We start from the raw sequence: 137930 nt of genomic DNA, 5'->3' as shown, positions 1-137930 counted from the left end.
TGGGTGAGGGGATGGGTGAAATAGGTAATGGGAATTAAAGAATATACTTATAATGATAAAAAAATTAAATTAGAAAACGCACATTCGTTGTGTTGTCTCACTTTGAGTCTCACAATCTGTGGGGGTACTTATCGATAGGTGAGCTGCTATCTCGTTTTACACATGCTGTAACCATGTGCAATGCCTGACTAGCAAGATTGTGAGTAGCTTCATAACAGATATGAAACAGCCAGTATTTCCTAGAATTAGCCCAAAGGGCACTACATTGACACAGTATCACCTTGTGTAGAATTCTTATGTGGAAGACATATGAATTATGTGAAGACAAAATATGTAGTCACTTAACAAATGTGTTAGGAGGGTATGGTAGATGCCTCCATGAAGGGTACACTGACTTTTCCCCTTAATCGGGAGTTATTCTAAAAGAGTGAACTCTGCACAACTTCACTGAAAATAAGACACAAAATTTCTGCTTGACTCATTAGGATGAAACCCTGAAATATGGGGCCTTTCCTCTCCTAAAACTTAGTCACGATGCTAACAAGTCATAATTTCCCTTGGCATGCTGACGTAGGAGGAGGTTGAGTAAATGTGTAATCACTGGAGCTAAGTTATGGTTACATACACACAAAAGTCTCGCTTTGACATCTTTCCTTAAGAGCAGTTTCCTCTCTCAATGTCAGAAAGTGTTTGGCAAACTAAGGAAAGCCCTCGCCACAGCAATGTACCTATTCCTGCCTTACTTTTGGTCATACACATATTTCTTTTTTATTTCTTAAATGTTTATTTATTTTGAGAGAGAGAGTATGTGTGTGAGTTGGAGGAGGGGCAGAGAGAGAGAGAGAGAGAGAGAAAGAGGTGAGAGAGAGAATTCCAAGCAGGCTCCATGCTGTCAGCATGGAACCCCATATGGGGCTCTATCTCACAAACTGTGAGAACATGACCTGAGCTGAAATCAAGAGTTGGACACTTAACCAACTAAGCCACATAGGCACCCTTTGGTCATACAGGTATTTCAACAACACCAAAAAGTTAAGAATTGTTTAGCTATGTTAATGTATAAATACCTTCTGCTTTATAGTCCCAGGGGCTTCTAAGCTATATTATATCAAAACCTAAACCCCTCTTGATTGCTACTGAATCTGCCTCTTTTCCATGTCTTTTTATTTGATTAGCAGTACCTTTATAGATGAGTGTTCATCTCATACTTATATTTGTTTTATACCTCTACACTAGCTAGTCACTAAGATGGCATATTCTTCCTTAGTAATCATCTCTAAGAAAGGAGGAATCATAAATCATGAAGTTTGCAAAGGTCTGATTTCAAAGATATTTTTTAATTTTTAATTTTTTCAAAGATCTGATAGTAATCATATAGATGTTGAATAGGTCACACAATGCAGAACATTTTTGAATATGTAAGTATTCCATAACTTTTAAATCAATTCCAAATACTTAATTGCGGGGCACCTGGGTGGCACAGTCGGTTAAGCGTCCGACTTCAGCTCAGGTCACGATCTCACGGTCCGTGAGTTCGAGCCCCGCGTCAGGCTCTGGGCTGATGGCTCGGAGCCTGGAGCCTGTTTCCGATTCTGTGTCTCCCTCTCTCTCTGCCCCTCCCCTGTTCATGCTCTGTCTCTCTCTGTCCCAAAAATAAATAAACGTTGAAAAAAAAAATTAAAAAAAAAACAACCAAATACTTAATTGCTTTCTTAATTTTATAATCATTCCTCGATAATTATTTCTACTTCTATCATTTTCTGAATCCTGCCAGTAAGGGCCCGATCTACTTACAAGCAAGTTTTAGGAAAGTTGAAACCTTCAAAATATAAAGTAGAAGTTCTCCATCTACCAAAAGAGCAGATAATCTGAGGAAGTTCCTCCTTCCTACTCCTATTGTTAGGCAACTGCCATCATAACAAGGTGAGATGAAGCACAGAGGCAATCTGAGAAGATTTTGCCATGTCTTAGTTTAAAACATACTATGAAAATGTTTTAGAGCCAGACGTCATATTGTTAGTTATGGCTTCACTGGGGTGATAGATCTCAGGTGGTTAAGTCCTTTTCATTTATTTCTTCATTCGTTTGTTGAATAAACACCTACATTAGGCCAGGCATTAGAGTAGGTATAGGGAATGTTACAATAAACAGTGATATAAAATGTCCCTGCTCTCCTGAAGCTCATGGTCTAGTTATGGGAAAAGAGGTTAGTAAAAATTATCCTTGTGATATGATAGGTACAATAAACAGGTTAGACAACAGAAACATCCATGAAGAAAAGGAAGCCTGAGGAAAGCTTCTTATCTCCTTTTCTTCCCCATAGCTACAAGCAAAAATATTATAACCTGCTATTTTATTTCCCAGATTTAGCTTCCATCCTATACTTTTTTCTTCTGGGAACCAGACTGTGATTCACAGGTTTCTGCTTCCCTTGAATACTACCCAAGGTATGACATCAACCCTACCTTAACAGCAGGCACAAGGAGATTGTTCTCCCACCCAGCTTCTCATGAGAGCCTGCCTCTGGGGAGCTAGTTTGTGACAGGAAGAATTGGATAGCAACAGAATCTGTCCTCCTCAGGTCACTGATCAAACTCTGTTCTGTACTCAGTTGTCCTAAGTTTTGTCTCATGTGGTGCAGTTGCATGCATAGAGAAGATAAACATAATTTCTAACGGCTGAGAAACATTTTAGATATACAAAGCTTGCACCTGGCTGCAATCTTCCCACAGCCTCTGTAAGAGCAGTCATTAAACCTTTACTTGACTATTAAGACGGGGACTTTACTCCTTTGCAGCGAAGCCCATTCCTTTGTTACATTACACAGTTAGACAAAGCCTCCCTAATTTTAATTGAGACCTATCTTTCTGATGATTCAATTACCCTAATTTTCTACCTTGAAGCCACACAGATCACAGTGTATCTCTCTGTCCCTTGACAGAATCTCTCCCTCTTTTCCTCTCTCCCATATCCTTTCTTTATTTCTTTCCTTCCTAAACATATCTCATGCTCTCTATCAATATTCTCTTCCATGAGCTAAATGTTTGCAGTTTTGCCTTTTATTTTTAAAATTATTTTATTTTTAAGATTTTATTTTTTTAAAGTAATCTCTACATCCAGCACAGGGCTCAAACTTACAACCCCGAGGTCAGGAGTCACATGCTCTACCTACTGAGCCAGCCAGGCATCCGTGCAGTTTTGCCTTTTAAAAATGGAATAATTTTTAGCACTTTCATTATTTCGATCAAATTTTTCTATACAACTTCCAATGTCCCATATTTTTCATTAAGTTTTCTACCTATACAGGTGCACACACACATACATAATATTCCTGTATATATAATCCTATATCTATTATGAAATATATGATATTCCAGAAGCCACTTCATCAAAATAGAATTTAGCAGGGGTAACTTCTGGCCACGCCAGCACTCCAGCTGACCCCACGGGAAGCAGATGAATGAAATGGCTAACTCCCCAAATTGTGAAAATAGCAAATTGTTATTGCTTTAAAATGCTCAGTTTTGGAATATTTGCCATTCAGCAGTAGATAAACAAAGCAGGGTGGCACAGCAAAACCAGACCACAGAATTGCCTTCTTCTGAATTTTAACAAATGAACCGTAAAAACAAGAAGTGTGTCAAAATTTCATGTCAGCATGTTAAAAAAAAGAATGCTTGGGGACCAGATCTTGAAGTACATTGCAAAACTTGAAAAGAAGAAAAGAAGAACAACCTGAGATGTCAAAGCTTAAGTCTTAAGTTGAAACTTACCCTCAGAAGCAGAAATTATAAGATTACAAATTTCTCCACAATTTCTATTGAAAAGACTATTTGAAGAGTAGGAAGAGGGTTTTTTTAAAAACTGTTTTCCTCTTTTGATAGATTGGATAGGTGAGGAAAAAATGAAAAAAGATGCTATGAGATGAAGGATGAAAAAAGCCAATTTTAAAAAGTAGATTCACTCATCTCTGATGGAAACGTACACTCCAAATTCCCACATCCAAAAGGGGAAATAAATGAATCAATACAAAGCTATTCTTTCCATGTATATAAGATAAACTGCCACTCATGTCAACTGAAAAAGAGAAGAGACAGCAGAGAGGGCCTAATTCTTCCAGCAAAGGCCCTATTCTTTCCAGCTGAGCTCTCCCTATTTAATCACAAACTTCTCACCACAAGAAAAAAGGAGAGAGAAATAAAATAAGCCCTTATTTGATAGATCAAATGGCAAGGCAATAAAGCTGCATTTAGTAGTATACAGATGATTAAGGAAAATTAATTCACTCTATGTCAAAGAGAAGTATGGCTAGAGCTGTACATTTTGAGGTTGAAATTAAAATGGGAAAGCTGAAAGGTATGCCACTCCCTGATCATAATATAGCCAAAGAAAAATTAAGGAGAGCTGTGTTATATGAAAGAAACATGATGATGACTGTCTGAAAATAAATATAATCCAAGGAAACAAATTACGTTTGTCTTCAGAACTTCACCTTAGTAAAAGAACAAGACTTATAACGTAAGATCAAAAGCTAGATAAGGAAAATACAACTGAAATGTAAAGAAAAATGGAGGTAATGCATAATTTATTAGCTTTTTGATAACTTCTTCCTTTATTTTGCACATTTTTCTATTGGGCTGTTGTGTTTTTCTTATCATCTATAGGAGTTCTTCATGTATTTCTAAGAGCCTCTTGTTGGATACATGTATTGGAAACATTTTCTCCTATTAGGTGGTTTACCTTTTACTTTACTAATCTTACTAATTTAATTTACTAATTTGCTAAAATTTTGATGAATTTTAATTTTAATATTTTAATATTGCACAGTTTACCATATTTTTATTTACACTTCATGCCTTTTTTTGCTAGTTTAAGCAATATCTGTATTCTCTAAATTCATGAAAGTCTATTTCCTTCTAAAAGATTTTCTGAATTGTTTTTTTTGAATATCAATTCAAACTGACATTGTTGAGTCAAGATTCACTTTCTCCCATGTGCATATCCAGTTGACTCAGTATAATTTAATAAAGAGAACATGCTTTCAAAATTCTACTACTACTAGGATCTTTTTGTCATAAATCTAATGACCATACATGTGTGTGTCTGCTTCTGGACTCTCAATTCCATTCCACTGGTCTATTTGTCTATCTTTGCAGCAGTATATTTTCTTTATTATTATTGGCTGAGAATAAATCTTATTACCTGGTCATGTGAATCCTCCACCTTTGTTCTTCCTCAAGATTATTTTCTTTATTCCTATTACATTTTCATACAAATTTGAAAATAAAATTGTTTTTCTCTCAAAAAACAAAAAGCAAACACTCCAGCTACCAAAACAAAAACAAAAACAAAAAAAATAATTCCTGCCACATTTCTGAGTCAGATTATACTGAATCTATAAAACAATTTAGAGTGAATGTATTTCTTTATAATATTGAATTTTTAAATTGATGAATGGGTATGTACTTCCATTTCTTTGGGATTTCTTTACAACCTTTGATTAATATTTTATAATACTCAAGGTATAGATTATACATACCTTTTGTTAGAGTTTTTTTCCTTATACATTTGTTATTCTGATATTCTTGGAAGTATCTTTAAATAAGTTTCACTTTAGGGGCGCCTGGGTGGCTCAGTCGGTTGGGCTGCGAACTTCGGCTCAGGTCACGATCTCGCGGTCCGTGAGTTCCAGCCCCGCGTCGGGCTCTGGGCTGATGGCTCAGAGCCTGGAGCCTGCTTCCAATTCTGTGTCTCCCTCTCTCTCTGCCCCTCCCCCGTTCATGCTGTCTCTCTCTGTCTCAAAAATAAATTAAAAAAATGTAAAAAAAAAAAATTAAAAAAAATAAGTTTCACTTTAATGTGTTTATTGCACCCATTTAGATATAATTTCTTCTTCTTCAATGGCATATTGACCTACTATTCAGTACATTCTCACTTCAAAAGTAGCATGTGTAGTGTGATCCTATTTTTATTTCTATCACAGTCATTAAGAGAGAAAGAGGAGGAGTTCAGAAAAGATTTTAATCTAAAATCAGTGACAGTAAGTCTCGATTGTAATGTTTTGCTTGCTTTTACTTTTTTAAATTAAAATGTATTTTTCTGTATTTCTGAATTCTTCCTGAAGAGTACATATTACTATCACAAAGCAAAATAATTTTAAATTACAAATTAAAAATTTCAATTAAAGAAAATGAACCAGGGTGTAGATTGGTCTTGTAGTTTGCATGGTATTTCAATGAACCTCTTTGGCTGCCTACACATACCCATACTCCAAGAAATTCCTAATTTTTGTTTGGAAAATATATGATAAACAATTTACTCAAGTTTGTACCTTTGAGTTGATTAACTTTCTTTGGATAAAAAAAAATCTAATCAGAAGAACAAAAGAACTCCACAGAATTCTAACAGTAATATTTAGTCCATTAGATAGAACACTTCCCAACTCTCTCATCCATAGAGAGAGCTCTTCATGCACTATGATAGGAGATTTCACCTTCCTGGGGGAAAAATAGGACAGTAATATCAGAAATTGCTGAAATCCCTTTTCATCTCAAGTTCTTCCCCTTCATTAGGTTCATAAACAGGGATTCACATGCAGGCAGTGAAGGAGATCTCTCTTGCTTCTACCCGAGGTCTTGCCCCCATTTGTTACTCACCTGGTCATCCCTATTTAAACATTTTGGAGCTTCACTTCTCAAAATCAGGTGTGTGCTGTTAATATGATCATTTTAAATGATGATAAATCTGTAGCTCATAGAGCATTAGAACTTGTCCCAAATCACATGGTTGGTATGCAAGGAGTCCGCTGTAGGGCTGGTCAGTTATTAGTCTAAATGGCAGTGCTTTACTGCCACCTTCTGGGTAAATAGGGTTTATTGCAAGTCCTAAGTGTTCATCATGGCTAAAGTTAGGTTTTAGGCAGTGCCTGTAGCAGATGAAACAAATATCTTACAAGTCATACTAAGATGTTTTTTTCTATTATAACTCACAGGAGAGAATTGTTTTTAACAGGTCAGGTTTAAATGATTATAGAATGGAGGCAGGATTATAGTTGAGACAAGAGAATGGAGGTAATTCCAGGAGCCAGTGAAATTAAGGTGTCTAATATCTGATACTAAGTATATGGGTACAGTCTTATCATGTGAATATGCAAGTTATGAGTGTATAGACAGTAGAATAATTGCAGATGTGAGTGGGATCATCAAGCAGAGCAAAATGGGGAAAGGGAAGATAGCAATGACAAAAACCTGGGACTGATAAATAATTAGAAAATGCAAAGTAAAGGGAATGTGACCGCGGGAGTTCAAAATTCAAAACAGGTGCGGGAGCTAGGAATACTACCGGGGAGCTCCCTTAATGTTGGCAATGAGAGCATGTGTACGACAACGACTAGGTTTTAGAGACAGCACTGAAAAGAGGGGAGTCCTGAATTTGGATAAATATGCTGCCCTCCTTTCTTTCTTTGGAGATGTCTACTGTCAAGTAACAGAAAAAATATCAAGTAACAGAAAAAATATACACAGTACTGCTGTGTTTTGAACATTGAAGTAAATATTTTATTATCCACTGAAAAAATTTGTATTATTACAGAAAACGAGTCTAATCCTTTGGAATTCTTAGAAAAAGGAGAATAATGACAACTAAGTACATTGACTAAGCTACTCTAGACTTCAGAAGGTGTCAGAGGAAAACCTAAGTCTCATGACATGATAAAGATGAAGCTGATTTCTACCTTCAGATAATATGTAGTAAGAGAAACCAGATATATCTACTTCTTGGAAAGACAACAAAAAATCAGACAAAATATATGAAACAATGACACTAGACATCAGGCACTGAAGGATGCCAAATCCTGAGAGATGGGAAATGAACATGGTGAGCTCTATGATTGGCCTTGATTTCAGCATTGTGGGAGATTCCCAGGAAAGGAAAGAGGATCGCAGATGGAGCAAGTAGATTCCCTGAATTGAGGAGACAGAGCTGAGAGGAGAGAGACCAATGTGGCCATAGTTTGCAGGACGACAGCATGAAAGAGCTGGACAGAAATCTCAGCATATCACTGATAGATGCCTGTGCGTGAGGAAAATACATAAAGCCAGGAAAGAACCGCTAGAGAGGATTAGAGGTAACAAAGCCCAGATCTCATATAGGGTAATAGTGGCTGTTCCTGTTAGCCATACTAGAAAACTTATAATTCAGGGAACATTGATTAGAGTACCCAACAGGAGCTTGCTTCAGTAATGACCAATAATTAGCCACTTAGTGAATACTGTACTGGTCCCACCTAACAACTCTTAAAAATAATATTCCAGGGGAGCAGACTGTTTCCAAGTAATTGATCTGTGTCTCAGAACAAAACTCAAGATTATTTCTAGAAATATCAAAATATTTGGAGTCAAACAAGATAAAATTCATAAAATTATGCATTCATAAATTCATTCATAAAAATGCATATCCTAAGATATCATCCATAATGAAAAGAAAATCAACCATCCCAGAATTGACACAGATATTAGAATTAGCAGTCATAAAAATAGTTATTATAATTATATTCCAGATGTCAAAATGTTAGAAACATGAAAGGTAAATCAAACTTGTAGAGATGAAAATTAAAATGTTTGAGATGAAAAATCTACTGCATGGTGCTCATGGCCAATCATTACAGAAGAAAAGATTTGTGAACATGAAGTCAAGGCAATAGCATTAGAATACGATCCTCCTCAGAGTTCTCAGTGCTCCTGCATGACCTAGGACTTAGAGCGGTGGAAATGGACATACATAAAGATAGAGTCTATTTCATTTCCCCCAGAGCAATTTGCTTTTCATATTCTAGACCAAAGGTGATTTTTTCCTTTTTTCCTGGAGCCCTGTGTCTACCTTGTAATTAGCATAGTAGTTAAGGTCAAAGAGCTAACAGAACAGATAAACACTGACCACAGTCTTACAAGGATATTCAGAGGCAGAAGAGATGCTCTTCCCAAGTCAGCAGGGAGCAAGCTGGCTGAGGGGAAGAGAGCATATTAGCGTATGTTAATCTTCTCTCCATATTAGGAATGAATATATACACAGAAGAAATATAGCCCAGAGAAGAACATGTCCCAATAGGTTTCAGAGGTTAAAATGTGTCAAGAGAATTTTAAAAAAACCACTGGAACATTCATGGATGCCACTGATGTAGGCCTCCTTCTATGGAGAAAAGTGGGGCCAGTGGAAATGTTGGGTCTTGCAGAGTCAAGCCAGATGTGTGTAAATGTCTCTGTTTCAAAACTGAGTCTAAAAGTGAAATTGTTTAACAAGGAGTTTGCAGCAAGTGGGCAAGAGGAATGGCCAGGAAGAGCACGATGCTCCATAGTTCCTAGTAGTTGTTTTTTTAAGAAATGCTATAGGAATATGGAAGAAATTTCTGTTGTGTTCCTTGGAAGACAACTTGGAGCCTTCATATAGATTCCTTCGCCGTTCACAGTATCAAGAAGCTGATGAATCCCACTGTTTGGTTTTGACCTTTGGCTCAAATGTTCATTTTGTTCTATTTCTGAGAATTGAGACACAGATCTGAGGACCAAGTTAAATCAGACTTCCAGAAAAGTTTATTTATTAGAATATGGAAGGCAGTGCATCAATGAGGAAAGAAGTCTAAGGAAGGAACCTTTAGTTATCTGATACAAGCACAGCAGGGGCAGGTCTCTGTCACTATCAAATGCAAGGAAGGGTTGTCATGATACAGAAAAAAAGATATCTTCTTTGACATCCAAGTTCACTCAGCTAGCATTTTCCATCATTTTGAAACCTAATCTTCCCATGAGATTTCCTAAAGGCAAGAATCAGAATCAACATTGCATTAATAAAATGTCAGACCTACAAAAACTTTTAAAAATTATTTTATCTACCATCCTTATTTTATATTTAAGGAAACTAAGAGCCAGAGCATAAAGGGAATTGACTACATACAAAAACTAGGTTATTGGATTTTCCTATCCAGTTATCCTTCCGTGATTCTAAGATGCCATGGAAGATGTTATGGGCTATGCTGCAAACTCTTTGAAAATAAGTTATTTGGGGCTCCTGGGAGGCTCAGTTGGTTGAGAATCCAACTACTGATTTTTGTTCAGGTCATGATCCCAGGATTGTGGGATCAAGTCCTGCTTCGGGCTCTGTGCTGAGCATGAAGCCTACTTAATATTCTCTCTCTCTCTCTCTCTCTCTCTCTCTCTTTCTCTCTCTTTCTGTCTCTCTCTCTCTCTCTGTCTCTCTCTCCCTCTGCCCCTCTCCCCTGCTTGCTCTCTCTCGAAAGAAAGAAAGAAAGAAAGAAAGAAAGAAAGAAAGAAAATAAGTTAGTCAGGCCTGAGCTTGTGATCTATAAGGCGTATCAGTCCTCATCTTTTTCTGTTAACACCCTCACACTTTGGCCCAATTCCTCATTAGTCAGGATGATGTGGAATTTACACATTCCTGACACTGATCCTTGTATAAAATTACAAAATGATTGTTGGCATTGTGATGCCATGAGGAGCATTTTAGTCCCTGTGAACTGCACTGGCTTAAACAGAGGTCAAACCTGAAGGTGTGGTTTTGTGAGATCTCAGTGTCTAATCACTAATAATCATGTCCCAAAAATCCAAAAACCTAAACAGGGGCTCTTAGCAAAAGGACCCAAACCTTGCAGTCACCTCATCATAGCTCAGAGTTTCAGACACATAAAAGATTGAAGGTATCTTAGAGAAGGCAAACCACAATTTCAAACCAAAGAATTTCAGGACTCAAAGGAATAACCAAAGCTTCATGTAGCATAGGGGATTTGATCCATCACTTGGCATATGGGAATGTGAGGGCTCAGACAGAAGGCCCTGAAACACCACAGAGTACACTGAGTCTGCTTTCTACCCCAGTGGGCTTTATATTACCACATGCTCTTATGACTGGGGACTGATTATTATCTCTGCAAACTGGAGCAAATTCCTGGCTTCAAGGCTGATACACTTGGCAGAAGAGGTACATGGTAACTGTGGTGGACTAAGTTTGTCTTCCTTCTCTTCTTTCCCCCCAAATAGTACTCACATGCTCTCGACACACAAGATGCAGGGGTTTTCATAGGTTACAAAATTAGTGCCACAGATGGGTTGATATAAACCAGGGCAGGGGTTCACTCTTCCAGTGAACCAACTCAAGTTTACTTTCTTATATGGACATTTCACCTGAAATTGATTTGAAAAGAATGACATTAGAATCACATAAACAGGTAGGTCACATCTGGACTTGATTAGGAAAATCTAAACATAGTTAGCATCCTATCACAGTCACACAAAGCTCTTACAGCTGTCCCTTCACAAAGCAGTGGAGGCCAAATCTAAATTTATCCTGTCTGACAACCACAACACCTTCATTGTGAGGACCTCCTGATGGTAACGGGGTACAGAGGCCTGCTACACTATGGTGGGAAAAAGAAGAGTGGATGTATTTGTGAAATTTAGCTTCTCTCTCAATCTCCTTCATTCCCAGAGTATTAGACATGGGAAAAGTCTTAGAGATTTCTGGGCCAAGTGGGCAAAAAACCCGGAAAGCTCATAATTGGAAAGAAATGCTTCACTGGCATTCATAGGCTTCAATTTAAAATATTTATCATATTTCATCTAGTCTCAAAATCCCCAAGTCAACTCTCTTCTTGAAGTTGTGAAATGTGAAAGCATTTAGCATAATGCCCTGATTTTTTAGGGAAAACTAAAAACAAAAGAAGGGACATGTCTCATCAGGGATGAAAACCCACATCCAGTCACAATGCTGGTGTCAGTGGCAGCTTGAAGATGTGACTCTGTTTGCTGGAACTTGAGGAGATGGTCTCAGGGGCTCTATGAGTTTCATAGAAAGATTGGTAATGTGCCTCTGATACAAGGTGGGAGAGAGTTTCGGCTGAGTAGAGAAAGAGGGATCATATTTGAGCTTAGAAACTCTTTTCCATCTTCCTTATCCAACACCACCACCATGGCCAGGCCACCATCATCTGCCTCCTGTATGTCTGTCACCCAACTAATCCCTCCACTTCCTCTATCCCCTGGCAATTGTTGGTACTCATTTTCTAGGCACTATGGAGGGCTATCTGGTGTCCAAATGACCAAATCTCATCTTGGTTCCCAGTTTGGATCACTCTACTTGGGGCTCATGTATCTACAGAGTACCTGCCATGTTCATGTGAGTGGACTTTGGAGAACATCACAGATGACCTTCCTGAAGTAAGATTCTAAAACAGCAAACCCAAAGAAAACTCAAATTAGAATCTCAATCCTGAGAAATATAGTGAAAGATTACCTTAACAGCTCCATGTGGTGGCCACCAGTGTCGAGGTTCTAAAACCAAGACATAAATGAAAATAGTTGCAGAGTGTAATACCTGGTAAACCATAGCTTAATCTGTTGGCAGAATTAAAGAATTCTAATTTATTACCAAGAAAGCTTGCAATAACAGAAAAGCTTTTTTAAAATTTTATTTTATTTATTTATTTATAATTTTTTTAGATTTATTTATTTTGAGAGAGAGAGAGAGAGAGAGAGAGAGAGAATCCCAAGCAGGTTCCACACTGTCAGCACAGAGCCTGACACAGCTCTTGAACTTACAGACTCTGAGATCATGAGCCAAAATCAAGGGTGGGATACTCAACTGACTGAGCCACCCAGGCACCCCAAAACTGTTTTATTTACACATGCATTCATTTTTTTCCCTCAAAAAATGTGGAAGAACTCTTCTACTCCTGATGGATAAGTAGCAAGCAATCACTGGTCTCATATATGTTGCCAGTCTAGTATAACAAGTAAATTTTTGATTAACCTGTAGTTAGCCTGGGCTTGAGAGGATTCAGAACAGGCAGCCAAAAAGAAAAGACATTAAGAAATGTTAGAACTTTAAAGAGGCCTTTAGTTTAATCCCCGTATTTACAGAGAGAGGAAAGACAATTGCTACTGCCCAGGATTTCATGGTAGATGGGTAAAAAATCAAGTTCTTCAGTCCTTAAGGCTAGGTCTCTTTAAAACTCCCCACAGGACTCTTTTATAAAGGAGGACAAAAAAGGTAATGACCTACTGAAATTCATGGCAAAGCATTTTCAAAAGTTTTGCATTTTTGAGATGTGTTGAGATGTGGGCATATTGCCAATCACTTTCACATTCTACCTTGAATTGCCCAAGCCCCCTGGTCCCCATAAATTAGGTTTCATAATCTGCACTAATAGATGGGGAAACAAAGGCCCTTGCACATTGGCTCGGAGTCTTTTATTTGTGGACCAACTGCATAGTCTCTCTCTATAGATACAGATATACAGATATAGTAAAATGATACTCTTATACAAATAAACACAAAATAATTCTAAAGCATTCTTTCAGATTACAGTATCAAAGCTCACAAATCAACTTTACATAAATGCCAGAACCAGCCAAATTACTCACCAGAAGGTAATGCCCCATGTATCAGGATGAAGAACAAAAGCGAGCAGAATACTGGATGACATTTGGTCATTTTTCCTCCTGGTGCGTATGTCCTTAGAGTGATGCTCTGAGATATTGCCTTGGGATGTTCCCCTCTAGTACAATCACTAAAGCAGAGGTATTCAAGATATTAAGACCATCTTTAGGGTGAATATCCATCTCCAGCCTGCCCACTGTAACCTCTGTATACCACACTTGGAAAGCCTATTATTTCACTCTTCCCCAAGAACAAATGCTCAGGAAAATGCTAAAATTGGCTGGTCATAAATAAAAGTCTAGAACTCAGTGACAGACCTGTGACTACTTAGAAGACAGAAGTCAATCAGAGGTTACTCTTTGGGCATAATTATATTATTTTAGTATGGAGGTATTTTAAGTGTCTTTAAAAGGCAACCCCTTACCTGAAGATTAACCCAAATTTGTTCTTTGAGTGGATACAAAGAAAATGAGGCCACTAGAAGCTTCCAGAAAATAAGAGCTTCTCAACAGAGGAAGCAGGTCCGTACTTGCTCATGAAGCTGAGACTGTCTCTTTGGAGTAAGGCAAAGATTGTAATATTCCAGACTTACTTGGCTGTGCTAGAATCTTCTGGTGTGGAATGCTCAGCTCTCCTGGAGCACTCTGAGAGAGTGCACAGGGAGAAATACCATTCCACACTATCTCATGGGGGCCCCAAAGTTATTTTCATTTAGACATCCAGAAAGGGAGAAATCCGTGAGCAAATCCTCCTGTGGGAGGATCCCCTTCTGATGCTAGAGAATGGTATGCAGTTTCCAGGCCTGCTCAAGGACCACATTGAACTCCCCTATCTTCCTAATCCTACGGAGGTGATCTGATCCTCCCTATGCCGTCAGGCCTTTTTCTCTGCTTTGTAGCATATGTGAATAGGCAACTGACATAAACCATTTGCGATATGCTGTGGTGTGATAGGTGTTATGTGAGACATGGTAATGTCCCTAGGGTACTCTACTTCCCAAGATGGTTGGAGGTGCTTGGCACAATGTCTGGGGCTTCCTACCCTGACTGCTCCTGAGACAATCGGAGCTCCTGCGCTTTTTGCTAAGCACACCCCATCTCTTCCTGACATCTTCCCTGGATTCCTTTGGGAATGGAGCTGCAACAATGGAAGATCCAGCTGCAGTAAAGCAGGATGCCAGATGCCCACTCCCCCTACCACACACGTCCCCTTCTTCGACCCACCTTGGAAAGAAGAGAAAGGAAGAGAGACGTGGCATGTTCTCTGTGGTTCTTGCCTCTTTTAAGAAGCAGGTATCAGGGCCTCAGGAGGGGGTGGAATAGCTATGTAAGAGAGAGAGGTCACTGAGGCATTGTGTGCTGGGAGGAGCAGCCCCTGGAGGCCCAATATTCAGGGTAAATCAAAGTCAAACCTCAGCAGGAGGCATTGGGTAAGGAAGCACCGAGCTGCCTAGAGGACTTGGGGGTGGGAACAGATCACTGGACAGGGAAGCCTGTGGCAGGCAATCTAAAGGGGCAATGGCATGAAGAAACACATCACGGTAGGGGAGAGCGCAGCAGAAAAAGCAGAGTATGTTCCACAAGAATTAGTACCTTTGGCCAGCATGCAAAACATGGAAAGAGCTGAGTAAGGAAGGACGTTGGTGATGAATGAGGTCTCTAGACACCATTTGCAGTGAGTCCTGCCTGGTTCTTAAAGTAATCCACAGCCTTTGCAGCTTTGTAACATGGAAGATATGTTGTCATAACTGAGTTTCCTCCTGTTGTCTGAATGCCCTGTGTTCATCTTCCTTTCTGTAAAGAACAATTGTTCTTTTTCTTTTAAAAAATTTTTTAATGTTTTATTATTTATTTTTGAGAGAGAGAGGGACACAGAGCACAAGCGAGGGAGGGGCAGAGAGAGAGGGACACAGAATCTGAAGCAGGCTCCAGGCTCTGAGCTGTCAGCACAGAGCCTGAAGAGGGGCTTGAACCCACGGACTGTGATCTCATAACCTGAACTGAAGTCGGAAACTTAACCGACTGAGACACCCAGGCGCTTGAAGAACAATTGTTCTTATAACAAGGAAAGATATGTCAACTTTAGAAAATTGGAAAAATAGAAATTTAAAAAAAGAAATAAGACATGAAATTTCAAAACCCAGACATAACTGTTAAACATATATTGAATTATATTGTTCCAGTTGTTAAAAATCAAATTTTTGTAGAACTGTATATTGTTTTCTGTCTTTTTCACTTAGAAATGTACTGTGACATTTTCTTGATCTTCAAATATAATCATATAGAATATGAATTTAGAGGCCTGGTGCCATATTTTGTCACATATTTGGATTTTTATTATATTAATATTTTTCTGGGCACCTGGGTGGCTTAGTTGGCTAAGCATCTGAGTTTGGCTCAGGACATGATCTCACAGTTATTGAGTTTGAGCCCCACAAAATCGGGTGAGCTTGAGCGCTACTTCGAGTGAGCCCTGTTTCTCTCTCTCTCTCTTTCTCCCTCTCTCTCTGCCCCTCATGGGACTCTCTTTCTTTCTCCCCCTCTCTCTCTGCCCCTCGCTCACTTGCTCCCTCCCTCTCTCTCAAAAAGAAATTCTTCCCTTGTTGCTCAGTTAGGTTGATTCCAATTTTCAATATTATTACAATGCTCGAAAGAACAAATTTTTATTTACCTCACTTAATGTACTTTTTATTAAATAATTTTAATAAGTGCCAAAAACAAACCTACTGGAAACTTCCAGAAGGACCTGAGTCACCTAGAATATGAAAGCGGTGGTTTTCACCCAATTAGTGGGCTCCATGCTTGTAATCTAACATGGAGCATTTTGAAAATACAAGGCCACCTTACTAAGTGAATTGTTTGTCCCCCAGTTCAGAGAGGTAGAGGGACTCCATTGCATAGAAAGGATTGCAGAGGAAATAAAACATCATAGAAAAGAAATAAGCCTAAAAGAGCTTTAGCTTTTCCAAACTCCCCCAAATTCCAGTTGAACTAATAGTATTGGGTGAGGAGAATAAATAAGATTAAGGGATCACATCCCCGTCAGAAAATCCTTAGTCTATGACTTCCTCATCATCTATCATATCCCTGGCTTAATTCTAAATTATTTTTTAATGTTTTTATTTTATTTTTGAGAAAGAAAAAGAGAGAGAGACAGAGCACAAGCAGGGGAGGGGCAGACACGGAATCCAAAACAGGCTCCAGGGTCTGAGTCTTCAGCACAGAGCCTGAGGAGGAAATTGGATGCTTAACGGCTAAGCCATCCAGGCGCCTCACCCCCTGGCTTAATTCTAAAAGCTATAGCTTGGGGCTTTTCCTCTGGATGTCAGGCTTCTGTTCCTACTTTTGTTTCAAGTTACTTCAAAACAACATTTTCAAAAACCAGCTCCTTGCAATGTAGTCCAAAGCAGATGGTTATCACCTTTCAGGGACACCAAAATCCTCTACAGGATTTCACCTACAGTTCTACTGTTCTCCCACAGAAAGGAAACTTATCTCCACAGCCCATTAATTACAGAACTTTCATAGTCTAGCCCATTCTGTTAACCAGTCACAATCCCACCAGAGCATGGAGCTGCCTGTCTTTAGACCTTGACATTTGTGTCCTCCCCCCTCCCCCCCCCCCCCCCCCCCATAGAACAGCCACCACACAAATGTCAGTCCAATCCTGGGCTAGAGGACAAAGTCTTTCCCTTCTCAAGGATTTCATGGAAGCCATAGGACAGCATTACCATTTTTCCCCCTGCTGCAACGTGTTTATTATGTGCCAAAAAAACGACACCACGGCTAATTGCACATGAACTAGAAACAGAAGAGCAAAGACACCCCAAACCCAGCAGAAGAAGAGACATAATGAAGATCAGAGCAGAAATGTCTGTAGGAGAGTGCAGTCTTGCCTGCATAGGCTACAATGACTAACAATGTCAGCTCAGCAGGAAGAGGGGGGTGTATGTGACCCTGGTTCTCTGACACACAGCCTCCCAAAGAGGGGCAAGTAGGTTTTATTCGTGTTTTTTTTTTTTAAAGAAGAAAGAAAAAGTCAAGTTTTCAACTTCAGTAGTATTTCAGTGACTGCAACTGTTTCTTCATACATTTTTCAACTGAAAGAAATAAGGAAAGGGTATTTATTCCCTCTGAGAGAAAGGGCTCCTGGGAGCCTTCATCTGCCCCCACCAAAAAGGAGTCCTTTTTTAGCTCAGTTACCAAAAAAAAAAAAAAAAAGTCCTGTGACTTTGGAATTAAAAACTTCTATCAACCCCACCCCCCCGCCATAAGTACAACTCAAGAAGGTGGATAAACCATTTAAAACTATATACAGCAGCCATCAAATACTGTTTATCCAGACCAGTTTCAAATACAAAACACATTTTTTTGTTCTTGTTTGCAAATGTCTTGATCTGCCACTGTGAGAGACAGTGACCTGCAGTTGCTCAGACACAGGTTTGCTATAATGTTAAAAGCTGCCAGGAAAGGGGAAAAAAAAAATCTCTTGTTCCAAACGACTTAAAAAACTGTTTGAAGGAGTGTAAAAAGGAACCGGTAAAAACCCTGGAGCGTAAAATAAGAAATATGATTTTGGTTTAAATGAAGACCGAAGGCTCCTTGTTGTTTACAGTAAAAGACACCAGGGGCTCCTGGGTGGCTCACTTGGTTGAGAGTCCAACTTCGGCTCAGGGCATGATCTCGCAGTCTGTGAGTTCGAGCCCCGAGTCAGGATCTCTGCTGACAGCTCAGAGCCTGGAGCCTGCTTCAGATTCTATGTCTCTTTCACTCTCTGCCCCTGCCCCACTCATGCTTGCTCTCTCTCTCTCTCTCTCTCTGTCAAAAATAAATAAACTTAAAAAAAAAAACAGACACCAGCGGAATACTCAGTTTATGCTGATCAGGTGGGGGTTAAATAAATGGAAAGGTGCTGTATGGCAACTCCAAGAACAAACCCATGTTCTGGTCTGAACACTGATCTGGGTAACAGAATTCCTCATCTGTTCTTTGGACTAAGATGACCTTAATGGCCTTCAAGTTCCGCTCAGCTTGACTAAAATTTAGATAAACTTCTACCTGACTCTGAGCTCCTGACCTCCCTTATCTTAGAGCATTTACTTTAGAAATCTTATAATCATAAGTTCTTTCTCTGTTGCCTTGAGATATAATTCTTTTTAGAAACCCCTTGCCAGTTTTACAACCCAGAACCCAGGAGGGGTTCTGGAGGACCCAGGAGCCATCCCTTTGAAATGCAGCCATCAGGAAACACCAGGCAGGCTATCTCCTAATCTCTGTGGAAGGGCAGGAGCCTAACTTTTTGTGAGCACTTTGCTCCAAGTTGCAAAACTACCTCCTGTCATAAAGATATGGGTTTATTTTTCCCTTAGATAAAGCCAATGAGCTAACACAGAGGGCCTGTAATTTCCCCCTACCCTCCTCTAGTACTTTTTCACTAGCTCACCCAGACCTTAAAAATCCTCCTTCTTGTATTTCAACCCCGCTGAGTTCATTCTGAGCTCTGGCCTCTCTTACCTATTGCAACTGCATTGAATAAAGCCTTCCTTGCCTATTTAACTTTGTCTGATGTAGTTTTCGTTTTGACAGGACCATCCCACATGCCCAGTAAGATGAGTTTTCTTGTTTCTTTCATTTGGGCACAATTACTGTTTTGTGGCTATTTCCTATTAAGACCAATCCTCGACCTTGTGTAGTTCAAGTGTCAATCTCCCTACCTTGAAGATATGCAAATACTCTAGTGTAAAATGGAAGCACTCACTTCTTGTTAACTTTACTTCTTTCCTTAATTGCCCATTTATTTACTCTTCTCTGGCATTCAGAAGTCTGCCCGGAGCTACCCACTCAGGGGCCTGCTGGTCTCTGTTGGCAGCTTCTAGCAGCTACTGCCTGTCCTCTAGGACTAACCAACAGGTGGAATTGAGTCAGGCCACACTTCCCTTTTATTTGCCCTAATCCTTTGTTGTCCCTAAAATCCCTCCCCTGGCTGTACAGATGTACGTGAATTTCTTTACTAACAGGTTGGAGAAAGGAAAATCTTTAAAGGGAATTACTGAGAAGGGGGAAAGCTAAAATGCTAGAACATAGAGATGAGATTCCTCAGAGACAAGAATGAAAATAACTAAGAAGTCCTGAAGGCAAGGCCCTGATGGTGAGCTCCCCCAGTGTCTCATCTGATTCCTCTTCCCTCAAGCTTTTCAAAGACTGATTTGCTTTTCTCCATTTCTCTTTGAGGCAGCAAATCCTGCCCACAGTATCTTATGGAATATTTGGAAGAGAGGCTCTGACAATTGAAATTGTGAAGGCCCAGGTTAAGCATGGGCCCTTAGGGTCAACTCCTTTGCAATGTTCTGATCAGTGTGAGTTGAAGATATCCCTCTTCCTTTTCAGTGTTGCACCTAACACATACACAGACACACATACACAGACGCAGATTTATGTTTGACAAAATTAAGTGTTAATTCTCAGATGGTACAGTACAGTAGAAGTTTTCAAGTAACGTATTGTGACCCTTTAGTGGGCTGTGAAACTTATTTTGTTACCATTACTATTTTTTAAATAAAATATAGTAAAACAGAGTAAATAGAATAGAATAAAATAAAAATGACAATGCAACTTAAATAGTGTGTGTGTGTGTTTCTAGGTGGTGAGATAACATATTTTGTTCACTGTGGGTCACATTCAATAAAGTTTCAAAGCCTCTACAATACACCTACAAGTAAGGAAACAAAAATTTGCTATTTGCAAGCTGTGTACCTCTTGCAAGGAGAAAACAAGTTTTTTGGGGTTTTTTTTTTTCATGTTTTCTGCCAAAAGCCTAATATAATGCTTTGTTCTTATTGGAATAGTAATTCAACAAGCATTTCTTATCTCCCTACTTTGAACCCTTCTCTCTTCCTCTTCATAGTTAACTGGAAAATCAGAGGCACCTAAGCTTATGTTTATTGAAGAACTGAATGAAAACTTGGGCTAGTTGCAACATACCGTACTACCCCCAAGAATCAATCTAACTTATACCAACATTTGAAAAAAGCAAAGTGTTGTGGTGAGTGTTTCAAATGACACACTGATGTTATGAAAAGTCTAAGTGTAAAATCTAACGTGGTTGGCATAAGAGGAAAACAGCAGATGGGCAATCGTAATTCAAAATGTGTCATGAAAATAGGTTTTCAAATCAAGTGTTACTAGCGCTAGTAATGCTAGATAAATATACTTGTTTTAAGGCACAGGATATGTTCCATCTTGGTAATTTTTTCCTTAATATACATATTTAGTAATATAAATTTTACCCTAACTACTGCCTTAGGGAGAATTTCACAAATAATATTATTCTCTTTTCATTTACTTCAAAATACTTTTAGTTTCTCATTTGATTTCTTCTTTGACTCAGGGTTTATTTATTGGTGTGATGTTTATTTTCCAAATATTCGGGATTTTCCAGAGACTTTTTTTGTTTATTTTTTTGTTTTCTTATTCAATTCAGATGTGGTCAGAGGACAAATGCCACTGTGACTTGAATCCTTTTAAATATATTGAAATTTGTTTTACAGACAAGAAAGTGGTCTTTCTTGGTATTTCTTGTTTACTTGAGAAGGTTTACACTGCTCTTGTTGGGGGCAGTGTTCTCGGGTCACATGGTTGTCAATCAGGCCACATGGTTGATTGTATTACTCAATTCTGCTGCACAATTGTTGATATTCTACTTACTTGTTTTATTAATTTTTGAGAGATGGATATTGAAATCTCTGATCATAATCATGGATTTGTTTATTTTTCCATGCACTTATATTCATTTTTGATTTGTAAATTTTGAGTTTCATAAACATGTAAGATTTTGTATCTTCTTAATTAATTGAGAATTTTATCATTATAAAAGGTAACTCTCATCCTTTGAATAAGTCTTTCCTCTAAAATCTATTTTGTTTATATCAATAATGCTACTCCAGCTTTTTTTTGACTAATGTTAACATGGTAATCCTTTTATTTTTCTCGTATTTGTGCTTTTATTTTTAAAGTGTGTTTCTTATAAACACGCTCACTTTTTAAAAAATCCAGTCTGCAATCTCTTCCTTTAATTAGTGTTTAGACCATTCATATTTAATATGATAACTGATATACTTACTGTAACAGTTAATTTTATATGTCAACTTGGCTAGGCCACAGTGCCCAGATATTTGGTCAGACACCAGTTGAGATATCACTGTGAATGTATTTTTTCTGATATGATCAATATTTAAATCAGTAGATCTCATTGTTATTATTGTTGTCTGTAGTTAAATTATTTATTATTATAAGGTCAACATCTATGTACCCACCATCCTAGTGACAAGCTAGAATGGCCATCATCCTAAAAGCCTCTCACATGTTATTGCCAGCTATACACCGAATATTTGTGTCCCCCTTAAATTTATATGTTGAAGCCTAATCCCCAATGTGATGGTATTAAGAAGTAGGACTTTTAGGAGGTGATTAGGTCATGAAGGCAGAGCCCAGAGAGCTCCCTTGCACCTTGATCTTAGACTTGCCAGACTCCAGAACTGTGAGAAATAAATATTTGCTGTTTAAGCCTCCCAGTTTATGGTATTTTTGCTATAGGAGCCCAAACACACTAAGGCACTGCCTAACTACAGCCCCCTCTCACAGACTCTATCCTGACTTCTGTGTTAATCACTCACTTGCATTTTTAATAGTTTTACTACCTATATATGCCTCCCCAAAGAGAGATATTTTAACCTTTGGGATTTCCTCTTTGGTGAGGTGTCTAAACCTGTAGACTCTGAGTGAAGCATATTATTTTCTGTAATGTGGGTCGGCCTCCTGTGATCACTTGAAGGCCTTAAGAGAAAAACCCTGAGATCTCTTAGGGAAGGAGAAATCTGCCTCTCAACTTCCTTTAGAATTGAGCTGCAACATCAATACTTCCCCTGGGTCACCAGTCTGCTGACCTACTCTGCAAATTTCACACTTTCTATAATCACATGGACCAATTACTTAAAATAAATCTTTTTCTTTCTCTCTTGTCTCTGTCTCTTTCTCTGTCTCTGTCTCCCTGTCTGTCTCTCTCTCTCTCTTCACACACACACACACACACACACACACACACAGAGTTGGTTTTGTTTTTCTGAAGAATCCCTAACTAACACAATTACCTTGAGTCTGCCATCCTGCTACTTGCTTTCTATTAGTCCAATCTGTTTTTCCTCTTTACCTCTTTTCTTTGTCTCTCTTGCACAAATATAGTATTTTTTTTTCATTATTCCATTTTATCTTCATTGTTGGCATATTTAGTGTTGCTTTAGGATTTATAATATACATTCTTAACTTTGCACAGTGTACCTTTAAGTGGTATTATATCATTTAACTTAACACAGAATCTTATAATAGAATACTTTCATTTCTTCTCTCTGTGTTTATGCTGTCATGCATTTTATTTTCACACACGAAAAATGAAAATAAAGTTCTGGCAACCTAGCTGCTATGGATGAAATTGTGTCCCCTCCAAATTCAAATGTGAAAACATTAACCATCAGTGTGACTGTATTTGGAGATAGGGTTTTAGGAGGTAATTAATGTTAAATGAGGTCATAAGGGTCAGGTCTTCCTTTCAGTTTTTACTGAACCTTTAATGATTCTTGATTATAGTCTTTTTTCATTGCATAGTAATCAACTCTTCAAAAGATTGTCTCTGACTAGTCTACAAACTCCTTACTGACATGAAATCTTTGCCCATTTGTATTGCCTCTCCCTACACAACACACTGCTTGACCCGTGGTGATCTTTCTATATGTATTGTTAAAACACACACACAAATCTCCACAAAATAGCTGGCAAGCATTTAACCAGCCTTTACTACAAAAGCAAATTGTATTGGACTGATAAACTTATAGGTCATAACTTTGTTCCTATTTGCAGATGTACTGTTAGAAAATTCTTCTCTTTATGTAAGCAAAATATCTATCTTTGCATGTTACGTTAATGACATGACTCCTTTCTATGGAGCCCCAGAAATGAGAATGTTCTGATCTCTCTTGTGATAGTCCTGCATATGTCCTCATCTTTCCTAGCTACCTTGAACTTTCCTTGGGCCTTTTAAAGACTTCAACAACAGTTTAATCAAATTCTATTGTTTTTAGTCTCTTCCCAACATGACCAACAAAATGTCTTCCTTTGTGGATTCCCACTTGTGACTGAGTCCTCTTTAAATAATGATATCTAACATCTAATGTTATTCCTGGTCTGATTAGTTGACAGTATTATGGATTCTTACTCTATCTTCCTCCAAAGCTGAACTTTCCGCTTTTCATTAGTGTTGCTAAAGGTACTAGTGTTAAAGACTAATGGTCAGATCTGCCCCTTGACGCATGTTTACTTAAATATTGTGAGTTTTTGTAAAATGGGATGCTATGAACAGATTCCTCTCCCATTAGTGTGTATATAATCTCTCCAGCTCCCAACCTGAGTAGAAATAGAAGAAATCTTTCCTTGTCATTTATTGAGAGAAATGACCACAGACATTTTCCTTAAGAGATGACAGTCGCATCCAAAGACATGCCTGAAAGCTTTCTGCTAAGAATCTTTTATTGAAGAATCAAATCCATATATTTGCCCCACAGCCATCTGAGAGGGATTGGTTCTCTCCGTGGAATCTGCCAAAGGGAACTTGGTGCCCTTGAGCATCAGGGAGACTCGCACTGTCCATACTTTGCCAAAAAAAGTGTACCACGTCTCTTCCTACAAGAGAAATTATTTTTTTAAAGGGAAGGCTTTGGAGATCTTAAATTGAAACTTTTATATTCTAAAATCAAGCCAGCCAAATGAGCACAGAGCACGAAAGGTGAGCAATTAGTAACTGAGCTCCAGCAAGGTGGAAAAAGGAATTCAGTGTGCTAGTGAAAGCCAGTGTTAGGAGCCAAAAAAGTCTTTAAATATCCCTTGTTATTTGCCATTCAGTAATACTATGATGTTGATAAAGTCTCCTTTTCGAGCTTCATTTTCTTCCTACTATCCACTATCGTTCTTTCTCTTGCCTCTTTCTCTTTATTTTTGCTTCTTTTTGTAAAATATTATAATTATCAGCAAGCTATACTGATGCACTTCATAGCAGTGTATACACTCATACACTTCATAGGAGCAGCAAGCTTATCAGGTAGCTAAGATGGTTTCAAGCTCTGCAGGAGAGGCCATTACTGCAAATAATATGTTAAATTCAGCACTTACACAACTTCATTGCAAAATAAGCATTTGTTAGAATATACTTGTCCATCAGATCCGCAGAGAGGGAAATATTCCATAGTACAGATGGCAGAATAATTGGTGCACTCAATTTGCTCCAGTCCAAAAAAAAGAAAAAAAAAAAAAAGAAAGAACAATTTCGAATTGTTAAATCACAGAAAATGAGCTTTTTAAAGGTCTTGAGAGGTCATTTAGTTCCAAATCTCACTCATAAAAAGACAAACCCTCTTCAGTTTACAAAATCTGACCCAAAATGGTGGCACTCTCATCACAGAAAGAGATGGCTTAGCCTGAGATTACGGCTTCCCTCTCCCTCATTCTCCTCAGGGAACTGATGAATAGAATACATCTTCTATCTTGTACTTAGTTTTTGAACCAGTCTTCTCCTTACCATGCTGTCATCCATTTTATCCAGGTCCTCATGGTCTTGCCTGCATAGTCACAGTTGCCTGCCAGTTTGTTGCCCTAAACCTACCTTCATCTGAGATTTCAATCACCCTCCACACTGACGCCAGAGTGATCTTTCAAAAAACAAAATCAGTTTTTGTTTTTTGATTACTTAACTGATTCCCCGTCAACAGAAAGTCCCTTCATGAGCCTGGCTTATCTCTCTTATCCTCTGCCTCTTACTCTAGCTTAACTTAACAACTGAATTCCCAGAGTGTTTCCTGCTCCTATACATCCCTGTGCCCTTGCTTATGGTGTTTTTCCTATCTTGCATCACCTTACCCCCTTTCTCCATCAGACTGACTCCTAAGACTCTTAGTCCTCCTTAAAAGTCAGTTTAACTACTTTTGTAACAGTTTCATGATATTTCTCTCCCTCACCCATCAAATTGGCGTAGATGCCTCTCCTTAAAATCTTTACTACCACAATCCCATGTGTATAATTCTCTTGTCACGTTTCAAACTCTATTAAAATTATTTTAATATTTTAACCCACTCACATAGCTCTTTACCCCTGAATTGTCTTTACATGTGTTCTTGATTTTTTTTGTCTATACATAGTCATAGACAGTTTTTAGAATACCTATTTTAAAACTTTCATAAAGTGAGAATTATTATAACATTTTATATTGAGCATAAATGAAATTTGTGTGTATACTTACACATTTATCATCATAAAGTTTTCTGAGTTGAAATTGTTTATTTCTGAAAGAAAAGATTTTATTGAATGGGTAATGCATTACTTGACATTTCACAATCTATAGAGTAAAATACAGTCATATGTTATTCTATGTTGTCTAACCTGTACTGAGAATGAGGAGTTCTGGTTAAATTCTACTCTAGTCAGCTAATACTGACCATTAACATCTTTTATGGGTGATCGTTTTGTAAACAAATAAAAGTATGAGAAAATACAATCAGCACTAAGAGGAGACTGGGCATTTAAAAAATAGTCCATGAATATTCACATGAAAATCAAAGGTGTAATATAGTGTGAAAACATTTTTTTGCAGTTAAGAAAAAGAAAATATGTTCAAATCCATCTCTGGCACTCACAGTCTGTGTAATTTTGTTATAGTTACTTCCTTTTTGTATTAGATTCCTGTTTCCTAAAAGGAGGCTAGGTGATGCTATAATCAATAAGATCTCATCAGTCTTTAATCTCTTGTGTTGTTTTTTTTTTTCAGCACATGAGTTTGCATATCCTGAGAGACTTTATTCTGAATAACACTTGTTATTATACTTGACTATAAATTTTAAGAAGGGTTAGAAAAGAAGGGGAAGATGATAAGAAGGAAGAAGAGCTCATTTCTGTATTAGCTGCAGAGCTAAGGTTTGATACGTTTTATCACAGTGAACCCTAAACACCATTATAATTTCTATCTTACAGGGACTCTTGGGTGGCTCAGTTGGTTAAGTGTCTGACTCTTGATTTTGGCTCAGGTCATGAACTCATGGTTTGTGGGATGGAGCCCTGGATTGGGCTCTGCTCTGACAGGGCAAAGCCTTCTTGGGATTCTCTCTCTCCCTCTCCCAATGCCCCTCCCCCACTGATGCTTTAAATAAATAAATAAAGAAAGAAATAGCTTTAAAAAATAATTTATATCTTACAAATGAGGATAGTGAAGTATGTAGTGGGTTGGGTATTTGTCTGATGTCACATATTTACTAAGTGCAATCTGGATTCTAATCCAGATGTGTGACACCAAAGCCCATGATTTAACCAGTAGTCATAAAGTGGTGAATTCAAATTCATGGAATGGCTAGTAATAATGTTTCTTTCATTTGCCTAGAGGCTGAGATGTTTTTTATAGTGAGGACTTCTTGTGTAATTTGTGGGTCTGCTGGTGGGGATTCCAACTATCCATTTGTATTTTTAATCTCTTCCTTAGACTTTTCCAGATAATTCTAAGAAGGAACATGGATTTTCTCTGGGTTATAAAAGATAGATCAAATTCTTAATAATAGTACCCATGGCAAACAGCCTAAATAGAGAGAGTTGTCTTCTGAGCTCTCATTATACAATAAGAAAGATATAAACAGAAGATTATGGAACTTCAACCAAGATACATTTTCTGCCTGAGACTCAGTTTCCTCAAATGTAATGTGAAAATAAAAATGTCTCTATGTAACAGCTAATGCCTGAAGGATAGTGTATAATGTGAATGAGAATTTGGCTGGATAGCAAAGAAATATATATATCCTTAGAGATATTTATTTATTTATTTACTTATTTATTTTTATTTTAACAAAGCAATGACCAAAGGGTATTGGAGGAGTGTGACAAAAGGTAGGATTTATTAAACCATGTTGTTAGAAACCAAGCAGATTTTAGCCAATGTGGACTTTGTAATCTTTAAAAAAAGAGGGGCTCCAAACTGGGTATTATACTTACTGGTTCAGTTGGCAAAACATGCATTCATTACTGTAAGTTTTATGATCTATGCCACATATTGGTTTCCACTCCTTTGAGCATGCAATCCCAGAGCCTTTTCTGTTGTATTGTGAGCAGTTCACCTATAATTAGAATAAAAAATAATGGCCTACGTTGTTTTCCTTCAATTCTATAACCATTCTTCTATCAAGCTGGGAAGAAAGAGAAGAGAGTGAAAAGAGTACCATAGCCTGTTCAACTTTTTAGCAAATATGTCTAGAAGACCTTGTATGGTCCAGGCGCTGTGCTACACAACTAGGCCAGACCTGAAATAATCTGTAAATAAAATGATAATTAACAGGTTAAGAAGGAAATGTTAATCTCTCCTTTTAGAGAGAGACAGCTCTGCTGACAGCTCAGAGCCTGAAGCCTCCTTCAGGTTCTGTGTCTCCCTCTCTCTGCCCCTCCCTCACTCATGCTGTCTCTCTCTCAAAAAAATAAATAAATATTAAAAAAAATTTTTTTAAAGCTACCTAAGGTAAAAGTTTCCTTAATCTGCTGTTCCCCATTTGCACAGAGATTCCTTTTGCAGCCTTTAAAGAAAAAAACACCACCAGAAGAAGTGGAGTTAGGACTGGTTTTACCTCCCTAGGAATTAGTTCCATCCACAGTGATCCAGGTTAGCTACTTTCACAGCTCCATTTACGAATTAGCTCTGATTTTATTTTTACAAAGACCCCACAGAAAGGGGCTATACTCACCTCTATGATCCCCAGAAGAGTGTGGCATGGGACACATTTGAACAGAAGGAAGTGGAGAAAGAGCAAATTCCATAGTTAGAAATGCAAGGTTGAATTCACTGTCTACAGTAACTAAAACTCATTTCTAACATCCCTTGCCCCCATCAGACCTAAGAGGTCACTTCTTTACTTATGGCCAGTTCAGGATGAAGCCAGAAATGTATGCAATTCTGACTTAAAAAATAAATAAATAAACATGGGGGAAATTTCTGGTCATTGGAGAAAAGGCTGTCATAGGTATCTAGGAATTCCTGTGAGCATGTCAAGGGTAGGGGTTGGTTACCATCTCAAAGTTGCGTAAATTGTTTCTGAAAGGGCAATTCAGAAGCCTGACATCTTGATCAGCAACTGAGCAGGCTGCCCATAGTCCTTTTATTCTTTTTTTTTTTTTTAAGTCAAGTATGATTGACACACAATGTTACATTAATTCCAGGTGTACAACACAGTGATTTGACAAGTCTATACACTATGCTGGGCTCACCACAAATGTAGCTACCATCTGTCACCTTACAACCCTATTAGAGTGCCATTGCCTGTATTCCCTATGCTGTACCTTTTATTCCCATGGCAATCTTTTTATTCTTCTTCTCAGTCTCTCTTCCTCTTCTGGAAGGTCTGACCCCCACCCCTCTGTGTTAATCAGAACAATCCAGATAGTTAATTTCTAAATTTTCCTCTGACTTTAACATCCTATAATTACTGGAGGTTGAACAAATTGCAGCTAACACATGGGTATGGATGCTAAAAGGAGTCCCAACTCACCAGGAGGAGAGGCAGCCCATGTGGTGGCTGCCAGAGTGATGATGGCAAAAGCGGTGATGCTCTTCATCATGATGATGAGTGAGGGTGGCAGAGATATGCTGCTCTGAGACAGGAAGTCCAGAGAAAGAGAGAGAAAGCAGTCTGCCAAATACATACGTACACGTATATATAGACACACATGCATAAGGTAGGGTCCCACCTTCGTTAAAAATCGACCTTTTCAGTGGTGATTGGTTGCTAACCCAAGCTAGGGTATTAACTTCACAAACTTCCTTATTATCTTGAATTGTAGCCAGTGGAAATAGTTATACCCTGAAACTCACCTACCAGAAGCTCTCTTGCATGATAATCCTCTGGTCTCTTAGCAAATACAACAGCATGGCTATATTTAAGAACAAATAAAAATCACAGGTGTAGTAAAGAGAAAAAAACATTAAGATGGTATGCGTAAAGGGTTTTAAGGTGATATCAAATGTAGGAAAGTTGAAACAGAAAACAGAAACAATGAGGACATTTCTTGTTGTACAGTGGTACATGAATACTTAACGCTGTAATACCTTGCTTTTCTAGAGTAGGAAGACAATTTCAATATTCTATGAAGGCTTGTTAAGTGATTATAACAAACTTGTGAAATATGCAGTATTATTGCTACTTAGCAGATGCGACAACAAATACAGAAAGATTAAGTGCTTTCTATTTAGTCATAGAGTTAATAGTTGTAAGAGCCAGTCCTCCAGAATCCTAGACTTATGCTTCTATTCTGTACTTTTTTATTCATATATGCTATGTCAATAGCAACAATGATTGTTTATAATGAAAATCCAGATTTTAGCATAGAGTGTCATGCTTCTTAAGATTACAAATACGATATTCTGCTTAACACATTCTCTGGTGCCCCTATCTATATATGTCTGATAACAAACCTTTTTTTTTTCCCAATAATATAGGCCTAATGATTTCCAAGTACTTAGATGTGATCATCAACATCAGCTGTCCAGAAGATAAATTTACTGTGGAGTTAAGACAGAGATAATTCCGAAAGGGCAAACTCAAAGATTGGAGGAATTAAGAAAATTGCCCAAAGTAGACAGCTAATGAGTAATAGAATCTTGATCCAAAACTAGTTCTTCCAATTTCAGAACTTACGATCTCCCACTTTTCATCTCCAATATCACTTCTTTTTCTCAGAAATAATTCTATAATTTTGGTTTCTCCTATTGTGAAATTTGAGTACTTACACCTCACCCATATTTCAATGCTTCTTCACCATTTGAAATATGTATACTATAATGAAATGTGCTCCAGAAACTCTTCTTAATGGGGTAAATGATCTTCTTCCCAAGTTATAGTGGAACATCTGATTAGAGTCACAAGTTCTAAGTAGATAACAGAAATGAGAACCATGGCTCAGTGATGCTGGATCTGGCAAGGCCAAGGGCAAGCATTTAGGCCTGTGACTTTCAAACTCTTCATTACTGTTATTCAATTAAGAAATGGAACTTTACATTTCTTTCTAAATGTAATTTTATGAGGTAAGCAACAAATGAAACAATTTTAAAAAGGCAGTCACTTAAATAGAAGCAAGACAGGATTCAAGAGCCCCTGCTTTTCCACCACATACTATAAGGCTCCATGCAAATCCATTTGAAAACTGACCTAGAAAACACACACAAAAGGAAGTGAGGCCCTGGGAGGGAGAATATCTTGTCCAAGACCATGCAGTGAAATAGATCCCTAGATTCTAGCACAGGATTTATTCTGCTAATGCCGTAACTTCTCAAACCATCACACAGCCCTGGGTCAGCATGGGATTCTGTCCCAACTTGGTATCCCAGAGAAGGTGAGGAAGTATTTGCTGCCTGGGTCCTGCACTCAATTCTCTACTGCTATCTGGACATCACCATCCTGGCATCCCATAGGATCTTCTAGTTCAATATGTTCCTAGAAAACTTTGTTGCTAAATCTCATTTTTAGTGGCTTCTCTCCAGTTTCACTCTGCTAATATCTGCCAGTAGCAACCCAATCCAGGAAAACTTAGAGGAGTCTTCATTTCTTCTGATTTTCATACTCACAGCCAATCTCTCACCAGCTAGGCTTTAATTTGTGTGTGTGTGTTTCTCTCCAGAAAGAATATAAGGGTTTTTGTTTGTTTGATGTTTTTTTTTTTTTTTAAATTCAGAGTTCAAGAATAATACCTCCTAAATCTACTTCCCATATTCCTTCCTTTCTGGAAATTCCCACAGGAATGACAGAGAAATTAACCCTGTCAACAAATTCTACCAACACTACATTTTTCTACCTTTTGCCATCTACTCAGTAACTATCTAAAGATTTAAAATGAGTGTGTAGGATTGTGTAAAATTCAGCATCATCACAATACATTGCCCAAATCAAAAGTTGTCTCAAAGTGACTTCAAATCCATACCAACTTCTGTTACCAGTTCCTTTACAGGTTCAAGATCTTGTTTCAAAAATAATTGATTGGCTGTGATTCAAGGGAAGCAAGCCCTTGATGTGAATATGAATCCCACATGAATTCCTGGCAACCCTCAATAAGATCCCACACATAGTAGGTGTGAGCTTTGATCAATAATGTAGATGTACAAAATTATCTATTCCTTCTTTTTCTCTAAATAAAATTATAAAATTTCTCTAAATAAACTGATTCCAAGTCCTCTGTTCTGCTGGGTTTTGGGGACATTTGGTCTCATTCATTATTGGGGTTTATGAGGATCTGAGCTGTTTAAGCAGGTGCCCAGAAAATCAGAAGAGGCCCTCTGATCTCTAGACAGTCATGGCGGCTGCCTGCATCTTGATGGTCCAATCCAGACATAAATGGTTCCCTTCCCTGAGGTTGTTCCCTGATTCTGTGCCACTCATGGGAAAGAGTGATTTTTGATTGAGATTGAGAACTGTTGACTCCAGGGTTCAGCAGACACCTTTTACAGTCAAGCATCAGCAGTCTTTTGCTGTTTAAGGATGCTGCCAGGCAGCAGTGTTAGGCAGTGTCAGAACTTGGTCGTTTTCATTTCTCTTGAAAATTTTACTATTTGGGTTACTTCCCAAAGCACTCAAGCCATGAAGGATAATTTCTTGCCTATTATTTATGCCTTTGTCCAGTGTAGCTGAAATAAACTACACACTGTTTTCTTAGAGCTTTGTGATAGAGGGGAAGGAAAGATACAAAAAAAAAAAACCAAAAAACAAAAAACTAGTTAACAGCTTTTGACTATTGCTCTTATTGCAGATGTTGTGTTATTATTTCTTCTTTGACTTGACATACTGACATTAAAATGACTATCAATGTTTGTTTTCTCTGGAATATCTTGTGCTTCTGGGTAAGTGCTAATTGGGCTATATAGCTCCACCAGCAAATCTTCAGTGGGCGCTTATAACTGGAAATCACTCAGCTGTCTACTCCTCTTTTGAATGCATAGGAACAACTTCTGGGTGGAGAAGGATGTGGCATTTCCTGCTTGATTTATTAATGTCTGTCCTGTGATCAAAGGCTGTGACTTACGCAAATATCCCCTGTGAACACACCTTGTCCATAACTCACTTGTAGAGACCGTGGCAAGTTCTGTTCTCAGAACAGAAGTTCTGGCAACTTTCACACTTAAAATTCCAGGCACAAAATTGATCCAGAGGTGAGAATATAATAGTTGAAAACTTCTTACTTTATTACTGCTTCCAAGACTTCCTTCATGTAAGTCAAGCCACTGGAATTCACTTTTCATCACTAATCCCATTACTATGTGCTAAAAAATCAGCACATGTACTCTCTGTCCTGCCACACACTCCCTAGATTTGGAATTGAATTATTCCACACATAAACAGAGGTGACCATTTCTGTAGGACATGAGCAATATTCTGGATCACTAGATCCAGATCCTTTTTATCTGAAAACATAATCAGATAATGTTATTTGTATGAAGAGCATGGAACTAGGGTTCATGAAGCCAGAGGGAATGGTATAAGGAACATGAGATTAAAAACCACTTAGCTGAATTTGTATTTCTGATTTTGGGTAAGCTCAGAAAATCACTTCCCCCCCTCTGGGCTTCAGGATTCCCATATCTGAAACATGTTGGATAAGTCATCTCTAATTTTTCTCTAACTCTGTCAATCTGAGATTTTATCAACCTTAAATACAATAATCTTTTGATGATTGAGACCTTATCAGTACATATTACATATTTAGCTGATAACAAAATTAGTTGGTTGAAAGTACAATGTCAATTACAACAGTACACTTCACAACATATTTTCTGGGCTCATGCTACTCTTTGCATTCCTCTTCAGCTGCAGCTTTTGCTAATATTTCTGAGAAATGCCTCATGAATCTATCTAGCCTACAGTGGAGTGGGGAGGGAGATACATCTTATAAGTTCATATTTTCAAGTAACTAGTTTGTTTTCAGCTATTAGTGTCAGCAATTTTTTATTTGTACCAGGAAGAGTTTCGAGTTAATCTTGGGGGCTAGAGAAGCCACTTACAGGTTTTAAGAATAATACCGTCAGATTTGGATTTCAGAGCATTACCCTGCCTACAGTAAAGAATTCGATGGAAGGGAGAAGGCTGTAGAGGGAGATCATTTATAAGTATGATATGGCCAGTCATGAAGGGATTGACTAGGGCTTGAACTGGAGTTTATCGGATGCAGTGATTGACTCTATGGAGGATGAAAAGGAGAGGAGAAGATAGAAGACAATGTCTAGAGTTCAGGTTTGTCTCGTTTTGCTTTGTTCTGGTACAGTGTGGCTGCTTCATAGGAGTCTTCAAAAATGTAAACTGGGGAATTAAACAGATCTGTGTTTGGAAGAGGTCATTTGGAGTTTTTCATTTTTTTTTTTTTAAGTTTATTTATTTATTTATTTTGAGTGAGAAAGAGTTCACACACAAGCCGGGAGGGGCAGAAAGAGAAGAGAGAGAGAGAATCCCAAGCAGTCTCTGTGCTAACAGTGATCCCATGGGGCTCCATCCCATGAACCATGAGATCATGACCTGAGCGGAAACCAAGGGTTGGATGCTTAACAGACTGAGCCACCCAGGTGCCCTTGGAGTTTTTTCTTTCTTTCTTTCTTTCTTTCTTTCTTTCTTTCTTTCTTTCTTTCTTTCTTTTAAGAGAGAGCTGTAAAGGAGGGAAACAAACAAGTCTGTTGAAAGGCCATTGGAAAATTCTGTTGGAGAGAAAAAGAGGGTCTAAAATTCATTAAAAAATATTACAAGTACTGTAACAGATTAGAATGGCAAAAGTACATTGTTTTCTGATAGCTTCGTGATACAGGAGAAGCAAAGATATAATGAAAAGTAGTTAATAGCATAGAATGACTTGGAGGAAGACAGTACATTATCCCTCAAAATAATCTGGAAGGAGCTCTATGGTCACATGAAATTTCCATTAAGGATGACAAATATTTTGTTTGATTTCTTTCCTGGGACTAATCCTCATATGACAAAGTCCTTGCCTCTGTTCTCTCCTCATGCTCAAAGAATGACTTATAGTCACATGTTATTTAGATAGAACTTTCATTTCAATACTGGAAAGAAAAAGGGACTTATGTGCCACAATGGCATAAAAGAAAGAACAGGAATTTCTTGCTATGTTTTTTTTTTCCAGGAAGAAAACAGATACCCTCATCATTATAAAGACCACAGGACATATTGACTTCATTTACCGTTATCTCTGTGTAAAATATGATGTTGTCTTTGGTCAAAGTCAACCAAGAAGGCCACAAAGAATATTGGATTGGGGTACAAATGTGAGTCTTGCCATGTGCTTTTTTCAGTTACAAGCACATATTAAATGTTTAGAAATGTCAACATTTATTATTTCTCTTATTTTATTCTATTATTATATTTCTATTTTATTTTCTATTTTCATGGAGTGAGAAGTGTGGTTGGTGTTTAAAAGTACAGAAGGGGCAAAGAGAAGACAAACATGTTACAAAGAAGAGGGACAACTGACAGATTCCTACCCATTAGTGAGTTCCAGCCCACGGGTCAAACCTGGTTCACCACCTATTTTTATAAATATACATGGAACACAGCCACGTATATTTATTTACATAATGTAAATTCATTTATTCACACAACAACAGCATAGAGTGGTTGTGACAGAAACTATCCCACAAAGCCTAAAATATTTACTATCTGGCTGTTTACAGAAAAATTTTCCCTACCCATAGTGTAGGTAAGTATTCTCCTTGGGTGTTTGTGTAGCCTTGAGAGAAAGAGGAAGATCTCAGGTGAGTCCCTTACATGAGAAAATAAAGGAGTTGACAGTGGTAGATCTATGAAAACCCATATTCTGAAAATGGAATCTGAAAGAGCATCAGTTATAGAGAAATGCATAAGTCTGTGAGAGTGACCAAGAAGAGGTGATATAAATAGTTTTGGTTTATTTTAGTTCCAACACAGGATCATTTGTCACGTCCTGGTCTACAGTTTTAGAGCTGGTTTGTGTAACCTCAGTGAGATGGGTCCAGTTTTCATCTGCCTACCATCCATCAAGACATAACTCAAGAGGCAACTCAAAAATTAGTTTACTTGATTATTAATGCAGCTATTTTGTTGTGACCGTTGTGACACAGATGACATTTTATATTCACCTCTAGTTTGTGTCCCCCCAACCAAAAAAATCAACTTTCAGCTTTGTTTTAAATTCCAAGTAACATGTTCAACACATTCACACTCAACCCCAATCCCTGCATCTCAGTCCACTCTCTATTTTTCTTGGTACCCATCCCATTCCTGACATCTGCACCCCTCACTTTACTCTTGACCTTCCCTGGGTCCCTGAGCCTTTTTCCATCTCCCTGTTTAATCCCACTCCAGACCATCTTATCCTCCACTCCATCCTATTCCTAAGCCACATTTGCCCTGGTGCTCAGAATGATTATCAAGGATTGGTTAAGTCTTAAACATGGGTAACAAAGTTTTTGTGCATATTAGCTAATAATGGTAATCATAATAGAAAAAATAATGAAAGTTGAATATTTGTAAATGGTTTATTGTTTATATTTCAAATGTTCAAAGTGACATAAAAAAGCAACTACTTCTCAAAAAACAATATGTCTTGGCCATGAAAATAGAGTTTCTGGATTTCCGAGAACTACCCACTTAGGTGATACAATCTCATGTTAAAGAATCTCTAACCCATCCCTTATATCCTGGAATTGCCAAAGAAAATAGCAACACTGTTTTCTCACTTATTTTTCTTTCCAGAAATGACAGTATTTTCATGCCTGAAAAAAAAAAAAGGATTTATAACCTTCTTTTTTTTTTTTTCTGTTACCTTAATGATAACATAAGGGGAAAAACAGCATAGAATTGATTTTTCATGCAGTTACAAAGGACAATGATTACAAAATCCTAACTGTAATTGCCCTAGCAACAACTTATCTAAGAGAAAAGGGCAGAGGAAAAAAAACAAAGTTAACTCCCCAAATCCAAGTAGACCTACCATTCTGGGTACAGTTCTTCAGCTGAGAAACAACTTCAACCATGATGGATTCTCCATAGCTTTTTCCCTCTAGGATGTGTTTATCCCATCTAGGTGCTGTCACAGGACGTCAGTATCAAGATGCTGAACGTGACAGAGTTTCAGCGCTGAGGCAGGAGCTTACAAGCTGTTCCATCCCACCCCTACCTCGCACTTGTATTCCCTGGTTAATTTCTCAAGTGCATTAGCTCACTGTCTCATTTCGTGGCCTCTAGCTACATGTAGCACTTGAAATGTGGTTGGTCCAAACAGGTATGCTGTGAATATAAAATATCAATGACCTGCTAAAATGAAAGTGTACATTGACTATATTTTGAAATGATAAGAGTTTTGACATACTGGGTTCTAAATAAAATACATTATTAAAGTTGATTTTACCCATTTCTTTACCTACTAGAAAATTTGAGATTACATGTGACTTGAATTCTTTTTCTATTGGATTGTGCTGCTCTAGAGACTTGCAACACACTGGTAATTCTCATCTGCTTAGTCTTCTCCCAGATTGTGATATAGGAAATGGTCAATAGGCAACACGACCGAATATGAGAAACTACTGGTTTGTGTCTTTGGATGGTATCTGTGTCACAGAGGTAGTTACGCTCTGCATGGAAATACGGAAGTTACATAGGAGAGCTGGTAAAGTGACAGATACGGAAGGTGATTCATAACTGGTTTGGCTTTATACAGCTCTTGAATGCCTGGATCCCATACCTCCCTACCTCTCTTCTAGACATTTCTTCTAACTAGGACAGCAACTTGAAACTGAAAAAAAAGTGAGCATTTTGTGTCCACCAATAGCTTAGCAAGACAAAAGGGTAGTTTTCAGCTTCTGTAAAGCCTGTAAATCCAGGCAGTGATGAAGAAATCCCAGAAATAGTGTTCTGCTGGGTTTACTTTTATTGAACAAGTAGTTGAACAGACAGCATTGTGATCAGGAGATTTTCAAGCACAGACAGATGGAGATATCTCTGTGCCCTTGGATCACAGATTCTAGGAGGAAAGAGATGGGAAAGACTGAAAGTCAGTGAGTCCATTCCCCCAACAGCACTGTATCATTTTCTATAGTAAATAATAAGCTCTGAAGAATTCTTTGTATATACAGATGGAGAGAGGCGATTCAGAATTAGGGCATATATTTTCCCTCATGGCTTTCACCAATTCTTCCATCATTTGTCCTGGAAGAGAAGATGGATAGTTTAGGTGCTAGAAACTCAGAGATATAATAGAGATGTGGGCTATACATTTATAGTTATGTTGTAGTTAGAGAAATCCACAGATCACTGCATTCTGCCAAGAACTCACCATTTAAAATCACTTCCACATTTATTCAATTGATTCAATGAGTACTGAACACCTAGTACATACTACCTGTTGAGACAGATACAAATACGAACTCTGTGCTTGATTACTTGTGGTCCTCATGGTAATGAAAAGAGGTAGGTGTCATTAACATCATTTCACAGAGCAGGGAACTGAGCTCCAGAGAAGGCTAGTGACTTGCCAAGGTCTCACATTTGGTCAGACCTTAAATCCAATTCCTCCAACACTAATGCTTTACTATTATAGCTTCTTTGGGTTGTAAGAATTTAATCATCTCTCTGATTTTTAGAAGAAGGCAAGGGCCTCAGGAAGTTTTCTTCCATATTCCTATGCGTTATCAGCTCGTACCACCTGGAGCACCAGCAGCACTGTTGTTCCAAACCTAAACCTCCAGTTTAGTCCTCACATCCACCCCAGGAGATTTACTTTGGTTTGAAAGTGGAAATCTATGGTCTCGTTACATCTTTGAAAATCTTTGTCAGGAAATTTCCTTTCAAGGTAGCTAATTTTTATTTAATTGAGATATGTAATCCCTTTTCTAGAGCTCCTGGTTTTCAGAATCTCCTGATAACCAAGGGATAGGAGCAGAGCATAAGCTCTGAAGTCAGAAGACCTATACCGGACCCAAATTGTAATAATGAATAATTCTGGTAATTGCAGGATCTTCCCTGGGCTGATTTTCTATAAAATCAGAAAGATAATAATCCCTGTCCTAATCACAGGCCTACTGTGAAGATGCGCACAAGGAAAGAGCACATAAAATTCTTAGTTATATAAATCATAGTAGTTATCGTACAATAGAAAATACTTCTTAGATATTAAATGTAAGTATGTGTTCTAGGATCCTCAGTCTGTTATTCCAGGAAAGTTGTGATCTGGCGTTTAATTCATTCTTCAGACTCCAGACTGTCTTATAGAATCTTTCTATACAGGAACAAAGTTCAGGCAATAGGTTTCGACCTCCAGGACACGCATCATCATAGTCATCAGAGCAATGCTGGGCCATCACCCACCTGTACCACCTTGGTGTATCCAAGATCACACCACGAATCCTACAGAGGGAACTGAACCCATGTTCGGGACATCTTTTGTTCTAATGATTTATTCCATCATCTAACACCATAAATAAGTCCTGTTGTTAATAATGTCTGTTACATAATTCTAGTGGAAAGAACACACCCAAAAATGAAAGGAAGGCACTCTCTTACAAAACCTTTTATAATGCTTAGCCCTGGCAAGATTCTTCCTTATTTGAATAAATACATCTTATCAGTATTTCCTATGGCAAATTCCTCATAAAGTACTTTTTGTCAACTTGTTTACATGAGATAACAGCATGATATGGTCGGAGGTGTGGTCTTTAGGATTCACATAAAGAGTATTTTTACGTCCCTGCCCTGAGTTATATGTAACAGGGTATGTTTGTGAGATGGGAGGGATAGTATATTCTGTCAATAAGGAACAAACCACTAAGAATTTAAATGTAATAGTTAAAAAAGAATTTATATGTAATAAGACAGCAAGCACAATAATAGGAGTAGAGCAAAAGTTTATACATTTTCTTTATGGATGTGTAGAATCCAGAGAAAAGAGATGACTGTCAAGCACACACGAGGAAAAAGGAAGGTCTCCTGATTTCACCCCTATACTCTGCCTACTCTACCTGGCCTTCTAGCCGCTAACGTAAAACCCAAAACACCTAGCTTACGTCTCTTATTTTTCCAGTTTGCCACGTCAAGGCTCACTGAGTAGTTCTTTTGAACATGGTCTCATCTAGTGTTGCTTCAGAGCCCCAAATCTGGCAGAGAGGTTTCCAATTCCATTATTGCCAAAGCTTTTTACGGCAGTGGAGTGGCATGAAACCAGTTGTGAATAATAAGAAATATTTTTTTAGTAAATGTAATTGATTAAAATATTTTGTTTTATTGAATACAAATATATATTTTAACATCAAATGTAAATTTATTAAGCTATAATTCGTTAATATTATTAAAAATACATAAGCACTCTACTGTTACTCTAAATTTATACTATGGACTCTTTGTCTAAGTTCATACTTAGACAAATGTCCCCTGACGGGACATTGCTTATAAACAATCTCTTAATGATCCCAGTAAACAGTAAATATTTTAAAATACTATTATATTATTATCCCTGCATATTTCAGTAATTACTTAATTATCTTCACAAGGAAGATGTGACCAGTTCTGGGGTCACGTGACCCAGTGTCACTTCCCTAGCCGAGAAACGTCCATCAGCCAGTGGAAGACACAGAAGCAGAACCAAATGGCTCTGACACTGTAATCACGAATGTGGTGTACTTACAGATGCTGGCACATCGAGAGGTGTTGTTCCTGGGGTGCTGTTCTCTTCACACTTCCCTTCACTGCGTATGTGTGTGTTAGTCTGGCGTATTCTAAAACAGAACAGAGGAAATTTAAAGGCTGGAAAAACTCACAGTTATAATGAGAAAACAACAACAAGGATCAATGTGGGTGACATCTGGGCATCACACCAGAACTGAAATTGAGGGTAGGACCTGGGATCTGAATTCAACTATTTTCCAGTAGGGATCACCCAGGTTCAGTCCTCTCTTCAGATTCAGCTCCAAATTCATTCTCCAGTCCTAGATCCATTCCATCGCATTTCAATCCACCTATCTACTTATGAAATTGTTCAATGTTGGAAATAAACCTGGAAACTATCTAGTCCAAAGCCATTATTTTACAGATGGGAAAACTAGATAATGTGGGATTACAAAATATAATACATATATATAATAAAATATGTAAAATATACTAAATATAGAATATAGATTTTATAAAATATAATAATACATAATCAGTTTGAATTTTATTGCTGGAAAAAATCTTAAAAGGTATGAAATTTTAATGCCTCTCTTAAGAAATATCATATATTAAACATCTACTCTTTTGCCTCTGTGATGAGAAACTCACTATCTATCAAGATAATTTGCCTTGTCTTTGGACATTGCTCAAGTCGAAATGGCTTCCCTCTAACTTCCTCTGAGAACACAGAAACCAGTACTATTCTCTCTTGCTTGGATAGCCTGGATCTTCTCTCCGTAATATATATTTCCAGTTCCTTTAGGTAAAAAATCCATCCTGAGGCATGCTGTATTAATATTTTTACCATTGAAGTGTGTGACTCAATGTTCCCTTGACTAGAGTATCACTTGTTATGGGTTTATACAGTTAATGGAATGACTAAAGAACACTGGGTGGATAATTTAGGCTCTGACCTTTACAGTAATGGGAAGTTGAAAATTTTCTGGGCTGAAGAGAAGGCATATATAAAACAAATTCCTGAATGGTTGCATTCATTTCTTGAATGGAGATTTCTTAATTCTTAAAACTCTGTAAGATCCATGGATGGATTTCAAGAGATTTATGTGCCCATAGATAATAAACATACAAATTATTAATGTTGCTTCATTTTTTTTCTTTGATGGAAAGAGGTAACTTTCTCCATATCGACAAAGAAATTTTTGATCCCCAAATGTTTAAAGAACTACCACCTTGGATACAACAGTAGTGTAGTGGAAAGAAAAGAAAACTGTATTTAGATCTAAACCAACAAGGTTAAAATCCTGTTTGATCTACTTCCTAGCTTTGTGACTTTAAACAAATTACCTAGACTTTCTGAGCCTCAGAGTCATCCTCTGTACAATATAGTGAGGATTCAGTGAGAGGATTAAAGTGCAAGTGCTTTACCTACAGATGTGAGAACACATAAAACAGTCTTCAGATGTTATTCTAAGTATATGAACTGCAGAGTGTACCATCCTCACATTCTGACCTTTGCTTATAGTGTCCTCAGAAGACTAGAACATACATGGACTACAGTGTAAATCTAGGTGGGGTGAGGCAGGATGGAAAAGTCAAGATTTGTCACCATGCTTTCACTTCGAGCTGGCCCAATGGAGGCTGGGAACGGAGGGGAGGGTAAGATAGTATTTGAGCAGAAAACCAACAGAGCTAAAACCAATGATGACAGTATCAAAACAAATCCCTTATATTTAATTTCAAATAAAAATGGCAATTCTTCTTAACAACCTAGTGAAGTCAGCTGGCTCAGAGAACAGTGTGCACTTCTCCAGTGGAAAAACTGAATCTCAGAATGAAAATATGCCCAAGATGCACAAATCTGAGAGCCCACAGCAAGTCTGCCATTTGTTCCCAGTTGCTTTCTCTTGCATGACACCACTTCTTCACCAAGAAGACCTGGAGAGGATCTGAAATACCTGGCTATCAGGTAGTCAATAGGCCCAGTAGAGATTATAGGCTGGGCTGACACAACATAGCAATAATTCTCAACTTTTTCCTTTTTATATAGTGGGTGGACGATGTTCACATTCTCCTGAGTATACATGGGCTAATAGAGACTTTCTCTAATTGTTATAACCCCACCACTTTTCCTTTCTCTTCTACTAAGTAAAATATGTAAGCAATTTAGCCAAAAGGATAATCTTCAGTCTTCTCTATTTTATATATGAGTAAGATCATCCACAAATTTTGAATTTTTAACTGTTATGGTTAGTAAATTGGTACAACACACCTCAAATTGCTATCAGTGCAGTACTGTGGGTCAACACCACAGTCAAGAACCTCTACCCTTGAAGATATAGTAGTGCAACTTGTAGACTTACAGGTTTTCATGACAGAGCATGCAGGGATTGTTGTATGTCTGGCCATCATCACCACAGACAGGATGTAAATTCTTTGGGCAAAGGTAACCCATCTTGGGTAATACTCGGTAGTGTTTGCACATCTCAGAATCCTGAGCAAGCAAAACATAAATCAGATTTTGTCAATGGCACTCAAGAGGGATGGGCTTGGAAAAACCTTTTGATTTCCTCAGTCACATCTGAATAAAAGATTAGTAAAGGAACTGTAACATAGGTCATAGACACTCACTATTTAAAAATCAACCAACCCACTTCTAAATAACTCATGATTCAAAGTAATGTAGAAGTGTTTTGAACTGAATGATGACAAAACTACCAGATGTCAAATCACAGCAGCTAAAGCAGTGATATGGGGACAGTTGTAACAATTTTATAATTGGCAAAGAAGAAAGTTTTAAGATCAGTGACCCAAACTTCCATGTTGAGAAGCTAGCAAATAATAAACAAACTAAACTCAAAGAAAATAGAAGAAAACAATAATACAGAAGAGAAATTAATGAAATAGAAAACAGAACAAAGCCAACCACTGGTTGTTTAAAAAGATTAATAAATTGATAAACCATTTGCAAAACTGATAAAAAGTCAAGAAATATACATTAGCAATATTAAAAATAAAAAGGGGGTTTCACTAGATATAGATATTAAAGCATGATGTGGATATGTTATAGCTATATGCCAATAAACATGACAACTGAGATGAAACTAATAAATTCCTTGAAAACCACTCTTTGAAACAGACTGAAAACATAAAATTTAATAGTATCATATCTGTAGCCACTCATACAGAAATACTTGTTTGCTAGTATAGTTGTTTAGACAAATAATTAAAACATCCAAATGGACTGCTTTAGATTATGATGAGTTCCATATTAATAGATAATCAGGGAGAATTTAGACAAGCACCGTCTATGAATCACTGACAAAGGCAGGACTGAACCACATATATCCTTAGTATTTTTTCATGTATCTGCTGCTACAAGGTTCAAAACTACTAGGATAAAGCATTATACGGAAACAACAAAGACAGGCTGCTTCTCTTTTTTCTTCTTTTTTATACATTAAAAAAAATTTTTTTTGATGTTCATTTATTTTTGAGAGAGAGAGACAGAATGCAAGCAGGCGAGGGGCAGAGAGAGAGGGAGACACAGAATCTGAAGGAGGCTCCAAGCTCTGAGCTGTCAGCACAGAGCCCGACATGGGGCTTGAACTCACAAACCACGAGATCGTGACCTGAGCCAAAGTCAGATGCTTAACTGACTGAGCAACCCAGGCATCCCTGCTTATTTTTTTTCTTATGTACTACAACAACTCTGAACCAAGTATGGTTGATTCTACCTTCAGAGCAGACCCAGGATCCAACCACCTCTCATGACTTCTACCGCCACTGCTGTGGTATAAATTACCATCATCTCTTCCATTGATGACTGCTATGACTAACCAGCTGTCCAGATTTTGCTCTTGCCTCCCTGTAGTTTATTTTCAATATATTATGCAAAGTTATTCTTTTAAAAAATAAATCAGATCACATCACTTCTCTTTATAAAAGCTTGGTTCAGAATGATAGTCAGTGTCTTTATTTTTTAAATATTTTTTAATGTTTTATTTATTTTTGAGACACAGACAGAGCATGAGTGGGAAGGGGCAGAGAGAGAGGGAGACACAGAATTTGAAGCAGGCTTTAGGCTCCAAGCTGTCAGCACAGAGCCAGACATGGGGCTCGAACTCATGGACCATGAGATCATGACCTGAGCCCAAGTCTGAGGCCCAACCAACTGAGCTACCCAGTATCTTTACTGAGGGGCCCCTCAGTATCTTTAGTCTGGTCTACAAAATTCTATATAATATGGCCTTCTGTTACTTTAATGACCTCCTCTTCTATGGCTCTCTTTGAGGTTACTCTATTTCAGCTACACTGGATTCTTTGCTGTCTTTAACCCCTTCCTTGGAGCTTTGCTATTCTTTTCTTGGAATGCTGTCTTCTCACTTACATGTATGGAATCAATCCCATTAGGCGTTGGTGTAAATGTCACCTCAGAGTGCTTTCCTGTACAGGCTACTTAAAATTGTATCCCCCCCTTACTCCGATCCCAGTATTTGCTACATCGTTATTTTATTTAATACCCCCTTGGATTTACACTTTATTAATTCATGTTATCGATTACCTATGTTCTTCAAATATAAACTCCATGAGTGTAGACAGTTTTGTCTGCTGTGTTTATGGCTATCATTCTCATACACATAAATAATGCTTGGAAAATGTGGGTGTTCAATAAACATTTGTCAAATGAATGGATGGATGATGAAATGAATAATGGATATGGTTCTCATCTCCAAGGAAAAGCTCAGCTCAAAATGACATTGTACATTAGGAAGAACCTTGATGAGGCTTCTGGTCTGCTGGCAATATCTCATTTCTTGACCTAGGTGCTATTATCACAGGTGTGGTCCCTTTGTGATATTTCATGTAGCTGTACACTCATGAAAAGCATACTTCTTCTATATGACTATTATACTTCAGTAAAATGTTTTTTTAAAAAAAAGAACAGATTTTATTATTCCCAGTAGCCAAGATACAGAAACAACCTAAATGCCCATCAGTGGATGAGTGGATAAAGAATATGTGTTATAGGAATGCCTGGGTGGTTCAGTGGTTAAGCGTCCGACTTCAGCTCATGTCATGATCTTTCAGTTTGTGAGTTTGAGCCCTGCATTGGGCTCTGTGCTGACAGTGCAGAGCCTGGAGCACGCTTTAGATTCTGTGTGTGTGTTTCTCTCTGCTCTTCCCTCCCTCATTCTCGGTCTCTTTCAAGAATAAACATTAAAAAAAATTAAAAAAAAAAGAATATGTGTTATATACACACCCATACACATCCACACACACCCACGCCACTGGAAAGAAGGAATTCCTACCATTAGAAAGAAGGAAATCCCATCATTTATGACAACTTAGATGAATCTTTAACGCATAATGCTAGAGTCAGACAGAGAAAGACAAATACTCTATGATATCACTTATATGTGGAAACCAAAAATTCAAAGTCAGAAACAGAGTATAGAATGATGGTTACCAGGGAAATAGGATTGGGGGAAATGGGAGATACTGGCCAAAGGGTACAAATATTCAGCTATAAGATAAATAAATTCTGGGGGTGTAATATACAGCATGGTGATTATAGCTAATAATGCTGTATTATATACTTGAAAGTTGGTAAGTGAAAAATCTTAAATGTTCTCAACACACACAAAAATGGTAATTATGTGAGATGATGGCAATGTTTGCTAACACTACGGTGGTATCATTTTGCAACAAAGAAGTGTACTAAATCAACACACTGTACATCTTAAATTCACACAATGTTATATGTCAATTATATCTCAATAAAGCTGGGGAAAAAAGAACAGATTTGTGAATAGTTTATCTTCATGCTTACGGGATTCCTAGCGAAGTGTCTAATTTACTAGAAATATGTCACTACTATGTATTTCACTAGTACAACTCATCTATTATCCTACTTAAATTGGGAAAATAATAAGATAAAATTCATGTTTGATACTTTTCTTTCTTTTTTTCTTGGTCATCGGACTAGGTGCTAAAGTCTCACTTTTAGGGGCCAATTTGATATTCTACTTCATGAGTATACTTCATGTTCTCTTACCCCCCTTTCCTCCTTTCTAGTCCCCACCTTGGCAAAGCTCTAAAAAAGCAAACAGTGGAGCGCTTGGTTGGCTCAGTTCATTAAGCGTCCAGCTTCGACTCAGGTCATGATCACATGGTTCATGAATTTGAGCTTGACATTGGGCTCTCTGCTGCCAGAGCAGAGCCCACTTCAGATCCTCTGTCTCCCTCTCTCTCAGCCCCTCTCCCACTCGCACTCTCTCTCTCAGGCTAATTTACACTAAGGTATACATTACTGATGGCCTTCAACTTGTATTTTGAAGAAGCAAGTTTTAACCACTGTGAATTGCTGATTGGTGGAATTTCACAAGTTTGAACATGCTCAGCACACCTCTCTGGGCTATTGGGAGGAGGGCTGGTTTGGGGATGGGGAGCAAAAGGAAGCTGGATGAGGAGTCTTTCTGGTCTGCTAAAATTATTTATTGGACCACATGAGCAATAAGTCACATTCATGTTTTAAAATGTTGAAAACGTACTAAATTGGCTTGGAGCAGGACTAATAATCTAAAAGAGCACAGAATAATATGCCCAGTCATCCCAGAACTCTCACTGAGCATGAAGTACAGACAAAGGATTTGGAGTTACACTGGATTAGCCTTTCCAAGGCCTTTCCATAGAAATGAAGTTCATGGAGAGCGAGTGGCAACACGCCTCAAGCATAGGTGCTTTAAGTTAATGAGTAGCTTTTCTGAAGCAGCCATTCTTACCAGAGAAGAACTGGAGGAAGCTGGGCTGTTTTTCTCTGCAGAAGATCTAATGTGGGATGACTTTTCTCGAATTCTTGCCCTTTCCAAAGCTTCTTTTTGACTATAGAAGAAGACAGAAAGTAGTTTAAAGGTATAGCCACAAAGACTACCTCCTATAACTTCCAGGGGGATGTTAAGTAACCCTGAATAAAATGTGATATAGAACATTCAACCAGAGGATGATGTAAAGAAAGGTACACAAAGGCGAACTGGTTTAGAGTGCTCATCACTTAATCGACATATAACCTTGGACAAGTTGCTTCAATTCCTTGAGATTAGCTTTCCTAGAACATAAAAAGAGGGTAGTATTGATGATTCTTATCTCCAGGAACATACTATAAAGAGCTAAAAAAAATACTGATTATTATTATCATGTTCACACAGTGTTTTTCATAGTCATGCTCATTAATCTCTACCATGTCCATTGTCTCCAAATATGGTTGTTTGTCAAAATAACCTAGAAACCCTTTCTAAAAAACAAGTTCCTTAGCTCTGAATTTTCTGACAATATATTTTGGGGTGTAAAAATCTATATTTCTTAAAAAGAAAGACTTCTCTGATGAGTCTGATCTAGTCACAGAACAAAGATTTGGAACAATTTCTTGTAGCTATGATCCTGAGAGTTGAAAAAAATTTTTCTTTTGAGTGACACAGTTAGTAAATATCATAGTTAGAATTTACACCTGGATTTCCTGTCTCCCAAGTCCAAGTGTTCTTTCTCCTATACCAGGTGTTCTCAACTTTTAAGGGCCTTGAATCTAAAGATTATTTTAAGGATTCCATTGATTTGTGTGCACACATTTATTTAACCAGTAGCTCCTAAAAATGCAATTTCCACATATCCTATCTCCATGCTTTAATAAAAACTCCTTTTTGCATTGAAAAATATAAAAATAAAAATAAAAATGCAATTGCCCCACTGAAGAGGGTAACAGGATCCTCTTACTCACATGATAGTTCTGCACATGTAGCACTTGTTTTTGTATAACTTTCCATCAGCACCTCGCACGGGGTCATTCTCTCGCGTGCACATGAGCTCATCATTCCTCACGTACTCCCGAAAGTTACTGCACTCATCCTAGAAAATGAGAAAGGTCAAGTGAACAGGATTTTCCCCCTTCTTGGCTTGGTGGCGTTCTCAAACTTGATTTCAGAAAGTCTTTTCTTAGCTCTGAGTTCAGACTCAGTGCACTTCCCCTGACAATGTAGGCCAAGGAGCACACAGACTTTAAACTTTCCACCCCCCACTTCATTCTGAATCTCTCTGCACTGGTCCCAAAAATGCAGGGGGGTAATTCTTGACAGATCTCCTTGTCTCCCATACCCTTTCCTTCCTTGCTTCCTTTCTTCCTTTCTCTCATTTTCCACATGAGGTGTACTCTTGACCCAAGGACAATATCACAGGAATCTAATGCTACAAATGTGATTATTATTGCAAATGACTGAACATGTCTTTGCATTGAAAAGTAAATAGAAAAGGCAGCATACACATACACACTATTGAGTCATTGATGCTCAGAAAGCCATCTGGAGGAAACAGAAAAAAGACATCAAGGAGAGAAGCTGAAGAGGAAGCTTTGAAATTAGTTTATATTACCTGAACTGTAAAAATCAATGTCAACAAACTACCTGAAACCTCATTTCACATTTAGCGTCAGAGATAAGCATGCAGTTGAGGTTGTAAAGATTTTTACACTCTATTTTTCAATCCCTATTTCTCCCAAAGAGGAGAGAATAAAGCAATAGTGGACACATACTACAGGAGAATTCTCTACAAAATTGAGAAAAATGTTAAACCTTAAGGACAGAAAAAAATGTTGTTATAACCAAAATGCAAATATTAGCAGTCTCTTTTCCTTGAAGCAGAACATTAGCATTTTTATTATCCAAAAACTGGAGAATGTAAGATGCTGAGGATAGATGGCAAAATAGTCATCTTCATATCTTTTAAGAAATAATCTTTGTGGGGTGCCTACGTGGCTCCGTGGGTTGAGTGTCCAATGTGGGCTCACGGTTTGTGAGTTCCCAGCCCAGCATCGGGCTCTCTGCTGTCAGTGTGGAGCCTGCTTTGGATCCTCTGTCCTCCTCTCTCTGTTCTGTCCCTCCCCTGCTCGTTCTCTATCTTTCAGAAATAAATAAACATTAAGAAAAAATAACCTTTGCGTCATTTGAGGGCTTGGTGTTTGATTTTTCTTCATCGTTCTTTTTTCTTTCATTAGCTTCTCGCTCACTGCAGAATAAAAAAGCCTAGATCATTTTTTTTATAGGGTTATTAGTGAGTTTTTTAAACTAAGTATTTCTCTAATTCCAAACCTTAGCAAATCTAACACCATTTTCTCGTATCTAAAAATATCTAATATCTATCTATATATATATTTACTAATGAGTCCTAATTGTTGGAATTGTCATAATTCATTTGTGGCAATGTTATCAACTTTCATAAATTCAGCTACTATGCTGTCACCCGAATGATATATGCTCCTAGAAGGCCATTGCATGTTTTCCTTAGTAAAATATTTGTATGGCCCTCATGTGGTGTGATGTTTCATTTCTCTTTTTTCTTTTTCATATTAAATTAGAACTGAACTCTCCAATATTCATTTTCATTATATAGTTATATTGCTTTAAAGTTTATAAATGTTTAAAAAATATTATCTCCTTGAGTCCCCACAGAAAGTCTGTTATGTAGTAATTTCTTCCTTTATATATAAGAGGAAGTGAAACACTGCAGAGTGAACTGGCATGTCCCGTGTTCCTCAGCTCCTGAAAGTCCGTGATTTTGGCACACTTTACAACAGCTGTCTCCCTGTCCCAGATGCTCCAGGTACAATGATGCTTCTCATTATCAAAATGAAAATTTCTTATGAGAGTGTTCTAGAAGCTTACTATCCTCTTCTAAAGTGAAGGCCTACTATATTTTTAATGCGTGATGCTCAGGGTCTTAACTTTTAAATTAAAAAGAATTATCTCTAGGGCACCTGGGTGGCTCAGTCACTGGTTGAGTGTTGGAGTTAGGGTCAGGTCATGACCTCATGATTTGTGGGTTCGAGCCCCACATTGGGCTCTCCAGTGTCAGAGCAGAGCCCGCTTCAGATCTTCTGGCCCCCTCTCTTTCTGCACTTCCCTGACTCACTCTCTCTCTCTCAAAAATAAATATTAAAAAAGAGACAAAAAAAACATTACAAAAAAATAACTATCTCCTCCCAAATGAGCACAACGTGCCAAAGTGATTGATAAACCTCTTCACGTACAAGATGCTCTGACACATAGCACACTTGTTGACGTGCATCTTGCCATCGGGGCCTCGAACAGGGTTATTTTCTCTTGTGCAGATAAGCTTTCCCTCTCTCACCATGTTCCGGAATTCATGGCATCGATCCTGAGGAAAAAAGAGATGTTACCATGATAGTCTGATCTCTAAAACTTAAAAAAAATTTTTTTCTAATGTTTATTCATTTTTGAGAGATGGAGAGAGACAGAGCACAATCAGGGTAGGGGCAGAGAGAGAGGGAGACACAGAATCCGAAGCAGGTTCCAGGCTCTGAGCTGTCAGCACAGAGCCAGATGCAGGGCTCGAACTCACAAACCGTGAAATCATGACCTGAGCCAAAGTCAAGACGCTCAACCAACTAAGCCACCCAGGCGCCCCTGATCTCTAAAACTTTAAGTGTAACTTGCGAGATATAAACTTATAATACTTAAGGGGGGAAATAAAAATCTAGAGACAACAAAATGTTGGAAATGGAATGTGTTTCAAAGGAACTTTATTCAATATCTGCTTATGAAGTTAGAATCCTCTCCATAGCATCCCAGTGGAATTTTACTACTGTGTCAGGCAGCCTGTAGTGTGTTAACACAATTTGCAGCAGGCTGAGTGCTACACCTGTCTCCCTGCAACTCTACGTAATACTCCACACATACAAAAGCCCTGGAAAGAACTGAAAGATGCTCTCTTGGCAAAAATCAAGTCTGTATTATATCATATGCCAGGCATTTTGTTGTGTGCTCTAGTGGATTTCCTTTGGTTGTCATAAAAAAACCTAGAAGATAAACATTCATTATCCTCATTTTACAGATGAGAAAATAAGGCTCAAAGTGATGAAGTAATTAAAGTCAACATTGGAATCGTGTTCAGGAATCTGTTAACAAGTTTTCCCGTCTTCTGGGCTTTCACCTGGCAGAGAATAAAACTCCTAAGCACTTGTAAGAAGGTAATGTGGCTTTGTACATTCATTGAAAAATAAAAAACCTTAAAAAAAAGGCAATGGAACGGAGTCCACAGGATCTGGAAATTTTTGGACATCTACAGAAATTTGTAAGTTCAAAGAGCCAAATTAGAGATATGGGAAGATGCCCTTGAAAGACACCGCTAGTAACCTAGATGACAGTTAACCTTCTTTCTTTAAAGTGTGATACCCATGAACAACTCCAGAACTACTTTTATTTATTTATTTTTTTTTATTTATTTATTTTTTCAATGTTTATTTATTTTTGGGACAGAGAGAGACAGAGCATGAACGGGGGAGGGGCAGAGAGAGAGGGAGACACAGAATCGGAAACAGGCTCCAGGCTCTGAGCCATCAGCCCAGAGCCTGACGCGGGGCTCGAACTCACGGACCGCGAGATCGTGACCTGGCTGAAGTCGGACGCTTAACCGACTGCGCCACCCAGGCACCCCCAGAACTACTTTTAACTGCAGCAGTAAAAAAGTCCTCTGGAATTGAATACTTGATCCAAATACTAAATATCTCACAGCCATCATTTTTGGGAGTTGCTGGAATTATTTCCTTTTCCATACACTCCAAATGCCACACACTTATATGTTTATGATAGTACCATATTGCAATCTTTGCTTTGTGGGTGCAATCTCCGGCTTTTCTATTTATTACCTGTGTGTAGTTAACTTCCCTTGAGTTTTTCTCAACTGAAAAATTGCAACAGTACCGCCTACTGCATTGATTTTGGGAAGGCCTGTTTATTAGTTTTTTTAAGGAGGTATAACTGACGTACAATATTATACTAGTTTCAGGTATACAACATAGTGATTTGGCACTTGCATACTTTGCAAAATGGTCATCACAATAAATCTAGTTACCATCTGTTACCATATAAAGTTAATACATTGTTACTGACTATACTCCCCATGTGTACTTTATATCCCCGTGACATTTATTCTAGAACCAAAAGTTTCTACTGGGCTGGTTTATATGATGATGCATGTGTTCTGTGAAAAATTTTACTTTGCATTTGTAGGTAAGACCATAGTTCTCTTTTTGCCACAAAACACACACAGACAATGTCTGGATATTTTTCATATATGAATGTAGAGAGTATTTTTTGTTTGAAAATTCTAAAATAGATAATTAAAAAAAGAAAAACATTGACCAGGATTACAAATAGAATAGATGGCCCAAAGAGATCATTTAGAGTTGGATAACAAAATCTTTTCTCAAGCGCATTCATTTACCAAAATGCATATGCTCAACATATTTTTAAAAAATGAAAATTACTATTCATGGTTCATTTTGTAAGTCAGTATAGATCTAATGAAAAGTTCCCTCATTAATGGGAAAACTTCCCTGGGGAAACTTCACAATTTCTCTTTTCTAATTGGAGTCCATAGATGGATTGGAGGAGATTGTGCTGTGTCACAGTCTATGTGTTAGTATTATAAAGCACTGAACATTGTTTTTTCTATTACTTTTTTAATATTTATTTTTGAGAGAGAGAGAGAGAGACAGAGACAGAGACAGAGACATGGGGCTCAAACTCACAAAACAGGAGATCATGACCTGAGTTAAAATAAAGAGTCTGATGCTTAACTGACTGAGACACCCCATTGCTCCTTGAGCATTATTTTTAAAGCCCAAATTGGGGGCCCATGTGTGGCTCAGTTGGTTAAGGATCTGACTTGGGCTCAGGTCATGATCTCACGGTTTGTGGGTTTGAGCCCTGCAGTGGGCTCTGTGCTGACAGCTCAGAGCCTGGAGTCTGCTTCAGACTTCAGTGAGCCTGGGTCTCCCTCTTTCTCTGCCCCTCCCCCACTAGCACTCTGTCTCTCTCTCTCTCTCTCTCTCTCAAAAATGAGTAAACATTAAAAAAATTAAAAAAAAATTTAAAGCCCAAATTGAATACAAGATGACATTGGACCACCAAGTCAAGAATTTATCATCAGAGCTCCAAGTTTTTGATATTTGCTTTCTTGTTTGTAATTTTGGTGTCTGTTTGCTTAATTGTTTATTTGTTTGTTTTAAAACCTCAGAGAAGAAATCTCCTTGATAACAACCAAAACTTTACACTTGTCACTGGTCCTGCAAACAGGTGGTTAAGTGCATCAGAGTTGCTTTTAGGGCACTGGTCCACATGCTATTTCTTTGCCACATCTGGCCATGGTTTCCTGTTTTATCATTATGCCCACAATGAGTGGGTTCAGTTGGCATTCTATCAATATTTGTTGAAAGAATTAACCTTACAATCAAGCATCCAGCTTTAAGTGTTGGTATGTCTAACACGCACTACCTGGTTTTCATTGCTCTTTTCCCCTGTGTTTCTCATGTTGTTCTCCTCTTTCTTTTTTTTTTCAGCTGCTTCCCTTTCCCTTGAAGAAAAAAAATGGGGGAAAAAAACAAAACAAAACATTTCAGCCAGAGTGAACAAACACCTCATTATTAGATCTGTTTTATTTTTTTCATTAAAAAACATTTTTTTAATGTTTATTTATTTTTGAGAGAGAGAGATAAACAGAGCATGAGTGGAGAAGGAGCAGAAAGAGAGAGTCATGGAACCCGAAGCAGGCTTCAGGTCCTGAGCTGTTAGCACAGAGCCTGATGCAGGCCTCGAACTTATGAACCACAAAATCATTACTTGAGTCAAAGTCAGATGCTTAACTGACTAAGCCACCCAGGCGCCCTGATCTGTTTTAAAAAAAAAGTCATTTTCTCAAACTGATGAGAAAAGAGAAATGGTTATTATACTGTAATATTTACAATTAAAGCCCCATTTTTGAAAAATACTCACAGTTTGTCCTTACACATGGCACATTTATTGCCGTGTGTTTTGCCATCTGGACCCCGAACAGGGTCACTTTCTCGGGTGCAGATAAGTTGTCCATTTTTCATTTGGCTTCTAAACTCATCACACGTATCCTAAAAATAAGGAAAGATGATATTGGAAATGACTATTTTCACATAGTATTTGATTGGGCTTGAAAGTCTGAAGATTTTGACTCAAGAGTCAGGAAGCCATTTAACCTTGCTGGGAGGCAATATAAATGACCTACAAACATGACCAGATTCTAATTCCTGGAACCTATAAATATACTACCTTACATGGCAAGGAAAAATTAAGGTGGAAGATAGAATTAAGATTGCTAATCAGCAGACTTTAAAATGGTGACAGATTATCCTAAATTATCTGTGTGGCTCAGAGTGATCACAAAGGTTCTCAGGAGTGAAAGAGGGAGGCAGGGAAGTCAGTATCAGAGTGATGCCGCATGAAAATGATTCAAGTGGACACCGCTCAGTTTAAAGGCGGCCATGAGCCAATGCAGGAAGCCTCCAGAAGTTAGAAAAGGCAACGAAACAGATCTTCTCTCCAGCCTCCACAAAGAAACACAGCCCTACTGACACCTTAGTTTTAACACAGTGTGAGATCCAGTTAGGACTTCTGAACTCCAGAAATATAAGATAATGCATCTGTGCTGTTTCAAGCCACTGTCGATAGCAATTTGTTACAGCAGCTGAGCCTCATTCTCTCCATCTATAAAATAAGGTTAAAAAAATGTATTTGATCAGGTTGTTGAGAGAATTAAATAAACTACGATTTATAAAAGTGCTTTGTAATCTGTTCGACTGAAAGATTTCCGTTTGGCATGAAATTTCCACACTGAACAAGTTATCAGCAATATTGACGTTTATGATGGCTTCTGACCTTCTTAGGGCAAAGATCTTAGTTGGCAACATTGACATTCTCTTTCTGTATTTTTGATAGCCAAGTGTTGACTTACAGAAAGACCATTTTTATCAAAATCTAGTTAGTGACTCACCTTTTCTGATGCTGATTGAGTCTCATTTGATCTATAGTCAGAGTGCTTATTTTCCTCTGCTTCTCTTTCTCTGAAAGAGACAAGAGTCAATAGTTATCCTGTTAGTAGAAACTCAGGTTTGGAAGGAGCCTTAGAGTTCATATCCTACATTTCCTTCACATAGAATCTCTGTGCATCCTCAAAGCTGAGAGTCAGCTTGGTTATCAAGAAGCTTCCTCATCACAGGGTCTATAGGGTAGGTAGGTATTCTAGGTAGACAAACTCAAGTAATTTCAAAGTCTCCTTTATTTGTGTCCAAATTTACCTTTAACTTTCATCCTTTGGTCTTCACAATCCCAGGACAACACAGAACAAGTTTGCTGAACCCATTAGCTCTTCTCGATATTAACTCATCAGATAGTTAGAGGCAAGTTTCAAGTCTCAGGCCCAGTGTCCTCATCTTTTCATGCTACGTCGTGGTTTTTAATACCTCACCAATTCACCAGTCTAGTGCCTTGACTTGTAGATCAACCCATTAGGGTATTAGTTTTTAAAGTATGGAACCCAAGATAGAAAGAAGATAAGTAATCTAGAAAATACCTTAGGATCATGTTTTTTTTTTTTTTAAACTCTTTTCTGATAAAATATTTATGCCAGTGCTCTCTAAGTTTTCATGCACATTAAGAAACACCTGTGAAACTTTAAAAAATTCAGATCCACTGACTATCCCAACAGGTTTACTGACAAGATCTAGACTGGGACTCTGTAGCCTGATTTTCAACAAGCCAGGTCATTCTGATGCAGTTGGCTCAAGATCTAGTACATTTACTTTTCTTTCCAAGTTTCATTTGGTGTTGTACACAAAACAACATGTGTATGTATGTATATAACATATATACATGTATATATTCTTTTTAGGGAGTTCCCTTTGCATGTATAAGAAATAGGGAAGTGGCAGTAAAATAGATCCTGAAGATTCAAACAAATATAAAGTCATGAAATTTTAATCAAGTACTATTGGATGAAGAGGGTACTGTAATGATTCAATTTAATGCCACTCGAGGGATAATCATGGCTCTGATCAAAAGCCTCCAGTGACCTCTGTTCACACATGGAATAAAATCCAATATCCTTCTCTTGGCCTAAAAAAGCCTTACTTAATGTCCCCATACTCGTTTTCTGCAATCTTCTATGCAATAATTTTGAGACATGATGACCTCCTTTCTGTTTTTCAGCTTGGTAATTTTACATCTTCAAAAGTTTTCACTGGTTCCTGCTCTGCCTGAAACTTTCTTCCTCTAGATGTCCACATGGTTCACTTCACTTACTCTTTATGGGTGTCCCTCACACGTCAGGCTTTCCCTGAACACCATAAATAAAGCAGCAACTGCAATCCCCTTATGTTGCCTTACTCTGCTTTATTTTCCATATTACCATCTAGCCCTGTGCTATGTAGTTATTTGTTTATTTATTTATAACTTGTCTATTCTATATTACATTATAATTACATGGCAGGAACTTTGTCTTGTTCACATGAAGAATGCTTGTCCATGACCAGTGCCTGTTACAATGCAGACAGTCAAAAACCATTCATTGTCAGATGAGTGATTTCTAAAGATTGTAAAAAATATTCCATCTATGTTGTGTTTTGTTAAATACTCCAGATGAGTATCTTATAATATAGATGACAATGATTACATTGGCAAAATTTTATCTTATACATTTTTTTGCATTGGAGAATCGTCATTTGTTCCTTAATAAAATTATCTATTAATATATGTGGCAAAAAGAAGCAAAGTCCTAAGTGAAATGCTCTCTCAGTTATGTTAGTCATATCTGCAAAGTAGAAGTTGTGCAAAAGGACAACACAGTGTAGTGCAGGAAATCGTAACATTAGTTATTATTTATTACTATTCATGCTGATGCATATTATTTACTGGACACTACTGTTGGCATTAATAGTGACAATTCACATTTATTGAATGCCTTCTTTGTGCAAGGCACTGTGTAGAGAGTTTTACCTGGTTCTTTTCATTTACCTTTCAAAACAAACACTAGTGGCTATGATGATTATTGTTGCCTCTACCACCATTATAAATATGAGCAGATGGAAGCCTAGGAAAGTGGAATAACCTGTCCAGAACATGAAGCTGAAATTATCTGATGCTAAAACCCTAGCACTGCTCTACTCTACTGCCCTGCTTCTACTGACAAATTTTCATAATGTGAATAAATATTAGGCTAGTATTCAGAGGAACTGGATTCTGATTTCGGCTTTGAAGTTCACTTCCCCATGAGACCCTGAAGTTAAAAAAATTTCAGGGGCGCCTGGGTGGCTCAGTCGGTTAAGCGTCTGACTCTCGGTTTCGGCTCAGGTGATGATCTCACGGTTTCGTGAGTTCAAGCCCCGCATTAGGCTCTGTGCTGATGGTGCAGAGCCTGCTTGGGAGTCTCTCTCTCTCTCTCTCTCTTCTCTCCCTCTTTCTCTCCCAGCCCCGCTCTGTCTGTCCCCTACTCACACTGTCTTTGTCTCTCTCAAAATAAAAAAGTTAAAAAAAGAAAAATTTCAGTTTTTCTCATCTATATAATGCAACATTTGAACTAATCAGATTTTCTCACATGGTCTACACTATCACAAGACAGTAATTTCTTTTCAAGGAGAAAGGTGAAAAAGATGTATGTGTGGAGAAGCATTAAATACTTATTAAATTCATATCAATTAAGTGTCATAATTAATATCATTATAATATATGCATCAAATTTTAAAACTATGAGTATGTATCAAGGTCACCCAGAAAACTATCTCCGTGTACAAGGGTGGTTATGCTCCTTGACCCAGTAACACAAATCAAGAGTGGCTGAGTTGGATCAGAAAGCACTCCAATTCAGTACACTCACCATGGGAAAACACACAGAAGAAACATTCTGGATTATGCAATAAATGTGTTCCACACACACGGCAAGAAACAACCCTCTTAAACTATGCTGGTCAACTATTCCAAATGACCTTCGTGAACTCTCCACAGGACTTAGGCATTATATGTTCTAAAGAGAAATGCTCTATCATGATGGCAATTGCAGGTCACAGAATTATGACAGAAAACAGACTGGGAATCAGACAATGATTAGCTGCCATTGCTAATGCTCATTGTTTCTCATGGGATATAAGGGAAAGAGATAATACTTGGGAATTAACAAAAATAATTTTTCAGGAGGGAGCTATAAGTAAATGAGAAATAGCTAGTCATTCAGGAGGGACTGGGGACTATCTTTGAGACTGCCAGCTGAAAGAAGTACTTACAGTATCTCCTTGCACATGGTACATTTATTGTTGTATGCCTTGCCATCAGCGTCACGTACAGGATCACGCTCCCGAGTACAGGTGAGTTTTCCGTTTTGCATCTTTCCCCGAAACTCTGCACATTGGTCCTGAAAAAGGAGAGGAGAGTAGGTCTCTTGGATTACTTGGTTTGTTGCATTGTTAAGTTCATTAAACGATTTGAGTTTCTGTTATTATAATGTCCAGCACTGCTATCTACAGAGAAAGAGGGACTGGAATCACCCATATTCTCAGAGGTCAGTTGTCATAGTTAATGATGTTGCTTCTAAGGTTCTACACAAGGAAATTATAAAGCTGGCTGGGATTTAATAGCACAGATGAAGGGTCGGCAAACTACAGCCTATAAGACTAATCTATCCAGCTGTTCTTATATATGGGGGTTTTACAAATCAAAACTTGAAACACACTTCAACTCATTCATTTAGATATATTTATGGCTGCTTTCCCACAATAATGTCAGAATGGAATAGGAGAAACAGAGTCCATATGACTCACAATGCCTAAAATATTTGCTATCTGGCCTTTTACAGGAGAAAAAAAAAAAGCTGACCTCTGGTGTAGACAGAAGGGAGAAAGAATTGCTGGAAGAAAGTACAAAGTTATACAAAATGCTAAGGAAGACAGGCTCAAGACAACTGTGGAGAAGACAAACAGGGGACTTTTGAGTGCTGATTCTTGAGAGTGAGGATGTAGCCTCTCCTTAGGGAGAAAAGATAGAAAAACAGAATAGCCAGAATTTATCAAAGACATATGTCAGGCCTGTGTCAGATCTGGAAGCAAAGAGAGGATCTTGATATCCTAAGGTCGTAAGAAGTAAAATCAAGCAGCTGTAATCTTATGCAGTAGTGTTCACAGGCCCAAGGACTGGGTTTATAGGCAACACTGTCATTCTGACTCTTAAAAATGTCTCAGAAAATGTGCTAAAAACTTGCCTAAATTATTTTATTTTGTCCCTGTAAGAGTACTGCTAGATAAGGGAAGCTAGAGTTCAGCGACATGAAGTAATTTATTCAATGCTGCATAATGGGTTGCAGGGTCTACCCCAAACTATGTGGTTCTGAAAACCATGCTCTTTCACCATATTATGCTGCCTTGGTTCAACAGAAAAAATGCCCTGAAAAAGTGACCCTATCGAAGGAAAGAGAATAATAGAAGAAAATAAAGAGCATGTGATGCTGCTGAGGAATATCTCCATGTTTATACCACCTAACACTCTTACGATCAATTGATGGCCTGAGAGCTACACTATATAAAAAGGGGTCAGGAGATTGGGATGAGGTCATCATGTTAATTATTTCCAGGGTTAAAGAAATCAAAACGAGCCATAGAGAGATTAAAATTTGCTGAGATATTACCCTGCAGTTTCAAGGGGAAACTCCCCTGTCCTTCAGAGAATGTTTTCAAACTCAGCCTGACATTCATTCCCCTTTATGCCAGGCTCTGCCATGGTGCTCTTGTCAGATACTTGCGTCCACCCTGGTCGTGGAAATTAGAGGTCCTCTCACCTGCGCTTTCCCTCCTCCGCCACCACCACCATGGGAACTATGCCCCGCAGCGTTCCTCTGATCTTCCTCTTCTTTTCTCTTTCTTTCTTCATCTTCTTTCTGGCTGGAAATTAGAAAGGGGGAAGTACGGAATAACAGATTACAGAGAGCGGAGCCCATTTCTGTGAGTTGCTCATCGTGTGACCCAAATAGATTTGTACAGAATCCACCAGCATTTACTGAACATCCACTATGTTGCAGGCCCTCCTTTGAAAATAGAAAGACGAATTACATGGAGTCCTTCTGCCTAGAAGAGCTCTCACTACTGTAGAGGAAAACCAACATGTACACAAACACAAGCAAGGCCACGTGAGCGGTTTACTACCACTTCCTAAATGCTCACTGTGACTCTCCAGCTGGATTCTTCTCAAACACCTCATATTCAAGAGATCCAACAAGAACTACCTCCTCCACCAAATGTGTCCTTGCTCCTGTATTCTCTACTTTTCATGAAGAAGAAAGCACTAGAGCCATCTCTGTCCCCTTCCCCGCAGCCCCCATGGCTGTTGACACTGTGACACTGTTTTCACATCTCCCATGTTGATCCATTCACCTTCCCTCTTATTCCTCTGGCTCTGATGAGATCTAGTGGGTCCTGGATTCCTGCAAACCCCTACCATCACCAGTAGCATTCTGATTCTTAGTCTTTTCCTTCTCTTTCCCCCCACTTTTTATTGTTGATGTATGAATCTTCCCAAAGGAACCATATTTATGCCACTTACTCTCTTACCCGAAAAATGTTAGCAGCTTCCCACTATGTATAGCATTGACTTCAAAATCCTTGATCTGGCATTCAAAGCCAGCAAAGTGGCTAAGTTCTAACTAAACTACATGACTTGCTCTTTGTTGTTCAGATTACTGTTTTCTTAATTTCAGAGCTTTACCCATGCTATTGCCCTCTGCCCCTCTCATTCCTTCCTGTACAGTTCATATCTTATCCAAATTATAAAGACCAGTTCTAGTCCCCCTATAAAACTTCCGATTAACTCTCTCTTCCCTGAAGTACCAGAATACACTGTACACATCATTTTTCATTTAGCAGTTCCTCCCTCATATTTTATTAACTTATACCCATGTCTAATCTTTAGTCAACTATATGATTTCTGAGAAGATTATTTAATCCATCTATGAACAATCATTATTCACATTGTACATTGTAGATACTCAGTAAATGGCTATTATTTTTTTTTTTAATTTTTTTTTTTCAACGTTTATTTATTTTTGGGACAGAGAGAGACAGAGCATGAACGGGAGAGGGGCAGAGAGAGAGGGAGACACAGAATCGGAAACTGGCTCCAGGCTCTGAGCCATCAGCCCAGAGCCTGACGCGGGGCTCGAACTCACGGACCGCGAGATCGTGACCTGGCTGAAGTCGGACGCTTAACCGACTGCGCCACCCAGGCGCCCCAGTAAATGGCTATTAAATGAGTTAAATATTTTATGTGTACTTCTGAGCTTTGTATAAAGAATTAATTTTCATTCTGTGAAAAATGTGATATTTAAAAAAATGTAGGTAGAAGAGTTAGACTGATAGCAAAATATGTGTATTATATTCCCAGTGGTAATTATAATCTAGAGAAGGGATCCATTTGACAGCAAAGGACCTAAAATTTTACCAAGAAAGATGTTGTGATCTATTAATAGGTAGGCTCTACCCCAGAACTAAGAGAGAATGTAACAACCTAGATATATTGTCTATTTCTAGAATTGTAAATCTTGGCCTTTATAGAGGAAGATTTGCCTAAAAATGCTCTACAGATAATAATTTGCTCCTTTTATATGTAAAGAAAGGACAAACAAAATGTATATTATCATCCTGGCTCTTTGCCTTCCACCATATCTGCCAGCTCACAGCAGGGGCTTCATTTGTGTACTCACAAGACAGCTTTACACATGGCACACTTGTTGCCGTGGGTCTTGCCATCTGGGCCACGCACGGGATCGTTTTCTCGTGTGCAGAAAAGATTTCCATTTTGCAAAAGGCTCCGAAATTCACTGCATGTATCCTAAAGGAGGAGAAAGGGCAAGAGTAGGGGTATTTTCTTATAAATTACTTTGTTGGGTTCCTACTAAGTGCTTCCTAGAAACAACAAAAAATGACCTATAGATATATTTTTTCCTGGCGATTGAATTTTTCAATCAATTCCTACTAAACACACATGATTTATTTATTTATTTATTTTTTCTTTCCTTTTTTTTTCAATATATGAAGTTTATTGTCAAATTGGTTTCCATATAACACCCAGTGCTCATCCCAAAAGGTGCCCTCCTCAATACCCATCACCCACCCTCCCCTAAACACACACGATTTAAAAAGAGGTTTCTCTTCCTTTTTCCTTGAGGTGTAACCCCCAAATCCAGACTGAATCTGCAATCACACATAAGACTTGTTTTTGATGGGGGCAAGGAAATGACCACAAATTTGAAAAAATATACTTGGAATCAGTCTTTTTGAAGCCAAGAAAATATTATCCTAGATTATCCTAGTGTACCCAATGTATTATTTTTATTTTCCCCCAAATGCTGTCACCAGAAATAAAGGTAAAGCAAGGAAAACAACTGATTTCACCAAATGTGGTCATCAAAAACTACATGGTGGGTTAGGAGTAATGCTAGATTTGGTGTCCAGAGGTCTAGGTTTCAATTCTTTTGTTTACATTTTTTAACTGTGAGTACTTTGAAATATGAAGATGTGGCTTCAGATACCAATAGTCCCACTGCCTTTGTAAGCAAGTTCTTCCTTCTCTCTGGATTTTAAACCTTCATTTAAAACTCGGGAATGAAGTAAATCATATGTTTGCCAACTATGGCCTGTAAGCAAAATCTGGCCCACCACCTCCTTAAATAAATAAAGTTTTATTGGAACATAGCCATGCCCATTTGTCTGCATATCATCTACGGCTGCTTTACAGCTACAACAGCAGAGTTGTGACAGAGATTGGATGGCCACAACCTAAAGTATTTGATCCTTTAAGAAAATTGTATCAATTCCTAGACTCGATGAACCTTGAGTTCTCGGACACAGGCTTTCAGTAATTGCATGTTATTTTTACAGAGAAACTGCAAAACCTCATCTTTTAGTGTGGTATTAAACTTCCAGGACAACTACCTTTTCAGCTTCTCTCTTAGCTTTTGCTTTGGATTCAGCTTCTTCTTTTTCTTTTGCTTCTTGCTGGCTGCAGGAGGGGGAGGGAGAAGAATCATTCCTAGTACCCAGTACATGTTATCCTAAATGGGAACTCTCTCTAGATAGAAATATCCCGTTACCTCCATACCTCTACCAACTCAGCTTGGGAGTAGGAGAGTAAACGCACACCTGTCGATATTGTTTTCTGTGTTTAATGTTGCTTAAAGAATAAGACACACATGTCATAGCAAACCAGTAAGCAAATTTACCACTACATTTTTCTGGAAAATAGAGATATGGTTTTTCTCCCCAGAAAGCAATGAGGATGCTTGAGAATATTTACTAGATGTTAGCAAATGTTCCATTTGTTAGCACCTAACGATCACATCTTTGGATTATTCATGGTAGTATGTAAGCAGAGAACAGATTTCTCAGTCCTTGTATGCCATTAACTCTGGGGGACTTTGCCCTTAGCACATAGTACTCCCTGGAACAATTCAAGTACAGTTTAGAACACTGAGAACACCTCAAAGAAATGTGCTAAGGATATGGCTTTTTAATTGTAAATCCTTGAAAATAATGCAAATATAGCTTCCATATCTACCTCCTAGAGAAAACCTTCAAAATCACCTCCCTTGCCTGTCCCAGGTCTATCTTCTCTCACACTCAGCAGCAGTGGCTGTGGTTCTACTCACAAAAAGGCCTCACACATGGAGCATGTATTGCCATGCATTTTTCCATCTGGGCCCTCGATGGGGTCGTTCTCTCTGGTGCAGGGAAGTCGTCCATTTCTCACATAGTTACGGTATTCACTGCACAGCTCCTGCCAAATGAGGGTGGATTTAAGAATCAGGTGACTAAATACTGGAAAACTTCCTCTACATTACCCCCTATAAAACCTATGATACAACGCCCCCAAACATAGCAGATACATCAAAACGGTGATATAGAAGGTCAACATTAGCCAAGATGCTTTTTAGGGACTTTTTAAGGTCACGCATTATCTGGAGTAGAAGATTACAATTACTTAGTTCATTAGAAAACCTTCAATTCAACTCAAATATTATTCTGGGCTAGATACTGTGAGATACATAAAGAAGAATTGAGCAGGGGTGCCTCAGTGGCTCAGTCAGTTGAGACTCTTGATTTCTGCTCAGGTCATGATCCCATGGTCATGGGATCAAGCCCCACATCATGCTCCATGTTGAGCATGGAACTCGCTTAAGATTCTCTTTCTCTCTCTCTCTGCCCCTCTTCTCCACTTGCACTCTCTCTAAAAAAATACAAATAAGACAGAAAGAAAGAAAGAAAGAAAGAAAGAAAGAAAGAAAGAGAAGTAAAGAAAGAAAGAATTATCTATTGTTCTTTTGGTAAAAAATTTGTGGTTGGCAGAACAACAGCTCCCATCCCTCCTATTTGTCCAAGTCCTAACACCCAGAGCCTATGATCATATTACCTTACAGGGCAAAAGGAACTTTGCAGGTGTAATTAAGTTAAGAACCTTGAGATGGGGAGATTCTCCTGGATTATCCTGGTATGTCCAATGTAACTGTAAGGGTCAGTCCTTAACAATAGGAAGAGTGAGACAGAAGAGATGGAGAGGGAAATACAACTGTAGAACAACAGTCAGAGATGTGATGTTGTTGGCTTTGAAGATAATGGAAGGGACATGGACTGCTTCTAGAAGTAAGAAAAGGCAAAGAGACAAATTCTCCCCTAGAGATTCCAGAAAGGAACAGAGCCCTACCAGCCCTTTGATTTAGTTCACTGAGACCCAGGTCAGACTTCTAATGTGAAGAACCAAAGACAGTAAGTTTGTTTTGCTTTAGGCCACCAGGTTTGTGATAATCTGTTAGAGCAATCATAAAAAGCAAATACAGAGTGTTTAGAGTCTTTGAAGAAAATGCATAGAACCATCTATAACTTGAAATAAAAAGAATGAGATAATTGAGAAATAAAGGAAAATTTCTGGCATAATAGATGATAGAGCTATTAAGTATATTGTATAAATGGGGAAAATCTTTGGAGAGCAGCTAATACTTATTCCGAGCCATGGAAAGTGGCCAGAATTTTGACAAATAGAAGACAAGGACAATCATGTCTGAGTATGAGGAAAACCATATAGAAAGTAAAGTTCATTGTGTGTATAATATTGAAGACTTAAGACATGTGCTGTTATATATGGGTAAGTTCCTTGGGACTTCATAAAAATAATATACATAAAGATAGTTTAGTTATTATTTTATAAGTGAAGAAACTAAGATGCAAAAATGTTAACTGTCTGCCTTATTGGTAGGGAGACAGAGCCAGTATTTGAGTCCTGACAGTCTCAGCCCAGGTCTTTAACCACAATGTGACTGAGTCCATGAGACGGGATACCTTGAATTAATGCTTGGGATGTCCAAGAAACAACAAGGTGACCAGTAGGGCTGGCACAAGGGCAGCAATGGGTAGAAAATAGGAAATGAGGCCTGAGAGGTGGTGGAGGTCAGATCATGGGTGGGATTATAAGCCACTAAAAGGGCCTTGGTTCTTACTCTGAGTAAGTTAGAAGCCATGGGTGGCACAGATTGCCTTATGTTTTGCAAAACTGCTTTGGTTTTGGAGTTAAGGGTAGATTGTAGGAAATAAAGATGAGAGCAGACAGAACACTAAGGAGTGAGGTCTTCCAAATTAGAAAAGGACACAGGAGAGGAACAGTGAAGATCTGAGACACATCCTGTAAAAATGATACAAATGGTGATAAGGTGCAAAATCTAAGGTGCATCATGGGCATTCAAGCCAGAACGTGTGGTCCAATTGCTAGCTCTCAAATTTTTAACTATATATATTTCCTAACTTCTTATCTGAGCCCCTGAGTCCTCTTCTATAAAATACAGATAACAATCACATACTTTGAATGGTTACTACAAAGATCAGACATAAAACTGTTATATCACATGACATATGCCAGCAACTAAATAATTAATAGTCATCACCATCATCATCATCATTACGTGAGGATGTAAACCCAAGGCTCAAAAATGCTGTTAAGTAATTTTCCCAAAATGTCACAGATAATTAATTGGGATTAAAATTTAGGTTTTATTTGTTTTGTTTTGTTTTTTGTTTTATTTGTTTTGAACTAAACATGCTTATATAAAAAGATATGGAGGAAACTTTGAAATCTGCCTCTATTGATTTGCATTCATACAAGATAGCAATCTGTATATGCTTCTTTTTTGGGATACTACAATTCACATGGTAAGTGGAGAAAATGGTGATCGACTTCTTCTCAAATGCACAAGCAACTAAATCGTACTTGGAGTGAATAAACTGAATAGGAAGAAGGGATCTCCTTATACATGAGAATCCAATACATGTCCTCAGTCCGAGAAGTTACTAAGGACATGGGATAAGGAGGTGGGAGCAGGAGGCTTGCCTGGAGAGAATGGAACAGTTATGTGGCTCTGATGGCCTGAAACAACTACCTGGACTGCTTCTCTCTTCACTTTCTCAGCTCCTACTTTCTCCTTTCCTTCCTTGCTATTATTTTTCTTCTCTTCTTCTTCAAGTTTGCTGCAATCAAAAATAAAGAAGATACAAGCTAAGTACAGTTTTCGATTCTCTTTGGTAATGTATTTTAAAAAGGAATGAGGGGGGCGCCTGGGTGGCGCAGTCGGTTAGGCGTCCGACTTCAGCCAGGTCACGATCTCGCGGTCTGTGAGTTCGAGCCCCGCGTCGGGCTCTGGGCTGATGGCTCAGAGCCTGGAGCCTGTTTCCGATGCTGTGTCTCCCTCTCTCTCTGCCCCTCCCCCGTTCATGCTCTGTCTCTCTCTGTCCCAAAAATAAATAAACATTGAAAAAAAAAATTAAAAAAAAAAAAAAAAAAAAAAAAAAAAAAAAAAGGAATGAGGATCTTCGAGACAAGGTCAGATTCACTCTTCGGTACAAATTTATCCAGTCTAAGAGGTGCTATTACTTTGCAGACAATAATAATAAAAAATAAATAATTCAGTAGTTTACAATTCTCCTTAAAAAAATAAAACTAGCATTTTTTTTTTTTATCAGTATGTGACCCTCATGTAGTCTTTTTCTATCAGTCAGTGACTTTAGTGATCTGACTTTAGGCAAGCCACATTGCCTTGATTTTTCTAAACTGTGCAACTTTTCCCGTGTAAATAACAACCATATCAATGATCAAAGCAGAGGTGATACCAAGTCAGATGATGGGCCCTAGTCAAAATAAACCACGTTTCATTATAAAATTAAAACTTTAGATATTATTTTAAGGGCATTAATATTCAAGTTGAATTCACGTTTTAAAGTATAATAATTATCCAAGCCCAAGAAAATTCAACAACTAACATTTTGAGGTTGATCAAGAGCCTAAGCTTCTGGCATTCTTGCCATGTTCTACTGATACACAGCTTATCAAAGCTTGAAAATCTATAGCATGGATCACATTATATCTGGTCATCTCCACAGAATGAACAAATAGAGCAAGTAAGAGAAGACCCTTCATTTCCTGAATCTGAGCCCATCGCCTTCCCTACTGGCCTAGTGTGTCAACCTTTCCTTTAAGGAGCTATGTGCATATACCTGAGATTGGGCGAGGACATGCAAAAAGTTACAAGACAGAAATCAACTTTGCACCTCTTTCAACAGATACTATTTAAACATTTTCCTCAGGGGTCCTGGGTGGCTCAGTCGGTTGAGCTTCCGACTTTGGCTCAGGTCATGATCTCACGGTCTGTGAGTTGGAGCCCCGCGTCGGGCTCTGTGCTGACAGCTCCGAGCCTGGAGCCTGATTCGGATTCTGTGTCTCCCTCTCTCTCTGACTCTCCCCCGTTCATGCTCTGTCTCTCTCTGTCTCAAAAATAAATAAACATTAAAAAAAATAATAAAAAAAATTTAAACATTTTCCTCAACATTTACTTTAGCGTGAGACTCTGTAGAGGACTAAGATAAGGAGGAGGAGAACCAGAGGAGGTAATAATCAATTTCTCCTATACTGTTCCACACAATGGAGCTCAGGTCGGACTCACCAAAACAGCAGCAAAAAAAGTCCCTGGACCTGGCTTCACAAGAAGACATTTCAATAAACACCTATTACATGGCCCTGCCTATTAGGGGTTTTACTCTCTACACTAAACCACTTATCAAAGTATTTATCTCACCTGGGCATGGTAATGTTCCTAAAAGGATAAATGTAATTCTCTCTATTCCATTTCTCATTCAGGTTATTCTAACAGTTCTTGCACACCGGCCTCATAGATCTCTGTTCAACTGGTTCTTCCTTAGCCAATATTTGAATATATTCACAGAATCATAAAATGTCAGAGGTGGGAGAGAGACCAATGATATCACTGCATCCAGATCATCAAACTTCTGCTCCCTCTTTGTTATGAATGATGATTATCAAGTGTTACAAACATACCAGCACTAAATTAAAACTTTCCCATGACTTACCTAGAGGATAGAAAGAGAACTGAATAGAGAATCACATTGTCACTGTGTGATTCAATATTACTTCCTGCCTTGTCCATGTGCTTTTCAGCTTACCTAGCATACAACCCATGGCATATATTCTACACATTTCTTTTTTTTTTTTTTTAATTTTTTTCAACGTTTATTTATTTTGGGGACAGAGAGAGACAGAGCATGAACGGGGGAGAGGCAGAGAGAGAGGGAGACACAGAATCAGAAACAGGCTCCAGGCTCTGAGCCATCAGCCCAGAGCCTGACGCGGGCTCGAACTCACGGACCGCGAGATCATGACCTGGCTGAAGTCGGACGCTTAACCGACTGGGCCACCCAGGCGCCCCATATATTCTACACATTTCTAAAGAAACTGAGACTCAGACGTGATGGATAATAAAGAGATGCAGTAGAACGGATGAGCGCAGGTACTCACAATAGACTTGCACACATGGAGCACTTGTTTCCATGCATTTTGCCATCTGGGCCACGGACAGGGTCATTCTCCTTGGTGCATATAAGCGTCCCATTCCTCACCTGGTTCTGAAATTCACTGCAGAGCTCCTGGAAAATATTTTCTCAGAATGATTTCTTACCCTGACTATTCCTTTGCCTATTCTGAGGAATAAGTGATGCAGAGTAAGAAGAAAAAGGAAAAGTGATTACGTGTAGCAGTAAATCAGTAAGTATTTACAAAACTTCCATCACAGACTCAGCATTGTCCTGGCACCAGAGCAGGTCTGGAAATATTTAACATCATCATTCCCTTGAGACTGCTTACAATCTAGGTGCAGAAGAAGGCTGACAAAATTGGTAGAGAACAATATAAAATGTATGTTTGTGTTGTATTACATATCAAAGTCTATTAACTGAATGATCAAAGGTGAGGGGGGTTCAATGGACCTAGAAGAAGAGGCTTCTTGGAGGAACTGAGAATACTGGTCAGCCTTCACAAAAAAGAAGGAAATCCTGCCATTTACAACTACTTGGATGAAACTAGAGGGAACTCTGCTAAGTGAAATAAGTGAAGTAGATAAAAAATACTGTATGATCTCACTCATATGTGTAATCTAAAAAAGCTGAACTCATAGAAACAGAAAGTAGAACAGTACTTTCCGGGGACTGGGTGGGGTGGGGGAAATAGGGAGATGTTGGTTAAAAGTTATAAACTTCCATTTAAAGATGAATTAAGTTCTGGAGATCTAATGTAGAGTGTGGTAATTACAGTTAACGATACAATAGTATGCAATACAGTATACTTGAAAGTTGCTAAGAGACTAGATACTAAATGTTCTCACCATAAAAAAAGAAATGTATTTGTGTAATTTTGTGATGTGATGGAAGTGTTAGGTAATGCTATGGGAGTATTATTTTATAATATATAAGCGTGCCAAATCAACACAATAGACACCTTAAACTTATACAACGTGATATGTCAATTAAATCTTAATAAAGCTGTTAAAAATTAAAATAAGAATATAGTCTCCAAAAATTATTGGTAAACCTCAATTTGTCTTTAGAAGGCCGAGAAAGAAAAGAAAATGATGCCCAAACTAAGAAATAAAGACATATTTCAAAAAAAGATATGGAGGAGAGAACAAGTATGATCCCTTGGAGAAACTGACACCTTTCTGGGAGTCACTTGATAAAGCAGAGGGATGCAGATTTCATACAGGAGAGGTACAAGAGAAGCAGAGAGAAGGAAAAATGGTTTAGGACTATTTGGAAGATCTAAGATGGCTTAGCAGCTGATCAGATATTATGGATAAAACAAGTGTTCAGTTTAAAATAAAAAGATGGCTCCAACTAACAGAAAGAAAGTTAATGAGCAAGTGAGTCAGTTTAAAGGTCAACTTTTAAACTGTGTCAACTTTCCCCAAATAAATAGTAGGTTTACACCTTGCAGCTGTTAGGAAATAAAACACATAAAGGTAAATCCTTTTTATGGCCATTATATGAGAGTATTTCAATATCATATATGGACAGATTTTATTGTGTTGCTTATAAAATTATAAAATTAATCATGTACAGTAGATTAAGAATAATTAGAAAGTCAAAGGATTTAATAATTATTAACTAGGATGAGAATATTAGTACTTTCTCCATGTTTAGAGGATGAGAAAGATAAAATATGATAATATATGTGTACTTTGTTTTATAAATTGGACTAATGAAAGCAATAGGGACATTGTACTGTATATTTGAAATAATAGAGGTTGGAATGATGTAAACTGAAATTAGTAAATTGTAAAAATTGATATTAATAATCTGTGCCTGACAACAGAAATCTAAGAAAAGCCAAATATGGAGAATATACCTTACCAAGTAAGTTAACCCTCCACTTTTTATAAAACGAAACTCAAAATTTGAATTATGCAATATAATTGATACTCTGGAAACTTCTAATCAAGACCTTTTTTTTCAGGGTTTTTGTTGTTGTTCATTTCAGGCATGACAATTGAAAAGGAAAACATTTCTGCTAATGAGATATCTAGAATGCTTTAAGGAGAAAAAAATGTCAAGGCATAGCATTAGTAGTCCTGAGAAAATTACCTTTGCAGCTTCTCTTTTAGTCTTTGTTCTTGTTCTTTCTTCTTGCTGACTGTACGGAGCAGGGGAAGAAAAAGAGAGAAAAAGAAGAAATAGGTCTTAACAGAGTAGATTCTTAACGTGTACAGGTTGATCATCCGTTGCTTTAACAGGTCTCAAACACCCCCAAAGATCCACTCATAGCAGTTTGTCATTTTAGTGGATAATAAACTGAAATGATTCACTTTACCTCAAGATAATAGTCTGTAAGAAAAAGTCCCTTCATGAGTAAAACCCATTTAGCTCCTCAGCAAAGCTGCAATAATACTTCCTGTTTACGGATTCTTTTGCATCTGCGATAACTCCTTCTACTTTGGTAATATTTGGCTTCTGTGTGGCAGTCAAGCATGGTTAAGGGGACACACTCTGAAGTCAAACTGCAGAAGGATCACAAGAAATGTCTGACCCTCTCTGTGCCTTCCTCATCTTTAAATGGGGAAGGGGAAGGGAGGGATAAGAGAAGTAGCAATGAAATTAGTTTTATAGGATTGTTGTGAGTGTTAAATGGGTTAATACATGTAAAACAAGTAGAATAAGTATTCGGTACATGATAAAGTGATTGTCAAAAGCAATCGGTGTCATCATCACTGTAATTATTATTACGAGTCAATCCTCCCAAAACAGGCATATGATGGAAATAAAGTGGGGGTGATGGATCTTAACCATTCTGGATAACTAACAGGGCTGCAAACTGAGTTCAGCATAATTAGACAGAAAAAAAATTAAACAATATGTAAGAAGTTTTAATTTTAAAATGCAAAAATGTTTTAGATAATATGTAAAAATTAGGTTATGTTTCAATTAACATAAGGCTTGCTCCCATTGATCAAATTAAACTTCCTTAAAAGGTGAAAAGACAGTTTGCATTTGGTATGAATGTGTGCAAGACGAGACCATGGAGGGAAGAAGGATTCTCAAAAAAGGCAACAGCCTTTGCTAACATACCCATAAAATATGAGGTAATAAATAAAACTTTATTTCTTTTTGATAAGGAATTAAAAAAAATTTTTTTAATGTTTTTGTTTATTTTTGAGACAGAGAGAGACAGAGCATGAGCAGGGGAGGGGCAGAGAGAGAGGGAGACACAGAATCTGAAGCAGGCTCCAGGCTTTGAGCCGTCAGCAGGGCTCAAACCCACACACCTGAGATTATGACCTGAGATCATGACCTGAGCTGAAGTCGGATGCCCAACCGATTGAGCCACCCAGGCGCCCCTTGATAAGGAATTTTTATAGGGATGGGAGAAAAGTACTAAAATAGTTCCAAAATTATGAGATTTCTCATACTTTTTTATATGGAAACTGACCTAAACTTTGCCATGAGTCTAAGTTGACTAAAATATTTAAGAAGCATTTTCTTTCCATCCTGGGAAATCATCAGAGGAAGCAGCAGAGCTGACCACTAGGTGGCAGAATTCCTTCCTCATCACTGAAAGACTGATGTACAGACACAGAAAAACAGACTGAAACAAGCCTAAATTCAGGCAAATATAATTACTAGAAGTTGATAATGGCATTGCTAAATGATTATCTTCTATCTATACCATAGGGTGAGAAACATCATTTTCTTCATTTTTTTTTCCTGCACTAATGTTTCTAACTTTCCCAACTCCTCTGGGCCTTTATTTTGTCATCTATAACTTGTGATAATGTAAGAAAGATCTATTTCATGTTTGTCTTGAAGATCAAATGAGATTAGGCAGCAAAGCTTTTTGCAAATATTTGTCGATGATATGCATTAAATAAATGTTGGTTATAATGATTATATGTTCATCATCTTGACTTCCATCTAAGAGGTTTTTAATGTTTCCGTGCCCAACCACTATGGGACAAATATTGTTCTCTACCGGAAAGACTGAATGAATCCTTTCAGAGATTCTGAGTTTATAGCAAATCAATTGGAGTGTTTCTTGGGACAAAGACCAAAGCCTTAAGGAATATCATAGACTCTTTTTTTGTGAAAATACGTCATGCCATTTATTCTACAGTTACCCTTTATTACCCTGTAAACAAGGATCCAACTTCCACTGTTCCTAAAACAGGCTTCACATATTTCAAATATTACAAAGTTCATCTTTGTGTTGCACTCAAATCTGTGTCCCTATAGCTCTCATCCATTTTAACTCTACTTCTTAAGATCACACAGAATGAGTAAGAAGAAAGGTAGTAAACTAAAACAAACACTCTCCTAAAACCTGCCATGCACCATAATGATATTTTATACGTAATCTCATCCATTTCCTATTTTAGCTGATAATCCTTCAAGTAACGAAAAAGCAATTAGTGTGGTTACCACAGAGTATTCTCTTCTCTGAATCAAAGATTTTGAGTTCTCTCTAAAATCTTTTTATATCGCAATCATCATCATCTGAAAGCTCTCCACTTGCTTTTAGGTTTTGTATTTTAATGTGTGTGTGTGTGTGTGTGTGTGTGTGTGTGTGTGTGTGTGTGTGTTTAGTTCATTTAAATGTGACACGCCAAAATGACTGCTGTACTGAAGAGAAAAATGCATTATTCACAACTGATTATTCACAAATGTTTGAAAACTTCGCTCGGTTCCTTCTCCCCCACCATCAGCAGTCCTGAGCTTTACTCACAAGAAGGCCTCACACATGGAACAGGTGTTGCCATGCACTTTCCCATCTGGGCCCTTGATGGGGTCGTTCTCTCTGGTGCACAGAAGCTGTCCATTCTTCCTTAATTTGCGGTATTCGCTGCACAATTCCTGTGAAATTGAGGAAGGAAGTTTGAGGTCTTGAACATAGGTTGGATCAGACTGGCAAAACAGCTGCATTTTTTCTCATATGGGGATCAGCAAGTGACTTATTTTAGAATAGGTCTTAGAAGACATGACTATTTTTTAAGGATGAAAGTTATAAACACTTAACCTAGAAATAGTCACATATGCACGTGTGTATATGCTCACATGTAAACAAACATAAACTGTACAAACGTTTCCTACAGCTTCAGGGGATTTATGAGTTTCCTGAATGCCATCTATGGAGCCCAGGTCCACATGCCTCTGACTTTTGGAAAAGTTTCCCTCACCTCAAAGGAAGTTGTGTTCTTAGATTGTCTCTTATTTCTTGACTCACTTTCCTTCTTTTTCTTTTCTTCTTCTGCTTGACTAAAAGAGAATATAGAAAGAGATCAGTAAGGATCATAGAATGCCCAAATTGAAAGTGATCTCAAATATCAGTTAATTATTGTAGTTAACATTTAGTAAGTTCTTACTATGTACCTAACCTCGTGCTCATACCATGAAATCTTCTCAACTGCATGTTGTAAAACTTCTATTACGACCTCACAGGTAAGAAAACTGACAGACAGAATGGATCACTTCCCCAAGGACACTTGCAGTTTTCCAATCTTCCAGTACTCACAACTTTCAATACTCAGTATGTCTCATTACTATCTAGCTTTGCTTTAATCTGTCAGTAAATTCTCTACTTACATCATCCGTGAAACCCCACATAGGTCATTCTACCCCTGAAGTCCTCAAACTGTTAGGAAGTTGCTCTTGGCATTGAGCTGGACCCCTTCCAGAGTTTTGACTCACTGTTCCCACTTTCATCCATACAGACAGCCTACAGTGTTGATTCCACATTTAAAAACAAAAGATACTTGGGTATTTCAAGGCCAAAACTCTCCCCTTGCTAAGTATGCCATGTCTTAACAGTCCTCAGGTTTGTATTCATTTCCTCTAAATATGTTTTTGCTTTTCTGCTGAAGTGGAGCTCTCACAAAGGAACACAAAGTTAATCTGGACTCAGTGCTTACATTTTCTAGAATCCCTTCCATAACAACAACAATTGTCTATTGAACATATAGCCACACATATCAATTTACAGCTATACTAATTGTGGTTAGTGCTATAAAGGAAAGTCCTCGTCACCAAGATGGAACAATTGAGGGGTTAGGGGCATGGAGTAGGCTTCACCATGATTGTTTCAGCTGACAAGTCAACACATGGAGGGGTTCACTGTGCCAGATACTCATCTTTCCTATTCCAAGTCGTTCCCCCAGGTCCTGTGTATGGACTAATGTACCATTTTACATACTGATATGTTTGCTTTGTGATTTGTTGTGTGATTTTAGATGACTTCACAACCTGCTCTGTAGGGGTGAGATCCTTGTTTTATATCCTGTACACTTCCAGAGGAACTCAACCAGTGATTGATAGGCAGGAAATATTCTTTGGAGTTGGTTAGGAGTGACATCACCATCATGGCAACATAGGTGGTTCCTAACTTCCCTCCCCCTCACGAGAACAACCGACCTCTATTCAAGAACATGACATGACTGAGAGAATCCTACAACACAGGGGTGAGGCTGAAGCACACACTGGACCTCAGAGACCAAGACAGACTGCATTAAAAGGGTAAGAGAAGGAGCTACACGTGGACCTCTCTGCCTCTCTCTCAGGACAGAACAGGAATTATTCTCTGATAATTATGACATTGTGCAAAACTGCCACTGACAAGAAATAAAACACAACTTAATTTTTAAGAAGTAAATACAACAAAGCTAACATTAAAAAATTTTAAAAATGAAGCAGAAAGGACAAAAGTCTCCCTCATTTTTCCAACTACAGCACTACTCACAAGAACACCTCACACATGGAGCAGGTGTTGCCATGCATTTTCCCATCCGGGCCCTGGATGGGGTCGTTCTCTCTGGTGCAGGGGAGTCTTCCATTCCTCACAAGCTTACGGTATTCACTGCACAACTCCTGCCGAAACAGAGAAAGCAAGTTGGGGATACTTGCTTTTATGCCTCTTCCAAGCAGAATCCTGGAACATCTACAGTGGCAGAAACTAGTGTTATGTTTCTTTGATTCCAGGATTTCAACTGTGTTTCTCTCACATGTAAAATTCAGTTCAACAAACAAAACTCATCATTTGCTAAGAGATGGGAACAAGTAGAACATAATAGGATGTCAAAATATAATAAATGAGGTGGGCAAGTAAACTCCATTTTAATCTAAATGGAATAAAATAAGTGCAAACATGTAGGTACAAGAAAATCTGAGAATGCAGAGGTTGAGGCCATGAGATCTGATTGTGAAAAGCAGAGAAGATGTCATGGGACAGGAATAATTTGTATGAGACTGAAGAGCAAACAGGATTTTGTGGGTAAGAAGACAATTGGGGAATACGCATACTAGATTGTTAAAACAAATTGAGAAACAAAGTTGTAAACTACACGGGCATATAGCAGAACATGAATTTCTAAATGAAGGTAAGAAGCCAAATAAAATAGATAAGGAGGTTGAGGTGTATGTTGCAGATAATGATGAGCCATTTGTGGGCTTTAAGCAGATTACTATTTTGAAACTTCAGTTGTGTTAGGGAGGATAGTTGGATAAGGGAAAGACTAAAACCTAGAGGGAGAAGTAGGAGACTTTCATCATCTAAACAATAGGTGATGGGGGGCCTGGGTGGCTCAGTCAGCTGAGCGTACAACTCTTGATTTTGGCTCAGGTCATGATCCCAGGGCTGTGGGATCAAGCCCTGCACCAGGCTCTGTGCTGGTGGGGGCGGGGGGGGGGCTTACTTGGGATTCCCTCTCTCCCCTTCTCCCTGCCCCTCCACCACTTGTATGCTCTCTCTCAAATACACACACACACACACACACACACACACACACACACACACAACCCAAGGGAAAAAAACCCCAAAACAATACATGATAATAACTTAATAAAAGGCTATGGAAACAAATATTATAACATTTCAGGGATAAAAATCAGGCTTTCTGCGTGCAGAATGAAGGTATTTTTATCCCAACTCAGATGTGAAATTTCCAAAACTTGCAGGTAGAAAATATACACGTAGAGTCTCTAGAAAGTGGTTTGCCAAAGCTAGCACAGTCTGTACTGGTGAAACCAGTACTAGAAGTCAGTTTTTTCAGACTTCAAAGAAGTTATTCTTATTGTACAGGATTAGTCTCTGAAGCAGTGAGAATGGATCAAGCGCCCATAGCAGTCATCTCAATGTCATCTCCAGAGGAAAGGGTTAAGATTTCCTGGGAATTTTTGCAGGACAATTTTCTACCCTATAGACTCTGAAATATGTTCAAATTATAGTGCCCAGTAGGACTCATTGGGTGGGTTCCACTCACTGCGTATGAAGGTGCTTTTCCAGATTCTCTTTTACTTCGTGCTTCACCTTCAGCCTTTTCCTTTTCTTTAGCTTCTGCTTGGCTGAATGAGAGAAAACGAGAAGAATCCATAGGACCAAATACAGGCAATTATTTGTCCACATTCCTGCATTGATAATTTCTCCTCCCTTTTTAGGAAGAGAAATTTTGGCCTTTTATCGCTAAACCAATGAGAAACAACAAAATAGCCTCCAGTATGGTAAGACACCATAACTTCTTCATAGCTTTTCCTTAACATTGAAAGAAATATAGTGATTGTGGATTTGGAAAATTTGTTTTCTGTAAATTACCTTTCTTGCGTGAGGTCAGAAAAGAAATGTCATCAATGTCCACAGAGGAGGTATCAAAACTGGTACCATAGTGACAGTATACCTGGAGGCTGAAAGTGGCCTTTACAAGCACATTGACTGGTTCCCTTGTTTCACAGTGAGGCAGAGACAGTTTTGGCTATACTCTTAGGACAGGACTACAACTAAACAAGTTCTCTCCTCTTAAGTCTATAGTCTATCCATCACATCGTGCACACCCTAGCTTTATTAATTCACCTTACATGTATTGCTTACTCATGGCTGTGTTATCTAAAAACAAAATATAGGGTGCTGGGAGAAGGCCAATAATTGTCATACATTGATAAACCAAATGAGTTTACATTTGCTTGGCACAATGGAATTGCATAATATGTACAGCTAACTGATGGCATTTCAATTACACAAGGCTGTCAATCAAAACAAAAGACCATATATTTGAAATGTAAATCAACTACTTAATCTGAGCTCAATCAAATAAACTGGGAGCAATTCCAAATTTTGAAAGCAAACTGTCAATTCTAACTTATCGAGAAATGTCACATTATATATAGTAATATTTAATTTTATAAGGGTTCATGGTTGTTTCATGGGCAATACTAACTCTAATAATCACTTTCTGCTTTAGGTGTTCACTTTGGGCCCTAACGTCTCCAGAGGATGAGATGCCACAAACTTGTACAACAGGTTCACATATGATGCTTCAGCAGTGGGAAGAATCTGATATTTGCACAAGTTCATGGTTGTCAGGATGTTCCAGTGGTAAGAGAATGAATGTCGGGGAAACAGACATATTGGAATAAATAGTTCCCAGCTTTATTGGCTTTATTGCTAACATTCTATGTAAGTATTCAACTTATTCAACTCTTTTCCCTATTTTGAGCCACAGCTTCCCCATCTATGAAAGTAGCTAGTTCTATTAGACCATCTGTAAGTTCCCTTCTCTCTTTGGTGTTCTTTTAGACACTTTGACATTCTATACTTACTAGAAGGCTTGACACATGGAACACAGGTTTCCATGCATTTTCCCATCTGGACCACGGATAGGGTCATTTTCTCTGGTACAGAAAAGTATTCCACCCTTTGCATGATGCTTATATTCACTGCAGAGTTTCTAAATAATGAAAATGAGACACTTTAGATATAGTTCTCTATTCTGTTTATACATTTTAGATACTGTGGAGGATTTGAGCGGCAGGAGACTGAAGTTAGAGAAATTATAGAAAAAAATAAGGAAAGAAAGGGAGGGAAGAATTGAGGAAGAAAGGTAGGGAGGGAGGAAGGGAGGGAGGGAGGAAGGAGAGAGTGAAGGAAGGAAGGCAAAGAAGGAAGAGAAAGAAGGAAGAAACTGGAAATGAAAGATAAAAGGATAGTTTTGATTTGAGAACTAAAATTAAAGGATTGTGGGAAAGAAATCAGTTGAAGATGAGGGCTAGACAAAAAGATGGAGTTACATGAAGTCAGAAGGGGACTAATGAGGTAGGCTGTTTTATGAAACTGTGAAACTGCACACTAGAGAAGGTGGGCTAACTCACTGTTAGAAACAACTTAAATAGAGTTTCTTCATGGAGTGAAATGGTCCAAATATCCTCCAGGATACCTTCAAATGTTGGCTTGTCATACTACCACTGGATTGTGCCAATATTTCTGACTCTATGAACACAATGTAGAAGATGAACTGAATCTTGAGGACTGAGGAAGATGTTGCCTACAGACATAGAGACTAGGCAGAATGCTAATACCCTCACACAAAGGAAATCTATTAGAGATATGAGCTAAGTCAGTAGCAGGAGAAAAAAAAAAACAACAGATGCCTGGTTAAGATATGTTTAGAAAGTAGAATGTGGTATGATTTTAAAGGGAGCATATTAAAATGTTACCCTACCACACATATCAAACTTTGAATTCAGATAGTGCTTTGATATATTACCTTCATTTAGGAACTATTTTACTAATATGACTTGATTAATTTTCTCCAAATAGAGCTAAAAATTGTAATGCCATAATTATTCTTATAAGTCTTATGAATTAATAACTATAAATCACTTTCCAGAAGATCCATCAGTAATGGAGGAAAAATGAACCAACATCGAAAAGGCTTTCTAGAGTAAAATGTAAACACACACACACACACACACACACACACACACACACACACCCCACAAAAGTCAAAACAAGGTGATCAAACTAATCATCACCTCAATTTCTCTTTTAACTTTAACTTTTTCTTTAGCCTTCCTTAGGTTTTCATGTGCTTTATTTTTTTCGTCTGAAAAACGCCGTTTCCTGGAGAAAAACAAGACAAAATAAATGTATACAGATGCTTCAATCTTTATGTTACAAAATAGTCATTTAGGTGAAGGTGGGAAAACAGCCACATGTTCATGAGTTCTAATACAAACATTTTCCAATCATCTTAAAGCTCCTAATTAGATTGAAATCTTCCCTCTTTACCCCCCAAATCCCTTTCATTTTGCTTTCATGTATCCACTACAGTGATCTTTTTTGTCATCTTACTTTTTTTAAAATCCCCTTAGCTTAAATTCTACCTTCACTGAGAAGACATCCCAGATCTCAAAGTGGAAATGGGTTGTATATCTGTCACTGTATTTTCATACCTGAATATTCTCTTATGGGATAGTTCTCACTCTGTCTTGAAATGTGTGTGTTTGCGGAGGCACTTATTTGTACTCTTTAACTTTAAGCTTCTTGAGAGCAGGGACCTTCACTTGTACATTCATTCAACATTTGGCCAGTAACAATTTTTTTGTCAAGTACAGGCCAAACCCTCAGGCATATACTACAGCAGCATACAAAACAGACACATACCCTGTGTTCTTGGAATTTAGAACCCAGTAGAAAAGACTAACAGTCAACAAATAGTCATAGGAATAATTACACAATTACCAGCTGTGATGATTGTTAGGAAATAAAATTAAGAGTTACAAGGACTGATTTCAATTAGGAATTTCAGGAGTCTTATCCAAAGAAGGATAATCTTGAAATGCAATCCACAGAGGGGGAGACACTACCTGGCCAAGACTGAGACAGACTTGCTGGAGGACAGCATAAAAAAAAGAGCTTGGAAAGATCAAGGATATGAATGAGTGACAAGACCTTGTCTGAGACATATTCATAAATGCCATGATTTCTATGTTGTGGGATTTGCCCTTCCCCAAGCTCAGATGCCCGAGATGAAAAGATAAAAGTTAATTTCATTCACATGTGAACCTCAAGTTTTTGTGGGTGTCAACATCTGTCTATCACAATGGGATAATTACTGAAGGAAAAGAGTCAAATTCTTGGTACCTGCTTTTACCCTCATTCTGTATTATGAGTAGCTCATAAAAAGGCTTACAAAAGTGGTGGGAGGAAATATTAAGAAGTATTTTGTAATCCAGTCTTCTAACTGGAAAATCAAATCCATCTGTACTCAGAAACAGACATACATCATGAGGCTCTATTTACTAGGTGATATCATGTTTTGCAGAGGGCAGAAAACTGCTCAAAAAATTCTAAACAACAAAGCTGTACCTCAACATCGTGCTTATTCACTGTGCCAATCAATCTCCACTTCACGCACCCATTCACTCCAAAGAAACTACATCTATACTCACAACATTTCAGCACACAGGGCACATTTGTTGCCATGCATCCTGCCATCAGGGCCACGAACTGGGTCACTCTCCCGTGTACAGTAAAGTCTTCCATTCTTCACTTGGGTTTCAAATTCCTTACAAAAATCCTTCAAAAAGATAACTAATTACACTTAGCACTTTTCTACTCTTTAACACATAAAATGTATACCATGGATTTATAGTCACAGAATGTCAGGTGTAAAAGATGTTGGTAAACATGTAACATATTAATGAAGATTAGTAAGAAATAGTAATTGTGTCATGACATTACTTGGTACCTGTATCTACTATTTGGTTTATTAAAAGGTAAACAGCATTATAAAGAATAAGGCTGAGCATTTATTTCGTAAAACGAGATAGCTCTTGTTAACTTCCAAGTCTATGAAAAAAGGATTATAAAAAAAAAAAAAAAAAGATCTTTCAACTAGTCCCAACAAAGACATAACAAAAAGCAGCTGCCAAGACAAAAGCAAAAATTTGTCAACAAGCAGAACAGAGAATCTGTGAGATGTGATGCTTAAATACTATTTAATATGGACTGAATCAAGAACAATCCAATATGGTTTGCAAGGAAATAAGGTGGCATCCAATGACATTACACTTTCTTTCATTTGTTCTCTCTGTGAATCTGTGGCCTCCTTTACTGATGTTCATTTTTATGGGCTCTGCTTCCTTTATTGATATCTATTTCTAATACAGTAGATAGAAAGCACAGAAAATGAATCTAATTTTCACTCACTTCCCACAGTAGAGAGAGGTAAAACATCAAGACTAATATGTATTTAGAAAACCTTAAAAGGCTGTGACTTCCCCAAATGTTCCAAGAAAGGTTTGTACCCAGATTTCCCAATGCTTTAGTTCAGTGGTTTCAGGTTTTTCTCTCTGTTTGGAAATCCTACTATTAGATGAAGGCTAAACTTTACATCTATGTCTATATTTCTATCTATACCTCCCCTAAATTGCTCTAAACTTAGGGATCTCTCATGTCAACAAACATGTTTTGTGATGGTGTATATTACTATATAACCTACAAGAAATGCTTTTCAAAGCTTTTTTCAACTGTGTGACCCTCATTTTCCCATTTCAGCCAAAAAAACATGAGCATAAAGAATGTGGTTTGAAGTCTGAAGACCTGAGCAGCTAGATTGCCTTTAACTCCCTGGGAGATCACAGCAAAGCCCCATCACCTTAGAGACCTCAATCTCACCTACCTACACAATGAGGCTTTTGGAATAGATGCTCTTTAGGACTTTTTCTAGATCTAGTATTATCAATTTTTAAAAAAGAACTCCTATTTCATGAGGACACTTTAAAAAAGGACTCTAATTGACTCCTAGTAAGAAGATACTTGTTTTTGGAGGAGCAGTGGGTGTGCTCCAAACTTCCTGGTTATAATAATCTAGGAATAAAGACATAGAAGACAATCACCTGATAATCACAGCATAGTAACAAAATTACTGTTCAATGGTTCCCATAAGAGAAACAATGATAATTTCAGTTTATAAGTTGTGATTCATCTAAGGAGATTCTGAAGAAATACTTTTGTGAGCAAACCACTGACAGGTTAATTATGGGGCAGTTATTGAGCCATCACTATAAAGCATCCCCATTCCATATAATCATGTCCCATGACCCCACCAAAACAATGACCCCAGCTACAGAGAAAAAGAGGGGAAAATAGCCAAGACATGATAAAAGACAATGGAAAAGATCTGTGTTTCTGAAGTAATAAAATGCTCGATATTACAAGATGACCCAACATTTTTGACTGAAATTTAACCACCAAAAGAAGTGCTTTTCAAATCTTAGTATTCAACAAATTACTGACAACTCTGAATGCTCCACTTTTCTTCATTTAAACTCTCAACATTCTATTTAGGGTGGAAAATATGCTTCACTGAATAGTATTATGAGGTGGAAGCTTAGCCCAGGTCCACCAAAAACTGGACCTATGACTATCATAGGAAAACATTTGCCCATCATCCACAAAAATAGTATACTTGTGATGCCTCTCCCGATCTGATGGGGAACCCCAAATGTGGGGTGAAAGAATTCACCCAAGGCAGAACAAAAGAGATACAAGTTTATTGAATACATCACAAGGGTGGGGGACAGGAGAGAAAAGGAGAGGCTATCTGCCAGGAGGCAGTGGGGACTGTATTTAAAGAGGGAAAGTGAGGAGGTATGGGAATGTTTGGAATTTTCCTTTTTTGGTAAGAGCGCCTCGTTGTAAGTAGCCCATTTGTTAGTTAGGACTTGTGGATATTTTGAGCTGGGTTGCCCCAGGGGCCTGTGTGTATTCAGCCAGGGGTTAATGTGGGTCCTTCTGCCTTGATCAAATTTCATTGCTCAAGCCTATTGTCTAAAAGCAGCCTCTAAACTTGTATTAGCATGAAAAGGTACAGAGTGTGTAATCACATTCCAACAACAAAGTAAAAATTGACATTTATCCAACCTCCTTAATTTGGAACAAAGAAATTGAGGTTCAGAGAGAAGAGATGACTTGGTCAGTTTCACAGAGCCAGAGCATAACAGAACTATGGCTAAAACTTAGGTGTTCTGACTTCTCAACAAAAAGTTAGTCATTTAGCAACATAATTACTGTCACTGTCATTGAAAGTATGGTTTAATAACTGGTGATTTAGGAAATCAAGTTGTATGATCTACAATGCTTATTCAATTACGAAAGGAATAATTTTTGTATACTAGGTTCAACAATAAAATCATACAATAATTTGAAAAAACTTAAAGGGTACTTTAAAAACCACAATCTCAGAGTGCTTGGGTGGGTCAGTTAAGTATCTGACTCTCGATTTCAGCTTAGCTCATGATCTCACAGTTTGTGAGACTGAGCCCCACATTGGGCTCTGTTCTGAAAGCATGGAGCCTGCTTGGGATTCTCTGTCTCTTTCCCGCTCTGTTCCTCCTCTGCTAACACTCTCTCTCAAAATAAATAAATAAACTTAAAAAAATAAAATAAAAATCAAACCTACAATCTCAATATTTGTGTGGTTTTTTTTTTTTGTTTAAACAGAAGCAAATACTTTTATAAACATAGGCCTCATTGAATGTAATAACCATAATGGAAAAGTAACTCCAATTTGTAGCAGTGGGATCATATATAAAGTACACCAGTGATATACTGTTTAAAAAACTCTAACTGGGTGTTGTATGGAAACCAATTTGACAATAAACTTCATATATTGAAAAATAAAAATAAATAAAAATAAATAAAATAAAAATAAAAAACTCTAGACTTATTTAGAAGTTATTCTGTCTATATTTATGTTGCATTAAAAAAATTTATTCAAAGCAAAATTAATCTACACTAAACCAGAGAGAAGTCTAGAGGAAATTAAGTAGAATTTAATTTGCATGCTTTCTTTTTTTTTTCTTTCTTTTCTTTTTTTTATTTTTTTTAACGTGTATTTATTTTTGAGACAGAGAGAGACAGAGCATGAACGGGGGAGGGACAGAGAGAGAGGGAGACACAGAATCGGAAGCAGGCTCCAGGCTCTGAGCCATCAGCCCAGCGGACGTGGGGCTCGAACTCATGGACCGGACTGCGAGATCGTGACCTGAGCTGAAGTCGGATGCTTAACTGGCTGAGCCACCCAGGCTCCCCACATCTGCATATTTTCTGACTTACATTCTTTCTCTCTTTTTTTCTTAAGCAAGGAGGGAAATTGCTTGAACTTTAGGTGTGGAAATGCTATTTTAAAATTGAATCTAATGATTAATATACTAGGAATAGTGAATGTGGTAAAGTTTGAAATTAAGGGAAAAAATTTATTGTAAAAATTAAGGACCATGACATTATTGAATTACCTCAAAGTGTCACACCTAAGTTTGTTAATATTTTGGCCACAAGAACCAAATTATGTTGGTGAGTAATTTACCTCTTCAGCACTTCGTTGAATTCTGGTTTCACCTTCTTTCTTGGCATTTTCTTGAGCTTCTTTTAAGCTGTTAAGAAAGAAAACAGTTGGTCAGTTTATGGCTCAATCATATTTTCAGCATCCCTGTGCTAGGTACTTTCACATCCTTGGCCGTAACTGGTTAAACCGATCCATTTACATGAGACAAGCTTTTCCCTGTCTTGATTGAGCCAGAAAATTGCCAAAGATAAGGAAGGGTGTGAAACTGACTCACTGACAGTCAATTAGAAGCTTTGTTCTGTAAAAGTAGATGGGTGTGGCTCCTTGATTGACAAACATAAGATTGTTAGGAAAATCCCCTTTAACAGGCAGAACTAAGAGCTTTAATACAATGCTGTGACTACAGTGAAACCAAACTAAGCATTTAAAGTATTGCCATCCATGCCCTTATGTAAACCTTTTCTATACCTTGTAAAGTATTTGTTTGCCTTCATGTAAAAGCACCTCTGTTAAAAAAAAAAAAAAAGCTACATTGAACTGAGCTTCTAAGTCCTCTCCTATCTATTACCTACTTGCAGTCTCACCCTGGAGATGGGCATTATTAGTTCTACAGAGGAGAAAACCAAGAGTTAGAGAAGTCAAATTCCCTTTTTTAGCTAGTGCATGAAAAGAAACAGAAACTCACAGAACTGAGGCAGGCTGGAACACTAAAATCACAAGCCTCCTAGATAAGAAAGTGGAAATTAGGCTTATTTCCTGTCTGGAAACCGGTTATAATCACTGTTTTGCAAACCTGATAGGATGTGCCCCTGAATTCTATAAGAGCACACTGTAATTTTCAAAGGCAGGTGTGAAGTTTATTAATCTCTTAAATCTATTGAGGTAAATGGAACATTTTAAAGCTTGCTGACATATAGAGAGTCCATACCTTGTTTAACAGCCAGAATATTCAAAAGACTCACTGGATGGTCTTCATATCCCAGCCTCAGTACTCACAACAATGTCAGACACTCAGAAAAAGATAACCCAATTCTTCCCTTTCATAAAGTTCCACCTTTTATTTTAATAATGAATTCAGCCACATGACATTGTTATTATTATCATCTTAAATTAGACTTACTTTCAGTAAGAGTCTCTATACATATTCAAATGAAACAATGCATGTCAAATGACTGACCTAGATTATTCCATATGAAACTGCTTTCTAAATTTTAAAATATTGTGCCTTATAAAACATGGTGCATTGTCTTGTCGTTATAATTAAGCAAATTAAGAGTACTGAATTTAATAACGTAATCATCTCATCCACTTCTTTTAAGAAACACTAGCAGATGACATTAATCAAAAAGAAAAGCCACTCTGAGAGCAAGGACTATTTCACCTTATGAAGACAAAGAATTATATGCTTCATGAAAAGGACTGTATCTCTCTGTGGAGTGGTTCTCAACACAGCAACCAAATGCATCCTCACCAAGTCCACCTACGTGCCCTGCTTGGGGATGACGATACTTACAAAAGCTCAGCACACATCGCACATTTATTGCCATGTGTTTTTCCATCAGGTCCAAGGACGGGATCATTTTCCCTTGTGCATCCAAGTCTTCCATCTTTCACATAAGGCCGAAAAGCACTACATACATCCTGAAGAACAGGGAAAGGAACTTGACATTCACCATACTGATTGTAATGCCTTCCACACTGTTTTCAGAATTTTTATAATTCTCAGTGCTTCTCTGCCCAATACACAGAGCCACCTGGAGCAGTGCCAGATGCCTAGAAGTAGCTTAGTAAGTACTGCATTAATCATGTGGTTTAGTATGGTGCCCATTTACCTATTCATTTACTATTAAACACAGATACCCTAGTATGTGCTAGAACCAAGGTAGAACACGGTCCTTGCACTCAACTTGCTCACGATCTACTGGGGGACACAAAGAGACACTTAAAATATGATGTGTGGGGCACCTGCATGGCTCAGTTGGTTAAGCGTCTGACTTCAGCTCAGGTCATATCTCATCAATTCATGAGTTTGAGCACCTGATTGGGCTCTGGGCTGCCAATGCAGAACCTGCTTGGGATTCTCTCTCCCTCTCTCTGCCCCTCCCCCACTCGTGCTTTCTCTCTCTCTCTCAAAATAAATAAATAAACTTAAAAAAATATACATGATGTGCTAAATGTCTTGGTAGGTGCTCTACAAGCATAGAAAGGGCACCAAACCTTGACTTAGGCAAAACATTCAGCTAGAAAAAGTCAAACGTGACATGTCTGAGATACTTCTTTCTTTCTCCTATCATCACAAGTGCATAGAATTTTAGCCTAGAGAAAAGCCATTTAATAAAAATCTCACTTTTAGATATGGTAACACTGGTACAGTGTGGGTAAGTAATTTGCCCAAGATCTCCCGACAGCAAGTGACAGTGCTAGGGTTTCAATTCAGGTTAAGTGCCTGATGCATAATGCCCTTTCAACTACAAATGTAGTTTTGTTTTGATTGACTGATTGATTGATTGATTTCTCTTTTTCATAGAAAGCAGAAAGACAGCTGAAAGGTCTCACTACCAAAATAAGCGGTTCCAGTTTCAGGAACTATCAATTGCTTTTCATCTAAATGAGCCTTGTTTAAATGAGCAGAAATTGCCTCCTTCCTCACACCCCACCCAAGAAGGAAGAGGAGAGCATCTTTTCTCTCTCTGGTCAGCCTCCCAAGGGTTTCCATCATTTTGACACTTGTCCTCACCTGCTCTGGATTACTGGTCTCACATTCCCCTTCACTTTTTATGCCAACTTGGGACCTGGTTTTGCTGGAATTGAAAGTTAGTAGACACAGAAGTTTAGCATCACAGAACATCTTACCATTTAAAAAATAACTTATTTTCATTGTATTACGATTCTCTTTTACCCTTGAAAACAGATGTCACACTGCATTCTTTTCCTGACTTACTCTTTATAATGAGAGCCTGTGTTTATACCTTGGAGTCAAAGAAATAGAATCACGTTGGAGGGCTAATAAGATTCAGACCTGAAAATATGATTTCCAGATTTTTCCTTCCTGTGTCTAGAGGGGACTCATAACAGGAGAGAGGGAAAAACTACACCTTGTAACTAGATATGCCCCCAAAAAACTATGCTGCTGTCATTGATGGTTTTTTTTAAATATACAAATTCAAGTTTATTGGATGTAACTTGCTACTATACTATTCTTTGTTTGGTTGATGCTAATATTTTAGTTATCATGGAAAGTACCTAAAGTCCTAAGAATTTTATTCGGTCTAATAGACCTTTAAACCATATCTGAAAACAGAACCATAAATGTAAAAAACACTTTCTACTTTATAAAAAGATAAAAACCACAGCATTTGTGTAACAATAAAAGACCAATATAAGGAGAAAAATGAAGTCATTAAAAGCGATAAGAAAAAAGTTATATCAAAAGATATCATCTGAGGGAAAGAAAAAAATTGAATCCTAATGTTATTGCAGAGTCTTCTAGCAGACAGAGCTAAGACAGAAACACAATGAGCAGTATGGCTATCACTGTATTATAAAAGAAGTATACCAGAAATCAGGAGAGAGAAATTTACACCTAAAACAGAGAGTTAAAGAATCTATCACAGGATCCCCACATAAAGCACAGTAGTCATTAACTGTTCAGCGTGCTCATAATAGTATTACAAAATGCATATCTAACAAAGCCTGTCTGTTCTCCCTAATGTCTATTTGTGTTTTCATTTATGTTGGCCACTGGTGAGAGTTGAAGGCATAATTTCAGAGTGCATCTCTGAAAATGGAGTCATGTGAGGGACCAGAGTGATTTAATTCAGTTCTGTTTTGGTAAAGATACTAATTACAAGGAAAGCTTGCAGAAGCTTGAAGACCGAATATTTATTATATCCTTTACTAGCCTCAAGCACTGGTTCTTAACATTTTTGCAAAAACTGAAGAGTAGACAATTCAAGACTGAGGGCACAAACCAGAACCTGAAAAGCAGGTATGCCATCTTGTTGACTGAAGACAACTGATAACCAAACTAGCATTGAGGGTGGAGAAAGAATCAAAGAGGGACAAAATATTGGACAGTGAGATGCTTTAGCTATGTGACAAAGGTCAAATAAATGGAAAGAAGTTCAATATTAAAAGTTTGAATTAATCTACTCTAATATTATAAATTACAGAGCATTTAATAAAAAAATACTTTGATGATTAAATAATTCTCTGTGAGAAAAGATACACTCCTAGACACATAGAAATAGATAGGTGTCTGTATGTATATGTATGGGTATGTATGTGCGTATACATACATGTGTACTTATCTGTGCATGTACCTAGATATATCGGATGTCTACTTCACAGAGACACTGATAACTATTTGATAAATTACACACAAAAGTGCTTTGTAAAATATAAAGTGTGACACAACATATTTTTTTCCCTAAGAATATAGTAAAAGGAGGGGCACCTGGGTGGCTCAGTCAGTTAAGTGTCCAACCACGGCTCAGGTCATGATCTCACAGTTTGTGGGTTCGAGCCCCACGTCGGGCTCTGTGCTGACAGCTCAGAGCCTGGAGCCTGTTTTGTATTCTGTGTGTGTGTCTCTCTCTGCCCCCACCCCACTCATACTCTGCCTCTCTCTGTCTCTCAAAAATTAATAAACATTAAAAAAATGAAAAATTAAAAAAGAATATAGTAAAAGGAGTGGTCCTAATAATTTATGGATGGCTAACTCCCACAAAATGAACTGATATTTTAAAGACTATAAGAAAAAAATGTGTCCTGTAATTATTCGGAGAGCATGCGTTAGGGAGAAAGTCTGCTGCAGATACTCACGCGTTCTCAGCACACAGCATACATTTGTTGCTGTATGTTTTCCCATCAGTGCCACAAACAGCTGCATAATCCAGAGTACAGATAAAACCCCCATTTCTTTCTCCTTTTCTGAAATCATCGCAATTCAACTGCAAGAGACATTATCAAGGAACATCAAAATACAAGAGATAAAATATTCCTTAGGTACATAAATGAGTTAATATTTTAAACCCACAACAATATAACTACACTGGAGAACAAAACAGGTTTAGGAGACTATAGTACACTAAAAAAGTCATGGATAATAAAACATGGTCCAAGAACAGAGATACAATTAGATTTCAGGAGAAAGAATTTCTATGTGATTTCAGTAGGGCAAGTCAGGCACCTCTGTGAAATTTAGTTTCCTGTTTGTCTGTCAAATCCTGCCTGTCTTCTCTACAGAGTAGTAATGAGGCCCAGTAGATAATGGATATGAAAACTCTCTGTAACTATAGGCTGTAACAAAGTTTTTATCATTACAGATGAGGATAGTGATCAGAAGCCAGATTGCTGGGTTCATAATTCTAACTCTCCCACATACTGGCTTTGTGATTTGGGAGTTACTTAACCCCTCTGGGCTGTAGTGTTCTTACTTGCAAAACGTGTACAATATTACTAATTTCTTAGGATTACAAAGAGGTTTCAATGTATAAATACATGCCCAGCACTTAGAATAGTGCATGGCATTTCATAACCATTGACTGTTGTTGTTTTGTTGTTATTTTAAACATTTTCCCCACAAACAATCAGGCCAATAAGACTAAACAACCTTTTTTGGACGACGGAACAAATGCCCAAATCTCAGCTCTAGTGATATGACATGTACTTAGGGACACAGCTGTGCAGGGAGAGAGCAACAGCTTGAGGTGATACCTGGAGACCAGTGTTTGAATCTCAGACCTGGCACCCACTCACTTCACCTCTTTGAACCTCGCTTTCCTCCTTGCCTGACAAATGGAAATTCACACCCAGTCCATATTACAGATTTATGCTGGGGATCAAGTGAACACTTGAGAAACCCTATTTGGCAACACTATTGTGACATGAGTTAACTAAAGAAGACCTCAAGTTAACTTGCATTTAATTTCTATCTAAAAGCAAATAATAACACTAGGTATTTTTTCAGTTATCAGAGGGCAACATAAATTTTTGATGTTATTGTCATAACAAAAATATTTTAAATGTAAATGCGGAAAACTTACAATGTATAGACCTGTGACCTAGTATGTCACACAATACAAAGAATAAAAGTACAATGGATACAAATATATAATGAATTTGTGAACCAAAGGTGACATTGAGGACTTCGGAAAGACAATAAAAAAGGAAAAAGAATGTAGAATAGTAAAGAAAAGCTATGGGACATGCCCAACTATTCATGTCATATGTTTAGGAAGAAGTTAAAATAGAGGCAAAACAGGATAAGTAATGGCTCTATGTGTTATTTCACTTTTTCGGTTGTTCATTTGTTCATTTGCATTCTGATGAAAAGACAAAGACCATAAATACAATCATTTTAAATTATAATAAATGCTATGAAAAATGAACTGAACAATACCCACAATAGTGGCGATTTTAAATACACTGTCGAGAATGGTCTCTCTTTAAAGGTAACATTTGAGGTGAGATGGGATTAATGAGAAGGAGCCAGCCACTGAAGATCTGAGGGAAGACTATTTCAGGCATAGAGAAACTACAATTGCAAAGGATTTGTGATAGGAACTAGATCGTCCTGTTTAAGAGGCACCAAGAAGTGTGGCTGAAGTAGAAGGAAAAAGCAGGAGAGCTGCTGGCTTTCTCTCTAAGGTCATTTCTGGAGAAACGACAGAAGCATGGGTGATAGGGATTGATTTTATTAACTTGGGACAATCACTGTGATTCCCCTTCGCCAGCAAAAGCAAAGGCAGCATACTAGGTCACAGGTGTTGGCAGGGTGATGACAGGGCAGATCAAGAGCCCAGCTGTGAGGTGATGAGAACAGGTGCAGGTAGTTACTACTCCACTTCCTCCTCCCCCTCCAAACTCCAAGGGCTGGTAGATCACAACCTACAGAGAACACCTCTTCCTATTGCTAACAGATTCTGAGAGTGGACAGATGGATTTCTAACCTGTGGAGTAGGGAACAAACTGGAGGAGCAACACTGGTTCCAGAACATTCTGATCCGGGCTTCATCCCTTTTCCTATCCTTACACTCAACAGGAGAGGCAGAGCCTGAAGTGTGGCCTTAAACACCATCTCACTCACTGTAGCAGAAAAAGTAACTAAAGCTATCATGGAATCTTAAGAGTAAAAATATTTGTATACATGAGGAGCAAAACAAGGTAAAAGAAATATGGTAATGTGAGCAATATTCAGTATCAGTTGAAGCAGAATTATTGGAATGCATAGAAAAATAATTTATCAAGAGTGTAACTATGCTTTAGAGAGATAAAACATCTTCAACATGAAACAGGAAAAAAGTTATAATGGGAAAAAACTGGAAGTTTTAGATATGGAAATATTTAAACAGCAATAAATAAAACAATATAAAGAATAAAAGAAGGATAGGTGCACATACCTAATGAATTTGTGAACCAGACAATCAGATCAAGAAACTCTTATAAAAGGCAATGATAAAGGAAAACAAAATTTAAAATAAAAAATTTAAAGAACATGGTGAATAGAATTAGAAGTCCCCCAAAGGAGGCAAACATATATAGACAATAATATTTGAAGAAATAGGGAACATTTCTAGAACTAATGAAAACTGAAAAAACAAGAGAAAGAGAAATAGACATAGCAAATCAAAAATAGCATCTGGTCAATAACAAATTGGGGGAGGTTTAGGGAATTTTAAGCAAACCAGACTAGCCTAACATATGTTAGGGGAGAAAATACAGATATTGACAATAAACAAAGATGTTAGCAATAGTGATAAATAATTATAAATATGGATATTTGGTTAAGGGTAGTCATAATAAGAACAAAAATAGATATGCGACCTTTAACTCATCATCACACAAAAGCTGGAAAGAAGAGACTACTTTTAAAATATGTTTTTATTAAAGTCTGGTAACTGAAACTATGAAACATTAGGAGAACCAAGTCCTAGAAAAACAGAAATAACAAACTGTAAATGGGCTAAACACACAAGTTAAAATATAATTTGTTATTGGGTTTTAAAAATTAGGATCAAATCAGGTATGGATGATAAGAGAAAAGTTAACATTAAAAAACACACAGATACTAAAACAACAGGATAAGAAAGGATACAAGGTAAAAATGAATAAGAGAGCAGATGCAGTAATATTAATACGAAAAATATAGAATTCAGTTCAAAATGCATCATAAGTGGCAAAGAAGGACTCTATATAAAGTAAAAGAAAAAGCAGAACATGAAGACATAGTAATCACTGAGTATTCATTCAGTTAATTAAACAGGCTTTAACTATGTCAAACTACAACCATCAGAATGTGATAGAATTAGATAACCAGCGGGCGCCTGGGTGGCTCAGTTGGTTGAACATTCAACCCTTGATTTTGGCTCAGGTCATGATGTCACAGTTCATGAGATCACGCCCTGCGTCGGGTTCTGGGCTGAAAGCATGGAGCCTGCTTGGGATTTTCTTCCTCCCTCTCTCTGTCTCTCTTTGTCTCTCTTTCTCTCTCTCTCTCAAAAATAAACTAAAAAAAAAAAAAAAAAGAATTAGATAGGGGTGTCTGGGTGGCTCAGTCAAGTGACTTCAGCTCAGGTCATGATCTCACTGTTCATAGGTTTAAGCCCCACATTGGCCTCTGTGCTGACAGCTTGGAACCTGGAGCTTGGGTTCCAAGCTGGAACTTGCTTGGGTTTCTGTGTCTCCCTCTCTCTCTGCCCGCCCCCCCCCACCCCCCGGCAGTCTCTCTCTCTTAAAAATAAATAAATATTTTAAAAAATTAAAAAAAAAAAAAAAGAATTAGATAAATCAGTAGCTGGAGTTACAGATTTTAGCATGCGCTTCTCAGAAATTGATAGATCAAGAGTAAAAAGTTAAGATGCTTAAGCCATTAGATTTGGATAGAAAACTACATCCATGACACAGAAAATAAACACTTTTTCCAAGACATAAGAAACATTTATAAAAGTTGAATACTTATTAGGTCACTAAAAAAGTGTTAGGAAATTCCAAAGGATCAATGTCATATGATCTATGTTCTCTGACCAAAAGTCAATAAAAATCAAAGTTAATTTAAAATAGGCAAAAATCAAATAATCAAATCAATAATATAAAGAATGTATTACTGAATAACTTTGCAAGGGAGGAAAATTAAAGAATGTTTGGCAAAGAATGACAAATGGAAACACTTGAAGTACCAATCTTTAGATAATCATTAATATCTGTAGGTACCCTGGTCATAGAATTTTAAAAGTTAAAAATTTTTTTTTTTAATTTTTTTTTCAACGTTTATTTATTTTTGGGACAGAGAGAGACAGAGCATGAACGGGGGAGGGGCAGAGAGAGAGGGAGACACAGAATCGGAAACAGGCTCCAGGCTCTGAGCCATCAGCCCAAAGCCCGACGCGGGGCTCACGGACCGCGAGATCGTGACCTGGCTGAAGTCGGACGCTCAACCGACTGCGCCACCCAGGCGCCCCTAAAAGTTAAAAATTTTAAATGAGGTATTGTGCAATCCATTATAAGATGTGCAGGCGAACAAGATTAAAGAAACAAGAATGAGTGACACAGATAACATAAACAATAGAGAAGATAAACAAAAACAGCTGGTAAGATAGATTTCTAGTACAATTGATATGAGAAAGAGAAGATGGAAATAAAAAATACAAGCAATGACCATTGAAAATAACTGTGTAAACGTTGAGATATACATACAATAAAAGCATATTAGGAGTATTCATATGCTAAAACATCTGAAAACCAAAATGGAGATATGGCTTAAAAAAAAGTCTCCATTGTTTTATAAAAAAGAGTCTCCATTGTTTAATAAGAAAAGTTGAACATACCAAAAGCATTAATCCAACTGATATACTGGTCTGAGATAATCCCTCCCCAAAATGCCACAGTCCTAATAGCCTTAAAATCCATTTTTCTAAAGTTTCAAATTAAGAGGAAAACTTATATTGAATAATAATAATTTATGTTATTCCAAAAATTGAGAAAGCGTGTAAACTGAAAAACAATTACAGTTTTACTGAGGTTTTACTTAACATAAAATTCATGAATTTTAAGTGTATAATTCAATGATTTTGGGTTAATTTATGGAGTTTTACAACCATCACCATAACTCAGTTTTAGAATATGTCTGTCACCCCAAGGGGTTTCCACTATGACCACGAACAGTCAATCCCAGTTCCCAGCTCTAACCTTAGGCAACCACAGAATTCTCTGACTATAAATTTACCTTTCCTCTATACTTCTTATAAATGGAATCATAAATATGCAATTGTTTGACTCTGGCTTTCACTTTGCCTAGTGTTTTTGAGGTTCATCCATATCATAACTTTCTTTTTATTTCAGAATAATATTTCATTCTATAAATGTAGCTCATTTTGTTCCATTACCAGTGGACTTTCAGACACTTAGATCATTTCTAGTTTCGGATTATTAAAAAGAATGCTGTTATGAACATTCACATGCATGGCATATGTATGGACTTATGTTATCACATCAGTGGGGCAGATTCCTAGGACCAAACTTGCTAGGTCATATGGTCAATTGATGTTTCACCTAAGAAAGTGACCACCTCTTTTCTAGAGTAGTGGCATTTTTCTCCCCCCTTAGGGAACTAGAGGCAGATAGAGGGGGAGGGAGAGAGAATTTTAAATAGGCTCCACACTCAGCATGCAGCCCCACTTGGGGCTCGATCCCACGATCCTGAGATTATGACCTGAGTCGAAATCAAGAGTCAGACGCTAAACCCACTGAGCCACCCAGGTGCCCCCAGTGTAGCTGCATTCTCGAGTACTCTTACCAGAAATCTGCAAGTGTTCCAGTTTCTCCACAACCTTAAAAACATTTTGGGGTTTTTTTTTTGTCTTTATGATTATAGCCATTGTAGTGGGTGTGTAATGGCACCTCATTGTGGTTTTAATGTGCGTTTCCCTACATAATAGCAATGTAAAACATCTTTTTAAGTGTGCACTAGCCATTAAGATGTTTTTAGTGTAACAGCTCTTTTTAATTGAATTGTCTTCTTATGTCTGAGCTGTAAGCGGTCCTTATATATTGCAGATAGAAGTCTTTTACCCAATATATGAATATATGAAAATCAGAAATTTTCTCCCAGTCCATAGTTGCTTTTCTGTTGTTTCAAGGATTTCATTTGAAGCCCAAATGTTTGTATAGGCATACTTTGGAGACATGGCAGGTTTGGTTCCAGACCACCACCATAAAGCAAATACTGCAATAAGGCAAGTCAAATGAATTTTTTGGTTTCCCAGTACTTGCAAAAGTTATGCTTACACTATGCTAGTGTTTTAAGTGTGCAATAGCATTACGTCTAAAAAACACCATGTACATACCTTAATTAAAAGATAGGGTTTTTTTGGCTAAAAAATGCTAATCATCGTCTCAATTTTCAGTGAGTCTTCATCTTTTTGCTAGTTCAGAGTCTTGTCTCAGTATCAATGGCTGCTGATAATCAAGGTGGTGGTTGCTGAAAGCTGGTGTGGCTGTTGCAATTTCTTAAAATAAGACAACGAGGAAGTGTGCCATATCGATGAGCTCTTCCTGTCATGAATGATTTCTCTGTGACATGCAATGCCATTTGGACTTCTTTCAAAATTGAGGCAGTCCTCTCAAACCCTGCCACTGCTTTATCAACTAAATTTATGAATATTCTAAGTCCTTTGTTGTCATTTCAACAATTCTCACAGCGTCTTCACCAGGAGTAGATTCCAGCTCAGATTACTTTCTTTGCTCATCCATGAGAAGTGACTCCTCATCCGTTCAAGTTTCATCACAAGATTGTAGAAATTTAGTCAGATCTCAGCCTCCACTTTTAATTCTAGTTCTCTTGCTCTTTCCATCCCATCTATAGTTGCTTCCTCTGCTGAAGTCTTAAACCCTTGAAAGTCGTCCATGGAGGTTCTCGACTCCTGTTAATATTGATACTGTATTTTGACCTCTTCCCATGAATCATGAATGTTCATGAATGTCAATTTCTACCAAAGAAAAAGCCTGCTACAGGATTTTGGTAGGGAAGATGTTGAATTTATAGATTACTTTTGGGAGAACTGTCATCTTGATAATAATTTATCGATTGTTCATCATTAGTATACAGAAATAAAATTGAATTTGCATTATTTATTTGCATGCTGAAATCTTGCTAAACTCATTTATTAGTTCTAGTTTATTTTCTTTTTGGATTTTCTATATATAGTATCATGTTCCTACAATGAAAAAAATTGGTTTTTTTCCCAAGCAGAATGTCTTTAATTAACTAAAACATTTTGCTTATTAAATTGGCTATACCCTCCAGTTCAATGTTGAATAGAAGTGGTGTGTTGAATAAGAGCGGTAAGAACAACCATCTTTGCTTTCTTCTCAATCTCTTTGGCTTCTAATCATTAAGTATGATTTTAGTTATAGGTTTATCATAGATGTCCTTTATCAGCTGAGAAACTTTTGTCTATTGGTAGGTGTGTGTGTGTGTGTGTGTGTATGTGTGTGTGTGTGAAAGAGAGTGTGTTTATCTTGAATGAGTGTGGAATTTTGTTAAATGCCTTTCTGCCTCTATTAAAATAATCGTGTAGTTTTGCCTTTATCAATGTGGTGTAATAGATTTTCTGTTGTTAAACCAATCTTGCATTCCTAGAGTAATTCCTACTTGGTCATGGTTTTATCTTTTTTATGTTGTGGATTCTGTTTGCTAATATTTTGTTAAACATTTTTCCATGTACGTTTATAAGTAATATTTGCCAGTAGTTTTTCTGTAGTTGTGTTATCTTCCTTTGTTTTTTAAAAACTTTTTAATAATGTTTATTATTTATTTTTGATAGACTGGAGGAGCGGCAGAGAGAGAGGAAGACACAGACTCTGAATCAGGATCCATGATCTGAGCTGTCAGCACAGAATCTGATGCAGGGCTCGAACCCTACAAACTGAGATATGACCTGAGCTCAAGTTGGATGCTTAACCGACTGAGCCACCCACATGCTCCACTTCTTTGGATTTTGTATCAAAATAATACTGGCTGGTGTTACTTCTTCTACTTCCTGAATGAGTCTATAAAATATTGATACTGTTTCTTCTTTCATTATTTGCTGGGGATCACCACTAAAGTCTGAACTTTTCTTTGATTTAATCACGGATTCAATTTTTTTGCTTGCTATACATGTATTTTGATGTTCTAATTTTGGGGTCAGTTTTTAATAATTCATTTATTTCTAGGATTTTTTCCATTTCATGTCAGTTGTCTACTTTTTTGTGGCACAAATTTATTCATAATACTCTACTATAATTCTTATAATTTCTCCAGGGCGTATATTGATATCCCAAATTGCATTCCTGATTTTGGTAAGTATTGTCTTCTCTCTCTCTCTCTCTCTCTCTTTAGGTCAATTTATTTAAAGATTTGTCTCAAGGAACCAATATTTGGTTTATTAACTTTTCCTATTGTTTTAATAAAGTTGTGTATTTTATAGATTTCTGCTTTAGTCTTTATTATATCCTTCCTTCTGCTTGGTTGAGATTTAGCTTGCTCTTCTTTTTCTAAGCTTCTTAATGCAGAAGTTAAGATGATTAACTTGTGAACTTTCTTCTCTGATTTATGCATTTAGAGCTCTATAGAATGCTTTAGCTAAATGCCTAAGTTTCGAATTGCTATGTTTTTAAAAATTTTATTCAATTCAAATTGTGTTCTAGTATCTGTCAGGAGTGTTTCTTTTATCCATCAATTTTTTAGGAGTATGTTGCTTAACATGCAAATATTTGGGAATTTCCAGAATTTCTTTCTCTTGATGGTTTTGTATTCAATTCTATTTTTCAGAAAACATACTTTGTATGATTTTAATTCTTTTAAATTTATTGAGATATGGGCTCCTAGGTGGCTCAGTTGGTAGAACACCCAACTCTTGATTTCTGCTCAGGTCATGATCCCAGGGTTGTGGGATCAGCCCTGCATTGGGCTCTGCGCTGAGCATGAAGCTTGCTTAAGATTCTCTCTCTCTCCCTCTCCTCCTTCTCCCCCACTTACACTCTCTCTCACTCTCTCTCAAAAAAATAATAGATTTATTGAGATAGATATCTTATAGAATGTTCCATTGTTTCTTAAAAAGAATGTACCTCCTGCAATCATTGGGGAAATACTCCCTATATTTCAGTTAGTTCATAGTGTTGTTCAAGTATTCTATATCTTTGATGGTATTTTCTCTAGTTGGCTCTTTCAACTTTGAAAAGTAGAGTATTAAAATTTCTGACCATTATTGTTGAATTGTCTCTTTCTTTACTTATAGCATATTTAGTTTCACACATTTCAAGCTTCTGTGAGTAAGAGCAGTTATAATTGTTATATCTCCTGATGTATTAATACTTTTAAAATTATAAAATGTCCTGGGGTACCTAGGTGGCTCAGTTGGTTGAGTGTCTGACTTCAGCTCAGGTCATGATCTCACAGTTCGTGAATGTGAGCCTTGCATCGGGCTCGCTGTTTTCAGCACAGAGCCTGCAGAACCCACTTTGGATCCTCTGTCACCCTTTCTCTCTCTGCCTGCCCATGCTCTCTCTCTCAAAAATAAAAATAAGAACATTAAAAAAAATAAAATTATAAAAGGTCCCTATTTGTCTCCAATAATATTTGACTTAATGTCTATTTTGTTAGATAGTAGTATAGCAAATCCTGCTCTTTAGTGTTATACTTGTCATGGTATCACTCTTCATTTCAGACTCCTGTGTCTGTAGATCTAAGGAGTATCTATTGGAGATAGTTATAGTAGCTTTTTGTTAATTAAACAACAGTCTCTGACTTTTGATCAGAATGTTTAAATCATTTACATTTAGTATAATTATTGATATAGTTGTATTTATATTTGCTATGTTTCTGCTTGTTTTCAATATACTCTTACTCTTTTTACTTCTCTGTTCTTCCACTACTGCCTTCTTTTGGGTTAAATATTTCTAGTATGTCTTTTTAATACTTCTGTTGATTTTACATATTTATTATATATATCATTTTATTGCTGCTTATTCTAGTGATTATCATATTCACCCCAGTTTATCCCAATCTATTACAGATTAATATTTAATTCTGGTAAAATATAGACATTTTGCCCCTATATAGCTCCATTTCCTTTATTCCCCTTTGTACTATGGTTATCTTAAATATTTTATCTATACACCCAATAAAACAGCATTACAGTTAATGCTTTATAAAATACTATATTGTTAAAAGAAACTAGGTAAAAATAAGGGAAATATATTTATAAAGTAGTTCATTTTAACCCATGTGTTTACCATTTCTGGTTCTTTTCACTTCTTTCTATAAATCCAAGTTACCATCTGGAAGTCATTTCCTTTCATCTAAAAGACTACCCTATTATTACTTGTAAAACAGGTCTGAAGGCAATAAATTTTCTCCAATTTCACTTATTTGGAAATGTCTTTATTTGACTTAATTTTTATTGGTTAATTTTGGTGAATATAGAATATGGATAAACATTTTTTTTCTTTCAGTACTTTGAGCATGTCATACATTGTATTCTGGCCTTCATTATTCTAGATGAGAAGCCAGTCATTAATTGAAACCATTATATACAATGTGTCATTTTTCTTTTTCCACTTAAAATTTTTTCTCCTGATTTCAGCATTTTAATCATGATAGGCCTAGGTGTTGATCTCTTTGTATTCATACTATTTGGGACTTGTTGCAATTACTGAATGTGAAGAGTAAGTTTTTAAAAATCAAACTTGATACATTTTAGGCCATTATTCCTTCATATAATTGTTCTGTTTATTTGATCTTTTTTATTTTTGGTATTTCTATTGCACATGTATTGACATGCTTACTACCTCAGGGACTCTTTGTGTCCATTTTTAACCAATATTTTTTCTACTTCCATTGTTAATTTTTATTTATCTTTCTACAAGTTTACTAATTCTTTTTTATGCAGCCTCAGAGCTTCTTTTGAGCCTCTCTACTGAGTTTTTTATGTGTTATGCTATCAACTCCAGAATTTCTATTTGAGATATTTATCTTTGTCTATCTCCGTCTCTATCTCTATTTACTGAAAATGTGAATTTATTTATTCTTTGTTATTATACTTTCCTTTAATTATTTAAATAGTGTTTGAACTATTTAAACACTTTTTAAATAGCTGCTTCAAGCCTTTGTCTGCAAAATCTAACCCCCAGAGGCATTCAGATAGTTTCCATTGGCTTTTTTTCCCCCTGAGTAGGGGTCATACATTCCAGTTACTATTTTCATATTTCATAATTTTTGTTGATGGCTAGACATTTTGGATAATGATTTCACTATAAAAAATATTTTTGCTGTTGTGTTGCGTATTTGCATCTTCGGCTGGGCTAACTCTCTGATTTCTTGCTGTCCCACAATGTACAGTTGTTGATACATCTGCTAAAAAAATGTTTATAGTTTTTATTTTTTTAAGATTGGGTCTTTAGATTTTTCTTTCCATATCTCTATAGGTTGGCAGATGGCCAATGATTAGACACAGTTTGTGCTCAAACATCTCAAGCTAGTAAGGCTTCCATCCCCTACAGATAGGCCTGTGTATATTGAGGAGGACATTCAAAGTTCAGAATACATTTACATCTACCTCGGCATTTGCTTTCCACTGGGATTTTTTCGTGTGTGTTTTCTAAGTGCTGTGCACAATATTATGGCCAACGAAGACTTTGTGAATTTCTTGGTCTTTCTTTACTCTCTGCTGCCTATGTATGAAGACCCAGCCAGAAATATGCTTGCCTCAACCATGTTACCACTTCAGGCCATTGTCTTTACTCTGGGTGAAGATCATGACATCTACTGAAAACACCTCTGGATATAATTGTTGCCCACTGCTCTAAATTACTTCAATAAGACAGTGCAGTTGCTGACCCTCATAGTCTGCCCAACTGGTGGACATTCTATACCAACCCAACAACAAGAGTGAAATGGGAGTTTCCTTAAGAAGAACATCACAGACTCCCATTGTTCTAAATCAAAGTTCAGCAGTTTTTCAAGCATAAATGCTTATCAGATTGACATAGGCTACTGGTCAATTTCCAGATGCTATGAGGGTTGTTTTGGTCAATTTTGTCTAGATTTATAGTTGGTTTTTGGGGAAAGGATTTGCTAACCTTGTTATTCAGCTATAGCCTTAAGTGCCACTTCTCAGGGTAATTTGATATTGATTTCAAAACCAGATAAGAATAATTAAAAAGAGAAAAGTATACACTCATTTTACTTAGGAAAATAGTTTCAAATTTTCTAAATAAAATACTAACTATAATTCAACAGTGTATTAAAAATATTAAAAATATATTAAGGTTAGTATGATTTACCCTAAGAAAACATGAATAGTTTAACATTAGCAAATTTATCAAGAAATTTATTACATTAATAGACTGAAAGAGGAAAGTTAGAAAATTATTTCAATAGTTGCAGAAAAGGCATTTGACAATGATCAAAACAGATTTAGAATATTAAGAACAGAAAGAAATTTTTCTAAACCTGCTATAGTTTATTTAAAAAACACCTACAGGGGCGCCTGGGTGGCGCAGTCGGTTAAGCGTCCGACTTCAGCCAGGTCACGATCTCGCGGTCCGGGAGTTCGAGCCCCGCGTCGGTCTCTGGGCTGATGGCTCAGAGCCTGGAGCCTGTTTCTGATTCTGTGTCTCCCTCTCTCTCTGCCCCTCCCCCGTTCATGCTCTGTCTCTCTCTGTCCCAAAAATAAATAAACGTTGAAAAAAAAAATTTTTAAAAAACACCTACAGTAAACATACTTAGTGGAGAAACTTTAGATATATTCCTTTTAATATATGAAGAGAGGGCAATTTGATGTTCATTATCATCACTACTATTTAACTTTTGAATTCTAGATCCTGGCCAATGATACAAGAAAAGAAAAAGAAATAAAGGAGTGATGAAATGCAAAAGGAAGTTATGAAACACCTACTATCTCTTATTATGCAGATAATGTGATGAACTACCAAGAAAAAATGATAAAATTAATAGATAAACTATCAGAATTAACAGAAGATGCCATAAAGCTATTCAGTGTAAGATTAACCTGTAGAAATCAAAAGAATCTTTCTATACCAGCAATAACCAGAAAGAAAAACCATAAATAAAATACCAATCAAAATAGCAATAAAATTACAAATTTTGTAGGTATTAGCAAAAATCATAAAAATCTCTGTGGAGAATATAGATTTCATGAAGTACACAGAAATTATTATGAAGTAATGATAAGGTATTCTGTGCTCTTGAGTTGGTCAAGTTACTACTATAAAAAGTCAATTTTAGGGGCATCTGGGTGGCTCAGTCGGTTAAGCGTCCAGCTTCTGCTCAGGTCATGATCTTGTGGTTTTTGAGGGCAAGCCCCACACCTGGCTCTGTGCTGACAGCTCAGAGCCTGGAGCCTGTTTCAGATTCTGTGTCTCCCTCTCTCTGCCCATCCCCCACTCACACTCTGTCTCTCTCTTAAAAATAAACATTTTAAAAAAGTCAATTTACTCAAATTAATTTATAAATTCTTCGTATCCCTAATCACTTTGGGTTCCCAAACTCAAGTTAGATTTTTTCATAAACTGAACAAACTGTTTATTTGTAATATAGGGGGGAAATATAGGTCTATACATAGGTAAGTCAACTTTGAAAAAGATGAATTAAGAAAGGGGACCTGCCTTATTAGTTATTAAAGCAATGAACTCATCTAGGAACTCAGGAACACATACATACACACATATGAACTTAATATCCTACACAGTTGGCAACCTAAATCATAAATAAATGAATCAATCAATTAAAAAATAAAGTCTCTACACAGACCAAATACATTAAAGATTAAGAGGAATTAGATGAGGGTGGTAGAAATGAAAATGGTAAAAAGGAGTCATACTTGGGATATACTTTGGAGGCAACACCAATGACAGTTGTAGATGGACTGGATATTAGAGTTGGAAAGTGAAAAAAATGACATACTAGTGAAGTAGAAATTGATGATGCAAGAGAGAAAGGATTTCTGTAGGAGGAAAATTCTTGAACTGGAAGAGCACCTTATTCTGAAAGTGAGTGTCAGGGTTGATTTTTGATGGGAGGAATCTAAGCACAAAAAGTGGGTAGATTTTTCTCTCTTATAGTAGACAGAAAGTAACAACAAAAACAGTGTAATTACATGAACTGATTCAAACACAAATAAGTAAAAATCTAAACAGAAATTATCTGAAAGGCCCAGAGACAAATATGAACTACCTTAATTTATAAGTACCTTCCTCGGTGGGAAAAAAGTAACCATAAGAACTTAAGAGGTAAAAATTATAACTCAGGCATAAAATGATAACAGAAAGGTATAATGTCTTCAAATTCCAAAATTTTATTTCTTAAAAATCCTACTTGATTAAAATTCAGCAAATATATGCCTACATGTGAAAACATCTGACTAGCAATATTTAGAAATAGTTTTGTTAAAATTGGTATGTTTGTATAATTCATTTTTTGGTTTGTATTTCCTTGTATTTTATATTTTAAAACATCACTGATTAGTTTCTCATGAAGGAGAAAGATGGGGAAGAGAAGGTAGAGGAGAGTAGATCTTACTGAAGGAGCCTCTCTCTAAATGTGACCAGTAAGGGCAGAATTGGAACTTACCAGTAAACCTTTCTGATCTCCACAGACTTCACAGAGCACAGAAGCAGCTCGCTTTTGCTCAGATAAAGGATTTTCAGGGATTGACCAATTGAGTGGTGACTGTGTTATTGTTTTGGAAGTGAGATTGGTTGAGTTCAAGCAAAGAATTTGGTTGACTAGATTTACTGTGGAGGCTAAGATTCTCAGACAGACCTGAGTAACGTTGACAGGGAAAATTTTAGCTCGGTTAGCCCAGGGATGTTACAGCAATTTGGGTGTGCCTCCCCTGACTGATCATTTTAATTATGTGTCAGGGACAGGAGTGGAGGAGAAAGAAGATGTTGGAAAATAAGCTACAGAGGAGATCTATAGTGATATGAGTTGTCAGGATTCCTAGTGGTAACCCCAGCTTTGTCAATAACTTACTGTGACACAGTGTACCCTAGAAATTTCCCTTAATCTGGGTCTAGAATTCTTATTTTTTTGTAGAAATACAAAAATTGTGTATACATAAAAAAATAAAAAGTGAAATCATTGTGTGGTGGCTGGAAGCTGTATGGTTTCATTTTATTTGATTTTTTATCAAAAAATTTTTTTTTTTTACCACAGAGCACTTTTCTCAAACAAATATTAGCCTGTATTCCAATCTACAAAATAGATACAAACAAGCAACTTTAGTTGAGTTAGGGAAACTACAGGTATCAGAAAAAACATGAGTAGGAAATAAAAGAAGGAAAGAAAAAACAAAGAAAAGGAATCAGATGCCTGCTAACACATGTTAAACCTTGTACTTGGATTTTTAAACTTAGTTTCTCATTTGGTCCACATTCCATTTCACAGACGAAAAAACTGAGACGCAGAGACACATAAATTGTCCAAGTGACATAGGCAATAAATAAGAGTTCTGAGATTTGAACTTAGTTCTAATAGTTCCATGAAGGCTCTTGGTGAAGCCGAGACAGGACAGGAGGAATGAGAAATGGCTATGGAAGGCAGACATCACACTCACTTACTCCACCTCTTAGCGTCTGTCAGTGCCCAAAATGTTTTCTGAGAGTTAGGTCATGGGTTGGGCATAGGGACAAGCTGTACCAGATAGTTAGCCCACCCCTGGACTAAGCCATGTTCCCTCCCTTCCTAAGTAGTTGGCTTCACAACAGGTATGACCTAGTAATTAGGAAATAAACAAATAGTTTTAAATAGTCAAACATAATCTTGAAAGTAAATATGACAAGTTGACTTCAAATAATCTCACCGTTTCTGGGGCAGCGGCCTGAGTGGCTCTTGTTAAATGCCTAGCCCTCTTCTGGGATTTTGCTTGTTTTTCCCTGGAAGAGAGCAAGGAAGAGCATAGCTTGCTTAGATATGTTTTCCCAATTTGGGGGATAATAGCATACATGTCAAACTTAATTTTAACTCTTACCCTGAGCTCAATCAGGTATATCGGAAGTGAGGTACACGCAGAAATGAGCCAAGGTACCATAAATGTCTCCTCAGTACTGAAAAATATCTCAGATATGGTTCCACAGAAGGCAAGAATCTTTACCTTTAACTGCATAATGACTACTCCCCCACCCCTTTCAGTGCTTTCAACATCTAGGTGGTCACCAACTCTAAAAGCCATCTCTGCCATTGTTGGAATAGTCTCTTTGAAAGACCATGTTCACACTGAAGCAAAATCTGTTTGTTTCTGGTTCTACACTCTAAGGTCCCACAGAGAAAATTCAGAAATTTGAGGATAGCTTTTATGCTTTGCATAGTTTCCTTTCTAGATTAAGAAACCGTGTTTATTCCGACATAATTTAAGTGATAAAAATAATAATTGAGTGAATGACTTCAAAGAGATAAACTGCCTTGTATGTCTCAAGGCATTCTACTTTTGTTTTAAATTATTTTTCAGTAAATGTACTAGGTTCATAGTTTCAGTCTCCTGTCAAGACAATCCTATGTAACAAGGAGGAAGCTTTGTAGTAACTAATACAACTGCTAGTTTACATTCAGGTTTCAAGAGAATAATTTGCCATAGGTCTCCCCCCATCCCCACCTAAATCTTGATCTTTTTCCTTCATCTTCCCACAGTTTCTTCACTAGCAGCAGCATGTGTGATCATGGCTTCATTATCCCAATATTATTGACTATGTCAAATTAAATCCCCTGAGATTTAATTAGCATTTAAAAAGCTAATTATAACGTAATTATCTTAAATGGATCAGCTTAGTGTTGGCTTAGTATCAGTGTTGAAGTTTTGATGGTGGTCAGAAATTAAAGATGACCTCCCTATTCAAAAACAAAATAGAACACTTTGATTTGAGGATTCTCTATTGATAACAAGCCTTCTTCCACCTTTGGGTGTCATCAAAGAGAAGGAAGTCAAGTTAAGAAGCATTACATAGATGTTGGTAAACTTTCAGGACACTCACCCTTTCTGAGCTGCCGGTATGTAGAAAATAAAATTAATTCTTTAGACCTTCTCATCCTAGTGTAATCCTAGGTGTCTACAGACACTGGCAGCTCACAGGGTCAGGGTGCAAGATGTGTCCTGCTTAAAGCCTTCTACTGTTTGGCTGCCATAAGGAGAGCTTGGCATCATTCCCAGGGTTGGGGGGCAGGGTGGTGGTGGTGGTGGCTTTTCTCAGTCCTGAGGGTACCACAGAGTCAGGGCTTAACACAACTAAGAATTCTTTTTTCCCAGAGTCAGGAAACTCAAATTGGAACTATATCCTCAAAAGACTATTAAGTGCTACATAAGGTATTAACCCTCTACCCTCTGGAATGTTTTAGAATACCATTTGAGCGATTTAAAAATCTTTCCAGGAGGCACCTGGGCAGCTGAGTCAGTTAAGGGTCCAACTCTTGATTTCAGCTCAGGTCATGATCTCGAGGTTACTGAGATCAAGCTCCACGCAGGGCTCTGTGCTAACAGTATGGAGCCTGATTGGGACTCTCTCTCCCTCTTTCTCTGCCCCTCTTCCATTCCCTAGCATTCTCTCTCTCTCTCTCTGTCTCTCTGTCTCTCTCTCTCTCTCTCTCTCTCAATAAATAAATAAATAAATAAATAAATAAATAAATAAATAAATAAAAGTTAAAAAAAAATCTTTCCAGGTAGGAGGTACTTATCCAACTTCTGCTAAGCATTTTTATTTAACCATTTAGATTTAGAAAAGTACATTTGATGGGATATAAAAAGAATACATTTACTATTTCAGAGAATAGCTGTTAACTCAAACACTCAAAAGAACGAGAACTTTTACTCACAGTATCATTTTGCATGTGGCACACCTGCTGATGAATGCTATTCCATCCGGGCTTTGAAAAAGTTTTTTATCTTGGGAACAAAATAATTTTCCATTTTTCATTAATGCCCGATATTCATGGCATGTTTCCTAAGGAAAAGATTTAAAGAACTGTGTTTACTGAAGCTCATAAAACCAAGGCTTTACCTTCTAAGAACTTCCTTGAGCAATATTATTTAATGACCACTACCTGCTTTCTATCGAAGCCAATCACTCAATTGACACAAATAACATGAATTCAAATAATGACTGGATTGTCCCTTGGGGATTGAAAATCCACTTAATAAGCATTCATCTAAAACAATGAGTAAAATGGAAAGACCTGACCTCATATTCCAGGGCTGTCATTCCCAAGCCCAATAGCCTTCTCAAATTAAGTTCTCAATGGCTAACTTACCCTATCTGTAAAAACAGGATATAATTTCATACGTTTCATATGTCTTGTGAACATTAAATATTATAAGTATGTGAAACATTCAAAGGTGCTTGATACATAGTAAATAATCAATAATCACATTCCTCTCCCCCTTTCCTCCTCCTTTATTATTATTGTTGCTATTATTATTATTATTGGAATATGATGCATATAAGATACCCAGCACACAGTAGGTCGATAATAATTGCTGTCAAAAGGAACATGAAAAGACTACTGAAAAGGTTAATTCAATATATTTCATGGAAGGCTTTCTGTGTGTCACTATTTTCTAGGAACTTAAAATCAATGGTGCATTTGCACTATCTCATACAGTACTAATTTAATATGTCATACTTGCTATCAGTTTAGAAAATCCACTAGGTATTTTGAGCAAGCCTTTAGAATGTAAGTTCTCTGGGGTTTTTTTGTTTTGATTTTGCCAAAAAAAATACTGCCTCAACATGTTTACATAAGAAAAAAAATTAAACGATGCTTTTGTGTCCAACTCTGACAAATACAACCTCTTCAAAAGAAGTGATCATAGAATTCTGTCCAGCCTCCTATATCTTTATAATAATCATTCAATCAGTTAACAAAAAGTCATTACAATATTAATATACTTTGCTAAGTGCCATGTATATAGCTAGGTGCATGGATAGAGCAATGAGGCAGGAGCATCCTTGCCTGAATTGTGCTTACCATCTAATGGATACTAATGGATAATGATGTACTTCACCTAGCTTCTTTAACATGGGAGGCAGTTGGTAGCACTAGCAGAATAATTAATGGAGAAGAGGAATAAATAAATAATATCAGAGACAAGCCCTGGGAAATTTTGCTAATGGTGACCTACCAAAATACCTCAGAAAATGATTATCACTACCCAGTGATGTTATCTGAGTAGCACAGTAATAATTTCTGGCAACTGACTGATGACTGGGCTGCTTCAGCTCTGTGTAGTCTCTGATTCTATAGTATCTTTTTTTTTTTTAAGGTTATTTATTTATTTTGAGAGAGAGAGAGAGAGAGTGTGTGCATGAGCACTGGAGGGGCAGAGGGAGAGGGAGACAGAACCCCAAGCAGGCTCTGTGAGCCTCACAAACTGTGAGATCATGACCTGAGCCGAAACCAAGAGTCTGACGCTTAACCAACTAAGCCACCCAAGAGCCTCTGATTCTACAGTATCTTATGCCAACATGGAAAGTTACTGCTTAGCTTGCCAGACATAACTGATTCTAAAAATGCAAAATTCTAGATGCAACTTTGTCATAGAGAGAAGAGCTTGGTATTTTTTGTGATAGAAACATATCCCTTGTGAGTTAAGATAGAACTCAATGCTGTTTTTCTGAGTTGTGAAATAATCCAATGGATTCTCTTGGCAAACAGAAAAAAGGCCATAAAAATTAAAAGCAGGAGGTGGGTTTTTCCCTGGAAAAAACAGCCTTTGGCTTGTTTTCATTTTGTTTTGTTTTGCTATTGTTGTTGTTCACGTCTTCTCCACTGTCTCAGAAAAACTAAAGCCCTCCAGGGCCAAGCTCTTTCCTTTACTGGCTCTGACATAGCTCATTGTCTTCTACTGTCTCTCCTCCAACATCATAATACAATCCACCAGGAGCTGGCATCACCTCCATTCTGTGTTAGGGCACTAACAAGGTGCTTTTGACTATAATAACCCTTCTGTGATAACAAATTTAAATGTATGGTAAAGATCCTTGCAGATGACTACAGTCATTTTCTGTGCTGTTCCGGGTCATGTTTATAACATTCAACATGCTTTTCTGGAGCTGTCAAGAACTCAAGCTACTGAATTTGGAAAATAAAAATTCCAGGACCATAAGAAACATTAAATCAATACTTCTCATTTCTGACAAAATATACAAAGATTGCTATCAGAAATATTTCCAGAGACATAATTATTTCTTTGTGTTCTTCTTGCCTATGCCAACATAAAGGGTGGCTAAATTTATTTTTAAAAGAAATAGAGTTTGTACAAAGTCCCAGTTGCAAAATTGCCTGGATGGCTCAGTCGGTTAAGCGTCCGACTTCAGCTCAGGTCATGATCTCGCAGTTAGTGGGTTTGAGCCCTGCATCCAGCTCTGTGTTGACAGCTGAGAGCCTGGAGCCTGCTTCAGATTCTGTGTCTCCCTCTCTCTCTGCCCTTCCCTTGCTCATGCTCTGTCTCTCTCTCTCTCTCTCTCCTTCAAAAATAAAAACATTTAAATTTTTTTTTAAAAAATAGAAATATCTATCAGAAATCACCACCCATTATCATAGAGTCTGAAAAAGCAAATTATGGCTTCATGCACAGTGATATTTATACAATACTCTTCTTTTTGCCAGTATAAAACATGCAAGTGAGCATGCTCTCTGACTCCTTCAAATCCAAGTTTTTTCTACTCTACTCTACTACCCTACTTATTCTATAGAGGTTTCTGAGCCTCTCCTCAGACAGCAAACTTAGATGACATAATAGAGACTATGGTGAAATTTTCTACCGGGGGTGCCTGGGTGGCTTAATCAGTTAAGTGTCTCATTCTTGATTTTGGCTCAGGTCATGACGTCACGGTTGGTGAGACAGAGCCCTGAGTCAGGCTTTGGACTTCAGATCTTTGTTTTAATGCTGTGTTTTTAGAGAAAACTTCTTGACTATCCTAAGAAGAACTGATACTACCTCCATCCCCGGAAATTCCTACCTTCCATCCTACTTCATTTTTCCTGTGACACTAATCATTATTTAATGTGCTATACATTTTATTAATTGACTCATTAACTTGTCTGTTTTTCTCCACTAAGATGCAAGTTCCACAAGGGCCGGGTTCCTGTCTGTTTCCTTACTTTCCAATATCTCCAACATCTCAAACAGGGTCTGACAAATGGTAGATGCTGAGTAAATATTAACTGAATGAAATACATACACTGACATACATATACAAATATATACTAGGTACAGACAACCCCTTTATACGCAATAATCACAAGAGCATTCACTTCAGCTTTCTATGTATGTTGTTACTTTTTCAGGTGTTAAACTGAACAATACTAATTCACTGGTATGTTTATGGAATTTTTTTAAAGTTTATTTATTTGGAGAGAGACAGAGAGAAGACGCGGGGGTGGGGGGCGGGGGGGTGGCACGCAGAGAGACAATCGCAAGCAGGCTCTGTGCTGTGAACACAGACCTCAACCTGGGGCTCGAACTCACAAACTGTGAGATCATGACCTGAGCCGAAACCAGCAGTCAGAAGCTTACCAACTGAGCCACCCAGGTGCCCCTGTTTATGGAATTTTGAAGCACTCCTTTAGCATGCTAGATTGCCTCTTGCAGACATCCATCATCATTTGTACATTGATATGCGTGTCTGTGTGTGTGTGTGTGCGTCTGTATGATTCATGTCTTCCTTCATAAAGACTTGTTTCTGTTTTTAACAAAAGCTATTAGTACCTATCAGTATAATATGTCTGTATTATTAACGTGAAGGTGTTGGCCACAGATCATTTTTCTTTAGAGATCTTGGAATGGATTCAATGAACAGAAAAAGCAGGACTAACCTGATTTTCACCCTCACTGGCAGCATCTGGGACAAAAATATAGAAACCAAAGTTAAGGGAATGTAAACTATTCAATAAACAAACAATTCACTCAGTGCAGTGTCTTGCTTATTTTAATGGCAATATGTTATAAAACCACAAATTGTTTTTGAACACATTAAAATTTACGATGGCAAATAAAATGAAGGCACTGCACCAAGAAATCAGCACGTACACTCACAGAGGTCCAGTCACTCATAAAAGTCTAAATTACTTTGGAAAATAATACTCATATACTTTCTTACCCCCTCAAAATATCTGATTTCAAAAAGATCCTTTCACAGAAAAGTATGAGAAACCTCTCTTAAAATTATAATGTAACAAATACCAAGTATATCACAGCAATTATAATTTAAAAGTATAGTGTAGCGTAAAGTTTATACCATATATACACATAAAATTAAATTTTCTGAATTCTGGCAACTCTGCCTCCTTATTACAGCTACAAGAATTAGAGATCTGACAAAAATTAAGAATAATTAAAACCCCAGGCTATTATACTCTCATTAACAGACTCCAGCGCCCCCCTTTTTTAATGTTTATTTTTTGAAAAAGAGTCAGAGGGCAAGCGGGGGAGGGGCAGAGAGAGAGGGAGACACAGAATCTGAAGCAGGATCCAGGCTCTGAGCTGTCAGCACAGAGCCAGGTGCGAGGCTTGAATCCACAGACAGCAAGATCATGCATGACCTGAGCCAAAGTAGGTTGCTTACCCAACTGAGACACCCAGGCGTCCCAACAGACTCCCTTTTGTACCTACACACTTATTTTAGGAAAGTGGCATCATTTATGTATAATAATCTCCAGACTCTTCATCTCTGAGATTTTCTTTTAAAAAATGCAAATGCTTCAGAGAAGATTGAGCCTAGGCAATTCATGTTTCCTTCAAATTCAAATAGCAAGTGCAAAAACTTACCTTTCACTTCTTATAAAAGTCTCTTACCCTTTAGGAGAGTGCTCTCAGTCCATTTAGGATTTGGTAATACAAAAATAAAATATACTAGAAGGCACTGCTACTTTAAAATAGGAATAGATGATTGAATTTGATTTTTAATTGTTTATATATAGTGTGTGTATATATATATATATATATATATATATGTATATGAAATGTACATCTACATTTTAAATATCTACTACATACATAATTCCTATCAGTATGAATTGATGTAGTTGGTTACGGGAAGATGAAGAAGAATCTATTAGCTTTTCAGAAGTAATAAAGAATTAACAGAAGGATTTCTCATTGGTAAAAATTCAGATTATGTCAAACTACTTGCCATTTCTAAAGATAACAACATAGTTATTTATTAAGCCACATATGTAATCCTTCAAAACTCTGTCTGGCAAGATATTTCAAGATTATACATACACACATACATATATACATACAAACACACATTTCAGGAGTAGGGGGAGGGAGACAAGTCCCTGCCTAGGGCTTTACCATGTGTGGCAAGAGGCTTAGATTACATGCAAATTGCTTACCTTGTATAAGGCAAAGAGCCAGGGTCAGAAGCATTGGCACTGTGGCTATCTTCATGTTGAAGATGATGTAAGTTGGTTACAAGTCTGCTCCGTGCATTGCTCACCAGCTGGTGCTCTAAGACTGAACCCGTGGAGATGCAGCCTACTTTTTATATATACTGGCAAATACTGGTGACACCCACAACAACAAGCAACATTATAAAACCAGTTGTTCAAGGTCGTGCTAGACTTAATACACCACATCAATTTAGTTTCCATCCTTTAGCATCCTGTCAAGGGAGCAGATTTGAACCGATAATGTTTATTTCTACAGTTCTAATATGTTTTCATGATACCTCCCCCAAAAAGCGATAGATTGAATCCAAGAATGTCATTAAAGTTTAATACTCCACGGTTATTAGTATCTAAGAACTGAATTCTTCACCAAGACCAGACACATTACTTTTCAGACAAACATGTTTCTAACTGGGCTCCCTTCATAAGTGGGAGGGGAGGGAAAAAGACAGATGGATTACCCTACTAGTCAGAGACTTACAGATTCCCACATCTGGAGAAAGTTGCCTGTAGTGAGAGAAGCTGTTGCTTCCATACACAGATGTTTTGAAGTGTCTCAATTCAGTGCCATGGACTCATGTACAAGTTAGAATTAACAACCCACAGAGCTAACCCAGCAAGATTCTAACACTGAGTACATGGGAAAGCTGAAATTCAGAAAAGGAACACTGACTTTCCCCAGAACACACAGTTTAGAAGGAAGACTCAAGGGTGGTACTTGAAGAAGACCACAAGTTCAACACTTTTTTCAACTTTTTTCATGGCTTCCATCACGCATTAGTAAAGGCAGAAACTGTGTGAAATCAAAGCTTGCACATAACTACTTTCAAAAATTCTCAACCTGAAGGACATTTTACATTCTAAGGTCTCACTGTTTGGTCTAACCAAACATCGTAATCATAAACATTAGAGTCTCCAGCTTTAAGTTTCCACAACCCATCACTCCCCAAATGACTGTTTTAAAAACTTGTCTCGGGGCGCCTGGGTGGCGCAGTCGGTTAAGCGTCCGACTTCAGCCAGGTCACCATCTTGCTGTCCGTGAGTTCGAGCCCCGGGTCGGGCTCTGGGCTGATGGCTCAGAGCCTGGAGCCTGTTTCCGATTCTGTGTCTCCCTCTCTCTCTGCCCCTCCCCCGTTCATGCTCTGTCTCTCTCTGTCCCAAAAATAAATAAACGTTGAAAAAAAAATTTTTTTTTAAATAAAAAAAAAAAAACTTGTCTCAACCAATTTTCTCCTAAATTTAGTTTACTCCTATGTTGACTCATTATTTAGTCTCCCAAGGAGGAAAGAAAGAATAAAGTATTTAAAAATACCAATATATCAATGTAACATTTTTCTAGAGATAGTATCTTCTCCTTAGTTCCTTCTTCCATTTTACAAGTAATGCCTTTTGTCTACTTGCTTACTCTACTCCAGTAGCTCAAGAAAGCACCTGAAAAATTATGTAAAAATGGTTGAAGCCAGAGCCCAACGGTTTGATTCCAGTACTCCAAAGGGTCTCTACATTCATAGAGGGAAAGTTTTAAACTTTATGGGATCAAAACCCTTTTAAAGGTTCTTCCAGAAAACTGATCTAAGGCTAGCCAATTTGAGAATGATGTCAATATTCTGGATACCATCAAAGCCAGAGTATTTCCTTTTCTTTTTTTTTTTAATGAAATAACTTATTTCCTATAAAAGTATAATCATTGGTTTCAAGGTCTGTGCTTTGTTTCTTCCAACAGTTTGGTAAAATGAGTGTCTACGGAAAGCAAATTCAAACTGCATTACTGTTATAGATTAGAAAATTGATATCCATCATGGCATAATCGAAAGAGAATGGAATAGAGAGTCAGGAAATTTGTTTCTATTCCTGTCTTTGCAACCTCACAGCGTAATGGAAATGAACTTGGCTTTGACGTATGGTAGACGTGGGTCCAAATCTTGACTCATCGGTTACTAGCTATGTTGCCTTGGGCAAAACACTTATTTTCTCTCGGCCTCAGTTTCCCAATATGCAAAACAGGGGTAATAAAATTGCAGTATACAATTGTTGTAAGAGTTAGAGGAAATTCTTGTGTGTGTGTGTGTGTGTGTGTGTGTGTGTGTGTGTGTGTGTGTAAGGCTTAGAATAATTTTGAGTATAGTGATAAGTTTTATATTTAATTATAGTTGGTTTTGCATTTTTATGTTATTATAATGGTGTAGGTGTATTAGTTAATGTCAAAGATCCCAAGAAAAGTCAATATCACTTGGACATGGACCTCAACAACAGATTTAAGTTTACTCATCATGGAATAACACCCCCAACACGTTCTGAACTAAGATTAAAAAGTCAAGATATAACTTCTCCTTTTCATTTTATTATATTCTTTCTTTTTTTTAAGTTTTATTTTAGACAGAGGAAGTGTGCACACATGCGCAAGTTCCAGCAGGGTAAGGACAGAGGAAAGAGAGAGAGAACCTTAAGTAGGCTCCACACTTGGTGTGTGAGCCTGACATGGGGCTCGATTCCACAACCCTGGGATCATGACCTGAGCTGAAATCAAGAGTTGGACCTTCAACCAACCAAGCCACCCAGGCATTCCCATTTTATTAAGCCCTAAACCACAATACCTAAAACAAATCAGACCATTTGCTGTTTAAAACTTGTCAAAGTCATTGCAAGATTTCAGTCACCATTGATTCCTTAGCTTTTTCTGTACAAGTGTCTTCTAAATATTGACACATCAGTACCGATTTTTTTATTTTTTATCTGCTCTGTCAATTCATATGAAATGGGACCCAACAATACACTCTATTACTGGTGATAAGGAAGTGTAATGCCTTAAAGTAGAATTGGTGACTGTGTAATATGCTCCAATGAACCCCAAACCTAGCCCAAATGGATAGTATTCCCAGGAGTGGAAGTGGTGTGAAGGCAGAACAAAAGAACCAAAAAATTATTGCATCTCTAAAGAATCTCTGCTATGAGGAAAGGTTGAGGAGTTGGTTTCCTTCTTACTGGAAAAGTGCTCCTCAATGACACCCAGTACGTCTGAAATGATGAATAAGAAGTTTGGAATGGATAGCCTCTTCTATGAGGAGAGGGAGCCAAAAGAAGATTCAGTGAGCACTCCCAATATTGGAAGGAAGACCAGTTGCCTCTTGACATCAGGGCTTTTTCTCCATTTCATTTCAGGAATGTTCTAAATCCAGAGGTGATTCATCACATACTCTGTTAGTTACTCCATGTTTCTGACAACCACAACATTTGAATTCAAATGAATGGGACTGAAGTTTTAGAAAAATGGGGTTTGGGTTATGAGACTACTTTTGTGTGTGAGTGTGGTTCTGAAAACTGTTTTTCTTTACTGTTATTTTACAATGTACCATGAAAACTTCTTCCATGCACATGAGTGAAAATGTCCTACTGACAGAGAACACTGCAGTTGGATCAAAAGGCTGCTGGCAACAAGAGTGCCAGCTAAAGCAAGGTATCAGCTGAAGGTTAAAGCACATAGCATGGCAAATGCCTGCCAGGGAAAGCAGAGTCGGCAATATTTTCATCAGAGAAATCAGAATTTAAGACCAAAGGCATTAGAGATATGGGATATCATGTAAGCCCACTTGGCCCCTACATCCACCGTGACTTTCCTGACACCCATGGTCCCCTTGGCGAGAATGGATCCCGTACATCTCTTTGCATCCAATGTAAACCACCCATTTTCTGCTTTTTCCTTAGCTCTTCCTGAGCCCTTGACATATCTCCACGTTCTCTCATCACCTCCTCACACTGCCCGAGTGCCCTTTCTGTAAGTCCTCCTGATAATCCTTGGGGGAATCGTCTGTTCCCCTGTCCATTTTTCTTTTTGCTTTCCTGGGCATGTCATCTTCAGCCAGGCGTTTTTCCGCATCCCACAGCTCACTCTCAGGATTTGCCTGGGATTCTGGCTTGCTCTCACACTGCGGCCTTCCCTCATTCTCGGACTTGCCTGGCTTTTCTTGCTTTTCCTCATCTTCTGGTTGTCCCTCATCATCTGGCTGTCTCCCATTCTGGAACCTTCCCTCATGCCCTGGCTTCCCCCTCCACTTCCAGCTTCTCTTCCTCATCGGATTTCCCTTCATCTTCCGGCTTTAGCCTCGCTTCCAGCTTTCCTTTCTTTTCATCGTAGAGTTTTTTCCATGTTGACATTTCCCCTTTTTTTCTGCCCTGCAGGGAACCGGACAGGTTCCTCTGTCCCTTCTAGTCTTGCAGAGTGCTGGGGACTGACGCGCGGAGGTGCGGGCCCAGCAGGCCCCTGCGTCCTCTGGCTCCGGAAGCGCGCCCTCCCCCCCTCCCCCGCCAGCCTTCAAGGAGCAGGTTCTGCGCAGGTGCAGGAACGCACCAGCAAGGCAGGCAGGGAGCGTGCGTACTTTTCCTTAAATTCGAAATTCCATCTTTTTTTTTTTTCTTCACTCTTTCAATTATTCATGAAACATGTAGAACCTTTTTTCTTCTCATGAAGAAGGAACGAAGCTAGAGTACAAGAAGTATAAACTTTACAGTTCAAAACAGGTGTCAAGTGGTCCAGAATCTGAATTCACGTCAAGGATATTGACACACAGGAAAGAGATGAGAAAACTATAAAAGCAAACGAGATTTTGTAGACCAGTAGTGTTGCTAAAGGCCAAATTTATTTCCTAAATCCCAAGTTATCAGACTGTGGTTCAAATCTTCTTTTTCTATGTAGAGATATCCTTGATGATGACCATAGTTTAATAAATAAATATAGTCTCTTAAGATAAAATCACTTTCTGCATTTTCAAAACAATCTGCCATTATTAGCTGTCTTGATTTGTTTATGCAATCACGTGAGGTAGCAAAGTACGTGTTATTCTTTTCTTACCTGCCCCAGATGGTAGCATGAATGAACCCCAGGTCAGGAACTAGCTTGGAAAGTAATCCCAGCCTTGCCTCTTGCTCACCTTATACACCCGATAAAGCTCTCCCAGAGCCTTTTAGGGAGTTCAAAGAGAATCTAGACATTATAATGCTGTAAACTAGGGACAGCGTGCTACTAATCATTTAGTTCTTCTCATGCCTGCTCTCACACACTCATACAATTGCACACATACACACACAAAACCATTCACCCATAATGGCTTGGGCAAAATAAATGTGTTGTGATCATGACTGTAAAGTATATACCCTAATAGATCTTAGAAGATGAAGTAATTTACTTCTTATTTTCTTATCCTTAATTTCCTTTCCTATAATTCTCATATTTTTCCCCATTAACAGGTCTGTCTGTATTCTCTTTTTTGAAAGACGCTAACTGGAAAACAGCCTTCACTCACCTTCTTATCTTGCACTGTTCCATTAACAGCTAACTTCACTCCCTCTCTGGAAATTCCCCTCTGTTTGTCCACAAAGCCTTAGAAACTATAGATAAGCATCTCATTTTATCTAAGAACAAGATGGGATGGGCACTGTTTGATCACAGACCCTACTATTTATAGATATTGTTGCTTTTATTAGATTAGGATTAAGAAAACAGGAAAGTTTCAATACCTAATTTTTAACTGGATTAACTTTTACATACTGGGTTATATTTGTTCTAAAATACAATATCCCTACAGTTGATGCTACTAGAACCACTGCTCCATGACTCCACACTGTCCATCACCTGGAAATTCAGTACATTCTGGAGTCTCCTAGGAGTCATTCTGACTCTACAAAACAGAAGTTTGTGGAGCTATGGTCCTTGGGAAAAAGTCACAGTGAATTACTTTGAACTAGCTAGTATAATGAATTTTGTTGAAAGAATATTGTGTATTTTATATGTGAAATATTTATGTGTCTATGTGTACAGTAAGCAAGAACAAAATTGCTATATTTATAAGTAAAATTTTGAAAAGATAATCTGTGTTTTTGATTTATATATCTGTATAAAATTATTTGCAAAGAAATATAATATTTGCTAGCTTTTTTTAATTAAACATTTTTTTAATGTTTATTTATTTTTGAGGCAGAGAGAGACAGAGCATGAGCGGGGGAGGGGCGGAAAGAGAGGGAGACAGAATCAGAGGCAGGCTCCAGGTTCTGAGATGTCAGCACAGAGCCAGATGAGGGGTGTGAACTCGTCAACCAGGAGATCATGACCTGAGCCGAAGCCAGCCGCTCAACCGCTCAACCGACTGAGCCACCCAGGCGCCCCTAACTTGCTAGCATTTATTGTGTACTAACTGACAGGTATAACAGAAAACCTAAAAGGAAACTATTTCGTTCTGTTTTTACAGGTAAAGAAATTGAGGTTTGGTAAAAATCTGTAACTTTCCCAAGGTCGTACAGCCTATAAGAAGTAGTTTTTACATTGCAAGTAAAGGCAGTCAAACTCCAAAGCCCATGCTCTTAAATATCGCACTGTAGAGACCATGTTACCTACACCTGTAATTAACTTCTCTCAGACACTCACTGTTATGGTCTCAGTTGTGTCTCTCCAAAATTCATATATGAAGTCTTAACACCCAATACCTCAGAATATGACTGCATTTGGAGATAGGTCCTTTAAAGAGGTGATTAAGTTAAAATAAGGCCATTAGGGTTGGGCCCTGACCCAAACTGACCATTGTCCTTATAAGAAGAGATTTGGACACGCAGGGACACACCAGTGAAGCATGTGCACAGTGACTTTACACCAAGCACCTGGCTTGTAGGTGGTTAAGCTGAGAGTCGTATCTAGGTCTTAAGACTTGAACAATTTCATTCAATCAAGTAATACATTGATTGTGTCATGTGACAATCTTTATTCATTAGACAGAAAAAAGCAATAAAGGGATGAATAGTAAGCTTGAAATCAGAGAGCTCTAGGGTATAGGACCAAATGATTTAAAAAGTTAAAAATGTGAGTCCAAAGTGAGGTGCTATGGTATTCCAGCAGATTGCATAGTACTCCCACATGAATACAACAAATATTGACTAAATGCCTACGTTTGCCTGGCACTGTGTGAGAGGCTAGTGTTAGATTTGTGAATAAAAAGTCATTACCTCTATCTTTAAGAGGTTATGGTCTAGTGGAAGTGGTGGAAAACAATCATACAAATCATTGTTCAGTCAAATCTGTGAAAGTGTTTTTTAAAAAAATGTCCATGGAGTAAAGCTAGTATATTAGCACAGGTATTTAGCCTCTGAAGGGGGATTCCCTGATGAAATCAGGCTCAATTTAAAAAAATGATCTGGGATTATAGGTATTTAAAATCACCTACCTGAAAAATTCACACAATCAGAATGCATCATTCCTTAAATAATTATGAGAGCCTAAGTTTTGCTCTGGTAATTTCTTTTATCTGATATTTTCAGTTTTTACTGTATCACTAGTTAGTTATCTAACAGCTAGGCAGGAGTTGAAATTAAAATTGAATGTGAAAGTGATTTTAAATCTAGTGGGTTTTTGGTTTATTTTGAGTGATATCTCCCAGCTGATATTAATGCGTTTCAAATCCTCACTAAAAAACTAATCTAGTAAGAAAATATTTGTCCTTAAAAGTAATTTTAATATTTCTGAGTGAGGAGCTGTAAGTGGTGGACATTTATTTGCCAACCACAAGAACACTCTTGGAAAATGCAATAACTAGCTTTAGTCTATAGTATAAGATAGCAGTTATTTTTTCTCTCACTCTTAGAATATACTACTTATGCTTCTGGGAGAAGTGTTTTGTTTTGTTTTTAATTTTTTTTAAATGTTTATCTTTGAAAGAGTAAGAGACAGCATGAGCAGGGGAATGGGAGAGAGAGGGAGACACAGAACCCAAAGCAGAGGAGGGACAGAGAGAGGGAGACACAGAAGCAGAAGCAGGCTCCAGGCTCTGAGCTGTCAGCACGGAGCCCAATGCGGGGCTCGAACCCACGAACCATGAGATCATGACCTGAGCCAAAGTCAGATGCTTAACTAACTGAGCCACCTAGGTTCCCCCGGGGAGAAGTGTTTTTAAAGTGTACAGGAAATTATTTAAGAACTCTATGCAGTTACTAGCATTAATAATGGTATTCACCTTATTATTATACTGTACTTATATGTAAATTTTATTCCAGAATAATAATACTCATAGAATACTGTATAGTACAATACCAATTTGTACACAGTATAAATATGTGTACGCTGTTTATATTTTATATATTTGATCCTCATATTAACCCTTTAAAGTAAGTAGATAATTTGTTATTTCCATTTCATGGTTGGTAAAACTGAAAATCAGCATGATTGAATGATTTTTCCTCAAATCTATTAGCCAAAGAGTTGGCAAATGAATTCATGTCTCTTGACTTTTATTCTGATATGTTTTTTTTTTCACTCTCATATTTGATAGATCTAAACACTAATTCAGTGATATTAGGAAAGAAAAGAAGGAAAGGGGTGCCTGGCTGGCTGGGTCGGTAGAGCATGCAACTCTTGATCTTGGGGTCATGAGTTTGAGCCCCACGTTGGGCACATTACTTAAAGAGAAAAAGAAAATTAAAAAAAGAAAAAGAAAAAGAGGAGAAAATGTTGAAAGAGTACGAAATGGTGTTTTAAAATACATATTCTCATTTGGGCCTCATTACTAACCTGGTGAGTAGGTTAGACATATAATATTGTTAGTATCCCCATTTTACAGAAATTTAGAGAGATACAGGAAATTTCTCAAAGGCAGTGAATGGTTAAAGTTGGAATCAGACAGGAATTTAATGAATCAAGATTCTATTGTCTTTTCCCAATGACCATTGGGTCTCCTAACAATGTAAAAGATGCTTAAAGATATACTTTTCAAAATTTCATTAGAAGGCAAATTATGAGAAGGCTTTGAGAAGACAGGTGGGAAAAGGAAAATACCTACTTTATATCCTGAAAAGAGAAACAGAAATTAGTATGTATGCTAAGGAGTTCACTGGTTTGTTTTTAAATGATAAGTAAGATTTATGTTCTGGCTACAATGGAGTAGTAACAAGGAAAGGATATTTCTTCCTACCTGAAAAAAAAAAAAAAACAGAACAACTACACAGTTTTCTGACATCGGACATCAGATAGTACAGGTCGGTGATCTCTGGGAGAGGGAACAAGTACAGAGTAAGCAATACCTACATTGCTCACTGTCTATAGAGCATTTTCAGGCTGCTACACAGAGAGAGAAAACCCAGGCAGAGCCTAGCAGTTTCCCTAAATGCAGATACACAGCTGAGAGTTGGGGAGACCAAGGGAGTTAAAATTCACATGGCATGGGGTGCCTAGGTGGCTCAGTCATTGGAGTCTGACTCTTCATTTCAGCTCAGGTCATGATTCCAGTGTAATGGGATTCAGCCCTGCTTAGTGCTCTGCACTGAGAATGGAACTTAAGATTCTCCTTTTCACCTTCTGCCCCTCCCCTGCTTATGTGTGTGCACACACTCTTTCTCTCTTTCTCTCTCTCAAGAAAAAGGAAAGAAAAGAAAAGAAAAAAATCACACGGCATGGACTAAGAGAAGAGAACTTCAAAGAAAGGTCTTCAGAGAGCTGCAGCAAATAATAGTCTTCAACTGAGAACTAAGAAGTAAATGTAATTGAGAAAGCTACTCAAGTCGACGGGAAAAAAATCATCCTACAGGAAACAATATACAGAACTTAAACAGGAGAGGAGATACCTTGTATTTCATCAGTAAAAGGGAAAAACCTTGTCATTCAGTTAGTGATCTGAGAACAGTATTGCTCTAGCAGTGGGGCAAAATTAACCCCAAAGGCTGCTTTGGTTCCATCCAAAAAAACCTTAAAATCAAGACTGCAAAGTATCAAACTATTTCCAAGTAACTTAACTGTGTCTCAGAACAAAGCTCAAGAACAGAGGAATACAAAAATATTTATCACCCAACAGAGTAAAGACAATGACTAGTCTACAGTAAAAACTTAACAGAGTAATAGGAAATAGAACCTGTAATGAGAAGAAACATCAATCGAAAGAAATGGACTGCTGGGGCGCCTGGGTAGCTCAGTCGGTTGACTTGGGCTCAGCTTGTGATCTCCTGTTCCCGTTCCGGGAGTTCGGCCCGCATCAGGCTCTGCGCTGACAGTTCGGAGCCTGGAGCCTGCTTCAGATTCTGTGTCTCCCTCTCTCTCTGCCCCTCCCCCACACGCGCTCTGTCTCTCTCCGCCCCTCAAAAAAAAAAAAAAAATTAAAAAAAAAAAAGAAAGAAATGGACTGGACTCAAGAGTCCAGTCAAAATGAAGTAAAATGTTTTAGGATTTTCCTGAACCATCTCCTACAGGTGGAGCCTGACAATGTCTGGGTAGGGAAGATCAATTCTCCAAAGTGCACCATAGAAGACCAGTGATTTTTTGGAAATGTGTGACTTGCTGGCATTTTGACGTCATGCAAGCCATGATAAGAGTATCATCCATTTGACAGCATTGTTAAGCAGATTGAGATGATTCTGTGAAAAAGCCAAAGCCACTATTATATTGGTAAGTGTGAATTACATAGTGAAGACTACTTGAGAGCCAAAAGTACTTTAAACTTCGAAGTTAAGTGTTTGGCTTTGTACCAATGCTACTTGGATTCAGAAACTGGCTTTTGTGATATGTGGCCAGGGACAATTGACCGAAACTCCCTGTCTCAATTTCTTCACTGCTAAACTCAAAATTGTAATAGTGATTCCATGAAGATTACATGAGGTAATTCCTGTAAAGACTTCAGATGAGTCCTGGTGTATGGAGAGTACAAGTGTTAGATGTTATTAGAAAGGTCTTCTTGTTACCCTGTTGACAATATTGAATTAGAGATCACGGTGGGGAAATCCAATTCTTGGGCTTTGAAAGTATTGAATATTTTATGGAAAGTGCCAAAAACCGGGGCCTAATTTTATGGGTACAAACTAATAGCCTCCAGGGTAGAGGAGTCATTTCCTCATCATTGCCCCTTCCTTTGGACAGCTTATTGCACTCCAGGTGGTGAGGCCTTGGCAAGGAATTGGGTCACCCACAATGAACAATAGCCACACGTGGCTGGATGGACTGACAGGTCATTTGAAACATGAAAAAGTGACACCTTTTCAAATAGGTCAGAAAATGAAACAGCTCATTTTAAGCTCTTACATTTTCAAATATTTCCTCTTTTAAAAGAGAGAGAATATTTTATCAGCTCTCTGGGGATGGGGGTGGGGGGAATGCTTTTTTCCTACTGTTATGAGTCCATCTTAGGCCTTTAACTCATTAGCAAGTTCATGAATACAGCCAAATAGTACTTAATGTGGAATTTGGGAGTCTGCATTTTAATTCCAGTCCTCACTTTTAGCTGAAGTGAGACTGTGAACATGGATTAAATTTCTAAATTACTCATGAGGCAAGGCACATCGGAAAATTGACAAAAGGAACAAAATGAAGGTAGACTAATTAAATTTTACTAATCAAGTATATCAACCAATGTAATAAAAACAATGCCTTCAGACAGGGTTTTTAAGATAGTAAAACTACTCTGTACAATACTATAAGGATACACATATATTATTATGCATTTGTTCCAACCCATAGAATCTACAACACCAAGAATGAACCCTAAAGTAAACTAGGGACTTTGGGTGATAATGATGTGTCAAGATGAGTCCATCAATTGTAATAAATGTACCTCTCTGGTGAGGATGTTGATAATGGGGGAAGCCATGCATGTATGGTGCAGGACGTATATGGGAAATCTCTGTACTTTTCACACAGTTTTGCTGTGAATCTAAAACATCTCTAAAAAATAAGGCCTACTAAAAAAAAGTTTTAAAAAATACAGTCTTCAAAGGCAACAATGCCTAGAACAGCATTCAGTAGATAGTAAATTACATGACTCTTTTGACTAAAATATCCTATCATTAAGTCACATAGGGAACAGCTGTGAAAAAAAGTGTAAGATTTGGAGTAAAAAAAAAAATGGGTCCCATAAGTTATCTGTGCAATTTTAAACCTATTTATTTACATCTCTTAGCCCATTTTCTCATTTTAAACATACACCTAATACTGCCATCTACAAATCAGTTTTGTCATGAAGATAAAATTAAACAGTAAGAGTAGAAGTATTCCATGAGCTATAAGGTGCTAAGCCTAAGCTCATTGCTGTTCTTGGTCCATACTGGTATTATGTGCCTCAAGCTGCCTCAACTCATATATTTATCAGCCACATTCACTTACAAGGCTAGCTTGTTACATCTCAAAATCTTAAAAAAAAAAAGAAGAGTGGGAAAGAAAGAGCTGACACTCTTTTTTTTTTGCCCTTAGATTAATCAATATATGCAATTTTAATTAAAGTTCTTAAAAAATATGATTTGTCGTAATCTGGGTGTGGCTGCAATAGTAAGATGCCACTGCTGTGAGGGTGGCTGGTGGTGGCACCAGGCCAAATCCGTCGTGGGTGTGGAGACATCTAGAATAATAAAGTATCACTCCACCCAGTTGTCTGTCACCTAATTAACTGGTGTGCTCTGAAAACAACTCTTGGGAGTCACAGTAATCTCTCAAAGTTGTGATGCAATGGAAAATGGCAGCCTACTTATGGCGGAAATGCAGAATATCCTCTGACGTTTGTTTTCTGGGAAGAGAGTCAAATGGAGAGAACAATTCCCATGGAAGTTCACCCTTGACTCCTTGCCCACTTGAATTACATTTCTGAGCCCAGCAAAAAGTGCGTGCATAAGCAAAACTGCTAGAAAGAAAAAAAAATGAATATTGCAAAATAGATGCCTTTGCCAGAGCACACTTTTTCCTTCCATTGCTCATAGAATTAAACAGTGAGGGTAGATATAGCATGGAGCCGTGTTAGAAAAGAAAAAGAAAAAAAAAAGAAGAGGGGAAACCTGTCAGGTTAGGCCTCAACAAGAAAATACACTCAGCCCTCGAGTGTCTAGTCTTTGTGAGAATTCAATAGCCAAAGAACTAGGTGAACATTTATGAATAGTCACAAACTTATAGTCTTTGAACTGGAACGGGTCTTGGTATATTCTAGTATTTTCAAATATCTTCATTTTATCTGTAAGGCCGATGAGGGGAAGCCATAAATTCAAGGACAAACAGCTGAGAACAGCAAAGCTGAAACTCATTCCACGTCTCCTGACTTCCAGCTTCATGTGCTTTCTCCCACACCTTTTCAATCACCTACTCATGCCTGATTTGGGGATTGACTCTTCTTCCACACCCTGTATTTTGGGGAATAAACTCAGACTCATCTATACATAGAATTTTATGTAATGGTTTGGACTCTAGGTTACATTTTATTAGCTTTACTCTATCTTAACTGGAGGCAATTTTGTCCCCCTTGTCCACACAACCCCGGGGACATTTAGCAATATCTGGAGATAGTTTTAGTTGTTACAATTAGGGATCTTCTATGGCACTGGTGGATAGTGGCCAAGGATGCTGTTAAACATGCTGTAATACACAGGAAAGCACTTCTGGCCCCCAGAAAAGAGTTACCCAGTCCGAAATGCCAATAGAGATATTCAGAAACCCTGCCTTATGCTTCCTAGCCAGAATTAGCTTCAAAGTTTTATTAATTATCTTGGTGATGAGACAGTTATTTCTGGAACAAGGGATTCTGCTGTGACCCACAGAGGGTATAAGGGTACTCTTAGAAAAGCCAAGTATTTATTTTTTAATGATTTATTAGATTGGCCAGTTTCTCATCTCTGATTTCAAAAATTGTATCATCACCTGCCTGCAGAATGTATACACAAATCCAGAATCCATCTTGGCCAGAGATACACTTTTAAGAGAAGATGTAGAACCCTGGAGATTTTACTTTAGCCTTCTTTCTATCCTTTTCCTCCTTGTTTTGCAATCATTATTTTGTCGTTAGCATCTCCATGGCTGAACTCCTCTGAGATCTAACTTCCAAGGACCTTCTTTGAGTGGCTTCTTCCCTTTGGTGGAACTTCACCAAGCTACCTAGGTATTCACAATTGGCCACATTCTAAAGGTTTATTTGTATTTCTGACTCTCTTCACTGTTGTAACCATGGCCTATCTCAAATTTCCACTCCAAAGACTGCTTTCCTAACTTCCTCTCTTCCTGTTCCTTTAGAACTTTCCTAAGTGTCTTCTGTTCTTTTTCTGGGGCTTACAATGTTTCTGTCTTTGCTATATTGAATTTAATGCTTAAACAATAAAATTTGTTCAAATAAGATTGTGAATGTAACCATAACATACGTAACAAATAAAAGTATTTTGTTTTCTGGGGCGCCTGGGTGGCTCAGTCGGTTAAGCGTCTGACTTCAGCTCAGGTCACGATCTCACGGTCCGTGAGTTCGAGCCCCACGTCAGGCTCTGGGCTGATGGCCCAGAGCCTGGAGCCTGCTTCTGATTCTGTGTCTCCCTCTCTCTCTGCCCCTCCCCCGTTCATGCTGTGTCTCTCTCTGTCTCAAAAATAAATAAAAAGTTTAAAAAAAAATTAAAAAAAAAAAAAAAAAAAGTATTTTGTTTTCATGTAGAAAGGGGAGGACCAGTGTGCCTCACCCAGCTTCCACCTTCATTACTTTCTACTTTTTTAAAGTTTTTATTTAAATCCCAGTTAACGTACAGCATAATATTAGTTTCAGTTGTATAATATGGTGATTCAGTACTTCCACACATCACCCAGTGCTCATCAAAAAAAGTGCACAGAGAGGGGGTGCCTGTGTGGCTCAGTCAGTTAAGCAGCCAACCCTTGGTTTCAGCTCAGGTTATGATCTCATGGTTTGTGAGTTCGAGCCGTGCATTGGGCTCTGCACTGACAGTGTGGAGTCTGCTTGGGATTCTCTCTCTCCCTCTCTCTCTCTCTCTCTCTCTCTCTCTCTCTGCCCTTCCCTCTCTCCTTCTCTCTCTCAAAATAAATAAATAAACTAAAAAAAAGTGCATAGAGATTAAATTACCAGTGTGTATCTAGTATCTAGTACAGGGAGTACATGCAAAGACATTATATACATATTCGTTGATCAAAATGAAAGAGGGAAAAGATATAAACCGTTTGAAAATTAGTGATGCCAAGTGTGCCCTTTTCTCCATGCTACATTTTCCCCTGCATCTCAATTGCTCTGAGTATGTTGAATCTTGTATCAGTTGAATATTCCTCATGGTATGAAGAAGGGTATCTTTCACCACTGAACACATTACTGATTTGCTACCCTCTTTCTTCATTTTTAAAGTCCACTTCTCATTTTCCATTATCTCTATCAAGATGATGCCTTCTTTGTGCTCACTTCAGCAGTACATAAACTAAAATTATTCATTCATTGATTTGCTGAGTCATTACTGATCATCAATTTCAAAGTCTGTGGAAGTTACTAAAGATGAATCAGGTATAAACCTTGCCTTCAAGGATCTTCTAATTTAATAGGGTAGTTAAGGCTAATCCCCAACATAGCTCTACTTTGAAATAAACAGTGATAACCACCAAAAGATGAAGTGCTATGGGAGTTTGTAATGGGAAAGTTTACAATCAGCTGAAACATTAAGAAAAGATTTATAAGAGACATGAAATTTGATAAAAGCCTTGAGAAAAGAGTGATCTGAAACATAAAGACACTCAGGTGAGGTTCAGGAGAAGTATATTTTGAGGAAAAGGGATATTGTGGAGTTTAACTAGACTGTAATAAAAGGTAAATTAAAATAGTGGTAGATACAATTAGAATAGGATAACAAGACCAAAATGTAAAGGGCACAATACCTAAATCTTGAGTCTCGTTCTGTTTTATTTCTCATGGCTTTTTCTACCGATATTTTAAGATAGCAAATATCTTCTTTATTGAAAGTCTTTGTACTGGGTTAATGTTCTATTAAAATAAACATCTTAATTAACTATTCTGCCTTAAATATTTGCTGAGTATGCAAAAATTTTGACATGCAAATTTAACAGTAATCTGATACATCTTTGTAAGTCAGATAATGTAATCAGTGGAAATGGTTATCACTTACATATGATCAATAAGGAAAAGTACTTAAAACTCGGCCAAAATTAACAAAAAAGACATTTAAAAATGGAATTGAATAAGCAATTTTACTGGAAATGAGCCAAGCTTTATGAATAATATTCTGAAAAAAGTAAAATGAAAAATTATCAAAGTTATTTAAAAAGAATACTGCAAGCTTGTGGTTTTTAAATTTTTTTTTTATTTGACGTTTATTTATTTTTGAGACATAGAGAGACAGAGCACGAACGGGGGAGGGTCAGAGAGAGAGGGAGACACAGAATCTGAAACAGGCTCCAAGCTGTCAGCACAGAGCCCGATGCGGGGCTCGAACTCACGGACTGTGAGATCATGACCTGAGCCGAAGTCAGTCGCCCAACCTACTGAGCCACCCAGGCGCCCCAAGCTTGTGGTTTTTAAATGTACCTGTATATTTATATGTCTGCATCTATTGATACCTGTTGCTATCTATCCAAACATTCAGTGGTGATAACATTTACCATGACAAATGCAGTAACAGAATGGTACTGCTAAGAAAAAGTTGCCACATGCTAGTTTTCTTTACTAATGCTGATTATCACAATGGTAGTACCTGGTACAGGAGAAACATTAGAGGTAGAAATCTAGAGACACAAACTATAACTTGGCTACTAATTACAACTCATCTGGCCTGGGGCAAACTGCATCGTCTTGTTAAAACAGAGATTACTCATTTATGCCATATTGAGAATAGACCAAATAACTTCTAATTTCAAATAATGACATTAATAGTAATTTTGTCTTCCATGATGCCTGACCTCTATGAAAAATTGTCCCACCCAATTTCTTTGAGGAAAGAGAACTCAGGGCCCTTCTTTCAGCGTGGGGAGGCATGACTACTAATCAGACAAAGGTTGACATGTAGTCCGAGGACAGTCAATACATAGGCTGAGGATACTTTGCACGAGGACTTCTGTGTAATAGGGGTGATGGATATTATTTTAGCTAAATAATGCCCCCCCGTTGGAATTTGAGTAGTGTAATATGGAAAGAATCAACATACTGATAAATGGAAAAAGAAAAAAGATACAGAAAAGTAGGTGAGGGCCGGATAGTAGAGTCAGAAGAACCAGTGGAAGGGATGGCAAGAAAATCCATTGCTCCCAGTGATGAAGGCAGGTGTTCTAAGCATTGCAAATATATTGACACAGCTCTCTACAAAATATGGAATTCAAAATTGTAAGATTACTAAACACCAAAGCATGGGCACAGCAGTCCAACACACTTGAATCTTCCCCTTATGACTATGAACTGACTGTAATGAAATATCAAAATCTTTAAAAAAAAAAAATCCAGTACCTTGTCTTTGAACAAGTCTTAGGTGCCTGAAGCACATTCTCAGTCTTTCCTATTGGATCATTTATTTGAACTGTGATCCTTCTTTTCTTTCTTTCTTTCTTTCTTTCTTTCTTTCTTTCTTTCTTTCTTTCTTTGTGATAGAAACTATATAACATAAGATTTACCCTCTTAAAACATTTTTAAGCATACAGTACAGTATTTTTTTAAATTTTTTTTAACGTTTATTTATTTTTGAGACAGAGAGAGACAGAGCACGAACGGGGGAGGGTCAGAGAGAGAGGGAGACACAGAATGTGAAACAGGCTCCAGGTTCTGAGCAGTCAGCACAGAGCCCGACGTGGGGCTCGAACTCACGGACCACGAGATCGTGACCTGAGCCGAAGTCGGATGCTCAACCGACTGAGCCACCCAGGCACCCCATTTTTTAAAAATTTTTTTTAACGTTTATTTATTTTTGAGACAGAGACAGAGCATAAACAGGGGAGGGTCAGAGAGAGAGGGAGACACAGAATGTGAACAGTACAGTATTTTTAACTACAAGCACAATGTACCGATCTCTAGGACTATTTCATCTTGTGTGACTAAAACAACTGAACAACTCCTTGTTTCCCCCCCACCCCCTAGCCCCTGGCCTTGATCATTCTAGTTTCTGTTTCTGTGAATTTGACTACCTCAGATACCTCATGTCAGGGGAATCATGCAGTATGTACCCTTCTGTGACTGTCTTGTTTCACTTAGCATACTGTCCTCAAGTTTCATCTATGTTGTAACATGTGGCAGGATTTCCTTTTTGATGAAATAATATTCCATTGTATGTATATGCCACATTTTCCCTCTGGGATCCTTTTTTCTTACTATAACATGTTATCCTTATAATACATTCCTGTTACTAGAAAGAAGTAGCTTGGGTAAAACCTTTTTTCCCTGGAACTTAGAGAACTAATGACTATAATTTTTTCCACCTGTCATCTGATTTAATGTTTCCTCAAAACCTATGAGGCATTATTGTCTCCATTTAAAAATTATTATTTCCATGTATAATTCTGAGGCTCAGAATCTTACCCCAAATTACAAAACTAGACAGTGGCACAGACTGCCTTCAAACCTAGAAATGTGTGGCCACAAAGACTATGCTATTGTGATGCCTTCCAAATGTAAATTACCAACAGGCTGTTATCCCACACCTCTAAGGAAAATGATAGTGCGATATTTTTCAAAATACTTCTATGTCTTTAGCCTGTATCTTCATATCTTTGCTCCAGTGTGGAAGTTAAATGAGAAAGGTAATATCATTTCCATTTTCAGATATAGAAACCTAGCATGCCACTCAATCTGGAGACTGTATAAAGTAAACCATTGCAGAGGAAAGAACACATGCCTGCCTCCTCCACTTACCAGGTGTATGAACTTCTGTGCTTCACTAATAGGGAGTTCCTATGTCAATAATGATATTGATCTCATAGAACAATGTTAGGATTCATATTAAATGAAATCTAGCTCAATAAATGGCAAGTAAAAGATATTCAATAAGATGATTGTTCTCTTGTTATTTTCATCCCAGATCCCACCCACCCTCTTTTTAAGACCTAAATCACACTGTGTTTAATGTCCATTAAACTCTCCAAGGTCAAATTATAATGTGAAATATATGAAGGATGATTCATCATATAGGATTTCCTTAGATTTAGAGTGTCATTTTATCCCAGACTACTCATGTCTATTTCTGCTCACTTGCTAATTTATTTCCACCCCGCCTTGTTCTAAAAAGAATTTAAGGCAGACAACTCAACTCAAATCAAATTGCCAGGATATAAACAGTGACATAAACTTGAGAGAGCTCATTCTTTCAGTGGTCTTTCAACTTAGGAACTGCCTGTAGAGGGGTGCCTGTGTGGCTTAGTCAGTTAAGCATCTCACTCTTGACCTCAGCTCAGGTCTTGATCCCAGGGTAATGAGTTGTTTTTTTTTTTTCAATTTTTTTTTCAATGTTTATTATTTATTTTTGGGACAGAGAGAGACAGAGCATGAACGGGGGAGGGGCAGAGAGAGAGGGAGACACAGAATCGGAAACAGGCTCCAGGCTCTGAGCCATTAGCCCAGAGCCTGACGCGGGGCTCGAACTCCCGGACCACGAGATCGTGACCTGGCTGAAGTCGGACGCTTAGCCGGCTGCGCCCCCCAGGGTAATGAGTTTAAGCCCTGCAATGGGCTCTGCATTGGGCTCTGCACTGGGCATGAAGCCTACTGAAAAAAGAAAAAAAAAAAAAGCCTGCTTGTAGAAAAGAAAAGAAGTGCTGATCTGAAAGCCAGATACATTTAGAATTAAATACTAATTTCATCATCAAAAAAGCTAGATTTAGGAAAATTGCCCTCAGAGCCTCAGTTTCCACTTGTGTGAAATGAAGGAGTAGGATTAGTTGATTCTTCATTTTTATTCCAATTTTTATGATGCTATGTTATTATGGGTGTAGAACACCAACAGAGAACCTAGCCACTACCTTAAAACTGAAGTGGAGTGGACTTCCTGTCCACTTGTGACCCTTCCCTCCACTAACCTCTTCTATCATACACATATTGTCTTCATCACCCATTTGACGCATTATTTTAAGATTAAATTATGATGTGCTTTTTGTTTTCATAGGTGTGTAGTTAACAGAGAAGACACATAATTAACAGAGCCTTATCCATGTTCATAACTCCAATACCTGATAGAGTATCTAAAGAGAGTGAATACTTGTTGATAAGGGAAACTTTTGTTGTTGTTGTTCTCTCGGGTTTAAAAATTTAAACACCTTAAATGTGTTTACAATAAAGTGTTCTCTGGTTCACACAAAAGAGTTCTGTCATTAATGTTGGTCCCAGACATTGTAAAGTCTTTTCACCTTAATTATTATGTTTGATGCCTCCACCAGCCTCAAATCTTGCACAGTGATCTACATCCTACTACTGATCTACATTCCTGTAACATTTTACAAGCAGGGAAGCAAGACAAGTGAAGAACATGTGCTTTAAAATTGGATCAGGTTCTTGGTTATGAATCTACCATTATCAGCAATGAAAACAACAGCAAATTATTGGAATTTCTGGGTCTTGGCTGAGATTAAACGATTCTATAGTTATCAGGATGATTAATTAGCTAATATTTGAAAATTTTTAGGCTTTAGTAGGTACTCAATAAATGGTAACTATTATTCATTCCACAAAATATTAAGGCATATATAGGAAGAAAAACATAAAATTGTCTTTGTTCACAGCTGATATGCCTGTTTCTCTAGAAAATCCAAACAAATACACAAAACAAATCCCAGAACCAATAAGTGATTATGGCAGGGTTGCAAGATACAAGGTTAATATGCAAAAGTCTATCACTTTTCTATATTCCAGCAATGAACAAGTGGAATTTAAAATGAAAACCACAACACCATTTACATTAGCACCCAGAGAAATGAAATATTTGGTTCTACATATAAAAAAATATGTACAAGACCTATATGAGGAAGGCTACAAAACTATGGTGAATGAAATCAAAGAACTAAATAAATTAAGAAATATTTCATGTTCATAAATAGGAAGACTCAATACTATCAAGATGTTAGTTCTTCTCAACCTGATGTATAGATTCAATGCAATCCCAATCAAAATCCTCGTAAGTTATTTGTGGGTATTAACAAACTGATTCAAAAGTTTATATGAAGAGGCAGAAGACTCCAAATAGCCAATACAATGTTGAAGGAGCAAAACAAAGTAAAACAAAACAAAACAAAACAGACAAAAAACAAGCAAGCTGGAAGTAATGCTACCTGACTTAAAGTTTACTGTAAAGCTACAGTAATCAAGACAATGATGCTGGAACAAATGAATATCCACAAGCAAAAAAAAAAAATCTTAATTCAGCTTTTACACTCTTCACAAAGATTACCTCATAGTGGATCACAGATCTACATGTAAAATGACATAAAACTTCATATAAAACTCCTAGAAGATAACACAGGAGAAAACCACAATGACTTTGGGTATGGAGATCACTCTTTAGATACAGCACCAATGGCATAATCCATGAAAGAAAGAATTGATAAGCTGGAGTTCATTAAATTAAAAACTTCTGTTCTGCAAAAACAAGCGAGTGAGAAGACAAGCCACAGACTAGGAGAGATAGATGCAAAAGATGTCTGATAAAGAACTGTTATCCAAAATATACGAAGAACTCTTAAAATTCAACAATAAGAAACAATCTGATTTTTAAATCAGATTGGGCCCAAGACCTTAACAGACACCCCACCAAAAAATATAGATAGATAACAAACAAGCATATGAAAAGATGCTCCATGTAATACTTCATTGGTAAAATGTAAATTAAAACAACAAAGATACCACAACATGGTGATTAGAATGGCCAAAATCCAGAACACTGACAACACCAAATACTGGTGAGGATATAAGCAATGGAAACTCTCATTCATTTCTGGTGGGAGTGTGAAATGGCACAGCCACTTTGGAAGACAGTTTAGCAGTTTTTTACAAAAACTCTTACCCTACAATGCAGCAACATAGCTCCTTAGTATTTACTTAAAAGGATTGAAAACTTATGTTCACACAAAAACATGTACATGGATATTTATTCATAATTACCAAAATTTGTAAGCTACCAAGATGTCCTTCAGTAGGTAAATGGATAAATAAACTGGTGTATCCAGAAAATGGAATATTATTCAATCTAAAAAGAAATTAGCTATTAAGCTATGAATAGATATGGAGGAACTTTAAATGCATATTACTAAATGAAAGAAGGCAGTCTGAAAAGGCTAGGTACTGTCAGGTTCCAACTGTATGAAATTCTGGAAAAGGTAAAAGTGTGGGTACAGTCAAAAAGATCAGTGGTTGCCAGGGGTTAGGGATGAATAATTATAGCACAGAAGATTTTTAGGGCAGTGAAAATACTTTGTGTGATACCATAATGATGGATACATATCTACACATTTCTAAAAACTCATAGGATGCACAGTGTAAAGAGTGAACCATAATGTGAACTATGGACTTTCGTTGATGATATTTTTTATGCTCATCAACTGTAACAAATATTCCACCTGGGTGGGGTAGGCTATGCATGTGGAGGCTGGCAGGGGTATATGGAAAATCTCTTTACCTTTCCCTTAATTTTGCTGTGATCCTAAAACTGCTGTAAAAAATAGACTTGATTTTTAAATCTTACCTTGTGATTTCATTCATAAAAAATCTTCCAGTGACTCCTCTCAGCCTCAGAATCAAGATGTTCCTTTTCATTTCTGCTTTTCAAAGACCATGTAATTTGTCTGTGACTTACCTATTGGAATATAAGGGAATCTATATGAGTCCTTTGACCTTAACAATCTAGCTTTTGAATACCTCTTCTTGTCCCTCCATTTGTCACTATAGAAAGAATAGGATTTTAAAGCTAGTCACAGACAGAAAAACAGATTGACAGAAAAACGTCATACCTATAGAATCTTACAGATTTCACTTAACCTGCTCCATCTGTGAAAAGTGGTGGTAATATAAGGATATATATATATATATATATATATATATATATATATATATATATACATATATATATGGATTGCTGCTAATATCTATATTATTTAGAACTCAGGACCTGGCACATAGTAGGCCCTCAATAGGGCCTATCATTGATGGTGATAATGAGGATGATGATTTTCTGGCCACTGAGCAGAGATGCAGAAAGTAGAAAAAACTTTTCTTTCAATACTTTAACCAAGTTTCAACTAAATCAATATTGACTTATTCAGCTCACATGTGTTTTTCTACTAGACAGAGTGACATCTGAACCCCATATTCTATCTCATGTTGTTGTCTTTATATAAATAAAACATTCACCAATCCAGTGTCTTACAGATTGCCAATGGAATTTAATGATTAGTGTATGGATTCTGGAAGTAAATTGCCTGGATTTGCACCTGCCACTAACTGTGTAAGGTTGGACAAGTTTCTTTATCTCTCCTTGCTTCCGTTTATTCATATGTAAATTATGGATAATAGTAGCTGGAAAATAGTGGCTATCTCTTAATTAAATAACTAAAATTAAATAAGTTAACACACAACTCTAGGGCAAGATGGCGGCTTAGGAGGACGCTGGGCTCACCGCACGTCCTGTGGATCACTTAGATTCCATCTACACCTGCCTAAATAACCCAGAAAACCGCCAGAGGATTAGCAGAACAGAGTCGCCGGAGCCAAACGCAGACGAGAGGCCCACGGAAGAGGGTAGGAAGGGCGGCGAGGCGGTGCGCGCTCCACGGACTGGTGGGAGGGAGTCGGGGCGGAGGGGCGGCTCGCCGGCCAAGCAGAGCCCCCGAGTCTGGCTTGCAAAAGCGGAGGGGCCGGGCGGACTGTGTTCCGACAGCAAGTGCGACTTAGCGTCTGGGAGGTCATAAGTTAACAGATCTGCTCGGAAAGCGGGAAGGCTGGAGGACAAAGGGAGGGAGAGCTGCTGAGCCCCCTGACAACAGAGCTCAGTTTGGTGGGGAACAAAGGCGCTCGCCAGCGCCATTTCCCCCGCCCATCCCCCAGCCGAAATCCCAAAGGGAACCGGTTCCTGCCAGGGAACTTGCTCGCTCCCCGCAAACACCCAACTCTGTGCTTCGGCGGAGCCAAACCTCCGGCAGCGGATCTGACTCCCTCCCGCTGCCACAGGGCCCCTCCTGAAGTGGATCACCTAAGGAGAAGCGATCTAAGCCTGCCCCTCCTGCCCCCGAGCACCTTGCCTACCCACCCCAGCTAATACGCCAGATCCCCAGCATCACAAGCCTGGCAGGGTGCAAGTAGCCCAGACGAGCCACCCCACCCCACAGTGAATCCCGCCCCTAGGAGAGGGGAAGAGAAGGCACACACCAGTCTGACTGTGGCCCCAGCGGTGGGCTGGGGGCAGACATCAGATCTGACTGCGGCCCCGCCCACCAACTCCAGTTATACACCACAGCACAGGGGAAGTGCCCTGCAGGTCCTCACCACGCCAGGGACTATCCAAAATGACCAAGCGGAAGAACTCCCCTCAGAAGAATCTCCAGGAAATAACAACAGCTAATGAGCTGATCAAAAAGGACTTAAATAACATAACAGAAAGTGAATTTAGAATAATAGTCATAAAATTAATCACTGGGCTTGAAAACAGTATAGAGGACAGCAGAGAATCTCTTGCTACAGAGATCAAGGG

General features: G+C 37.7%; 2 protein-coding genes and 1 pseudogene across 2 annotated transcripts; all 3 read right to left on the bottom strand.

Annotated features, from left to right (window-relative positions):
• Nucleotides 1–9762: 9762 nt before the first annotated feature.
• SPINK14 (serine peptidase inhibitor Kazal type 14 (putative)) lies at nt 9763–13500 on the bottom strand. The gene is made up of 4 exons (XM_047857000.1): nt 13431–13500; nt 12301–12338; nt 11056–11192; nt 9763–9808 (listed from the first exon to the last, which is right to left on the bottom strand). Exons 1-4 carry the CDS (start codon nt 13498–13500, stop codon nt 9763–9765), a joined length of 291 nt encoding a protein of 96 aa, XP_047712956.1.
• A 24122-nt stretch (nt 13501–37622) lies between these two features.
• On the bottom strand, nt 37623–113523 carry SPINK5 (serine peptidase inhibitor Kazal type 5). Its single transcript, XM_047866275.1, has 34 exons — nt 113469–113523; nt 111945–111970; nt 107943–108070; nt 105943–106015; nt 89900–90027; nt 87813–87876; nt 86589–86716; nt 85097–85163; nt 81177–81304; nt 79758–79845; nt 78546–78673; nt 77216–77297; nt 75697–75824; nt 74141–74219; nt 73690–73817; nt 71058–71106; nt 68941–69068; nt 66515–66602; nt 63740–63867; nt 63027–63093; nt 61796–61923; nt 59879–59981; nt 58335–58462; nt 55055–55124; nt 54028–54155; nt 53527–53608; nt 51915–51929; nt 50262–50389; nt 49168–49240; nt 47961–48088; nt 46972–47071; nt 42550–42680; nt 40206–40296; nt 37623–37735 (listed from the first exon to the last, which is right to left on the bottom strand). Exons 1-34 carry the CDS (start codon nt 113521–113523, stop codon nt 37727–37729), a joined length of 3204 nt encoding a protein of 1067 aa, XP_047722231.1. The 3' UTR covers nt 37623–37726.
• Nucleotides 113524–117079: 3556 nt separating this feature from the next.
• LOC125164335 (transcription elongation factor A protein-like 3) lies at nt 117080–117674 on the bottom strand (annotated as a pseudogene).
• Between the last annotated feature and the right edge of the window lie 20256 nt (nt 117675–137930).

Source organism: Prionailurus viverrinus, chromosome A1, assembly GCF_022837055.1.
Source record: "Prionailurus viverrinus isolate Anna chromosome A1, UM_Priviv_1.0, whole genome shotgun sequence".
NCBI lineage: Eukaryota > Metazoa > Chordata > Mammalia > Carnivora > Felidae > Prionailurus > Prionailurus viverrinus.
Note: the sequence above shows the minus strand (reverse complement) of the source record. Positions and strands in the feature narration are given on the sequence as shown.

Bases quoted from the DNA above. Each gene is read 5' to 3' on its own strand.
- SPINK14 (XM_047857000.1), bottom strand. From the start codon at position 13,500: ATGACCAAATGTCATCCAGTATTCTGCTCGCTTTTGTTCTTCATCCTG. The intron at 12,339-13,430 runs GTGAGTAATTTG...TCTTGGTTTTAG, and splicing joins ACATGGGGCATTACCTTCTG to AACCTCGACACTGGTGGCCA. The intron at 11,193-12,300 runs GTAATCTTTCAC...AATCAATTTCAG, and splicing joins CACCACATGGAGCTGTTAAG to GTGAAATGTCCATATAAGAA.
- SPINK5 (XM_047866275.1), bottom strand. From the start codon at position 113,523: ATGAAGATAGCCACAGTGCCAATGCTTCTGACCCTGGCTCTTTGCCTT. The intron at 108,071-111,944 runs GTTAGTCCTGCT...TCTTTTCCTTAG, and splicing joins CCAGTGAGGGTGAAAATCAG to GAAACATGCCATGAATATCG. The intron at 40,297-42,549 runs GTAAGTCTACAA...GTTCTGTTTTAG, and splicing joins ATGCTCTGTCATGAAAACCT to AATACGCCAGACTAACACAC.